This window comes from Oncorhynchus mykiss, chromosome 25 (assembly GCF_057628025.1).
Source record: "Oncorhynchus mykiss isolate SJ-2025 chromosome 25, ASM5762802v1, whole genome shotgun sequence".
NCBI lineage: Eukaryota > Metazoa > Chordata > Actinopteri > Salmoniformes > Salmonidae > Oncorhynchus > Oncorhynchus mykiss.
In genome coordinates this window covers 34,703,706-34,847,884 of record NC_143046.1, presented here as the reverse complement: position 1 = coordinate 34,847,884, position 144,179 = coordinate 34,703,706, and the positions used below count along the sequence as shown (strand labels likewise).

Genomic DNA, 144,179 nt, shown 5'->3' with positions numbered 1-144,179 from the left:
GGAGCTAAACATGTTTCACGTGTTACGCTTTCCTCTCAATGTCAGTTAGACAAATCCTTGGAAGAGGAAAGTCCTCAGGGCTACAGAAACCAGTTGAGAGGAAAACTCAAGCGGCATGATTCAACGGAGTCCTACGACCCCTCAAACAATGAGGGCAGTTGGCATTTTCAAGGTGAGCTCCACTCGGTTAAATATCATTGTCTTTCGAGGACCATGATGAATTAGCTGCCATCAGGACAGGGAATTCAAATGCAATAGGCCTACTTTTTGTTGTTCTACGTTGTGAATTCACCTCAACTGACATTATTTCGTTAGACAGGATGTCAGAAATCACACCAAGGCCAAGCCAGGCAATTAATACAACATTTAATAGCATAAACCTATTTGGTTCACATTCATCAGTCTACCTATAGTGAATTTAGTTTTCTCATGGAAAATAAGCTTTTGTTCCTTGCCGTCATTTTGTTTCTGAAAACAAATAACCATCGCTGCCCCAAAGAAATCTGGAATTGGAGAATAATGCTGTCCCACTTGGCACACACTGGTTGACTCAACATTGTTTCCACGTCGTTTCAATGAAATTGAACCGATGTGGAATAGAAGATGAATTGACGTGTGTGCCCCGTGGGGTCTATCACTTTATAAGACAGATTCACCCACTCTTGGACCAAGTTGACTCTTTGTACAAGGTTGTCCAGCAGACTGGAACTAACAACTATTCTCTGAAATATTAATATCCATGGAGTGCGAGTGTGTCGTGGCCATCAGTGGAAAACTGGCACAACATTCAGGCAAACATGTGTGATGCATTACTAGAGGGGGAAGTCTTCTGTCTCTCTCTGTGCCTCCAGGCTACATCTCCCACTATCGATGCTAAATATCCTGTGACTTCCCAGAGCTACTATTTGTCCCACAAAGGCCCTGTTTACTGTGTACAAAATATATCCACTCTTCGTCCCGCTCTTGGAGTAATCAATGATCCGACAGGTTTGATTGGTCAAAGCAAGGGGATGGAAACTACACAATCCATCCACGTACAGATCAGTGATGACTTCAAGGAAGGATACATTTAAAAAGTATTGAAAGGCACTACATTTCATGCATCCCACAGTGGACAATGAATAGAAGGTTAATTCACTGAGGTAATGCTTTTAATGGAGACTTTTAATGCATTTCTGAGTGTGGTTTTAAAATCAGTATTGCAATTTAACAGTCATCCATCATTCTTATTCTTTCCCTATGAGACACAACGTGTGGTAATTACAATGGCTATGTCATTGAAATTGGAGCAAGGGTTGTACGAGTCAACACTCATGTAAAGGTACCCTCATAACAAACAAAACCAAATAGTTTACAGGGATTCTAACACAGCTCTACTCCCAAATGGCGTACCCAAATTCTCATTGTAAATTCATAACCCCTTGAGTGCTGAATTATTAACTCTAAAATAACAGAAGAAGACATCAAACAATAACATGTCATCTTCAGAAATCTAGGACGTGGAAATTGGATCGTGAGAATTGTAAAACAATGCAGATTTTAATCATTTATGAAGACTTGGTGGAATCGAAGGCCTAGTGATAGGCCAACTGACTGGCCTAGTGAAAGGCCAACTGACTGCGGTGGATACTCATAACAGAGTATTAGTTGTCTGTTTCTATGTCTCTCTGACTCCTTTGAAAAAAATAACTGATTTGTCCCTGTGCATTTTGCTTACCTAACCGGCTCATCCAAGAGCTACAAGTTTCACACCTCTCTTTACTTCCGTACTTTCCCCTTATTAGATCTATGAGATCGAGCGCCTGTGGAGGAAAAATATATTGTGCAATGACTCTTTTTCATCAGAGTGCACTAGCATGTCCCTTGAGACAAACCCAAAGAAGGAAAAAATGAAAGAGCACCGCATTCTCTCTGGGTGCAGAGTGATGCCCTCATGCAATCTTTCTGGGTGCAGGGTGATGACATCATACAGAGAGAATAAACTCTTGGTGCTTCACTACACCGTGACACCATTGTTTGCATGGTAATTGACACCATTAGGATTCCTCACATTGCACAAAGGACTAGAACTCATTTAAGTAGTGGTTAGAATATGTAAGACATTCTAGTTGCAAAATGGATCTGAATGGAGGCCAACAGGTTGCGGGTTGAGACCTTTGTTGGCCAAAAACATACAGTAATTACTCATATATTACTAGTAATTATAAATGCATTATGAGCGTTAATGTAACATTAATCATTTGGGCCACAAGGTCTGCAGCACTGCTGGTTTGCATTCTTCCCCACTAATCAGGGGTTGATTCAGACCTATGGCACCAGCAGATTAGACTTTCTGGCCTGCTGGTGATATAAATAAATCAAACCAGGGAGAAATGAGGCATAATAAGTCATTTGATTAGAACTCTTAGAACTGCAGAAGTGATTAGGGGCGGATGGATACCATAGCTGCTTCTCCGTCCAGACAGTCCCACTTCCTTCCCCTTGCAGTGACCTCCAACTGACCTGGAGGTGACATGGCTATCTGTTGTGTTGCCACACTGCTGTCCAGTTTAACGACTGGTTCAGCTCCCAGCACGTTGTGTTTGTGCAGGCCATAAAGTCTGAGGTCGCGAGCTGCCTATTTTTATAGTTTTCCTGGGACATTTAAAAAGGAGAAGGATGCTGGGAAGGATCTTCACTATAAGAGAGAACATTCAAAAATGTGTGAGAAGACAGGCGACAAAGGTTTTAATGTCTCTTGCATTTGTCTTATTAGCATAGTCTGACTATCAAGGTTAGTGATGGCTGGAGAGAGACCACCAGGGATACCTGCACCATGGTGACCCTCTCAACAAATGGTCCAGTTACCGGAGAGGCCTTGGTTGTACCAGGCGTCATGCATTCTCTGATTAACCACACACGCGCACACGCACACGCACACACACACACACACACACACAAACACGCACGCGCACGCACACGCACACGCACACACACACACACACACACACACACACACACACACACACACACACACACACACACACACACACACACACACACACACACCAAGAGGTCAAAGGTTGCCACACTTGCAGAAGTCTTAATATGTTTAACAGAACCTGTGACTAATTTGATGGTTTAACAACCATTGCCTTGCCCTCCACTGGGAGTGAAACTTAAGCATGCCAAATGCCTCTGCAATAAAATTTACATGATAGACATAAAGCAATGAAAAATGTTTAGATTCAGTTGTTGATTTGCAATGTTATGTGTATAACACTTCAATTACACCTCAACAATGTAGACTTATCCTCACACTGTTAGGGTATGGAGTGTTTATTTATCACTACCTTAATGGATAGCATAATTCTACCCTCTACGATTCCAAGGCTCCGCACTAGTGTTGTCGGTGTTTTCAGAAACATACAATTATGCCTACATCGCTTCTCTGTCGTTAACCATGTTTCAACATACCTTCAACAGTGGTTTCAGTATTGCTGAGGAGATTACACTGTCAGGCCCTCGTAAGGTAGCCATTCACAGGGTGGCATTTGATTTCCCTTCCTCACTATGCAATTACTGCCTAAACTGGGCTCTGTCTGAAGCCTTACCAGGTGCTGTTGGAAATTGTGTGTTTGGCAAGAATTCCATCCGTTCAGGCAATACCAACATTATCGTCTCCCTTCCAGGCCTTTTATGGATCTCTGTCATTGATAAAGGTTACGAAACACAGCTGAAGCCATTGAAAAAGGGTCATATTGAATATTCTAAATGCACTGTTAGACCATGGATGAACATACTGTATATCGTCATGAATGTGGCCATGAATCCATGCCATTTTATCTCAGTAGATCCAAACTGCATTCACAGTGTAGGCTACCCATCTGGCCCAGGCACAATACTTCACTGTACAGTGGCGTCAAGAATGGCGTGTTGACAAATGGACCAGGTCTACTGGAGCTCTTCCGTCACTTATTTACCTCCCCCTCAAAAGGGGCAAAAGCATGTTGGCTACAGAAAAGCTCGCTTCATGTCCAGATGGCCATGCCATGTCGTTGAATGGTCTCCATTGAGAGTGAAAGAAGGGTGGTTTCTGTCATCTTTCTTGTGTGAGGAAAATTTCTAATTATAAAATGTTGTGTACTCAACAAAACAGTGTTCACCACGTAAAACAGAAAGAGTCATTTTAATTCAAACATGCTTTTCTTTATTATTCATTTAGTCTTATTGCAGAACCGATCACCCTCATTTATATGAACCGTCCATTCTGAGTGGGAGAGGACGACAAGGGATAGGGGGGCCTCAAAGCTGTGGAACATAACATGACTACGTGGAAGCCAGAAGAAGTGGCAGAGGAAGTGAGGTCCTAGATCCATGTTGTTCTCTGGACCATCTGGAGATACATGGAAGCCAGACGTATGGCTGTGCTCTGCTGCATAGGTGGAAGAAAGAGAACATATGGCTTGTGAACCTCACCAATGGGGGTCTATGAATGCTGCGATGTCAGGCGTTCAAGCCTACTCAAACATGTTCTCCTGCTCGTTAAAAGAGAGAAGAGGTGGAAAATAGGGTTAACGAAGGATTTGTCACCGTTGTTTTGTTCTCTGTGGTGCTGTGAAGAGTTAACAAATGCAAATCGTGTTCATGGATCACTTGATTTCCAGGCTTCATCTAGCTACAAGCCAACAAAATTCCCGGAAAATAGTTAATGTGGCCGAATCTATGTCAAATGCTTCAACTGAAGATCATTTTCATGTTTTGCCACACGATGACCGTTCAATAACGTCATTGTATCTTAAGCAAGCCTAGACGTTTTCCCGGTGTCCACACGTCATTACTAGTTGGCAACATTGTGTCACATGAATGTGGAGCAAGAGGTCGCCTCGACTGGAGGAGTGCGTTAGCGCCAGCGCTGAATATTGACACAGTACAAAAGAAGCCAAGTTTCACCAGCTATCCGTCACATCTCGGAGGCATGTGAACTATGCATGACGAAGTAGGGATCTGTAGGGAGCCGTAAGTGGACGCCGAGCTCACAAGTGTGTATTGTTTAACCACAGCCCAAGTGTGGATGATGGAGTCAGAGGATGTTTGTTTGACTGAGTAGCCAGAGGACAGTTTGGAATAGCATGACCTTTTCAGCATTGCCAATTATGTTAATGTGTTTTTGTCTATCTGCTTGTTGTATAATTCGGTGTTATATCATGCTTGTTACTAACATCAAAAAGCAGTTTTCCGACGTTGTTTGTAACAGTTGTGAAATTTGATTGAGTCTGTTATTTTTTGTTGTTGTTGAGTATAGAAATACATCCTGGAATTGAGACAGATACACAACAGATCCAACAAATGTTTGATAGTAGCCTCAGGGTTGCCTGTGAGCTGTCCTTGTCAGCGCCGGTCGAGGTTAGAAACTTAACGCTTTCACACTTATTTAGTCTGTTGTCACTTTGTTGTTTACTTTACAGCATGCATACTGATATGAGAAAAACAAATCCTTGATGCTAAGAAGCATATCTAGCACTCTACATCATAAAATGTGACAATTTGTCAAATTAAAAGGTTATCTCCTATTTTTGACAAAACCACGTTTGGAGAAAATGCGTTATTTATAGAATTGAGTTTGAATTTCTGAGGCATTCTCAGTTCAATTATGAATTGAGCCCAACCCTGACGCACGCACACAGGCCGTCCCTGTCACAACAAACATACTCGCCCACTGGTAGTGCAATAGGTCAGGCTTCACCTGAGACTGTCCCCTGTGTTACAAAGCGTGGCGAGGGTATGGAATCACCATAATGCACATATATAGATTTTTTCTAAAATGTTTTGCCAGCTACAGCCCAATAATGTTACACTAAGCAGTACCAGTCAAAGTTTGGACACACCTACTCATTCAAGGGTTTTTCTTAATGTTTTACTATTTTCTAACCTGTAGGATAATAGTGAAGACATCAAAACTATGAAACAACACATATGGATGTAGTAATGGATGTAGTAACCAAAAAAGTGTTACACAAATCCAAATATATGTTATATTTGAGATTCTTCAAAGTAGCCACCCTTTGCTTCTACACCTGCATTGCTTGCTGTTTGGGGTTTTAGGCTGGGTTTCTGTACAGCACTTTGAGATATCAGCTGATGTACGAAGGGCTATATAAATACATTTGATTTGATTTGATTTGATGTACCTTGCTCACAGAATGGAACCGCCGAGTGCTGAAGCGTGTAGCGCGTAGAAATCCCCTGTCCTCTGTTGCAACACTCACTACCAAGTTCTAAACTTCCCCTGGAAGCAACGTCAGCACAAGAACTGTTCGCCAGGAGCTTCTTGAAATGGGTTTCCATAGCCGAGCAGCCGCACACAAGCCTATGATCTCCATACGCAATGTCAAGCGTCGGCTCAAGTGGTGTAAAGCTCGCCGCCATTGGACTCTATGTTCTCTGGAGTGATGAATCACACTTCACCATCTGGCAGGCCGACGGAGGAATCTGAGTTTGCGGATGCCAGGAGAACCGTACCTGCCCCAATGCATAGTGCCAACTGTAAAGTTTGGTGGATGAGGAATAATTGTCTGGGGCTGTTTTTCATGGTTCGTGCTAGGCCCCTTAGTTCCAGTGAAGGGAAATCTTAATGCTACAGCATACAATGACATTCTAGACAATTCTGTGCTTCCAACTTTGTGGCAACAGTTTGGGGAAGTCACTTTTCTGTTTCAGCATGACAATGCCTCTGTGCACAAAGCGAGGTCCATACAGAAATGGTTTGTTGAGATTGGTATGGAAGAACTTGACTGGCCTGCACAGAGCCCTGACATCAACCCCATCGAACACCTTTCAGATGAATCGGAACGGCGACTGCGAGCCAGGCCTAATCACCCAACATCAGTGCCTGGCCACACTAATGCTCTTGTGGCTGAATGGAAGTAAGTCCCCTCAGCAATGTTTCGACATCTAGTGGAAAGCCTTCCCAGAAGAGTGGAGGCTATGATAGCAGCAAAGGGGGTACCAACTCCATATTAATTACCATGATTTTGAAATGAGATGTTCGACGAGCCCACATACTTTTGGTCATGTAGTTTATCTGCCTCCCACTTCACAATTAGTGTCCTTTTTCTCTATATTTCCTACATACAGTATTTATAAAATTCTTCAGTATGCAGGTATAAAAGTAGTCTTCAGGTGGTCTCTGGATACATGCCCATCAACCGTAGACAGCAATGAAGCATGTCATTGGCTCACTAATAGGGGGATCATGGATGGCTGTATAATGAGAGCAGAGCCCTGTCAGTGGCCGTCTGCAGGCGTCCTTCCCAACCTGGCTTGCAGCAGTACCACCCAGCGCTGTCGAAGGCTCTAAATCTCGTCTGCTGCTCTGCTGATGAGCCAAAGGCGTCCATCTCCCACAGACAAAAGCTATTAGGTTTCCACTGAATCCCCAGTATACTGGAGGACAGGAGTTTGCCTCTCTCCATCCAGCTCTGAATCAAACTCCATCCTGTCAGGCAAAGGGTGGTGTGTTTGTGTGTGTATGTGTGTGTGTGTGTGTGCGCGTGCGCGCGCTAAGTTCATAGCCATTAAGGGCATTCTCTGTGTTCTGTCATTTCACTATTACGGACAGTAGACAGAAGTAGGGCAACAGGAAGCAAAACATTTTTGGCCAAAAACACTGGTCTGGCTTACAGGCAGAAGTAACGTTTTTGGTTTGGTCCAAAATCTGAAATGATGTATCTCCGAGAGTATTTTCTAGGCCAGTACTCTAAGCCAGAGTCATAGCAAAACACACTAGGCCTGTAAGGAAGCAAATCCATCTTGGCATTTCTCTTCCTGCAACACCAGCACAAAGCCTTACTCTATATGTTCTTGTCCACTCTAATTCTTGCATGTCTAATCGGTTCCAGAAGTTCAGAAACGTCTGCTCTCAGAAGTTAGCTTGTGTCAAACTAGGCTGGCTGCAGTGAGTATCAAACAAAACGTCCGAGTCGAGATAAGCATGGTGCTGGGAAATGAAGAGCAGTAGAGGTCCACCAGCTGACACATTCTCGATCAGAAGGACTGGGCTGTAAACAGGGGTTAACTAATTCAGATCTACTGATAGTGCCCATGAGAAACGCTGCAGCTGCCTCCTCATTGAGGTTGTTCAGAGGGAGAAAAAACATGTCTCTTAACGTTAGACGCTAATATTTGTTGAACATACTATTTTTACATGGTACGGGCAATGCATCACATAGATAACATAATACAACATATGGGCAGCACACCAGAAAGTAATGGACCAGCTTGCATTTAATTAAAACCTCTACAGGATCAGTGGGACAGTTGAGCTAATGTAGGCTAATGCGATTAGCATGAGGTTGTAAGTAACAAGAACATTTCCCAGGTCATAGACAAAACTGATATTGGCAGAAAGCTTACATTCTTGTTAATCTAACTGCACTGTCCAATTTACAGTAGCTATTACGGTGAAAAAATACCATGCTATTGTTTGAGGAGAATGCACAGTTAGGAACTTGAAAAGTTATAAATAAACCAATTAGACACATTTGGGCATTCTTGATACAACATTTTGAACAGAAATGCAATGGTTCATTGGATGAGTCTAAAACTTTGCACATACACTGCTGCCCTCTTGGGGCCAAAATCTAAATTGTGCCTGGGCTGGAATAATACATTATGGCGTTTCTGTTGCATTTCAAAGATGATGGTACAAAAAAACACAAACATAAGGTCACAGTTATGAAAACTTAGGACACTAAAGAGGCCTTTCTAGTGACTCTCAAAAAAACTAAAAGAAAGATGCACAGGGTCCTTGCTCATCTGCGTGAACGTGCCTTAGGCATGCTGCAAGGAGGCATGAGGACTGCAGATGTGGCCAGGGCAATAAATTACAATGTCCGTACTGTAGACGCCTAAGGCAGCGCTACAGGGAGACAGGACGGACAGCTGATCATCCTCCCTGTTGTAAGGCAGGTCCTCACCAGATATCACCGGCAACAACGCCGCCTATGGGCACAAATCCATCGTCGCTGGACCAGACAGGACTGGCAAAAAGTGCTCTTCACTGACTATTCACGTTTTTGTCTCACCAGGGGTGATAGTCGGATTCGCGTTTATCGTCGAAGGAATGCCCATTACACCGAGGCCTGTACTCTGGAGTGGGATTGATTTGGAGGTGAAGGGTCCGTCATGGTCTGGGGCGGTGTGTCACAGCATCATCGGACTGAGCTTGTTGTCATTGCAGGCATTCTCAACGCTGTGCGTTACAGGGAAGACATCCTCCTCCCTCATGTGGTACCCTTCCTGCAGGTACTTAATGCAGCTGGTGGCCACACCAGATACTGACAGTTTTTTAAATATTTTGACCCCCCTTTATTCAGGAATACATTTCTGTTAGTCACATGTCTGTGGAACTTGTTCAGTTTATGTCTCAGTTGTTGAGTATTATTATGTTCATACAGATGTTAAGTTTGCTGAAAATAAACGCAGTTGACAGTGAGAGGACGTTTCATTTTTTGCTGAGTTTATTATCTTTTACCAGATCTAATATGTTATATTCTTCTACATTAATTTCACATTTCCACAAACTTCAAAGTGTTTTCTTTCAAATGGTATCAAGAATATGCATTTCCTTGCTTCAGGTCCTGAGCTACAGGCAGTTAGATTTGGGTATGTCATTTTGGTCGAACATTTTAAAAAAAGGGGCGGATCCTTAAGAAGTTTTTAAGCTAGCTAGCTACCTATCCCGCCTGCTGTGCACCTGAGTCCTATCTTGCTCACTAGCTAGGTAGAACTCAGTGTCCTAAAAGCCTGCCAAACTACTGCCCTCACCAACAGCGGGAGCGAAGAACACTGTTTACCGTTGTCCTAGCTAGCTAGTTATCGTTGTCGCCCCGCCTCTTCTTGTGTGGGATTTATCATGGTTGGTATCCAATGTTATGGTGCATTACCACCACCTACTGTACTTGAGCACCCCTGCCTCTAGCCTGAGTCCTAGCTTAAAAATGGACCAATAGTGTATGAAGAGGGGCTCCTGCAGATGCAGGAATGCGCAAAATTGCTGCAGGCAATTGCACACTTCTCAAATTTCTAGGCAGGACGTCAAAATTGGCATATCGCAATCCCATGTATCCTTTGCCGATTAGGCTATCCCATAACACCTGGCGGCGCAGCAAAAATGCTGAAATATTTTCCAGAAGAATAAGGAATAACTTTGTGAAATGTAAGCAGAATGCGTATTTGTTCACCAAATTATGTTCAAATTACTTTTGTATGAAATTTGAATTCAAATGTTGAGCAAATGGTGTTAATCAGTCCGTTCCCAAGCTAGCTAGCTAAGGCAATCTCATCGTGAAAATTGGCTTTTTGCAGATGAACAACTAAACTAACTAATCAGAGTTTCTGCAATGTGTCAATTGTCAAGATCCGGACAGTTTTTAAATCATGAATTAGTGAACTTGCTAGCCAGCTAAAGACATATAGCAAATAGTTTTTTCCCCATTTGTTTTCAGGGACTAAAGTCGGCACCTGATCGCCTTTCACTCTATTGCATTGGCTTGGTGGGAGAAAACAGTCCTACCCCACTCATTGTTTTAGGTAATGCATTTAAACAACATCTGATGAAAAGCTTAGGAAATGCAGGCAGCTGTGTTCTGTTCAATCTAGGCTTACTAGCCAAGTTATTATTTGTGCATTCTGTTGATGTGTCTGTTTTACTAGCTGCATGCAGTATCTGTTTACCTAGCTAACGTTAGCTAACTTTCTCTTGCCACTTTCCCTTCCCCTATTGTGTTGCAAATCAAATCAAACTTTATTTGCCACATGCACCGAATACAAGTGTAGACTTTACCGTGAAATACTTACTTACAAGCCCTTAACCAACAGTGCAGTTAAAGAAGAAGAAAATATTTACCAAGTAGGCTGAAATAAAAAGTAATAATAAAAAGTAACACAATAAAAGTAACAATAACGAGGCTATATACAGGGGGCAGCGGTACCGAGTCATTGTGCAGGGGTACAGGCTAGTTGAGGTAATCTGTACATGTAGGTGGGGGTAAAGTGACTATGCATAGGTAACAAACAAACAGCGAGTAGCAGCAGTGTACAAGAGGGGGAGGGGGTGTCAATGTAAATGGTCAGGTGGTGATTTTTATGAATTGTTCAGCAGTCTAATGGCTTGGGTGTAGAAGCTGTTGAGAAGCTTTTTGGTCCTAGCTTGGCGCTCCTGTACCGCTTGCCTTGTGGTAGCAGAGAAAACAATCTATATATTCTGTGACTGGAGTCTCTGACAATTTTATGGGCTTTCCTCTTACACCGCCTATTACATAGATCCTGGATGGCAGGAAGCTTGGCCCCAGTGATGTACTGGGCCATTCGCACTACCCTCTGTAGCGCCTTACGGTCAGATGCTGAGCAGTTGCCATACCAGGCGGTGATGCAACCGGGTAGGATGCTCTCCTTGGTGTAGCTGTAGAACCTTTTGAGTATCTGGGGACCCATGACAAATCTTTTCAGTCTCCTGAGGGGGAAAAGGTTTTGAGGTGCCCTCTTCACAACTGTCTTGGTATGTTTGAACCATGGATAGTTCGTTGGTGATGTGGACACCAAGGAACTTGAAACTCTCGACCTGCTCCACTACAGCACCGTCGATGTTAATGGTGGGCCTGTTCGGCCCGCCTTTTCCTGAAGTCCATGATCAGCTCCTTTGTCTTGCTCACATTGAGGGAGAGGTTGTCGTCCTGGCATCACACTGCCAGTTCTCTGACCTCCTCCCTATAGGCCGTCTCATCGCTGTCGGTGATCAGGCCTATCACTGTTGTGTCATCAGCAAGCTTAATGATGTTAAGAATCAGCATGGCAGATGTGTTGTTGCCTACTCTTTCTTACCAACTGGGGGCGGCCCGTCAGGAAGTCCAGGATCCAGTTTCAGAGGGAGGTGTTTAGTCCCAGAGTCTTTAGCTTATTGATGAGCTTCGTGGACACTATGGTGCTGATCGCTGAGCTGTAGTCAATGAACAGCATTCTCACATAGGTGTTCCTTTTGTCCAGGTGAGAAAGGGCAGTGTAGAGTGAGATTGAGATTGCGTCATCTGTGGATCTGTTGGGGCGGTATGCAAATTGGAGTGGGTCTAGGGTTTCCGGGAGGACGCTGTTGATGTGAGCCATGACCAGCCTTTCAAAGCACTTCATGGCTACTGACGTGAGTGCCACAGGGGGGGTAATCCTTTAGGTAGGTTACCTTTGCTTTCTTGGGCACAGGGACTACGGGTGTCTGCTTGAAACATGTATGTATTTCAGACTCGGTCAGGGAGAGGTTGAAAATGTCAGTGAAGACACTTGACAGTTGGTCTGCGCATGCTTTGAGGACACGCCCTGGTAATCCGTCTGGCCCAGCGGATTTGTGAATGTTGACCTGTTTAAAGGTTTTGTTCACATCGGCTACCGAGAGCGTTATAACACAGTCATCCAGAACAGCTGGTGCTCTCGTGCATGTTTCAGTGTTGATTGCCTTAACGCGAGCATAAAAGGCATTCAGCTCATCTGGTAGGCTCGCGTCACTGGGCAGCTTGCGTCTGGGTTTCCCTTTGTAGTCCGTAATAGTTTTCAAGCCCTGCCACATCTGATGAGCGTCAGAGCCGGTGTAGTAGGATTCAATCTTTATCCTGTATTGAGGCTTTGCTTGCTTGATGGTTCGTCTAAGGGCATAGCAGGATTTCTTATAAGCGTCCGGATTAGTCTCCCGCTCCTTGAAAGCGGCAGCTCTAGCCTTTAGCTCGATGCGGATGTTGCATGTAATCCATGGCTTCTTGTTGGGATATGTACGTACAATCACTGTGGGGACGACATCATCGATGCACTTATTGATGAAGCCAATGACTGAGGTGATGTATTCCTCAATGCCATTGGATGAATACCGGAGCATATTCCAGTCTGTGCTAGCAAAACATCATCTGACCACTTCCGTATTGAGCGAGTCACAGATACTTCCTGCTTTAATTTTTGCTTGTAAGCAGGAATCAGGAGGATAGAATTATGGTCAGATTTGCTAAATCAAGGGCAGGGGAAAGCTTTCTTTGCATCTCTTTGCGTGGAGTTAAGGTGGTCTAGGATTTTTTTCCCCCTGGTTGCACATGTGACTTGCTGGTAAAAATTTGGTAAAACTGATTTAAGTTTGTCTGCATTAAAGTCCCCAGCCACTAGGAGAGCCGCTTCTGGATGAGCATTGTCTTCTTTACTTATGGCCTTATAGAGTTGGTTGAGAGCGGTCTTAGTGCCAGCTTCGCTTTGTGGTGGTAAATAGATGGCTACGAATAATACAGATCAGAACTCTCTTGGTAGACAGTGTGGTCAACAGCTTATCATAAGGTACTCTACCGAGCAATACCTTGACACTTCTCTAATATTAGACATTGCGCACCAGCTGCTATTGACAAAATACACACCCCCACCCTTCGTCTTACCAGGGGTAGCGTCTCTGTTCTGCCGGTGCATGGAAAATCCAGCCAGGTCTTTTTGTCTATATTGCACCATTCAAGTTGGTGTTACTAGTTCAAATTAGAGGCTAAATTTTTTTACTCTTACTGTAAACAACTTGACCAAGCCTAAAAATATGCAAAACTGATAACAAAACGATTGAAACTTAGTAAAGGTAGTTGTGGCTTCAGCAACTTCAACCAGCACTGAAATTTGAGCAGTGAAGTGAATTTCTCTCCCCTTGTCTCCGCTTGTTCCAGGTAGAAGGACGTCCCACCCTGACACCCTGTAGATGTAAACAACTTGTTGTGAATCTCGCCGCCACCAGGATAATCCCAGGATATTACTCAGGAATGTGCACCAACATCACAAAGTTAGATAGAAATAGATTCACCCATGTTATTGTTTATCATGCAGATTTGTCAGGACATTGTAACTTATTAAACTCATTCTAAAATACTGACATTATTTCTGTCCCAGGGATTGCACGGTGTGCAAGTCTTCAATTTTAACCACAATTAGTTTAATTGGGTGTTAGTGAAGGGCTAGAACAAATACCTGTTAACTCCTTTCTAGTCTATTAAAAGAAAACTGCTGGTCATGATAAAATTGTGCCTCATGTACCGAGCAAGCTTATGAATGTTCGAGGTTGATCTCCTTGATATACCTCACTTGGGAATTACTTTTTTTGTGCAATGGACTGTGTTTTAAGGACTAATGCACAGATACAGGAAAATCAGTTCAATTATTTTAATTTCTAAAATAGTTGATGTCTCCACATTTTTCTGGTTTTGAGGCTTGGGTATCTGGTGACTGCAGTTCCGAAGCGTGCTGCTCAGACCGATACACTGTGGCAGTTCACAATGCTCTTGCAAGCCACGAGAATACTTGATGACACCTGATGGTATGAGGTCGGTTGGTTTGCAGAGCCTTCCCCAAACCATAGCCCCCTAAGGAGGATACTGCATTGTATAGCCCACAAACACTGCTTCCAGCTGCTCCCTGGCAGCGATTCTAAATATTAAAATGAATTCTCCTGCTGCAGGACTATTTTCCTTCTGCAATGAAATGGGTCATATTAAGATCCAACATCTGTAATGCGTGACTCATGCCTCTTTGATGTCTATTTATGCAGATCATGATCTGGTCTTGCCAGTCTGTGTGATCTATATTTCCATGCCTAGAATTGTATAATTGCAGGCTATGCTGTTTCTATTTTAGATGCCTCTTTAAGCCGTGATGTCCCAGGGAGAACAAATGTAGACCATGCTGTAAAGAACCACCCAAACTGACTGAATAGGGAATATACGGAAATTACTGTACATCAAAACACAGCTTCAACATAGAAATGTGAGAGTGCTTTATAGTGATTGAAATCTTTGTTGGCTGCCATACATTCTAAATCCTTTCAGTATTGCCATTCAACCTTGGATGTGCCTCAGCACGATGTTTGTTTGGACTACAGGGGAGAGTGTTTTGATGTTTGTCTTGACTACAGGGGAGAGCATTTTTAATGGTTTACCCACTTGGCACAGACATAATTTCCATATCTAGTTTTGATTTACATTTGGTTGAGTTGTCAACTAACATGAATTCAAATACTTATGGTAATATATATATATATATTTTTATATACATGTAAATAGAAGTTTACATGTATATAAAGTAGCTATGTCAAGAATCAACGAACATCAGTGTAGTGGTAGTAATACATTTCATCTATAATCATTTTAGCAACAGCATATGTGTGTGGGGGAGCAGTAGTTCTTAGCCAACAGTCTTATGGCCAGGGTTAAGAGTCTGTTGGTCTGAGCCTTGATGCACCGGTACCGCCTGCAGGATGGGAGCATGGAGAGCAATCCATGTCTCGGATGGCTGGAAATGTTGTGATTTTTCTGTCTTTCTCAGACACGGCCTGAGAAAGAACGTCCTGGATGGCTGGTAGATCACCCCCAGTGACGCGCTGGGCCATCTGCACCACCCTCTGTAGGACCATCGAGGGCTGTGCAGTTGCCATACTAGACGGTGATACAACCAGTTAGGATGCTTTCCATGGTGCAGTTGTAAAAGTTCCTAAGGATCTGACAGGACATGCCAAATTGTTTCAGCCTTCTAAGGGAGAAGAGGCACTGCTGTGCCTTCCTCACGAGTGTGCTGGTGTGAGAAGACCATGTTAAGTCCTCAGTGATTTAGGCACTAAGGAACTTGAAGCGCTTGATCCTCTCCACTGCAGCCCTGTCAATGTGGATGATGGTGTGCACCTGCCCCTTTTTCCAGTGGTCCACAATCAGCTCCTTGATCAGCTCCATGGTCTTGAGGGAGAGGTTGTTGTCCTGGCACCACACTGCCAGGTCTCTGACCTCCCCCCTGTCTCATCGCCGTTGTCATGTCATCAATAAACTTGATGATGGATTTGAAGTTGTGCATGGCACATCATCTTATGTGAATAGGGAGTACAGGAGGGTGCTAAGCACACACCCCTGGGGGGGCCCCGTTAGGAAGTCCAGGATCCAGTTGCAGAGGGAGGTGTTCAGTTCCAGGGTCGTAGCGGGACTTTTTGTATGCTTTTGTGTCCACAGCCGTAGCCCAGGGGTTGGCTGCGATTGCCCTGTGATTGGTATCTCTGTCCTTCAGCTAAGCGCGTACCTCTGACTTCAATTGTATATGAACACATGTCTACAGCCAATTGCTGGCTTCCAATACAGGACGTTAGTATGAGCCTCCATATCAACATTGCCTCCGGTTGTACTCTATATAGAGAATAAAACGTTGGCAGTATCCCGTTTTTTTTTTCAGACACCGTGCTATAACTCTTGTTATGATAAACAGTCTTGGTGTGTCATTGTCAGGGAAGATTTCATTCAGCTCCAAATCTCCCCTGGGACCAAAACAAATCTTCATCTTTAGATTTCTACTATTCAGCAAGTTGTTTGTGTTTTCCACCACAAACGGATCCAGTTCTTCTCAGAAAACCGCTCCAGGGCATTTGTCAGATGAACATTCAGGAATCCCATTGTTGCAATGACATAAAACAAAATTCAAATGCCGTAATGTAAATACATGGCACTTGATCTATGTATTATGTATTATTCCCCTTTGTAATGAGCCATAAAGTCAACAGCATCTAGTGAAAAGCCATTGGAATACTAAGGGAACCGGGTTTGTATTCCAGAGCCTACACCTGCTGCTCTTTGCTGAGCTCCATCATGACTGAGCCGGACTCAGACACCACAGGACCAGGCACGTACTGTAGAGATGAATGTACATCTCACACAGTGCATTATCAAGGCCAGACCTCACTCGATTGAATTTCAACTCGGCACTCGCTGATAGTGTCTGTCAGTTTTAATTGAGTTGTTTAGTATCTTCAAAATGGCAATTTAATCCTGGTCTGGATGTGAAAGGCTCGAAATGAGGAGCCTGGCCTAACTCACCGATTAGGAAATGAGGTATCTCAGCTATGTTTTAATTGGATATAATTATAATTACGGGCTGAACTCTTAGGGGGGTCAGGGGATTAACATTTTTGTTGAGCATTTAATTGAAATGGTCACTCTTCGTACGTTCACACAGAGAATAAGTCTAAATTGATTGTGGAAAACAAACAGAACCTTAATCCTTCTTAATTATACAATACTTCTAAATAAGATATTGGCCAGTCAATTTGATTCAGGGCAGTTGCTTCATGCGGTGTTATTCTCTGTGACAGAACCACAAGGCTTTTCCTTTCAAACTGGATTGCTGGTGCAGGATGTTAGCCATCTTATTAACGTGGCGTGTCCAAGCAAACAGTGAATTGATCCCACCACTGCAACCTCCCCAACACCCCACCGACACCCTCTCCCTCTCCCTCACCTCTGGGAAATGTAATTGGCTGGGTGTCAGGTTTGCTTACACTCCTCTGTGGGCTGTGGTAGGTGTATATCAGCTGAGAATTAATAGCACACGGAGGTCAGCCCATAATCACCCTGATGAATATGGAAGAGGACCCTTTGGGTTTACACAGGATGGCTGCCAAAAATGATAATGACCCCCTTTGTGCCTCTTCTGGGGTCTATATGTCCTCATCTCAAGGTTGGGACTGACACACAGCCACTGGCTTAAGAGGAATGGACACTGTTGCCTTTTTAGTAATCTGTTGGTCGCCATTTTGTTAATTTGCTAAGAAAATGAAAGATACCTACCTGTAACAGAATGTGTTCATAAAAGTATTAGCCTTGCAAATCTAATGACTATCTCATGGTCGGATGAGCGAAGTGTAACAGTCTATACATCTCTCATCACAGGTTGGGAGGAAAACTGTAGCATACCAAAGTGGTATGATCAGGGGTCATCCATTTTTCGGTTGATTTTGCCTAGCTAGCGGTAAAGTAGGCGGCTGTGCCAGATCAACTGTGAGTTATACGGGCTAATTAATGTGGGCGGCGTGCTGTGACAGGCTGAGCGATGGTGTCTCTGGGCCCAGTCATTTCCCCTTATCTCCATCAGCCACTCCTGGCCACTCATCAACTTCAGCCTGCTTATTCATGCACCCAGATGAGAGATATATTAGGCTGGGTGAAAGCGGTCACAGCTGTCCCAAATAGCTCCATCAAGATACTACTTAGCTGCTACCATGCCGTCCCTCTGTCAGCCATTTTGAGACGTTGACTTGTTGGAAACTAGAGGGCTGGTCAAACTGGCTAGACTTCTCCTGACCGGGTAAACGGTTCATTTCCTTCCAATTCTGCAACTTCATGAGGTGAATTAGAATTCAGTTTGCTTGCTAGCCATATTCACATATTAAATTGCCTTCACTCTGCTCCAGACTATCAAGAGAAACATTAAAGATGTCGAGGTCAGCACCTGCATGACCCACGTCACTTTCCATTTGAAAAGTATTCTCAAGGAGAATGTACCAAGCTTCAAAGTCCTACAGATGAGACTCTGATGGGAGAACTCATCACCTTCCACTCTGATTAGGGAATGAACTTTATGAAGTATATGGCTGCCAATGTCAATAAATGATGCACCGAGGAATATGACTGTGATCAATATTATTAGCTGATGGAAATGGAGGGTTTGAAGGGCTAAGGTAGCACAGTATGTGCACCAGTGGATTTACTCTAGGATAGCTTCGAGCCAATATTGTGCCAGGGAGGAAGGTTATAGACACAGGAGAATAATTTTGCAGTAGTTGACATAACGTCAAAGCAGTTAGGTGACATGCTGCAAAAGTCCCCATGCTCTTTTGCCTAAGAAAAACATGCATTGGGACCATCTTCTTTGTTTGTGTCTGGTCGGAACATATTCTCACTGTGCTTTCGGGGGTGTCCCATCTGACTACTATCACATGGCTTGGTATGTAATTAGCTCTGAGGAAATGAAAAGGCCTGGCCCCCATCAACAGATGAGATGCCCTGTCAGGGTCGACCACACACAGGCCTCCACCACCCCACCCAAAACAAGCCCTAGTCACACTAACCAGGGTGGTTTTTTGCTTATGTCTCCCTGTTGTGATATTTCAAAACACTTACTCTGTCAATTATTAACTGAAGTGTCCTTGTTGCTGACTATACTGAACAAAAATATAAACTCAACATGTAATGTGTTGGTCCCATGTTTCATGAGCCGAAATAAAAGATCCCCAAAATGATCCATACACACAAAAAGCTTACTCTAAAACTGTTAGTGAGCATTTCTCCTTTTCCAAGATAAACAGTCCACCTGAGAGGTGTGGCACATCAAGAAGCTGATTAAACAGCATGATCATTACACAGGTGCAACTTGTGCTGGGGACAATAAATGTGCAGTTTTGTCACACAACACGATGCCACAGATGTCTCAACATTTGTGGGAGCGCACAATTGCCATGCTGACTGCCAGAGAATTTAATGTTATTTCATAAGTCTCCTCCATTGTTTTCTTTTGAGAATGTGTACGTCGAACTGGCCTCACAACCGCAGATCAAGTGTAACCACTCCAGCCCAAGACCTCCACATCCGGCTTCTTCACCTGCGGGATCGTCTGAGAGCTGATGAAACTGTGGGTTTGCACAACCAAAGAATTTCTGCACAAACAGAAAACATCTCAGGGAAGCTCATCTGCGTGCTCGACATCCTCACCCGGGTCTTGACCTGACTGCAGTTCGGCATCATAACCAACTTCAGTGGGCAAATGCTCACCTTCGTTGGCCACTGGCACGCTGGAGAAGTGCGCTCTTCACGGTTTCAACTCTACCGGGCAGATGGCAGACGTCGTGTGGGCTGATGTCAACATTGTGAAGAGAGTGCCCCGTGGTGGCGATGAGGTTACGGTATGGGCAGGCATAAGCTAGGGACAACGAACACAATTGCATTTAATCAATGTCAATTTGAATGCACAGAGAGATCGTGACGAGATCCTGAGGTCCATTGTCGTGCCATTCATCCGCCACCATCCTCTCATGTTTCAGCATGGTAATGCACGACACCATGTCACAAGGATCTGTACACATTTCCTGGAAGCTGAAAATGTCCCAGATCTTGCCTGCATACACACCAGACATGTCACTGGATCCATGCGCTAGATTGATGTGTGTGACAGCGTGTTCCAGTTCCCGCCAATATCCAGCAACTTCGCACAGCCATTGAAAAGGAGTGGGACAACATTCCACAAGCCACAATCAACAGCCTGATCAACTCTATGCGAAGAAGATGGGTCATACTGCATGAGACAAATGGTGGTCACACCCGATACTGACTGTTTTTCTTATCCACGTCCCTACCTTTTTTTCTAAGGTACTGTATCTGTGACCAACAGATGCATATCTGTATTCCCAAATCAAATCAAATCTTATTGGTCACATACACGTGATTAGCAGATGTTACTGCGAGTGTAGCGAAATGCTTGTGCTTCTTGCTCTGACAGTGCAGTAATATCTAACAAATTAAACAACATATACCCAATACACACAAATCTAAGAAGGAATGAATTAAGACTATATGCATATGGACGAGCGATGTCAGAGCGGAACGGACATAGATGCAGTAGAATAGTATAGAAAACAGTATATACATATGAGATGAGTAATGCCAGATACTGTATGTAAACATTATTAAAGTGACTATTGTTCCGTCCCTTAAAGTGGCCAGTGATTCCTAGTCTATTCCTATAGGCAGCAGCCTCTAATATGCTAGTGATGGCTGTTTAGCAGTCTGACGGCATTGAGATAGTAGATGTTTTTCAGTCTCTCGGCCCCTGCTTTGATGCACCTGTACTGACCTCACCTTCTGGGTGATAGCGGGGTGAACAGGCAGTGGGTCTGGTGGTTGTAGTCCTTGATGATATTTTTGGCCTTCCTGTGACATCGGGTGCTGTATGTTTCCTGGAGGGCGGGTAGTTTGCCCCCGGTAATGAGTTGTGCAGACCGCACCACCCTCTGGAGAGACTTGCAGTTGCCATACCAGGAGGTTATACAACCCGACAGGATGCTTTCATTTGTGCACCTGTAAAAGTTTGTGAGGGTTTTAGTTAGCCTCCTGAGATTGAAGAAGCTCTGTTGCATCTTCTTCACCACACTGTCTGTGTGGGTGGCCCATTTCAGTTTGTCAGTGATGTGTACGCCAAGGAACTTGAAGTTTTCCACCTTCTCCACTGTTGTCCCGTCAATGTAGATAGGGGGGTGGGGTGCACCCTCTGCGGTTTCCTGAAGTCCCGGATCATCTCCTTTGTTTTGTCGACGTTGAGTGAGAGGTTGTTTTCCCAGGCACCACAATCCCAGAGCCCTCACCTCCTCCCTGTAGACTGTCTCATCATCGTTGGTAATCAAGCCTACGTGACTTCCCAGTCATGTGAAACCCGTAGATCAGGGCCCAATACATTTATTTCAATTGATGTATTTCCTATGAACCGTAACTCAGTCACATCTTTGAAATTGTTGCACGTTGCGTTCATAGTTTTGCTCAGTGTAAATTATCATCTGTTTATTTTCACAGCAATGAAACAACCCACAAAGGAAGCCAACTGATCCTGAGAGCATAGGAAATGAATCTGACATCTGTAAATGATCAAATAAAAGTTATACATATGATAACCATGTCATGTCTCCATGTTTGATTATGCAATATTTATGTTGCAGGGTGGATCATTATTCAGCTACTCCAGTAACAACCAGATCGGCACAGCTGTCCTTTTCACGCAATTATCTATTCGACCGCTGTTCAACTGTTCGAAGTCTCACCTGCTCTCCAGTGGCTATAGCACCTGGTATCTTCTTTCATCATGCTACACAACTTGGTATACCCCTCCAACTCACCGTCATTGTGTTGTACAGGAACAATTAACTTGAACGCAAAACCGCCTTTTTCCACGCAAGCCCATTTTAGGGCTCGAAAAATGCCTTAATTCTTAGTGTCATTAATGACTATTTCATCAACCTATGGATCAAATATATTTTACAAGCAGTTCTCTTTGCTCTAAGAAGTCATGTGTCCTCAACAAAATGTATTTATTCAAGTATCTAGAGTCAAAATCCTTTAGCGTGTTTAGTAGGCTGAACGTAAACATATCAGACATACAGCTCCTTTGAGATAGGAAAAAGAGCCATTCCAATAAATCACTCATCTGTATCCTCTCCTCGTCCCTACCCCCCATATGCACAGAGCCCACAGTAGCCTTCCTCTGGGAAATAAAGGAAATGCTAGGAAAATGAAGACGTCATCAGGTGTGCTCTCTGTAGATCAGGCCAGTACCATTGCTTTGGCATTATTTGTACAAATATGTATCTCCCCCCCCCCCCCCCCCCCCCAGCTCATTCTACAGTGCCCTCAGAAAGTATTCTTACCCCTGGATTTATTACACATTTTGTTGACCTGAATCAAAAATTGAAAAAATTGATTTTGTCTCTCTCACGCATCTACACACAATACCCCATTATGAACAAGTGAAAACATGTTTATAGAAATATTTACAAATGTATTGAAAATGAAATACAAAAATATCTCGTTTACATACAGTAAATGGACACACCTACTCATCTTTATTTTTAATATGTTCTACATTGTAGAATAATAGTGAAGACATCAAAACTATGAAATATGGAATCATGTAGTATCCAAAAAAGTGTTAAACAAATCAAAATATATTTGAGATTCTTCAAAGTAGACACCATTTGCCTTGGTGAAAGCTTTGCACACTCTTCGCATCCTCTCAACCAGCTTCATGATGTAGTCACCTGGAATGCATTTCAATTAACAGGTATGTCCTGTAAAAAGTTCATTTGTGGAATGTCTTTCCTTCTTAATGCATTTGAGCCAATCAATTGTGTTGTGACAAAGTAGGGGTGGTGTACAGAAGATAGCCCTATTTGGTAAAAGACCAAGTCCATATTATGCCAAGAACAGCTCAAATAAGCGAAGAGAACAGATAGTCCATCATTAATTTAAGACATGAAGATCAGAAAATAGGGAACATTTCAAGAACTTTGAAAGTTTCTTCAAGTGCAGTCGCAAAAACCATCAAGTGCCATGATGAAACTGTCTCTCATGAGGACCGCCACAGGAAGGGAAGACTCAGAGTTAACTTTGTTGCAGGGGAGAAGTTCATTAGAGTTACCAGCCTCTGAAATTGCAGAAATTGCAGCCCAAATAGATGCTTCACAGAGTTCAAGTTACAGACACATCTCAACTTCAACTGTTGAGACTGTGTGAATCAGGCCTTCATGGTCGAATTCATGCAAAGAAACCACTACTAAAGGACACCAAAAATAAGAAGAGACTTGCTTGGGCCAAGAAACATGAGCAATGGAAATCTGTCCTTCGGTCTGATGAGTCAAAATATGGAATTTTTGCTTCCAATCACAGTGTCTTTGATAGACACAGACTTGGTGAACAGATGATCTCTGCATGTGTGGTTCCTACCGTGAAGCATGGAGGAAGTGTGATGGTGTGCTTTGCTGGTGACACTGTCTGTGATTTATTTCAAATTCAAGGCACACTTAACCAACATGGCTACCACAGCATTTTTCATTGATACGCCATCCCATCTGGTTTGCTTTTTATTGATTCATTTTACCTTTATTTAACTAGGCAAGTTAGTTAAGAACAAATTCTTATTCACAATGACGGCCTACACCGGCTCAACCCGGATGATGCTGGGCCAATTGAGCCCCGCCCTATGTGACTCCCAATCACAGCTGGTTGTGATACAGCCTGGAGTGGAACCAGGGTGTCTGTAGTGACACCTCAAGCATTGAGATGCTCAAGCACTGAGACCGCTGCGCCACTCTGGAGCAGCTTAGTGTGACTGTCATTTATTTTTCAACAGGACAATGACCCAACACACCTTCAGGCTGTGTAATGGCTATTTGACCAAGAAGGAGAGTGATGGAGTGCTGCATCAGATGACCTGGCCTCCACAATCACCCGACCTCAACCCAATTGAGGTTTGGTATAAGTTGGACCGCAGAGTGAAGGAAAAGTAGCCAACAAGTGCTCAGTATATGTGGGAACTCCTTCAAGACTGTTGGAAAAGCATTCCAGGTGAAGCTGGTTGAGAGAATGCCATGAGTGTGCAACGCTTTCATCAAGGCAAATGGTGTCTAGTTTGAAGAATCTCAAATATGAAATACATTTAGATTTGTTTAACACTTTTTTGGTTACTACGTGATTCCATGTGTGTTATTTAATATATTTTGATGTCTTCACTATTATTCTACAATGTAGAAAACAGTAAAAAAACAAAAAAAACAACAACAACCTTTGAATGAGAAAGTCTCTAAGAGATTCCCACACCTGGATTGTGCAACATTTGCACATTATTTTTTTCAAAATCCTTCAAGCTCTGTCAAATTGGTTGTTGATCATTACTAGACAACCATTTTCAGGTCTTGCCATGTATTTTCAAGTAGATTTTTGTCAAAACTGTCTTTTTGTTAAGCAACTCCAGTGTACATTTGGCCTTATGTTTAAGGTTATTGTCCTACTGAAAGGTGAATTCATCTTCCATTGTCAAGTGGAAAGCAAACTGAACCAGGTTTTCCTCTAGGATTTTGTCTGTACTTAGCTCCATTCTGTTTCTTTTTTATCCTGAAAAACTCCCCAGTCCTTAACAATTGCAAGCATACCCATATAATGATGCAGCCACTACTATGCTTGAAAATATGGAGAGTGGTACTCAGAAATGTGTTGTATTGGATTTGCCCCAAACATAAAACGTTGTATTCAGGACAAAAATGTTAATTGCTTGTCCAATTTTTATTGTAGCATTACTTAAGTTCCTTGTTGCAAACAGGATGCATGTTTTGGAACATTTTTTATTCTGCATAGTCTTCCTCTTTTACACTCAATTTGGGTTAGTATGGTGGAGTAATTATGCCTAACTATGCCTAGCTAAATAAAGGTTACAAAACAAATACAAAAACAATACAACTAAAATTTTGTTGATCCATTCTCAGTTTTCTCCTCTCACAGTCTTTAAACTCTAACTCACGTAAATGTGAAAGTCACCCAGTAAAATGACCTGGGATGCCCAGGAATATTCTCTTGATAAGTGCGTGAATTCAACAATTTTCTTGTCCTGCTAAGCATTCAAAATGTAACGGGTACTTTTGGGTGTCAGGGAAAATGTATGGAGTAAAAAGTACATTATTTTCATTAGGAATGTAGAGGCGTAAAAGTAAAAGTTGTCATAAATAGTAAAGTACAGATATCCCCCCAAAAAACAACTTAAGTAGTACATTACAGTACTTTTACTTAAGTACCTTACACCCCTCCATCTACCAATAGGCGTCCTTCTTTGAGAGACATTGGAAAACCTCCCTGGTCTTTGTGATTGAATCTGTGTTTGAAATTCACTGCTCGAATGAGCAGCATGTGTGGGGTACAGAGATGAGGTAGTCATTAAAATATCAAGGTAAATGCTATTATTGCACACAGAGTGAGTCCATGCAACTTACTATGTGACTTGTTAAGAACATTTCTACTCCTGAACTTATTTAGGCTTGCCATAACAACGGGGTTGAATACTTACTGACTCAAAACATTTCAGCTTTTCATTTTCAATTATTTAGTAAAAATTCCAGTTTGACATTATGGGGTATTGTGTGTAGGCCAATGGATTCTTAAAATATTTGTTATTCATTTTAAATTCAGTCCTGTAACACAAAAATGTCAAGTGTGCATACTTCCTGCGTTCTACACTATCGACCGAGCTTCTAGAACATCTGAGTTGATATCATAGTAAATCTCACGAAAAATACTGTTGACAAATGACAACATCAAGTTTCAATTAGCTCACAGTTTCCACGTATCATATCATCATATGTTTCGGTGCATTTATGAAGTATGTGTAAACCCCAAACTATGAGACAACTGCAACCGCAACATGTCAAGGATGTTTAATGGATGATTGGTGAATTATGAGATAAAACATTTTTTTTTAAATAATAACTTAACATTTCTAGGATTGTAAAATGGTACCCAATAAAGGGAACTGTAATTTTATTTCCAGCAGTCGACGTTCTGATTTCCTCCCTCTATGAGTTAACGAGGAGGGCGGTCTATCGAGGCAGTTTCTACTACTGCACTTACGTATTGATCCTCTTCAATAAGTACTTAAAGATGTGTCTTTGAGGCAAGATGGACTCAGGTAGCTGTGGGTTTGACATGGACGGGCGGAACTATTTGCTGTGACTGATGAGACATGCTAGCGAATTAAATAACTGCTGGGAGAGATTCGATAGATTGGTGGCAGCTAGGTCAGATGAGAGTAAAACAACGTCTGTCCGTATTAATGTCTTTTAGGATGTGTGTACAGGTGTGTGTGAGAGAAGCATAGCTGGTGACGTTAGCAAACGTGATTTCACTGACAAGTGTATTAACTGGAATATTGCAGAATTGATCAAAGGAGACATTCGTTATTGGTAAAGAGGCAAGAGAAGGCCTTAACATCATAGGAGCATGTACAGCATCCTTAGTCATTTTATTCCCTGTGAATCGACTCCTTGACAAGACAGTTGGTGTTATAGCTGAGTGTCAGTTATAAAATGGGCTCTGTTCTGATCAAATCCAGCTGTTTGCTCGTCTCTAGTAACAGGCGTGCGACATCAATCTTGCGAAAGGACTGAAAAATCGGATGCCGTTAGGGGCTGATTTAAGAAGGGAAGTCTTTGAGCAGCTGTCTTGCCCGAGGTACGTGCTGCTGAGTACTGGATGGGCAATCCTTGACAAATGAATAAAGGATTTGTGCATCTCTCTGTACGCAGCAGTCGGGAAGCCTTTGCATATACAAACTGACACACAAGTGTCCACAATGAAGCACCGCAAGAGAGAAATGGTGGATGCTGTGTTGTCCTAGTCAACCACCACACACACACACACACACACACACACACACACACACACACACACACACACACACACACACACACACACACACACACACACACACACACACACCATCCACTTCATTTAGACCACTCTCCATCACTCTGAAAGAGGAATGCTTTTGGCAGCTGTTTGAGTAGGCTTGAATCTGAACATTCGACATCTAGTGAGATAAGAGACAAAGGGAATGTATGTGCTGTTGTTTTGAAATGAGCACTTTGTGTTTTCTCTGCCATTGAGTAGATTATTGCTAACACTCTACAATGTAGGCCTGTAGTGTGGGCCTGCACAATGCCAATGTGAAATTGTTCTCTTCAGATAAGGAACAAAATAATACATTCTGTGTGAAACAGAAGGGAGTTTGCTAATATGGTAGTCCAGTCCAAATGTATGTCCTTTTTAATCAAGACATATAGCCCACCTATAGCGCAGAAGGAATATCAATGTTGCTTTCCCCCTACACCTGTTAACTGTGTTTGATTCCTCCAATGTTTGAGGATGTTAAAAAGGAACATGAGCAGGATAAAAGGTGCACTGTTCGATATCTGAATAGTTACCTCTGTTCACGCTGCCTCCGGGCATATGCACCTGGCATTTCATTACACTCGTTTAATAGATGGGCTGCGTTTTCTCTCTCAACCTTAGGTGTTGCTGCCATGCTAGCAGAAGTGCAGAGGTGTCACATTGTTGCGCTGAGGGCAGAAATGATCTCTACACCGGGTTCCAGAGACCACACAGTCTTGTTAACCACATTCCACTTGCAGCGAAGCTGGTTTTGATTGACACCTGAACCTAGTGAGTCACAGGTAGCCCGGGTCTCCCTTGGTCGTCCACACAAAGACTCAGACTCAGACTGCGGTAAGGTAATCCGACAGACATCTACCCAGCCTCCCCTTCTCTCCTCCTTGCGTCACCACCAGCCGGCTCACCTGGGCTGCCAGCTGACCTCAGGCTATCTTAGTCACGGAGGGCTGACAAACACACACACACACACACACACACACACACACACACACACACACACAGAGGCAACTGCGAGTCATACACTTCAGACAACGCGTGTCTCTCATCGCTCCTCTTGACAACACGAGAGATGCAGGAGACTTGTCTTTCTGAGTCCTCAATCAAAAAGCTCTAACAAATGTTGATGCCTAAGGACCCGCACAACGGCCTTAGGGATGAAAGAACACTTTCCTGCTATTCACAGGGGCCATTGTTCCTGAATACTTTATCATGTTTTGTGTAAACAATGGGAAAATCTCTCCTTTAATTAGCAAAGGAGCCTGATTTGCCTTGATGACAGTTGGCTCAATGGACCTAATTGTGAGTAATTTCACAGAGGAAAAATGAGTTGCTTGGCTGATGGCCCGAATGCGTCTATTTTACACAATTATGAACTCTCTGTTCTCTGTAATGGAAAAATGATAATACAATAGTGTTTCTCCGGAGTACACCATCTTGATAATAACCCACATCCTTCTTTCACAGAGAGAAGAAAACAATGCCATGCCATGAGTTCAACGCTAGTCACTTAAACAGTGATTAAGTCACTTAATCGACTCCCAAAGGCAAATGTTATAGAATGGCAACACTGTATCAGAAGATATGCTTTGAAGGACATATTTTTAGCCATTTCATTTGTGTGGTCTTCTTCAGATTGCAATTGCTAAAATCCATGTGTGGGGTAACAAGAAAAATGCTGACTATAAATGTCACGGTATAAAATCAATAAAGAGAGTCACACACACACTATATATATACATACATAGAAACTCCTAGTAATTTATTGAGTAAAACACCAACGTTTCGGCATCACTGTGCCTTCTTCAGGGCTATGTCATGAATGCTTGAACCACAATAGTGAGGGGCGTGTCAAGGTATAAATGTCACGGCAACAACCTAATAAACAGGTAACAACCTAATAAACATAATACTAGGATTACATTTCACCAGTAATTACATACTACACATACTGTACAATATTGGCATTAACCTACGCTGACATATAATGCTACACAAACCCTAGTCCCTCAAAAGAAGTTTAATAAACAAGGGATAATTTACTGAGACTCCATCGGAGCAAATATGATAAACGTCCTTGTTTCAAGAACAATAGCTGAAAATCAAATGTATTTATAAAGCCCTTCTTACATCAGCTGATGTCTTAAAGTGCTGTACAGAAACCCAGCATAAAACCCCCAAACAGCAAGCAATGCAGGTGTAGAAGCACGGTGGCTAGGAAAAACTCCCTAGAAAGGCCAGAACCTAGGAAGAAACCTAGAGAAGAACCAGGCTATGTGGGGTGGCCAGTCCTCTTCTGGCTGTGCCGGGTGGAGATTATAACAGAACATGACCAAGATGTTCAAATGTTCATAGATGGCATTGATATTTCCCAACAGTTCATAATGCACACACTAATGTAGCTACATATTACTATGCAGATGTTTCTCAAAGACGCGCAACAAGAACTTACATCCGATACTTAGTACTATTGAAGCGGGACATGAAAGCTGGAACACTATGGACAGCGCTTTTCTTCAACAGCTTTATTATTACAAGATTACAGCTGTATGAAATGAACTATGAAAATAGTGCAGCGAGGTAAGATATCTTGCTGCATCACTGAGGCGCGAAGAAGCATCTGATAGAGCACAGCTGTTTTCACATTGTTGGACATGAAGAATGGGACTGGAGATACACTCAAGGCAAGAGGGTCTACACCTTTGATCAAAGAGATTCTGCACAAGCAATGCATTCAAGTGATTAGAGGGTTTTGTGTTTGTACAGTGACATTGAATCGCAGTTTAGGGATTTTTCCAAGGAATGTGAGAGAGATAAAATGAGATTTGTTACATGATACCCATCTGCGTTATGGTGGGAGTATTGCATATTATTGCCCCCAAACCAAATGCATTTCTTTCACAGACAGGGGTGGAAATGTGTCTTTAAAATTCTTATCTGTTTTCCAAACGAAACAAAACAGGCTGTCATTAGCATTGAATTATATTCACCCAAATTCACCTTCTGAACCTGTTCTGAGTCACAGTGTTCTCCATTAGCTAGTGAAGTCAGTCTGTCAACGTCATTTAGTTCAGAATAGACATGAGGTTGTTCAACTAAGCATTCAGCCTTATAGCCCGCACTCTACAGTATATAGCTTTTGGCAGTCGTAGAGACAGATTTTGTGCACATAAGTTCTCTATGTCCAGGGGTTTGTCCCTATGTCGACAAACATAAAGTGAAGCTAAAGAGGAGGAGGCCCTCACAGAGGCCATTATTGCACCTTACCCAGTGACTTCTGTGGAGCATGTATTTAATTAGAGACACGACAAGGAGGACATGAGGGAGTTCAAATGCACAAGTTTGTCATCTGAAGTGGAAATCACACCCTCACCACAGGGCAGGCTGAACACATTAGCCGGGGGTCGGAAATTACAGAACATCTCCCAACCTCAATGGAACTCTGCATGCGCTTGCCAAACTCCTGGACCCACTTCCTGGACTCACTGAAACTCCTGTTTCCTTCACATTTGGGTAAATAGAGGGCTTTGTCCAGACATTATTATTGGCTTATTGACCAGAAATGTGATATTTATTTTGCTTCGTACAGTAGCATGCCAAATTTGATTGTATTAATTGATTTCTATCCTAATGGCACTTTTAAAGTTCATGGGATGTTGGCAGAATGTCCCGTTCATTCTATATTTTAAAAAATGTGTTGGGTTGCAGTACATTTGACACCGGTGAAACTCCAAAAATGCTTACGTGGTTGAACATGGCTCAGTGGAGTGCCTCAGGGATCAGTTCTTAGCCCAGCGCTTTTTCACTCTGCCACCAGTGAGGATATGTGATCACTGAATCAGGGGAGACAGATCAAAGGATCCTTTCTTTCCTATGAGACTTGTGTGCTTGCCCCCACAGTCAGCACATTAAAATAAGGCTCTTGGGCACAGATTTTCCATGGGTGTAATATTATCAAAGATATTATATTCCTCCTCGAGAAATATGTAATGCATTTGTTGGGTGATTGTAGAACTGTGGGACATTATGAAAAGGAAAAATGGTGGAATAAAATGAAGCACAAAATAACATGAGGCAATATTTGAATTAGGTGAAGGCTTTTAACCACCATAACACCCACATAGAAAAATACGAATTGCACATTTGAATACGGAAAAGGTGGAAATATGGACACAAACAACACAGCGCTTCCATCTGGGAGAGAATGAAATATTTCAAGCTCACTGCCGTTGATGAATAAAAAGTGCTGTAAACACCAAAGGTGCTGTACTTCTACCATCAACAGTTGAATTGTAGACATAATTGCTCAGAATTATACACTATAACTATAGCAGCCCTGCCACATTTCAATCAGAAACTAAACGCAGCGTTAAGATTACAATCAAAGATTTGCATGTGTCATTAAACAGCCCTAAAAGAAATCCCCTTAATGCAATATCTTTATGGCTTGCAAAATGATGCCCTCGACTTGGCATACTACAGGTCCACTGCAGTTTTCTTCATATCAAATATATGTGGTAGTGGAGGGTAAGGGTGGTGGTTTATGACACCAAGAACTAATTTGTATTCCTGCAAAGTAAAGCATTTACGAGCTGCGACGAAGCCTGAAACCTACTTACAGATGGGGGGAAAAAAAAGACCCTTAAAAATCGATTTACATGTCTCCTGCGATCACTCAACATCTCCAACAACTGATTCAATTTGCAGATACTATCCTCAAACAAAATGAATACACATTAAAGGAAGCATTATCACGCTCTCAACTGGATTGAGAATACTGGGAAGACAATGTCTCTCCGTGTACAAGCTCTCCGTGTACAGTTTCTCGTCTGTAGCGCCTACTGTGAGGTGCCTTTGAAAATGTTACTTTCTCCTTCTTTTTCTGTCCCATTGACTTTGTAATACAATTCCCATTCGTCTCATTATCAAGCCACTATCCCCGTTCATACCTGCCCGCTAACGTGCGTCCTTCATTCTGATCTTGTCCCGATTATGTCCTGATCGTGCCCGTTTTTACATCAAAATCAGTTCACAGTGTGTCTCTCTCAAGTGTCTACACCTGTCTAAAAATGTGGGCACAATCAAAATGTGGGACAGGATCAGGACAAAGGACATATTTAGAACGTGTGCCTGGTCACTGGAGCTGCACACATTAGAACTTGAACATGACAGTCGGTAAAGCTAATCCCTACGCTGCACCTCAGGTTTTTTTTAAACTGAAGTTCTACTCGGGGTTTGAAGTTTGAAAGGACATCCGAGGAGTCCATATTATCCACCCCCCCCAACATGAGTGTGAAAGGGATACGTGCTTAAAGAACAGAACCCCACTCCAACTGAAGCAATTTGTCACTGTCCTCCTAAATCCTTTGAGGCTGGCTTTAAAGTTTCAGATGATTGATTATTCAAAGGGATAACATACTGTGATCTGTATAATCGTTGTCATTATCTTATCTGGAAATGTGATCATTCTTGTGAACGGAGCAATTCAAATTACATTTCTGTGCATGGATGGAGGCCTGATAAAGACGACAAAAACGTTCCAAGCACACCACCCTCTCCGTTATTGTTTGTGGAAGCATGAAGTTTGATTTGCATGGTGATACAATGGTGACATCTGGTGGGTAAATGCAGACATGGTGATTTAAAAAAATACATATGCATTGACCTAGGCAAGTCAGGTAGGAACAAATTCGTATTTACAATGACGGCCTATGAACAGTGGGTTAGGGGCAGAACAACATATTATTAAATTGTCAGCTCTGGGATTCAATCAAGCATCCTTTCGGTTACTGGCCCAGGGCTCTAACCACTGCCGATGTTGGTACGATATGGATTTTCTTTAAGATATGTAAGCCTACATCAAGGGAGATCTACTAATCAATAACATGTATATATGAATGGACACTAAGGCTCTTGCAACAAACACAAAATATCGACACATTTCCATATCTCCTCCAGTCCACAGAACAAATGTCTGTGCAATGTTAGACAACACAAGTGGGATATCTCTCCAAAATATGACCACGATATTGTGGCTGATGATCTCTTATACCTGTAACGCACATGTATTCCACCGAGTTGGCTGATTGACATTCACACGTACAGTATATCCCGGTGCTGAGACCCGCTAAGCACAACCGGCCAGGGAGATGGAAATTCATGGTCGTGCATACGCAACGGGAGAAACCGAGCTTGTTGGGTAACAGAAGGCCCTTACATTCTACTTAGCAACGAGGGGTCCGGGGAAAATCCCTGATAGAGCCTGGATGACAATTTAAAACCTGGAGGCATGGTAAACAAATACAGACACGCAATAGATCCACTGTCAGCGTTAGATCCTTGCCATTCACAAACGGATTTGAAAAGAGGGACTGCTGTTTCACTGGCTCGCACTTCCTGGTTGTACAACAATCTTTTTTTTTGTCATACAGTGCTTCAAAAAGTCAATTAAAAGGACTTTCACTTGAATTTATTCGGCCCTTGCCTGAATAATAAAATAGATTATTCTACTGTGCAACGACTGTGTCTACTTAAAGACTGAGTTGAAAGAAAGCCTTGAAACTATGTTCCATTCATTTGAATGGAAATACTGTGAATAGAATCTTATGAACAACACATTTGCACTGTATGTGTCGTTCTCCCATTGAGTTAACTCCTCGCTTTCATTCCCGTTCTGTCTGCAGTTTTCAATGAGGCACATGTCTGTTTTGGATTACGGCACTCTTTCATCCTCTCATTGACTGCTGCATTTGATCTTTATTACTGGGCCTTGGCTTTACAGTATGTTGACAGATTTTACGATTACATGTACTGCAGGGTTGTGCTCATGCACTTTTTTTTAAAGGGAACAGGCTACAGTATTCCAGTCCTTGAGGGGGTCCAAGGTAATCAGATTAAGGGATTTCACTTTTGATTCTGAGACGATAGCTGGAGAAACATCTGTTTTAAGATGTCTACAAATATGGTGGTAATGTGTTTAGATTCAATAGCCATAACGATCAAACAAATTATCACTGTGATAAGATGATATTGCCAGTGCTTTTACAAAAAGTACACAATAAATTGTGCACATTTGGATTGAAAAGTCACAGAAGCCAAAGTCAACGCTCAAATAATAATGTTGCTGAGGTGTTTAAAAGCATTTAGCTGCCAAGAAATGTAGCCAAATAGTAATATATATTGTCGAAGGAGTACATTTTTGTTGGTTTGTTTGGGTCTTTGAACACTGAGCCATCTGAAGCATTTCTGCTAGGCCGGATTTCCAATTCTACTATGTTCCATTGAGGTCTCAACCATTTTGGATTGAGATGTATTTTACATTAAGAAGGAGGATCACACATTTTTGCGTTTGGAGTCTTTTTTTTGATCGTGGACTAGACTCTGATTGGATTTTAGACTAACTTATTTATTTTAGATTTGAACTTTATGAACTTTATTTTGGACTCTAATTTTTAATTGCATGTTTTACTTGTCTGAAACTCTGATTGGTGACAATATGCTTATTTTGCTCTTCATAACACTTTGTCTGTTTTGTTTTTGTTGCTCTAATATTGACACAGTATTTCCTTGAACTTTAAACTTGTAACTCAGTTTGAGATCCAATCTGATTGTTACAAGAGGTAAGACTTGGGTCAATTGGTCATCTGGTTTTGAAGACCCATATGGATTGAAAACCGGCAACTCTGAAGTAAAAGATGAACACATCAATCCGAGCTAAAAATGTTTTGCAATAAACACAATAATAAGATGATTTTTTTTTAAATATAAAAAGCATCCTGCAAGCTTCAGGTTTAGCATAATCAAGTTAACTGGCTGGCTGGCAGGCAGGAAAGACAGCGTGGGAAGCTAATCTGCCTTGATACGGTTAGTCTCTGTCTGTTAGGCTACTGGAACATTGAATGGGTGCGTGCATTGGCTGTCAGTCCATGCTGTCTGTGCCAACCTTCCCCTGTCTGTAATTCAATTAAGATGGTTGAGTCATGTCCTTTCTGATTCTGCTGCACAGCGATGTCCTGATCACGACCTCATTGTGCAAATGGTCATTGGTCACATACGACTGCCACGATTGAGCAGACAGTTATGGTTCAAAATTAAATGTTTTAGATGTCATTCAGACATTTTGAAGATATATTTAGTCACTGACAAGCTCATTTTTTAAATTAATTAAAAAATCGGTTACACATCATTTACGTGTTGGAGTCATTGCAGTCATTAATCTATTGGAGACATCTATTCCGTCACTTAAGAATACAATTTGAACGTTATTAACCTGCAGTATATGCTATATTTTATCTGCATTTTGCCTTGTATCATCACCCATAGGTGGAGTATCATTGTCCAAAACATTAAGGCTGCTTGATGATTAAATTAAGACACTAGAGGGCGCAACGTACCCACATGTAAAATACACATCATAAGAAGACACATGACACTGATACATTTCCAAATTGCAATCCTGTTTCGCATTTTCATCGTTAGGAGTAACAACAAACATAAAACCGTTTGCGATGCATTACGAACATCTCTGTTTAAAACGTGTGACAATGAGAAAGGCTATTGGTAATCTTTCTATTCAGAGTTTTAAACTAGATACCTTTCTAATCAACCTGGCCTATGGGATTTAGGTGGGTAAATACATTCCAGATTGAAACCTTATAGGCTGCATTTGTTATCAAGTTACCGGAACGTGATAAAGTCAGAACAATGTAAGAAAATGTCGGCCTACATTTAGGCTACTTTGATGAATGACCACATTTTGAAGTAACTATATTAAAAGGAAATACATTTTTTTTTAAGACAATACTTCTACAACACATTTTAAGTAGACCTGTGTTGCAGTTATCCTAAACCTGTCACCTGTCTCACATGCCACAATGACTGATATTTGCTTTGATTGACGTTCTCATCCACAAGCCACGACAAGGGCTCCGGTTTACAATAGAAAGGAATGGCAAGTAGGGCGAGCAGAAGCACTGTTATCCAATGGGATTACAGGTGGGAGGGAGTTTGCCTAACTCTAGTTTTGTTCTAAATTACTAGGGACCTAAGCGTATGGCTGAAGCTCCTGCACCGTTATTCCATGGGACCATGCATTGGTAGCCTACAGCTGAGCTGAGCTTTCCGTATTCTATCAATACAATTATTGAATTACTTTAAACTGTTGGATACACTTTTGACAACTGAGAGGAGATATTCACATGTATGTTTCACTTTTGTATTTCCTATGCATCGGGAACTTTATTGCGCAAATTAACCATCACGAATTGCCGCTAACAGATGCGTTTTGCTACAGGGGAGCGCAGTGGTGAAACTTCATTGACAAGCAAGGGGACAGAGCACTGCAGATTCAATTACTACATCAAGATATTCTAACACGGGACAAAATAAGAGTCCTACTTCAGGGTACTCAAACTGTGGAAATATCCTTAATCATCGCTGGAATTATGAATAATTAGTGAATTTTTGGAATACAATGCTTTAGTGTTGGCCAAACTCGAATAAAGTTGATGCATCTTCGTCATGGACTTTTTCTAATAAAGGTGGACTGGGATTTTGACCATGGCGTTTACAGGTAGGGGCTTAGGCCGGTTCCATTTGATTTTATTAATGCTATGGACTTTGTCGCAATATTCTTCATCCAGTCAAATCCGTCAAGAGTTTCGGGTGTTGGAGGAGCAACCGATTGGTACCTACGTGGGGACGATAGAGACGAAGCCCAGCTTCGCCTATCGCTTCAGTGAAAACCACAAACTTTTTGCAATTAATGGCACCACTGGAGTCATTTACACCTCCTCTGTGATTGACAGGGAAATTTTGCAAAGTAATGTCATCAATGTGGTGGTCCTCTCCAGCCAACCTACTTATCCTACCGAAGTTAGGATTGTTGTACTGGATATAAATGATAATTCGCCAGTGTTTCCCGACTCATCAATTGTAGTTTCGTTCAAAGAGGACGCCAGCAGTGGCAGACAAGTGATTCTGGACACCGCCACAGATTCAGACATTGGGAGTAATGGAGTGGATCACACCACCTACAGAATAGTGAATGGCAACGAGCAAAGGAAATTCCGTTTGGATATTACAGTCAATCCTAGTGGAGAGGGGGCATTCTGTCACCTCGTTTCAACTGGAGGCTTGGACAGGGAAGTAACTCCCTTCTTCCAACTCTTGATTGAAGTAGAGGACAAAGGAGACCCTAAGAAGTTTGGGTACATGCAAGTAAATGTAACTATCCAAGATATCAATGACAACCCCCCTATGTTTGATCATGATCAATATCAAACAAGTGTTTTTGAAGACACAGCAGTTGGTTCTAGTGTTCTGCAAATAACAGCATCAGACCGAGATGAGGGCGCAAATGCAGACATCAGGTACTTTTTAGACGAGGGAACACCTTTTCAAATCGACCCCAAAGCAGGGACCGTCATTATAAAAGAAAGTTTGGATTATGAGCGTAAGAAAGAATACTCTTTGACTATTCATGCTATGGACAACGGGGCACCTTCTCTGTCAGGTAGGTCAGAGGCCACTATCAAACTACTGGATGTCAATGATAATGACCCAGTTGTGAAGTTTAGATATTTCCCCACCACGTCTAAGTTTGCCTCTGTTGACGAAAATGCTCAGATTGGTACAGTGGTAGCCTTATTGACAGTCTCCGATTCAGACTCGCCCACAGCTAATGGCAATATATCTGTCTCAATATTGGGGGGCAATGAGCAGAGACACTTTGAAGTGCACACTTCCCCAGTTCCCAACCTAAGCTTAATCAAAGTGGCTAGTGTTCTAGACAGGGAGCGCATTTCCTCCTACAACCTGACTGTGTCGGTATCAGACAATGGCAAACCCATGGCCAGGTCCTCTTTTGCCAGCCTGGTTATTTTTGTGAATGATATCAATGACCACCCGCCCATATTCCAGGAAGCCCTGTACAGAGTAGATATCAGTGAAGACATTCCAAAAGGCAGCTACATTAAAGGGGTCTCTGCAACAGATGGCGACTCCGGGCAGAATGCCAACCTTCGCTACTCCCTGGTGTCTGGAAACAGTTTGGGCTGGTTTGCCATCAGTGAAAACAGTGGTCTGGTTACCAGCGCCGCTTTGTTGGATCGGGAAGTAGCATCTGAAATAGTGCTCAACATCAGTGCAAAAGACCAGGGGCTGCAACCCAAAATGTCCTACACTAAATTGATAGTCAACATAACTGACGTGAATGACCAAGTGCCCACATTTACACAGAGCACGTATCATGTGTCCCTGGTGGAGCACTCTCCAGCCGGTGCTGAGCTCCTATTGTTGTCAGCGTCAGATGATGACCTTGGAGCCAATGGAACTATCAGGTTCTCTTTTGACCCGGAGACCCCATCTAATGTACAAGAGTTTTTCCGCCTGGATGTTGTATCAGGCAGGTTAAGCACAGCCACAGAACTGGACAGGGAGGACCAGGGGAGTTACTTCCTTTACATCCAGGCTACAGACTCCGGTTGTCCCCCTCTCCACTCCATTGGTAAAGTAAACGTAACTCTGAGCGATATCAATGACAATAGGCCAGTCTTCTACCCAGTCCAGTACTTTGCCAATGTGAAAGAGAACGAGCCCTCTGGCTCATTCGTAACCACTGTATTAGCCACAGACCCTGACCTGGGGAGAAATGGCACTGTAAAGTATATCATAACTGCTGGAGACACATCTAAATTCCACATTAATAGCAACTCAGGTCAAATCACCACCCAGGTGCCGCTGGACAGAGAGGAGAAGACCGCCTACCAGCTGCAGGTGACAGCAGCAGATGGCGGGGGACTCCGTTCACACACCCAGGCCATCGTCACCATTAATGTCATAGACACACAGGACAACCCCCCTACCTTTAGTCAGAACGCCTACAGTTTTGTCATGTTTGAAAATGTAGGCATTGGCACAGTTATTGGCACTGTAGCTGCCACCACTGTCGATCTGAATTCAAACATAACATATTTAATCACCTCAGGGGACCAGAGGGGGCTATTTACTGTCAGTAGTGCAACAGGTCAAATCAAAGCATCCAGTCCGATAGACCGAGAGGAGCAGTCTTTTTATCAACTCAAAGTCATTGCCAGAGGTGGGGAGGTAACAGGCGAGGCCCTCGTCAATGTCACAGTGAAGGATTTAAACGATAACGCGCCCCATTTTATCCACGCCGCCGAGCATGTCAGTGCAGTGGAGAACTGGAGCACAGGGCACCTGATATTCCAGGCCAAAGCCTCAGACCCTGACGAGGGCACCAATGGCATGGTGCTCTATAGCCTCACGCAGAACCCCAAAGGCCTGTTCCACATCCATGAGAAACATGGGCTTATCACACTGACCGGGCCACTGGAGCTCACCACCAGCTCCTACCAGGTGGAGGTCCTGGCCTCTGATCTGGGGGTCCCCCTGCTCACATCCCGTCTACTGCTAACAGTCAGCGTGTACGACGTCAACGACAACTCTCCCGTGTTTGATCAGCTCTCGTACGAGGTCATTATTTTAGAGTCTGAACCTGTCAACAGTCGCTTTTTCAAGGTGGAGGCCACTGACAAAGACTCAGGCCTGAATGGGGAAGTGATGTATGACATAGTTGGCGGGAACACAGGCGATGTATTTGGGATCTTTCCGGATGGGCAGTTGTATATTAAAGCTGAGCTAGACAGAGAGGTCCAGGACAGATATGACTTAGTGCTTGTGGCCACAGACAGGGCAGTGGAGCCACTAAGTGCCAGTGTCAATGTCAGTGTAATTCTAGACGACGTGAATGACAATCGTCCCCTCTTTAACAGCACTAATTATCTGTTCCACTTTGAGGAAGAGCAGAAGAGAGGGTCACTGGTAGGGCGAGTGTTTGCAGTGGATAAGGACTTTGGCCCCAATAGTGAGGTCAGGTACGCGTTTGAGACTCCACAGCCCAACTTTGAGCTGAACGCCATCACGGGGGAGTTGACCAGTACTCTGCAGTTGGACCGCGAGTCTCTCATGAGACAGAGAGGCGCCACAGTGTTCAGCTTTACGGTCATCTCCTCAGACCAGGGGCTCCCCAAGCCCCTGAGAGACCAGGCCAAAGTGCAGGTTTACATCCAAGACATCAATGACAACCCGCCCAAGTTTACCAAAGACATTTACCAGGCCTCCATCTCCGAGTCGGCCCAGAACCTGACGCAGCTACTGAGGGTGTCTGCCGTCGATGTGGATGAGAGCAACAACGGACTGGTCCTCTACCACATAAAGGAGGGCAACGAGGAGAGCCAGTTCACCATCGACCGCAGCTCTGGACAGGTCACACTAGTGGGAAAGCTGGACTATGAGGCGACGTCCACCTACTCGTTAAAAATGATTGCTGTGGACTCTGGAACCGTGCCCCTCTCCTCCTCCTGTATGCTCAGCATTAGCATACAGGATGAGAATGATAACTTTCCCTCTTTCCCCAAATCTGCCATAGCCGTGGATGTTCTGGAGAATATGAGGATTGGAGAGCTGGTGGCCTCTGTGACAGCCACAGACTCTGACTCGGGTCATAACGCTGACATAACATACAGCATCACAGCCACAAACAACCACGGGACATTTAGCATTAGCCCCAACACAGGGAGCATCTTCCTTGTGAAAAAGCTGGATTTTGAAACTCAGTCTTTTTACAAACTGAATATCACTGCAAGAGACAATGGGAGACCACCAAGGTCCTCAACAATTCCTGTGGTCATCCATGTCAGAGATTTCAATGACAATCCTCCTATATTTACCCCCGGTGACATTTTTAAATCCATTCCTGAAAATATGCCCCTCTCTGCATCAGTAATGACAATCACTGCTCATGACACGGATGCAGACATTAACGGACAGCTGGAATACTCCATAGTTCAACAGACACCCAGGGGAGGTCACTTTAGCATTGACCCCAGCAGTGGGCTCATATGCACAAACAAGGAGATTGACAGAGAGTTCTCAAATCTCTTTGAGTTGACAGTTAAAGCCACCGACCAGGCAGTTCCTGTGGAATTCCGGCGCTTTGCCTTGAAGAATGTCACAATATGGGTGACAGATCTGAACGACAATGTCCCCACTTTCATTTCCCAGAATGCTCTGGTCGCAGAGTCCACCATAGTCATCGGCTCCATTCTCACAACGGTGGTGGCGTTCGATCCTGACGAGGGCTCTAATGGCGAGGTGGAGTATGAGCTGGTGAAGGGAGACTCGGACACGTTCATCATGGACCGCTATAGCGGGGATATCCGGTTGGCTTCCCAGCTGGTGCCGTCTTGCCTTATCTACAGCCTGACCGTGTCGGCCACCGACCACGGCTCGGACAGGAAAACCTCCAGGACCGAGCTTACCATAATCCTCCAGGGCGCCGATGGGCCCGTCTTCTCACAACCCAAGTACATCACCATCCTGAAGGAGGGCCAGCCTCCGGGTACCAACGTCATCTCCCTGGACGCTTCCAGCCCCAGAGGCTCCGCTACCAAGGTGGAGTTTTTCATAGTGTCGGTCCGCGGCGGCGGCAAGGCCGTGGGACGCCTGTTCACCATAGGCCGTCATACTGGAGTGATCCAGACCGCAGCCGAGCTGGACCGGGAACTGGGCTCTGACCTCTACCTGGTGGATGTGTACGCCATCGAGACAGACGCCAGTCAGCCCAGGACACAGAGAGCTGAGGTTAGTAGCCTGTTTATTTCTCTTCACTTAATAGAGTTCAATGGCTCCTTCGCATTGTGGTCGATTGCTGCCAGACAGCATAAATTGAACCCGTACAGATGTTGAAGTCGTTTAGTGGGATTAAATGAAATGAGATCAAGTTTTCGACTGGAAAACCCGGGGGTGAAAGGAAAGTGTCCAAGTCACACCTAGTCTACCTAGTGCATTCGTACGCACATTAATTACATTCCTTTTTTTTTTTTTTTTTTTTACTATATTGCTAAAAGTTCTGTGTTACATTACATCTAAATTGCCTTGGACATAAGTAGGCCTTGTTTTTTTGGCAAGATAATTGTATTGTTTCAGTTCCAAAAAGGGCTGGCCATAACAATCCGTCCTGCGTTTTGTCTGTGTTTTCTGGGAAAGGGCCTGCGTATCCTGTGTTGTTGCTGTGCTCGTGCTGTTATGAACTTTGATATTCTAATCAGTGAATAAGAACGACACAAATCCAAATCGAACACTTTTTTTGTTGTTGCTGCTCATTGCTGGCGTTAATCACGCTGGGTTGCTTCTTATGATGGGCTTCCATGATAAATTGTTCTCGGTTTCTATAGATAGTAATAGAACACATCATGAGAAATATCCGGATGACCTAGTGCATGTATACTATACCAGGGTCAGTATTACGTTGGTGTTTGGAGCCTGAGGCAGTTTTGGTTTAAGGATGGTCCTGTTGTACTCTCCGCTACCACTGGGCCAGGCTCTGCAGGAAATAAGTGACCATCAAAATTGGGTGACCTCTTAAGACTGTGAAAAGATTTTTGGGAAGAGGAGAAAGGGGGAAAAATATGGAAGACTGAAACCGAAGCTCTCTATTTCGTATGCATTATGTGATGCTGCACCTCTTGGGCTTCGTTTCGTTGGGGGTGGAGTTAAATCCTCTGAAGTTGAGCGCTGAAACCCGAGACCCAGTTTTGGGTGGCTAAACTCTAGCCACCCCTCAAATGAAAAACAAATGTAATTCTATAGACTGTATATGTGTTTTGGGAAATTTCAACTGGAACCAAGAATTCATGTTATTACAGGCTTGATGACAACCAAAAAGAGTGCAACCAAAAAGGAGCCCACTGCTGCTTTTGACAGTTTTTGTGGATACCATTTCAACCATTACAAATACTGAAATTGAAATCCAATCCAATAATAGGTGATTTGGAGGCAAACTCAGATATGATTCAAATCAGAGATTATTTGCAAAGAATTGCGCTGTCATTTCACTTAATGTTAGTAGGGTCAAATGGGGATGTCATATGCTCTCTCACTTTGCCTGCAACACCACAGATACGAATCTCTTCAATGGAGGGAAATAATACACGTCACATTTCTTAAGTTTACCCTGTACAAATCCTGTTCTCAAAGTCCAGTGAAGTTTTTCACCTTTTCAGTCGCCTGAGCGATGACTTTAACATACCCTATGACTGTCACGCTCTATTGTTCATTCTTATGTGTAATAGCTAAAGCCACTTTGATGGTTTTAAACGGACTTTCCTTTGGGTGAAATGGCCTTTTCGATTTGCCCTACTTTAAAGCAGTCTCAGGTACTGCTCGGCAGTGTGACATAGGAAAGGCTAAGGTTTTGGGCTTAGACTGACACATTTCAAATCAAAACGTAATATTTAAGGGCCCTTTCAAAAGGGTCTTCGTATTGATTGTAAAAAAAATGTTGACCGTCACTTTTCTTGTGCTTTGCACTGTGTACAATGTTTAGGAAAGACTTCAACGGAACAGAATTCTGTTGAGTATGCCTTATCAATGATTGCTATCATAAACAACCTGACATGGCGCTGAGCTTGCTATGAAACAGAAGTTGCCGCTGAAACAGAAGTTGCCGCTGACTTGTTTTGGAAATGCCTCTTGTTATCTGATTTAAGTTAGTATAAATACCATTGATTGTTGATTGGTTTCCGTCTTTTGGGATTTGGAGTTGGCCTTGATAGCAGAACATGATGTAACAACCTGCTCTAGCTCTTAACCTGTCAGCCAATATTGTTCAGGGTGTCTGGCCCGCTCTCTCTTTCTGTCTTTCACTCACTCTCTGAATCTTCCTCCGTCTGCCAACCCCCCCCCCCCCCCTCTCTGTCTTTCTTTCTTTCTTTCTCTCTGTTTCTTTTCATTCTCTGGCTCTTCCTCTCCCTCCCTTACCCTCTGCCCTCCTCTCTCTCTCTCCACTCCCAAAACCACTCCCTCTCCAGCTCCAGCTCAATTGTTTTATTTTGCTCCTGGTGAAAAATAATGGAGCTTTTAGGAGAGAGCCTGAAGTGCTACATCACTTATTTCCCCTCGAAAGCATTGTTCCTTCTGGAAATAAACATTGCCGACTCACAACAGTCCTTCCTTTGTTTTGCCTTCACAGATATAGTGTTGCTCCCCTCTGGCATTGGTTCAGTGGGCTCTGTTGTCTTATGGTCTGTGCCAGCATCATTCACTGACAGATTTAGGGTTGTGTATGGGACCCCCTCCTTTCTGACAGAGGAATAGGGAAGTGGGAGTTGGAGTGGGGGGGGGGGGGGGGACTTGGGAGAAGTTTCGGATCATCTCACAAACTGAGGAGGGGAGCATCAGCCTTCTACCCGCTGGCCTGGTGTTCTTGGACTGGACATAGCAACAGGGAATACAGATGGCTAGATAGATGCCTCTTATTAGTGCTTATCTTACTCTTGACAGCGGAGTTGACCGACTTCTTTCATTTCTCTCTCTCTCTCCCAGCTTTCGCTCCCTCAAACGTTCTGTTCCACCCCCCCCCCCCCCCCCCCCTGCAAAGTACATTTTGTCCAGAAAACTAGTCACTCCAAAGCAAAATTAAATTGTTGAAAATAACCGTCTACCCTCTTGTAAGCGATGAGACAGTTGGGGAAAGACGGTTTATTTATGTCATGCTGCTGTTTTAAGCAAGCTTATTGGGCGTTGAATGGATTGCGACTCAACCTAAAATGCCTTACCACGGTTGGCGTCACAGAAAAAACTCTTTAGTTTTTTAAAATACTTTAGCTGTGTTCGGTTTGAGGCTGCCTGGCACAATGGAACCAATGGAATAGACCAAAAAGTACAAACCCCGTCCACCTGGCTCTCCCGGCAGGCTTGGTCAAACGCTCAACGTATTTGAAAGAAAACAAACGCTATTTGAACCCATAAACTCCTCTACCTTGAACCCCGAGGAAATGTGAGTAGGGCATTAGTGGCCGGTGGAGTGCTTGATGTAGTGTAGAAGCACTATGAAACACAAAACCTCTACAGGCAGGTCAACAAGGTAGAGCGAGGGCTGCGCTGCCCTGATACCATACGATATGCTTGTTGGCGTGGGGGGGATGAAGGGTTTCTGAGGCGAGCGAGACAGTAAATTCACGGGGTAAATTGGCTGGATATGTGTTTTGTAGCGGCCATCACCAGGGTTCCTCACAGTCTTCATGGAGTTGATGCATATGTTGGTCCTCCCATGGTGGTCCCGTCTGAGGTCAAAGTTCAGACAGGCCAACAGAGGATTCTCTCTAAGTGCCTGTGTCTTTTACGAGACAACCTATAAACCGTTCCTCACATGCATGCAGCGGGAAAAGCAGACACACACACACACACACACACACACACACAGCTGCCCTATTATTTTGTTGTTAATGTTCACAATTAAATAGCTGGATTACAAGGCGCGAGGTCAAGTTCACACACAGTATCTTCCATGCCAGGACAGCAACACTCCAGTTTTCATGCTACCACTTTAAAGCACTTCCCCTGGAAGAATGACTCTAACTGTTACAATATCAAATATCAATGCTGATACAGTGATAGCATCGTGGGGCACGTCCGTGGCTGTCTCTGTACAGAGACCTCACTTGTTTTCTGAAATGTTGAACTTTTTGTTTCTCTATCTCGCCCGGTTTCAAAGCTAACGGCCATCACGGCTCACAATGAGTGTTTGTTTAGCCACGACGACACCCTCGGGGCTCAGGTTGAAAAACAAGGCTGTGGGGTCGTTATCCAGACCATGTGTCACTATGTAGGCAAGTTGTGTCAACTAACGTCATGACACCCCCCCCCCCCCCCCCCCACTCCCCTCCACAATATTCCCCCTCTTTTCCTATTCTTTCTTCCTCCCTCTCTCCCTCCCGTCTCTCTTTCGCTCTCTCCCTCTTCCTCTACAGTATATACAGCATAACATTTGCAAACAAATCAGCGCATCAAACAAATATATATATATATATTTTTTTTACATAAATTCAATAGTCAATAAAGAAATGTCATTGGTAATGAACGCTCTGAGCACCACATTAGGTCAACTAATGTCGACCAAGAGTCAACCTCAGACGACAGACTGACGACAGACTGACTAATCATTCTCCTTCTCTGTCTGCTGCCTATCTCTGCTGTTTGACTCGGTCGTCTTCCGGAGAGAGAGCACACGTTTTCAGTTGGAATAAGAAATGAATGTGGCGGGAGCTCCAAAGAGCTATCACATGGCCTTTTTTATTTTTAACTTCAGAGATACATTTCTCTGGTTCTGTGGATTTGATTGTCAGGCCTCATCACTCCTCGCATATGTGGTCTGAACACAGAGGCTGAGCTAGTATCAGGCCCACTGGGGGACGCCCTGCTGCTTTGGACTCTGGGACAATTGATCAAACAACAACAGGACCGGAGGCTTAATGAGTTTGTTCTCTTGACCGGAACCTTGATGAGAAATGCTCCTATCGAGTGCACAGGTGGTTGGTGGCACCTTAATATCGGGAGGACGGCTTCTTGGTAACGGCTGGAGTGGAATAGGTGGAATGGTATCAAGTATCCCCCCCCCAGAAGCCTCCACTGATTTGATTGGCCAGCAGTCCAGGAACTCCGGTTTACTGGGTGACTTTGAGTAGAATGTCTTGACTGGCTTTCCGGCGTAGGTGTTACAGGTTGTTAGCATCCAGCCGACATAGAAACGGGTTCAAGCTGATAGGCTGTCGTCGGGTGTTGTTTACTTTATTGACGTTGCATTCACGTTAGTATTGTGTAGTACTAGGATCTACAATATCTAGTCATCTGCAATATAGGTATTGTAATAGCTGTGCTGCTCAAGTCCAGCTAACTTGCCTGGTCTATGAAGGAACGGTTCAAATTTGTTTCCAGCAAAAAGATTCCACTACTTAGGCTAGTAAAAAGTTAGAGGAGTCAGACCCAGAGTGTGCTTGGGAGATTGGGAGGAGGGGAAAGTCGAGAGGGGAGTTGATTTTGGCACATTTTCACTGCAGTAATAATGGATCCCAGCTACGGAATGATTTGTTCTACACGTGACTCACACACACACACACACACATACATAAACACACACACACAACACACACCAAATGTATACAGCTCCCCTGAAGCCTCTATTGTTTTCTCTGGACAAAAGTACACTGCAGCAGTACCTTTAGGCACATCTTCATTTCATCTGGAAAGAAAAACGCTTTCAGGGATTTCGATTGACAGACCCTATATCACCACCCTGTATCATCAGCACCAAGTGCCATTAAAGGAATTGCAGGAAATGGGATGTGCGTTTTTTTTTTTGGCGCCCTCTGCAAAGTCTAAACCCCCTCCTCTTTTCTTTGAGCCTGCGGTTAGCAGAGATGACCCCAAGGCAAGAAGGCTATCTCCCACAGGCAGGCAGATAATTGAGGAGCAGAGAGAGAGAGAGGAGGGAAGGGAGGTGGAGAGGAGGAGGAGGAGGAGGAGGAGGAGGGGGGATTGAGGTTTGAGCTGTGGGAGAGGGTCAGAGCGAGCTTCAGCACCGTCAGGCCTAGAAACAAGGAGGGATAGATTGGCACCAGAGAAGAAAGTTCACGTTATTGTTGTCTTCCCTCTTATTTTATGAGTTTTCCATCAAGAGAGGGGGAAAAAGGGCAGAGCATACTGTATCCTGGCTGGTCAAACGGTTTTGACAGGAAGTGTGACTTATGTTTTACCTGTTTATTTTCAATTATGTATGGCGTAGTGTGTGTGTGTGTGTCTCTCTAGAGTGCCTTGAAGCATCTCTCTAAACTCCGGAGAACACTTTTTTATTAGGTTTCATTATACATGCACACCAGCGTGTAACTGAATAGTTGTGCCTTGTTTGGCACTTGAAAAAAAGAGGAACTTCTCTTGAAAATATGTTGGCCTTTTCATATCATATCTTACATAATGCAGTATTCAAAGTCAACTGAATTGAGCAGGCAACTTTGGCTCATGAGATATTTTCAAATTCCGACAGCTTTTCTCCCAAAACAAGTTTGTGGTGTCCAAGAGTTACTGAAAAGGATTTGCTTGCGTTTTAAGGATGGCAGCACGAGTTCCATTCAAATAGTCTCATCTACATTTTTCTAAATCTAAACAAATGTATTGCATTTGCACGGCAACAAACAAAACTTGCTTTAATAATAAAACAACACTTTTTGTTTACACAATTCCAACAACTGAAGTCTCCAGTTTGAGAGAGAAAAAGAGCTCTCCTCTTTAGCTGGCCATTTCGGTGAGTGCGGCCCCCTCTGGTAGGGCTGCCTAATTGAAAACATCTGGGTGTACATTTTTTTGGGGCAGCGATGTTCTGGCCAGCCAACGTGACTCAAGCTCTCATTTTTGATTGGGTACCTGAGCAGCTCTCTCTGAGCTTTGTTGTCAGGCAAAAGTTCTGCTTTTATTAAACCGGACGATATCTCAAAGAGCAATGGAAAACGTTTAGCTGTTTGTGCTCCGTACATCGGGACACAGAAACAGTTTCTCTGGTTGCCATTACACGCGTTGACATTGTGCAAATGTTACTACTTTTTTTCCCCCTCTCATCTGTTTCTCCTATGCAAATCGCTGGAGTGGCCTAATTAGACCAGCTGTGCTGTATCTGATTCCTTTGGCGTAATTTAGTCTCACGTTGAATGTTGTCATATTTGCCATTTAGCTGTGTGCGTGTGTGCAGTTGTGTGGTTAAGTCAAGATTCCCCTGTATTTTGGCCAAAGGTGCATACAATGTCCAACAAGCAAAATGGAAAATATGCTGGCTACTTCATACTGAAACACTGTGTTCTGATACCCCCCTGGTGATAGGGAGGTCCTCATGAGGTTTGCTCTTTAATGGGAGTAGCTTCCCTGAACATCATGCACTGTAGTCATGCATTAAAAGTATGTACTTATGTACCCATACTGTATGTACTTCGATCTACTCTACAGGTCTGTGCTGAACTTGCTCTGTGGTAGAACACACAGCAAAAACCTACAAGTCCTGGTGCATTGAATTTGTGTCATTTCTCTGCAATGGAGCCGCCTCTCCATTGGAGCCAAGTGATTTATTAAGATCAGGCCAAGAATGGGATTTCCTTCCATATTTGTTCCTCTACCATATAAACAGACACATACTCCCATTGCGGTTGAGTCTTCATTCCGTGTGTTGGCGTGAAATGGATTCCGTAAAACTTTTCACTGACATGATTCTGGTCACGCATAAATGAGAGAGAGATGTATGTGTTGGCTCCGGCTTGGTCTGATAACGAGTTAATTCCCTGAGGGAAGGTGATGAACGTTCACACCGCAAAGGGTCAGGTTGCCAGTGAACGCAGCGACGTTTGACTTGCCCTTGGCAGAGCCTGCAGAATTTGCAGAATTAGCGGAAGCAATGTCCCTTGGCAGCTGAACCACCACACTGTGTGTGTGTGGTCAGTCTTGCATCTGTGTGTATGTGCATCCATTTCATTGCGTGTGTGTGTGTGTGTGACATGGCCCTACAGTGCTGGAGACCCTGACCTCCCCATGGCGTCTTTATGCATCGGAGACGTGTGACAAGGCTGAGACGCTGTTAATAATGATGTGGTTCATCTGTAGGCCGGCCTATGAAACCGCTCCGTGTGCTCCTTTTGTCTCTGATTGGTTGCCCATGGAGCAAGTAACCTTGTCGTACGCACATCACATTATGCTAATACTCAGGCCCAGGTGCTGGGCGGAAACGTTATGAACTTTATAAAGACCTACTCCTTATACATTGACGATGTCACCGTGACATGTGTTTCAACTATGTTGTTTTCTTTAGGGTTTGCCTGTGGAGGCATTTGCAGAAGTTCCCTTTTCGATTGAGTCAAATCACAGGTTTTTACACCTTTCTAAGTCTTCCAACCTTTCAACATTGCATTCTGAGCGTGTGACAACTTAAAGGTATTACAATTGTTTGTGCGTTCTGTAGATTTAATCATTGGAATGTGTGTTACTGCTAGGTTAAATAGTGCACACGCAGTGCGGTGAAAGGCAAGTTATCTCAAAGTTATCCCCAGGTCTCTACTCCATATATCATTCATATTCATTGGCTGTCTATTTCCGAATATGAGGTCTGGCCACAATAGTAAATGCACATCAGGTTCAGATGCATCTTTAAAACCTAATATACCGTCCTACTGTCAAGTTTCTCGTAAGCAGGCCAACAAGTGGTTGCCCTAGCTTGATGTCTTGGCGTTATCGGTCATCTGGAGTCAATCAGAGAAGGCTCGTGTTTTTCCCCCTCTGTCTGTCAAATGCCCTGTCTGACCCCTGCAGTAGGTTTCATAGCAGCTTTAAAGACACTGTGCTGTTTGGCATTAGAGCCATTGGGGACTGTGGTGCTTCTTAAGGTCGGGGATTGTAAACGTGCCTGCCTCTTAAGATTTGCAAAAACTAACACGGGAAATGTTTATCAGTGCTAATCTTGGACATGTGTTTTTGACTATGCTGTTGTCGTGATGTTTTCACCCCGTTCAGTTACGCAACTGAATAGGACTTTAAAAGGAATTGTGACAAAAGCATTCGGTACGAAACTCTGTTGCAATGTAGGCTACTACAATGTTTGGCGAAGTATAAATTATGCAAAGATTATGCAAAGATTATGCAAAGAACAAGCAGTGGATACAGTAGCAACCTTCCACCTCATTTTAGATCCACTTATTTTCAAAAATACTTATTTTTCCTGCTCATTAAGCATGCTAGTCTTCGGATATCCCATTCATATCATTATTACATAAATTAGCCTCTTGGATCATTATCCTGTTGTTGTTGTTGTTGTTGTTGTTGTTGTTGTTGTTGTTTTTCCACTCCGCATACATCATTTCGAGTACCACTTTAATTAATTTCTTACCCGAATCAGCTCTAATAAAATAATCCCAGGATGATTCATTGAGGGTGGTATGATTAGGACAAGCAGCAAAGATCAGAAGCTCTTTTTAATCCTTAGCACCAATGTTAATTCATCCTCCCCCCTCAACCCCCGCCTTTTCTCTCCATAGCTTCATAATAGTCAATTCCGCGGTCTGGTTTTTATTCTTAGCGATCACTAGACCTCCATCGGAGTTGGATGGAAATGAGGCTGGCTCTCTCCGTCGTTGGGGCTTTGCTGGTCGGATGGATGGATGGATAGAGACTCATCTGGAGGTCTCCTCTCCAGGCCTGTGGCTCGTAGGCCATTGAGAGGAGATTACATAGCCCAGCCGGTGGTTGTAAAACGCCGGCCGCCCTGGCAGACACCAAACGGGACTCACAGGAGTCCTTTCAAACATCACTATTGTTAGCCAGGGATTATTCTTTGAGTTGTTATCCCATTAAACACTGTAATGGTAGCTATTTTCTGCTTAGGATCCAGAGATTGTTGGGGAGCAAAAAATTCTGGAATGTTCTTGAATCATTTATATGTCATCGACAATCTGTAAATAAATAGCAGGATTAGATATTCATAAGTAATTATTTTGTTTCCAGTTATAGACCTCAGTATTCCTGCTTGTTTTCCGCCAAATCCAATGAAACATGTTTTATTTGTAATATATGATAATATCGACTGGCAGTTAAACATTGTAGAATTAGCTGTAAGTCTCTTACTTGACATAAGAAGACCTTGTTTATTATTCTTAAAGCAGTGGGAATGGATAATTTGCTTCACTCCAGACTGAAAATGGAATTCCTTGGAAAGTCAAATTCTTGCCATTTTCAGGGTAATCATTTTTTCTCTCTCAAAGTGAGCTATACGACTCTCTTTCTTTCTTTTTTTTTTTATTAAACTCTGCCGTCAACAAGGCTTTTCAAAGTAATGCTCTTAGCAGGTCATTAAGCTTGCCCAAAGTTTGCCCAAACACTAAAACCCTGTGTCTTTCACTTCTGATTAGTGACACTTTAATAAAGTCGTTTAAAGTTCAGTGGACTGAATTTCCCACCTTTTTGGAATGTTTCTATGGTCACAGGGGAACGACCTGCATTCAGGCATCTATGCCATCTTTTAAATGCAAATCCTTAAAAGTAACTGTGTAATTCTGTGTATTGGGAACTCTCCCGACTTGGCTGCGAGAGAAAGTGTTTTTTTTTATATATTTTTTTTTATATAAGGCAACCGCGGCTCTTTTTCTTTCTGTCTTCTTGATCTGACAGCAATTGACTAAACCAGCCCTTAAAGCGTGACAAAAGCTTGGCAAAATCTTTACATTTATTTTCCTTTTTTCACTCTCAACTGCTGCACTTGCCTTGGTCGGCCAAAGGTAGACAAAAGCTGTCTCTCTTCCACTTGATTGGGTCGTAAGGCTGAAGTGAATGTTTGGTTGAAAATCTTCTTAACATTCCCTGCATTTAGTTTTTCCTCTTCTGGGGAAGCCAGGAAGACTATGTCGAATCAGCCACAATCAAATCATTTACGGTGAGCTCACAGAGAAGGAATTAATGCATTTTATATTGGTTCCCTCCGTTGGAAATGATGGCTGTCATCCACTTCACAAGGGGAGCAGGGAAGCAGGTCATTGACTTGATTTTCATGGGAAGGCTGGTTCGGCCATTCAGGGCCTGATAGGTCCAGTATTGACAGCCTCGGAGAGGGGAGGGGAGCACGCCGCCTTCATTGTACCATGGTTTGCTGATGAAAAACAAGAGAGGCCCAGAGACAAAGCGCTCAATGGGAACAGTAGCCCCTGTGTCCCCGCTTCTGACTGCTGCCGGGGCTTGTGTCTCCCATTCGGCTGAAGTGCTACTCTTCCCCCTCTCCCCCCCCCCCTTCCTTTTTCACTCACTCTGTCAAGTGGCTGCAGAGGTGTTGCAGTCGCTCTCCGTGACACTGAGTGTAGAGGTTGTGTTTGCCTTCCTCGTTTATAGGGAACTTGGCATTCTTTAACGAGGTTGTACTGTTCTCTGGCTAGACTAGCCGTATGTGTATCAGTTCTTCTTCTCAGACACTGGCACTAGTTTCCAGCGAGTTACTGTTAGCCACCGCTCACCGTGGCTATATTATAGTTTGGGTTATCAGTTCAGGTTTATCAGGCCAGACTTTGAAGTTAAGTGGTGGCTCTGTTTGCCCTGGATAAATACATTGGTTGGCTCGGGGCTGTGGGGCAGGACTTGCGATACATGAAATACTATCTAGTAAATGTTTTGATGTTTTAGGAAGTATCTTTATCTGATACCAAGATAAGGGTTACATATATTCTCTAATATCTCTAATATATATTGTAGGCAATCAGAATTACTTTATTATTGAAAAATACCTTTTTTTATAATGGCGTACAAACTCGATACAATTGTAAGAAGTTGGTCTACTCTTCTCACAAATGATCGGCTGCATGCCGTTTTCTATTACCAAAGCTGCATCTTTGTTCTTGTCAAACAAAGATTAGGATAATGGTGTTACAGTAAACAAACGGGGAGAGTTCTGAGATTATAAGAGATGATAGGGGATGACAAGAGATCACATTATTTATTTTTTTTGGCGGTGGGGTTTAAACCGAAGGGCTTAAACCTTGTGTTTTTTAACTGAGGAGGATAAATAACCATGACTGTGTGGGATGAACTCTGACCCTCCCTGACAGGGCTTCCGACCTCTCGGGACACTCTTTGACCTTTTTAGTTCTCTGGCCAACCCGGGAAACTGCCCTTCCCACTGACAACCAATCAACACAGACCCTATTCCCTTGCTTCCCTTTCACTCATTTGGTTAAAGTTATTACAACCCAACTGATAGCAATTAGAGGCCATTCAAAAAGTCACATTTTCAAAGAGAAAGAGTTTGGGAGAGAACATACCACATACTATTTCAACATCCTAGGTCCCTGTAAGATTTTTTAGATCTGAGGACCACAGTGGCATTGTGGACTTGAAGGACACTGCCACCCCCCCCCCCCCCACACACACACACACACATCCCCCCTACCTCCACCTCCCACTCCCACTCTGTCTAAGAAGTGGGTTCTTTTGAAGTGTGGATTTTATGGAGAAGTGTTTCTCACCCCCCAATCTGTCGATTGATGTATTGAGCCTGGCTTTCAAATGGGGATATAGTTCTCTCTATTTGGTCGTGAGCTCTTTATCATAATATACTGTATAAGGGAGTGCTTCCCTCTGGTATGTAAGGATTTGAGAGGGCTGGTCATGTGCTGGACTGATTAAGAAGTTGGTGGTGACCCAAGGTTAAACCCTCCGGGGGGGGGGGGGGGGACACGAAAGCAGAATGAATCAAGCAGTCCGAGGGAGAAGCTAAAAATGGGTCAAACCCAAACTGATCAGGAAGATGTGAAACTTCCCAGGACACGAGGGATTCCTTTTACCTTCCACCTTCACTTTCCTCGCTCTGTCCATTTACTTAGAAAAAAGGGACTCTGTTTTAGATAATACCATTCCAACTAAACCTCAAGCCCCTTTTGAGTTATCAACGAGGCCCATTTTTTCTAAACACTATTACTCTCTTCTTATCAAATTCCATTAATCGAAGATCACCTCTCTTTTTTTGTTATCCCTCCTCCGGCTATGGGTGTAATTCAAGTCACAGCCGGGTTGTGTTCGTAGCTGTTTTATCTCCGCAGACGATTTGGACGTCCTGAATGGTGACAGGTTTGCCAGCCAGGCTGTTGCGGTGCAGTGCGTCTGTATTGAGTCTAGCCTGTTTTTTTTTTTTCTCCCCTTTTCCAGTGTCTGATGGGAGTCAGACGAGCCAGGGCTTGAGTAAGTACAGAGGCCAGCTCTGTGCTCAGGCGCTGCCCGCGCTAGTGGCACAGCCTGGGACGGCCCAGATTATGTGTTACCAGGCCGAGATGTCACAAGGTGATGGGGGCTTTTGTTGCCTTCCAAGGGAAACTTGGTCATTCTTTTGCACTATTCATTATCATCAGCATGAGGCGAACGAACAACAAGGCCAAAGAGAGAGCATCATGGACGTGCAACCTCTGTGCAACTGCAGTTGACATGCTCATTCATTTTTTCCATTCATTTTGTTGTTACTGGCCGTAGACAGGGGCTCAGCTAGGAGCTCTTTTTTTCTTGCAGGATTTCCGCTTTCTTTCTGACAGTTAAATGAGTGCTGCTGTCCTTCCTGGCAATGCATTGGCATGAAAAGTCATTGACCCGTTTTGATGGTTAACGCGACCCAGCTGAGCGACGCTTGTTTCCGCAAGCAGATGTCACGGTATGTTGCGTTTCATTTGGGAAAAAAAAACGTGTTAAAGGCTAGTTTATTTGAACTTAAATCGTTATCGTCAGAACTGGATCGGAAAAACTTATCCAAGACAAAAATGGAACTATAGAGTCACCTTTTTACTGCGTCTACAACATAAGGTTTACAAAACCCGGCATCACACGTGTTGTGTAGCAAAGAAGAATACGTCTTAACGCTGTCTTCATGAGCCGTTTCTGCCATCCAATAAGCACTGAAAACCATGCAAAATGGAGGCACTGTAAGTGGAATTCATTAGTGACTTTTCCCTAGGAGGCCCTTCCCCCTAGCCTCTCTCTTTGTCTGTTAAAGTGAATGTCTTGCACCACGGCCCTTGTGCCCTGGCACGGGCTCGCCAAGCTCTCTCAGGTCCAACAGGTAATTCCCAGGCATTCCCCCCCCCCCCCCCCTGTTTGGCTAAGGGAAAAAAATGCTCAGCTTCATCCCTGTGTGTTTAAATCATCAACGGAACGGGGGGGGGGGGGGGGGGGACGAAGGAGGTTGTGGTTGCTCTGCTCAATCCTTAATGCTCATTACTTCATTCAGAAAGGACGTATCCATCCTGGGAAATGTTTCAAACTGAGACATGGCGAAGAAGAGACGGATCTAAATGGCGTAGTCTTTTTGATGTCTGTCACGATGCACTTAGCTCTTGGTAATGGGAATACGGTTTACACAGACTGGGAAATGTATGCGTTAATCGCCCAGCGTTTCCATTTGGATTCTGTGTATATTTAGAAATAAACAGTACTTTTGATACAATCAGGCCTATATCTCTAAAGCACTGAGATGGATGACCACTCTTAAACAAAATAGCATTATTAATCCGACCAAAGGCTGAACGTTTTGTTTACAGGATCCCTTGATGGTCCATCCGTTTTACGAGAACCGCTCATGCCGATTTATCTCCTGGACTGAACGTCCCCCACCCCATCGCAGACACACTTTCACCGCAAAGAGAGCGAGAGTGCTCTTCCTTCAGTCTCCCGGTCATACAGACAATATAGATGCACCACCACAGTCTTGGACACTCTCTGTGTGGCGGCAATTGTTTTACCTTACAACCACTGTGTGTGTGCGCGTGTGGGATGCATATGTTTGTATGATGTGTGGCGTGTATGTACGTGTGTAAGGCGGAACAGCAGGGGTCCTATGGGCTATGGCTGGGATCCACCCGGGGGCCCGGTGGTGAGAGGAGGCTGATAAAAGCTCCTTGGTGACACTGAGCCACCGCTTTCGAGGATTTCCAAGGCCTTGAATGGCAACTGTGATAATGCAGGGACAATCCTGCCCCGGTGGTCCCCCCATTGGCACCTCTTAATAACTATATTAGTAATTAAAGGACAGACCCCCACGGACCCTCCTCTCGCCTCCGGGAGACACACATTTGGTTAATGAGCTGTGGGAAGACTTTATCCCGTGTACCACTCCCTCCTTTTCTCTCCGTAACAGATAACCCATGCACAATAGATAATGTCCATTCACTGTGATAATGGATATGTGCACTGTTTTCTTTCAGTCAACTTCAGTCATAGATTGGGGAGTGTTATGTACGAAGGGGGGTGGTGGAATGAAATATTGAAATTGGGTGTGAGAGTTGATATCTTCAACCCCCTGTTTCAACACTTGGAGTCACCATGAGCGATGAACTCTTTGGCCCTAGGGGATATTTTGTGGAATTGTGGGTAACATTCTTTCAATATAGTAACTTGAACAATTTTAACATTGGCTAAATTTGCAAGAGGATCACTCGCAGGCTTAATGCATGCTCAGGCTTTTGTGTAAGTCTACCCTGTTGCACTCAAACCCCTGGTAAACGTCACGTACATTAGCTGTGTGAGCCAAAGTGCGTGTCTAACATTACACTCATGGTGACCCCTTGGCTTAGTCTCCGGTGAATAACTCTCTTGACCAGTCTTTCCCCTCGTGTCTATGTCTACGTGAGCTAAACAGTCTCATTTAAAAACAGTCTCACTTTTATGGGGGTAGGGCCTTCATGTCTCTACTTGTCTGGTTGTCGCGATTCGGTTCAAGGATACATGATGTGTGATTTTTGGGACATTTTCTTTGAAAAAAAAACGACAACTTTAAAAGCTGTTCTGCCTTGAGCGTGAGGGGGATATTGTCATTTCTCCTCTCTGTTGCTCTGACACTTTTCGTCCGCGACCCAGACCCTCTCACGCACTCCCCCCATCCCTCCCCACCACCGCTCTGGTCAGCGAGAGTTAGAAGTTATGGATGAGCATACTGATTATGCTGACAAGCCCCCTAATAGGAACAGAGGATTCTATCCTCCTCCCCTGGGCCCGTGATTGGGTAGGGGAACAGGGATGACAAATAAAAGCTGAACTCTTGAATGGCAAGGTTCTGCTTCCCGGGGTTCTGTTTGCAGCATGGACCCCAGAGGCCATAGCTCTGCCGCCCAGGGGGTTGTCAGTTACTGATGGCACTGTTGTTGGTTCCAGTGTGAAGGGGGCCGAAGAAGCCCCCACAATCCTGCTTGTTAAATAGCATGAATTAATGAAGTGGAGGAGCTGGGAACTTCCTACCCCCGAGCAACAAAAAAAGAGCCACTTCCTTAGCATTTCTATGGGCCCCCCAACTTCTTTTCATCCTGTCGGTGTTTTTTTCCAACCCCAAACTTTTTTTTTTTTTTTTTTAAGTCCTTTAATCCTCGGGATTTATGCTGGGTGGAGAACGGTAACTGATAAGCAAGTTCTCAGTAAGCAAAAATAAAACCGGGTCTTTTTGCAGAGGGAGTCGTATGTAAAATGCTAATGTGAACAGTGGTCATGGCTAACGGCATGAAAAGCTGAGATGAAAGAAGTCGCGGATGTGAGATTTCTATTTTTCAACCGTACGTACACAGCCCACTTCATACTCCTAACTTATTTTGCAGTTCACTAAATGTTCATGCTCAAACTTTAGTTTTAGGTTTTTGTTTTTTTGTGTGTGCATGGTTCTGCTGGACCACAATCCAAGCATCTTCTGGTCATAGTCAAAACAACTGCAAACCTCATGCCCATGACTCTCAATAATACATTTTAAGTTGCTGTTGTAATGCTAGGAGAATTAAAACGAGCCAGGCTCTGTAAGAGATATTCCCATGGCACATTGCTCTCTTTTTTTTTATGGCCATCTTGCTTTCTTCATTTACTTTATTTATGAAAGTCCTTACATTTTACTTGGCAGTTTGCAAGTTTTATGTAACTTATGAGCTGGGGTCCTAGACACCTGATTTACAGACAGGCAAAGACCGTGGAACACTTTTATAGAACTGTAAACTGGTCCAATGATGCTGATGGATTAGACTAGCAGCAGACCATCTTCAGTGTAGCGCTTGACACAGACCTGGTTGATTTAGTGTGGATTGAATGCAGTCAGTATCTAGCACACATACTATCAGGGTGGCAGGTAGTCTAGCGTTTAAGACCGTTGGGCTGGTAACCGGAAGGTTGCTGGTTCAAGTCCCAGAGCTAACAAATTTCTCCTGTAAGTCTCTCAAACTACAATGTATTACGCACCAATGTGGTACTTGAAGGAAGAACACACGACTGAACCAATTCTACCACCCCATTTTTTAAAATGTTATTTTGGTGTCATTTTTATGAAACTGGATTGGCCTGAGAGGCTGTGACTATGGCTGACGATGGCCTGCCACAATGGCCCCAAGTCAAGGGATAACAGAACAGAAGTCCTGCAGTGAATCAGTCCAGTGCAGATCCAGGCGCTGGACTGATAACACAGATCCCTTTGAGGTAATGCTGGTTGGCCGCCAGAGCCTAATGGGATCATGTTTATACTTCGGGTTTATCTCCCGTTTTCGACTGCAACGACCCTCCAACGTACAAAGGCTGGAATTCGCCTCGTAAAGCGGATACCGTGCAAGCAAAATAAATAAATAAATAAATAAATAAATAATCACAAGGTCGAGGGAGGGGGAAACAATGCCGCACGGGACGAAACGCTCGATTGGTATCTCGCTCTGGACACATACACATGCACGCACCGTGCATTTTGCCATGGCGAGGGCTGTAAACATCATCTGAGGCTCACAGCGGTTCGGCTCTAGCAGGGGAAAACACTTCTCCAAGTTTCAGACGCCGATTGCGAGCCGCGATAAGGTTTCTATTATGCTTCCTTTACGAGAGCGCTCTCTAACTGATGTAGACGAGCGGCTGTCTGGCTGCACCAATTTCTAAGGCGCGCATTAAGTGCAGCCATCAAGCAATTATATGTTGTAGAAGGATTGCCTTCGTGCTACACTGTACAGCCATGGTTTGTTAATCATGTGTTATTTCAAGCATATTAACTCTTCTTCCAGTACCCACATGGACGAAATAGCTTGATCTGATACCAAGCAAATATTCAGACTGTAATATAACTGGAAATGATACTACGCAAAGATACAGACTTGTGTGCACATAGGCTATGCAAATTTTCCATTGCAGTGTTCATATCCATCCATCCAACCCACTCCCTGGAACCCATGGTGTCACCTCAGGCTGAAATGACAAGTAAGGCAATGGGGTCTTGCCCCTGGACAAAGCACTGGAAGTGACCAGCTCAGACTCCACACAGACTTCCCCGTCTGGCCTGTGAAACTAGACTCTGGCCATTATATCCTCTCTGTTTCTCTCCAGGCTCCCCCGTGGTCTCTGTCTGACTGCCCCCCCCCCCCTCCAACAAAGACCCAAGGAACTGCAGGTAGCGATGCTTTGCTTCCCCTCAAAGCCCTCGCTATAAGCAGGGCCTTTTTAAAAGGAAGCCTCATTGAGGCCTCTTTTTAAAAAGGTTATGAAATTAGTCAATTAGAATCTGCACAGGGAAGATAGAGAGACAGAGCGAGGGAGGGAGAGAGAGAGGGATGGAGGAGAAAAGCCTCTCTTACTCTCCCAAAGCCCCAGCATGGATTAATCACCCTGTCTGGAGAATGAATGGCCGCTCACATCCCCGGGCCTGTTATTTACAATTAAGTAGTTAGACAATAAAACTCACGCCGCAGAGTCTGCTCAAGCCCTGCCTGCCAGCTCTCTCTTTTAATTTTTTTCCTCCCTCACCCTCTCTTTCTTTCTTTCTTTCTTTCTCTCTCTCTTTCTCTCCCTCTGACTGGCATTCTGACTGCTGAGAAGTAACAGAACCCGTGGAACCAGATAATGGGGCGAGGAATGTCCCGGGCCTGTATGTTTTGACTTGTATACCTTTTTTGTTGTCGTTGCATTTACTTCGAGCCCTGTAAAAGTCACACACCCCCGTGCACACATTTCTACTAATACACTCCTCCTGGTAAAGCTCGAGGGAAGGCGGTGTCAGAAGGTGACTGGTGTCAGACATGCAGGGTCAGTCTAATCCCCCTGGAGGGAATCAGCATTTACTACAAAACAAATAACAGGAAAGCAGGCCGCTCTGCAACATTTCCAACAATCCCAACCGTGGTAGTTCTCCCGCCCCTTCTCTCCTTTCTGTCTCTGTGGTGACGCTTATTTTTAGGACTTCCATAGACTCATATCCTTGTTGTCAAATAATGCACGTCTCAAGGTGTGGTCTAGATGTTTTGACAGGAGGCTGCATTGTACATTGTTTATTGTTTTATCCAGTGCGATACAGTTTCATAGGCCCAGATTTGGGTCTAAAATGGCATAGAAATCAAGTAGTTATATGATGTAGTGTCATCATACTCATCATGGGCAAGCCTGAAATAACAAAGACACTAGGGGGAATGTATAGTGAACCCCACAATCTCAGACTGGTAGCATTGGTTACAACATGAACTAAGCCAAACTCACTCCTGTTTATTCTCCTGATTTGGATGCAGCTTTGCTTTAATTAGCATCAATAGTGGTTTCATTATTCCATTTGTTTTCATGTCAGAGGTTAAGTGTGGCATAGTGCGTAATGCAAATAACAAGTGTTACACTTGTGGAAAATGACCAGAATGTACTACCCTGTAATTTGGAATCCCCACACTCAAGACAAATGAGTATACCCTCCTTGATTAACTGGCAGAAGCAAGTTAATTCTTCTCTCTGTGTTTATCTTACTCTAAATGTTGTTACCAGCGGGCTCACTCGTCTCGGTATTCTAATCATAATACGAAACCCAAAAGTTTTTTTGGGGAGGCCTAATGTTTCATACTTAAACATAAAGCAACATTGGACAATGTCATCAAGCTGGAAATAGACGGTCGCTGCTGGCAAAGCGGAGGCGGAGAGGGTTTGGAAAACTGATTACAGACCTTAGATTTGAGCCCACTCTTGACCAAAGAATCAACATATTCAATGTATAACGTTTCAGGAATAGAAGGAGAGGAAAAAAAGAAAAAAAGGGAAAAAAAGCGAGAAGAAAACGTTCAACAGGAAATAGCATCACTCTTTTCGATTGCCAGTCCAACGGTGTTCGCCAAGAATAACAACGAGGGAGTCTGTAGTTAAGAGGGAGAACTCCTCGCTGGGGGAAAAAAAAAAAGAATAATATTATAGCCTTTGTTGAACTCCACCAAGAAATGTCTCCTCCTTCTGTCGCGTTCTCAATCACGATGGCTCCACTGTGTGAAATGGTTGTGGCAAAGCTCCGTTTATCTCATCTTTTTCACTTACAGAGTCTAGAGTTACCTCTTAAAAACCATATCTGCCATCTTGTGTGTTTCAGAGTTAATGTTTTACAATGTGTGTATATTTGACCTCGGTTTGACTTATAGAAGAGTAATTGCACCTGTAAACAATGGGGAGTGGACCTGGGGGAGAGAGTCAGAGATAATGCAGACTTCTTCTAGACTGAGAACTCAGATTAGGTGGAGGAACCATGTTGAGAGATCCAAATTCTGTGTTGTCTTACGGAATGGGGAATTGGATAGCTGAAAAACATTTCTACATTTCTACAAGACTACAAATGATTCTCAGCATTCCCATTGCGGCCTCGAGTGTTAACAGATTTTGTTATTTGGATAAATAACGTGTACAGCATTGTAATGGACAGAAGTTGTACCCAAAACAAGCCAAGCATAACTTTGAGGTATGACGGTCATTGGCAAACATTCACCGCTGTGCTTTATTCCACTTTGGGTAGAGACTACAATGGATAGTGATGAAATTTGGTCGAGGCTTCAGAAAATGATCTATTGGCCAAAGACAAATGTCACGACTGCTTCTTTTACAGTATTTACAATGGCCAAACTATAATGAACACCTGCAAAAGACAACATCTTCATATCCTTTTCCAGCACGTTCCACCCCATACAGTAGGTGAAATCACCATAACCATTCTCCTTCCCTCCCTTGCGCCATTGTGCCTCAATGACATGTCTCCGTTGGCAGTGACTAGACACAATTCATTAGTTCGCCAGAGTTTCTAGCGGTGTGGAGTCTATTCTAAACACAGAAGATGGAGGGGAAACCTAGAGCCGTTTTCATGGGCTTCCCGGCTGCCAATGCTCGAAATTTGTAGCCGGAGGCCTCCGTTTGGACAGAGTAGCTGTCTCGGACCGGGTAAGTGATGGAGCTCTGCAAGCAGAGCTGACGAGACAACGTGAGCTAGCTGGACCCAGGTTAGAGCGGAGAAACGCCATATATCACTCCCAGTTTAAAAAAAAAACGTTTTCTTTTCCAAACACAGCTGGCTCACTGAATTTGGCTTATTTTTTTCCTTCCCTCACATCCCTTCTACGAAAGCAAAGAAGCAGTTGGATAAATGTTAGCATCCCGCCTGAAAACATTCAGTGGAGCGCAGAGGGAGAGACGATCCAGTATGGGAAGTATTATCGTCCGTGTCCACCTGCCTAACACTTTTTGACCTCCTGATCTGTCAATTACTACACAGTAGTCTAGAGTTTATGTGAAAAGCTCCGAAATGACATTTTCGACAGATAATGGTATTGTTATGGTCTTAAGACCATCTTCCTCTAACTGTCCTCCATTGGTCTCTCTCTGCATGTTGCAGTCGGTTCAGAGGACCTATTTGATGCGCTTAACACATTTTTATTTTCTCACACATGTCCAAAGAACATGGCGTAAGTCTCTCCAGATGTCCCATGTTTGCACTGCATCCATGAACATAAATGACATAAGCCTGTAATTTTCACTGAGACAGATTTTCGCCAGACCAAGGGTGCACTATTACGGCGCTATGTCAGTCAGCAAAGTGTGTTTCTCGCAGTGAGGTTTGTGTGTGTGTGTGTGTGTGCATGTTTATGTGCGTTTCACAGAGGGACACAGCTGTCTTGGCCCATGTCTTGGAATGAAATTGATACCGCTGTGTCTAAATGTGCTTGTATCACTGCCTCTGGCGCTATTAATTGACAGAGTTTGGCAATGTTAGTGACAACAGCTCAATCCAACAATTTGTGTGTAGTAATCACTAATAGACTTTTATTCATGAATGAATACAGTCACACATTGTCCACCCAGAACCTTTCGCACACTGCGCCTTTGTGCACCAGCAAACAAACAATTGCTGAACCTCAGTGCTCACATGCGTCTCAATTTTCTGGTGTTTATTTCCTACAAACTTGTTTGGCCCTACATTTTATGTCCGAAGTAGGTATTTGTCTGAAGCCGAAAAAGAAAGGCAATTCACATGAGCACCACAGTGCCTACTCCACCCATGTTCTACCAAGGTTTTCCAGCACACAGCTTTGACCTACTACAGTAGCTATGTTGATCTATTGTACTTCAAACAACGTTGCTTAGCATTCAAGCCTTCTCAAACAGCCTAGGATTCAAACCTTCTCAAACAGGAGGCGCTCCCACAGCAATGTGACTTGTTCCGCTTGAAAGTTAAAGTATTGGACTCTTCACACACCACACTAATCCCATTCCACTACTTTTTCATTTTTTATTTTATTTTATGAAAGCAAGCTTTGCTTTTATACTTACAAGACCATCATCCTTGATTGAGCGAACGGTTTTGCGGTGGTGTAAAGTACTTAAGTAAAAACACTTTAAAGTACGACATAATAAGTAGTTATTTGGAATAGCTGTACTTTACTATTTATATTTTTGTCTACTTTTACTTAACTACATTCTTAAAGAAAATAATGTACTTTTTCCTTCATACTTTTCTCTAACATCCAAAAGTACTTGTTACATTTTGAATGCTTAACAGGACAAGAAATGGTCCAATTCAGAAACTTGTCAAGATAACATCCCTGATCATCCTACTGCCTCTGATCTGGGGACTCACTAAACACAAATGCTTAGTTTGTAAATTATGTATTGGAGTGTTGGTGTGTGCCCCTGGCTATCCGTGGTATATAAGTATATTTTAGCAATTACAATTACTTTTGATACTTAAGTATATTTAAAACCAAATACTTTCAGACTTTTACTCAAGTAGTATTTTACTATGTAACTCACTTTTACTTTAGTCATTTTCTATTAAGGTACCTTTGTCAAGTATGGCAATTGGGTACTTTTTCCACCAATTTTGTTTTGTCTTGTAGTAATGTAATACCTACCTGTATTTCCTTAAACCTTTATTTTAGCAATACATGTCTTTGAGAAAATTATACAGTACCAGTCAAAGTTTTGGACACACCTACTTATTCCAGGGTTTATTTTTATGTATATTTTCTACATTGTAGAATAATATCGAAGACATCAAAACTATGAAATAACACATATGGAATCATGCAGTACCATCAAAAAAGTGTTAAACAAATCAATATAGATATTATATTTGAGATTTTTCAAAGTAGCCACCCTTTCCCTTGATAACAGCTTTCCACACTCTTGGCATTCTCTCAACCAACTTCATGAGGAAGTCACCTGGAATGCATTTCAATTAACAGGTGTGCCTTGTTAAAAGTTAAGGTGTGGAATTTCTTTCCTTAATGCGTTTGAGCCAATCAGTTGTGATTGTCAATATTATGGCAAGAACAGCTCAAATATGCAAAGAGAAACGACAGACCATCATTACTTTAAGACATGAAGGGCAGTCAATCTGGAAAATTTCAAGAACTTTGAACATTTCTTCAATTGCACTCGCAAAAACCATCAAGTTCCATGATGAAACTGACTCTCATGAGAACCACCACAGGAAAGGAAGAACCAGAGTTACATCTGCTGCAGAGGATAAGTTCATTAGAGATAACTGCACCTCAGAATGCTTCACAGAGCTCAAGTAACAGACACAGCTCAACATCAACTGTTCAGAGGAGACTGCGTGAATCAGGCCTTCATTGTCCAATTGCTGCAGAGAAACCACGACTAAAGGACACCAATAAGAAGAATAGACTCGCTTGGGCCACCAAGAAACACAATCAATGGACATTTGACCGTTGGAAATCTGTCCTTTTGTCTGATGAGTACAAATTTGATATTTTTGGTTCCAACTGTCGTGTCTTTGTGAGACGCAGAGTAGGTGAACGGATGATCTCCACGTGTGGTTTCCACTGTGAAGCATGGAGGAGGAGGTGTGAGGGTGCGGAGGTGCTTTGCTGGTGACACTGTCGGTGATTTATTTAGAATTCAAGGCACACTTAATCAGCATGGCTACCACAGTATCATGCGCCACCCATCTGGTTTGCACTTAGTGGGACTATAATTTGTTTTTCAACAGGACAATGACTCAACAAAATTCCAGGCTGTGTAAGGGCTTGTTTGACCAAGAAGGAGAGTGATGGAGTGCTGCATCAGATGACCTGGCCTCCACAATCACTGAATCTCAACCCAATTGTGATGGTTTGGGATAACTTGGACCGCAGAGTGAAGGAAAAGCTGCCAACCAGTGCTCAACATGTGGAGAAACTCCTTCAAAACTGTTGGGAAAGCATTCAAGGTGAAGCTGGTTGAGAGAATGCCTAGAGTGTGCAAAGCTGTCATCAAGGTAAAGGGTGGCTAAATGAACACTTTTTTAGATTTAGATTCGTTTCACTTTTTTGGTTACATGTGTTATTTCGTAGTTGTGATGTCTTAACTATTATTCTACAATGTACAAAATAGTTAAAATAAAGAAAAACCCTTGAATGAGTAGGTGTGTCCAAACCTTTTGGTACTGTAAGTATTCAAATCAAATGTATTTATATAGCCCTTCTTACATCAGCCGATATCTCAAAGTGCTGTACAGAAACCCTGCCTAAAACTCCAAACAGCAAGCAATGTAGGTGTAGAACCACGGTGGCTAGGAAAAACTCCCTAGAAAGGCCAGAACCTAGGAAGAAACCTAGAGGAACCAGGCTATGAGGGGTGGCCAGTCCTCTTCTGGCTGTGCCGGGTAGAGATTATAACAGAACATGGCCAAGTGTTCAAATGTTCAACGCCAACCCAGACAGGAAGATCACGTCAGTGACTCAAGTGACGCACCCCTCCTAGGGACGGCATGGAAGAGCACAAGGAAACCAGTGACTCAGCCCCTGTAATAGGGTTAGAGGCAGAGAATCCCAGTGAAGAGAGGGGAAGGCAGAGACGGCAAGGGCAGTTCGTTGCTCCACAGCCTTTCCGTTCACCTTCACACTCCTGGGCCAGACAACACTCAATCATATGACCCACTGAAGAGATGAGTCTTTAGTAAAGACTTGAAGGTTGAGACTAGAGGTCGACCGATTAATCGGAATGGCCGATTTAATTAGGGCCGATTTCAAGTTTTCATAACAATCGGAAATCGGTATTTTTGGGCGGCGATTTGCCGATTTTTATTTATTTATAAATATTTTTTTCCACCTTTATTTAATCTTTATTTAACTAGGCAAGTCAGTTAAGAACACATTCTTATTTTCAATGACGGCCTAGGAATGTTGGGTTAACTGCCTCGTTCAGGGGCAGAAAGACAGATTTTCTGGTGACTGGTGTGACCGAAGTGAAATGGCTGGCTAGTTAGCGTTTCAAACTTCACTAGCTCTGAGCCTTCGGGTGGTTGTTTCCCTTGCTCTGCATGGGTAATGCTGCTTCGATGTGGTGGCTGTTGTCGTTGTGTTGCTGGTTCGAGCCCAGGGAGGAGCGAGGAGAGGGACGGAAGCTATACTGTTACACTGGCAATATTAAAGTGCCTATAAGAACATCCAATAGTCAAAGGTTAATGAAATACAAATGGTATAGAGGGAAATAGTCCTATAACAACTACAACCTAAAACTTTGTACCTGGGAATATTGAAAACTCTTGTTAAAAGGAACCACCAGCTTTCATATGTTCTCATGTTCTGAGCAAGGAACTGAAACGTTAGCTTACTTACATGGCACATGTTGCACTTTTACATTCTTCTCCGACACTGTTTTTGCATTATTTAAACCCAATTGAACATGTTTCATTATCTACTTGAGGCTAAATTGATTTTACTGATGTATTATATTAAGTTAAAATAAGTGTTAATTCAGTATTGTTGTAATTGTCATTATTACAAATGCATTTTTTTTTTATTCGGCCAATTAATCGGTATCGGCTTTTTTGGTCCTCCAATAATCGCTATCGGCGTTGAAAAATCATAATCGGTCGACCTCTAGTTGAGACCGAGTCTGCGTCTCTCACGTGGGTAGGAAGAACATTCCATAAGAGTTTTTCCCATTCTTCTCTGCAGATTCTCTCAAGCTTTGTCAGGTTGGATGAGGAGCGTCGCTGCACAGCTATTTTCAGGTCTCTCCAGAGATGTTCGATCAGGTTCAAGTCCGGGCTCTGGCTGGGCCAATGCATCCCTGCATTGTCTTGTCTGTGTGCCTAGGGTCATTTTCCTGTTGGATACCTCTGGAGCAGGTTTTCATCAAACATCACTCTGTACTAAGGCTTCCGTCTGAAAGCTAAGGCTTCCGTTTGTCACCACCATGGTGCCAGGTTCTTCCTCCGAATGCTAAGGCTTGGCCACTCTACCATAAAGGCTTGGTGGAGTACTGATTGGTGGAGTACTGCAGTGATGCTTGTTCTTCTGGAAAGTTCTCCCATCTCCACAGAGGAGCTCTGGAGCTGGAATTATGAAGGCCACTGTGTTCTTGCGGACCTTCAATGCTGCATACATTTTTGGTACCCCTCCCCAGATCTGTGCCTCAACACAATCCTGTCTCGGAGCTCTATGGACAATTCCTTCCACCTCATGGCTTGGTTTTTCCTCTGACATGCACTGTCAACTGTGGGACCTTTATATAGACAAGTTTTTGCATTTCCAAATCATGTCCAATCAATTGAATTTACCACAGTTGGACTCCAATCAAATTGTAGAAACATCTCAAGGATGGTCAATGGAAACAGGATGCACCTGAGCTCAATTTTGAGTCTGATAGCAAAGGGTTGTAATACTTATGTAAATAAGGTATTTCTGTTTTGTACTTTGAATACATTTGTTAAAATTTCTAAAAACTAGTATTTGCTTTGTCATTATGGGGTATTGTGTGTAGATTGATGAGGAAAAACATTTATTTAATACATTTTAGAATAAGGCTGGAACGTAACAATATGTTGAAAAAGTCAAGGGCCTGAATATTTTCTGAATGCGGTGTGTGTGTGTGTACACTACCATTCAAAAGTTTGGGGTAACTTATTTTTGAAATATAAGCAATTTTTTTTGTCCATTTAAAATAACATCAAATTGATCAGAAATACGTTGCAAACATTGTTAATGTTGTAAATGACTATTGCAGCTGGACATGGCTGATTTTTTAAATGTAATATCTACACAGGCGTACAGAGGCCCATTATCAGCAACCATCACTCCTGTGTTCCAATGGCAGGTTGTGTTAGCTAATCCAAGTTTATAGTTATAAAAGGCTAATTGATCATTAGAAAACCCTTTTGCAATTATGTTAGTACAGCTGAAAACTCTTGTGCTGATTAAAGAAGCAATAAAACTGGCCTTCTTTAGACTAGTTGAGTAAATAGTACCTGCAAAACGCCAGTCTCAACTTCAACAGTGAAGAGGCGACTCAGCTACAATAGTCATTTATAACATTAACAACGTCTACACAGTATTTCTGATCAATTTGATGTTATTTTAATGGACAAAAAAAAAAAAAATCTTTCAAAAACAAGGACATTTCTAAGTGACCCCAAACGAGTGTGTGTGTGTGTGTGTGTGTGTGTGTATTTGAGTTAGGTGGGTGCAGAAAATACTCTGAAAACGAAATTGCTAACGACCCTGTTAGAAATCCGGGTATGTGGTTCACGGTAACAGCCGTACGGCTCATGACGAGAGTTGGAGATTGTTTTGTGTGCCTCCAATCAAGTTGTTTTTCAAATTTCCATCAACACTGCTGTCATATTGGCAGAGATATGGTAGGTATATTTCAACTTAACGTTGAGCTTCAAACAATAATATCAGTAATGAGTGCATCTCAAAGGTTTCCTATTTATGCTGCTTTCAAGGTGGGTGCTTTTGACAATTCCATTCCCCGTCTGGTTGACCTTAATCTGGATTAGTCGTTTCCTTCCTTGGATTACTGTAGTAGCTTTCCATTTAATTGAACAGCATGTTGTTTATTGAGTTTGTATCAAGGTATTGCAAAGAGCCAACAGCTGCATAAGCTTTCAGAGAAAGACGAGGTAAGCCACTTTATGCAGTTTAGCCATCATATTAAATCCACTTTATGCATTTTAGGCATTATATTAGGGTTTGGCGGTATCCAGATATTCACAATGTCATACTGTACTTCTCTCATTCCAGGATTTATGGTATTACTGGTTTAGTACACAAAGGGGAGCCAAAAAACACAAAAAAAACACCATTGGTCGTCTATTACCAGAATGCTAACAAAATTAGTACAAGTAATAGTGAATTTCCATGGAGGCTGCTAGCGCAAAATTAAAATAAACAAATTGCAAAGAAAGGCAATCCAGCTCATAAAGTTATACATAGGTAGGCGCTACCGAATGTCATGTTTGGTGAGTTTGGACAATGTGAACAAGAGACATTGTCAAATGAACCACGTTTGGACACGTGCTTGTCAGAAGGAAGAACAGTACTGGCTCTGGAGCAGTATGTGGACACGCTGTGTCTGTGTGTAGTCTTGAGTTGCTAGGGCAACGGGCCTTCCTGCTCTGCCCAAAGAGGACAGAGGAGGGAAGAGGAGCAGACAGACCGAGAACGGAGAGGAGATAAAACGCAAGGAAACCAAGATAGCAGTGGCAGCTTTACATATAACAAATCCAAATGGCTTTGAATTCTCAAACACGGCAGAAAGATAACACAATATGATGCCCCGTCACCTTATTAAATTCAGCCACTTGGCCTCCCGAGTGGCATACTGGTCTAAGGAATCGCAGTGCTTTAGGCGTCACTACAGACCCGGGTTCGATCCCAGGCTGTGTTACAACCGGCCGTGACCGGGAGTCCTATAGGGCGGCATACCATTGGCCCAGCGTCGTCCGGGTTAAGGGAGGGTTTGGCCGGGAGGGGCTTTACTTGGATCATCATGCTCTAGCGACTCCTTGTGGCGATATGGGCGCCTGCAGGCTGATTTCAGTCGTCAGTTGAATGGTGTTTCCTCTGACACATTGGTGCAGTTGGCTTCCGGGTTAAGCGAGCGGGTGTTAAGAAGCGCGGTTTGGCGGATCATGTTTCGGAGGACGCAGGACTCGACCTTTGCCTCTCCCGAACCCGTTGGGAAGTTGTGGGGATGAGACAAGATAGAAATTGTGGAGAAAAAGTGAAGAAAAGACCTAAAACAATATATAATTTATGCCACTTACTTAAACAACTAGCAAGTTCAACTTCAGGGTTGCGTAAAACGCATGAGAAATATCTTGCTGCATTTGCAAACGCAGATCTAAAATGCTTCTTATTGTAATTTCTGCTCGGCAACTGACACATTTTGTGCTTCAGTTGCACTTGTACACTCGGATGAGAATTCACGAACAAGCATATTATCAGTAGACATTGCTTGGACTATGCTTCAGTACGTTTCAGTGTAGCCTACTTTTCTCCCGAAAATGTGAAAGATTAACTTTAGGCATAACATTAGGATATGTAGCTGGTTACCAGTGGTCTGAAGTCCTTAAGTAAAAATACTACTTAAGTAGTTTCTTGGGGTATCTGTACTTTACTATTTCTATTTTTACTTACTTGTATTTCACTACATTGCTAAAGAAAATAATGTACTTTTAACTCCATACACCTAAAAGTACTCATTACATTTTGAATGCTTAGCAGGACAGAAAAATGGTCCAATTCACTTGCTTATCAAGAGAGCATCCCTGGTCATCCCTACGGCCTCTGATCTGGTGGACTCACTTAACACACATGCTTCGTTTGTAAATGCTGTGGGAGTGTTGGAGTGTGCCCCTGGCTTTCCTACATAGGATCATCAGCTAGATTCAGCCACAGGTCAATTTATTTTTGAGCGAATGGCTGGCACATAATACTAAATAGATTTTTAGACTGCATATTGACCGCATGAAGCCTAAAGAGATATACTATTTGAATAATGTAATGAGTGCGCTGCGAGTTGGGAAGCAAATCAAATTTTATTTGTCACATACACATGGTTAGCAGATGTTAATGCGAGTGTAGCGAAATGCTTGTGCTTCTAGTTCCGACCATGCAGCAATATCTAACAGCAAGTACAGGGAGTGAGTGTTTTAATAAATAAACACGAAACACAAACAACGCACCGACATGAAACAGAGTCAATAACACCCGAGGAAAGAACCAAGGGGAGTGAGAGATGTAGGGAAGATAATCAAGGAGGTGATGGAGTCCAGGTGAGTGTCATGAGGCGCTGGTGCGCTTGATGACGGCGACAGCAGCCTGATGACCTAGAGGCCGGAGAGGGAGTATACGTGACAACTAAAGCATCATTTCAAACCTTGATTACATTTGGGGACATTGACCTGCATCAGGTTCCATCTTTCAGATGGGACGTTAAAACGGGCGTGCTGACTCTTTGTGGTCATTCAAAATCCACAATGTTAAGGCTAAATTCCCAACCTGGCCATATTTCCATCATCGCCACCTAATCATCCCTTTCATGCCTAATTGGCATATGTCACTCCTCACCTCGCCATATGATAGCTGATGTTTTGCGTTCTGGGACAAACATGGTTGCCGTGCATCACTGAGGTGGATGAGGTGAGTTTCTCCTGCTTTGTAAAGTGCTTTGAGTACCTAATTTGGTAGAAAACCATGATTTAAATCCAATAAATATATTATGAATTATTACTATTTGTATACGATCACATACGGTATGTCCCTCTATTAAGCATGGGAATAATTGGGAACCGAGTTTCAAAAATTAAAATAACTTGGAGCTGATTTCCTGGTGTTTTTACAGTCTCTTTAATGTCCAACAGTGAAAATGTTAAATAAATGTTATTTTTCAAGAGTAGGTTTAGTATGCAAACCTTCGTAATAATACGTTGTCGTTCAGTTATGCAAACCTCCTTGTCAACATGTAATGAAAAACCTTTCCACATTATTTTGATGCATTACCAGCTATTTTGTTAAACCAAGGATGAAAAAACCAGGCCCTCCATTGCTGTTGTGAAAGTGAAGGTTTTGCTAGGGATATCCCAAGTGAAAGCGGAGATCTACTAAAGTGGAAAATAGTACAGGGTTATTAAAGAAGGGAAGGGGATGAAGAGTAAAAAGGAAGAGAGGACACTATTAAGGAGAGGAGGGGACAGCTGAGAGGAGAGGGAATAGACAGGAGAAAAGAGGGTTTGAGGACACAAAAGGCGAAAGGACAAGAAATAATGAGAAGGTTTAAGAGGGGAGGGGTAGGGGGGAGGAAAGAGAAAGAAGGCTAGGGAACGAAAGAGGAGGAGGGCCCATGTAAATGTGTCTCTGGGCCTCTCTCCCTCTCTCTCCCTTACTCTCTCTCTCTCTGGCCAGTGCCAAGTAGTGGTTTCGGGCTTTGCGTGCCGCGGTGTGGGGGAGGTGGAAGTGGTGATTGCTCCTGTCTTTGACTAGATCATATGTGACACTGTTAGCTCTTTTACCCCAGCGCATCTCTTATTAAACCCTCTGCCCTCGACTGATTGACAGCGACCAGACGATCGGATTAAACCAAACCTTTTTTTTTTTGTTTCCTTGAATGAATGAAGTGCAACTTTCTGCTTGTGTCTGCATCTTAGTGTCCATAACTTTGGGTTAAATATATATTAATATGGTGTTAATTGTTGCAAAAGTCATTTTTGTGTCAGTACAGTCATGGTTGTAACGCGACATGAACATGGTAGCCATCTTTGATTTGGAGTTCTCACAGTATCTCAAAAACCTGATTTTTTTTAAATATTTTTTTTACAGTATATAATGTAGGGGAATACCCCAGCCTTTGTCCAGCCTCTAAAGACACATACTTTATTTTGTCTTATCTTAAGACCGGAGACTAAGCATAACTCACAAAGGTTGGGGGCAGACAATAATTGGTCATCCTTTGTGTGTACTGCCGTGCAGGTTGAGTAAATGTTGAATTAATAAGTAAATGACCGTGGTCCATTTGTTTGTGTGGGGCGTGTACATAACAGTGCATGTTGGGATATGCTTTCTCTATATCTTGGATTGCATATCCCAAGGAACATTCTCTGTCATTGTCATTGATAATGACTTTCCGTGTTTGTTGCCAGACTAAACAATTCCTTCATTACTAAACACAACTTTATTTATTTGTGACGGATTAGCCTCCCAGCTACGGAGTCACCAGAGGGACAATTGGAATGAGTCTTTTGTTGTCTGAATATTTCTGCTCAAATTCTCTGTAAACCACAAACCATTCCTTTTGTGTAGTTTGTCTACATGCTGAAAGAAAGGGGGATGGTTTTGGTGAATAGCAATACAAATGAACATAACCAGTCCCCCACCCCCCTTTTCCTCCATCCTCTGGAAAACTGGAGAATGGAGGAGTGGACACACAATAGAGACACAATATAGATGTCAGGGTCGGCATTGAAGGTCAACTAACAAATGACAGCGTTTCGCTAAACGGGGGTCCTGACCCCCAACTACCCAGGAGCTCCCACAATGCCACTGCTCCAAGGGATTAATCATCACCTTCTGACCCCCTGAAGTGACCCCAAAACCCCCCAGGAAGCCCATAGGTGTTATGGGATGATAGCAAAGACATAGCGAGGAGAGCGGTAGCTAGCTAAAGCTCAGTAGGAACGTATGGGTGGCTTCCTCCCCTAAGGATTGTTCTGTGGGTTTATGAGTTCACAATTAATCGTCTATATACGTTTCTTGAATGGGAATTGAGATGGATTGTCTTGGGGCCATTTGGCTGCAGTCAAGCACGCCACGAGACAAAACAGGGTGTCTGTGAAGCTGAATCTTTTTGAAACGTTTCCTTTTTGTTCCTCAGACAGGCCCAAAGGGAAGCCCCTACAGCGGTAGTGACCATGTTGGCTAAATGTATACCAAACTCAACATGCTAACCAATGCTAATTCAAATAATCCAACATTTGGCTTCATAAACCGTGTTTTCTGGTTTGAAACCGGTCCAATTGAGTCTGACATGTTTATTCTAAACAGACAGTAATTATATTTACCTATTTGAGGGGTTCCTGATTTATTTATGCTATAGAGACAGTGAGTCCTTCATGCTACAGACAGTAAATCAAAAGGAGAGTCCTTCAAATTAGGGTTACTCAGAATAATTTAGAATGGATGGTATAGTGTAGTGTTTCAGTATGTGGAAGATGTGCATCGTGTCTTTATAGGAACAAGGATTTACATTTTACAAGGCTTATGTATAATTAAAGTTATTGATAGTACTAAACAAAACAAGATAATGAAATGCACAGGCAACATGATGGGGCCGTATACATTTTAATCCGGTAACGATTTCTCCGTGCTTTGAGAGCTCCTCTTTAGCCAGTCAATTGCTTTCCATGCTAGCATTCACTGCGGCTGATGTGCATACAAATGGAAAGTTAATCAAGACGGATGGTATTCCGAGCGAGTCTGTCTTCATGATATTTAAAAAACAAGTGAACATTAAACATGTGAAGCTTACAAATCTTCCTTGTGAGGGAGGTTTGTGAGGGAGGTTTGTGAGGGAGGTTTGTGAGGGAGGTTTGTGAGGGAGGTTGAAAAGCAGTCTTCAGTGGATAGGAGAGGCTAGCTCCAACCCTTAGTCTGTTGCTATGAATGGTCTAGGTGGGGGGGGAAACCATCTCTTGTTGTCAAGTTATTTGGCAGAAGTCTTTTTTTAATATATTTTTTATATATATATATTTTACGCAGCCTCATGTTAAATGCATCAACATTTCTCTTTCCTTTTTTTTGCACCTCTCAAAATGTCTTTGGATCAGGCCATCTTGCCAAATGTTTCCTGTCAGGTTTCTAAATGACCGACACAGATGTATGGGACGCGAAATGAATGATAGCTGCATGGCCACGGAAGAGGAGAAAGAAAAAAAAATGGTTATTCTTTTGGATCAGAAATGACAATGTGGGATTTTATGATCGAAGCAGTGTTCAACTCGCGCTAGCTCTTCAGCCGTAGCTGCAGTAGGAGACTAATGTTCCCTCAAACAAAAATTGCAACCCTCAGTGCACATTTCTATCTGCAGTTTTGTCAAAATGCAGTTATCGACATAGCCTTGTTCCGTTCAATGTTCTGTACCTGTGTAGTACTCTAAGTACCCCAATTGATGATGTTAAAGGGGAAATGAATAAATACTTTAAAGATATGTACCCATTTGATTCTTACAAATGGATCATGAGCTTCGTTCAACTGTCGTACCCCATCAAAACACAAAATATAACAAGCTTGTTCTACTTCCATGTTTGTAAACGAAGCAAATGTAAGACTGTATTGCCTAAAAACATGGTTAAAACTGCAATGTTGATATCATGGACGGTCAAACCTTGCATCCATAGTTCTGTCTTTGAATTTGAGAGTGGTTACCTTTCTTTTTACTGAAACAGTGGTGGGGAGAACACTTTGTGTATTGTTTTAACTGCTGATTGCCACTTTAAGTTCATAAGAATACTCAATAAAAATTGCTGACACCATTGAAACAGTGAGGGTTCGGGAACTTTCAAGCCAATTATCTCAGAATCATCTTTTTGCAGATATTACATTAGTGTCCCAAGCTCTCGATGTTATTACTGCTGTCTGCAACATTAGTATAGTGTGAGAATACTATCACACATGAATGCTATGTACTTCAGTGGTATTTCTTTACCAAAACGTTAGCAGCCTGTCTCTCAGAACTGTATTTCATCAACAGTTACTACAACCCATTAGTAGTGGAGGAAAAAGTACCCAATTGTCACAAAGTATAGCTACCTTAATAGAAAATGACACATGTGAAAGTCACCCAGTAAAATTCTACTTGAATAAAAGTCTAAAAGTATTTGGTTTTAAATATAGTTAAACATGAAAAGTAAATGTAATTGTTAAAATATACTTAAGTATCAAAAGTAGAAGTATAAATCATTTCACATTCCTTATATTAAGCAAACCAGAAGGCACCATTTTCTCCACTCCAACACTCAGAGATAATTTGCAAATGAAGCATTTGTGTTTAGTGAGTCCGCCAGATCAGGGGCAGTAGGGATGACCAGGGATGTTCTCTTGAGAAGTACGTGAATTGGACAATTTTCCTGTCCTGCTAAGCGTTCGAAATATAACGAGTATTGGTTGTCAGGGAAAATGTATGGAGAAAAAAGTAGTCAAATGTAAAAAGTAAAGTACAGATACCCCAAAAAACTACTTAAGTAGTACTTTAAAGTATTTTTACTTAAGAACTTTAAACCACTGCCTGTTCGTGTCTAGTAAACACATAAAGGTGCATGTTTATGTTCTTGGAGAAACTGTTGGCCAGAGAGTGTGTGTGTGTGTGTGTGTGTGTGTGTGTGTGTGTCTGCTCAGTCCGACCTCCCTCTAAGGCTGTTAAACAGTCGGGGAGCTTGGAGTGTCGCCGGCATGCACAACCATTCCTGATTAGGTACCGACCATTGTTACTGTTTTCTCGGTTTTCACATAAACAGAGGCTGCAGGGGGTTCCCAGATCTGTTCTCACACAGAGTTGGTCCTGTTTTAGATTTAATCACACAACACACACACATACACATTAATGCACACACACACACACTGCCCTCCATTCACCCGTGTAGAATAAAATGCACACAAGACTTCAGTAGGCTGTCCTTCCTTCCACCCACCCCAAGCCCTTGTCCCTTTTCACCTTCTCAATCACGTTCTGTTAGTGGACCATGGAAAGGTCATGAGGTCAACTCTTGCCTCCCCTGGTGCCCTCGAAGCCTCATCAGGGCCCTTACTTTTTAATGACCTTTTCTTCCTTAATAGTTTAACAGAGTGGTGTACGTCACCGAAAAGAAATAAGCAACCTCTGCAGATTTGTCTGTCTTTCATGCGTAGTTTGGCCAACTCCAGATGAGCATATCACCAGTGCCTTTTCTGCTCCCTGTGCCTTAAAGTTGTACACATTAATCACTGGTGGACAGCTACTATTAAATGGATGCCGGAATAGTCTTTAAAGCCAGGCCTTCTCCTTCCAGAAGACTTGGAGACCGACTTTGGCTTGAAAGAGACAAGCCTTGTATCTGTATCCCTTAGATTTAGTAGTTCTCTTGTTGAAATCCCCTGGGTTGAACTTCAAACTGCAAGCAGGGGCACTCAGTATTATCTTCCACTCTTAAATATTTATGATGACTCTGAATCATACAAATCACATCAGTTGGCAATGGAAAAGACAATTGCATTGTTCTCTCGTTCTTTCTTACCAGTCAGAAATAGTTTTTTTTGTGAGTCTTTTTAAATGATCATTTAGCATAGTGTTTTATTAGCCCTATTTTGACTTGATTACCCCTATTTCCTGCATGCTCGACGTGGTTTAAATGCAGTAATGGACGGTAATGGTGGATACGCTGTAGTGATAAGGCCATAGACTCACGCAGGGCTTGTAGCTCCAAGATGGAGATGGACTCCCGTAAAGGTCTCTTTCCGTTTTGTCAAAGCATACTTTAAAACAAGCAAATCTTGTTTTACTTCTTTTTTTTTTACCTTACCGTTCTCTCTTGGGGAGAAATGAGGTGTGCTTGTTTGATGTTCTTAAATTCTCTCAAACCTTTTTTTTTTTTTACATGTATAGTAGTTAGTGGGCTATGGTGGTTATGAGGATTGCTTTGTATTGGGCTGGAGTCTGGAAGAGGTGAACGTTGTCTCTCATCTGTTCCATTAGCTCTGCTATGGCTCAACTAATAATTCAACTTTCCACCCAACTCTTCCTGGTGTCAACAAGAGGGAAGAAATATTACCACATTAAATACAACGACAATTCATCATGATTTGTTTCAAGGCTTTATGTGGGGAGATGTCAACAAGGAGTCCAGCAACTCCGTGAAGAACACTCTGGTCCAAACAGACTGTGGGTTATTAGTTTTGCAGGGTTATAAATTCCTCCTGAACACATTGAGGGTGACCTTGCTTGACAGAGGCTGCAGGGGGCTTGGAGGACCAACTGTAGACTATCTTTTAGCAGTTCTCCTTTGAGAGGACTGTGATCCCATTTATTAAAACCACTTGTCCGGCATTGTCTCTCCTCCACCCGTTGGTTTCATAAGAACTAGGTGATTTGTGATCGTTTGCAGGCACTCCTATTTTGTTTAGTTTTGTCTCTGCATGTTTTTTTTTTTCTGGCTGGAGAAGATTTGGAAGCTCGGAGGACAGGACCCTATCCTGACTTCTCTCCGGCACTGTTCGTTGGGGTCTGGCAGTGTTCCAGCTTTGTCTAGGTTTTCCCGAGCACATTCCCCATCCCAGCACGGTCAAATTCTCCTCTCCAGAGCGCACACTGCCGACTGCGGTCAGGAAGATTGATTGTTGCGGGGGCTTTTGTTTGACAAATCAAGCGGTTCAATGATTGCGTATGTGTAAAAAAAAAAAAGCAGGTGGATCAGATAATTTATACCTGATCCCATTGCCTTTTATTTTTTTTTGCTTACATTTCCTTTTGCTCTTAAAAACAGAGACTGGAATGGTACTTGGAGTTCTTAAGCCAGCATCACCATAAATCTGAGGCCCAAAAATCCCTGACGTTATATCTAAACAGTTAAATGAGTAAAGGAGAGATGGAGGGAGAGAGAGAGAGAGAGATAAAGATGGTCTTTGTAAGCGAGTCTCAGGAGTCCCAGGAAATGAATAATGTTGAATGTGCCGTTATATCACCCCAGTCCGCCTTTACATTTCTCTGAGCTATAGCAGGACATTCATCAGACTTGCACGGATCATGCCATACGCTTTTCAGATTAAGCAATGCAAACATAGACATCGGGCCTGGGGTTTTCTAGAGGGTTCATCAATTCCTCGAATCAGGAAGATGACAGATCCCTTTAAACAATGCAGTGCCTCTTAAACACTACTGGATCTTATAGAAGGGTATGATTTTACCCACGCATAGGGTTGCTTAGAGCTTCGGAACGTTTATCCATTGTATGAAATGACCAACTTTGTTTGTATAAGTGTCCTGGTAGACCTTAGTGATGGGTGTGGTATAGTTAGAAAGTCTTAGAGTTACTGAAGTGAATGTGAGAAGCTCCAGTGATGGCTCCTTCCTCTCCCTCTGGGAAACATGGCAATAAATTGGATCCCTTCTCTGTAATGTGTTTTCCTGGGGACTACTTGTCACATAGAGTAGTGGTTCCCCAACTTTTTCACTCAGGGCCCCTCCACCAGCATTGGGGAACATCCCGCACCACACATTTTTGCAGCTTTGGAGCTTATTTCTCGCAATACTACACATTTTGCCATGTCTAATGTGTGTTTATGTGATATTTGAGTGACTCAAAAGAAGAAGGAAAAGGAGAAAATCGATAGCTGACATGGGCTAATTGATCTAGACATTTCTGACAAGTTATAAATGTCTTTCTAAGGTATGCAATAACTAACATGAAAAGAGGAACTGATGATGCACTATCCAATTGCACCTTGTGCAATCTACTATTGCAACTTTTAAGAGTAAGTTTAAAGCTGGACTGAGTTTCTTTATTTTTACTATTTTCTACATTGTAGAATAATTGTGAAGACATCAAAACTATGAAATAACATATATGGAGAAACCAAAAAAAGTATTAAACAAATTAAAATACATTTTATATTTGAGATTCTTCAAAGTAGCCACAGCTTTGCACACTCTTGGCATTCTCTCAACCAGCTTCATGAGGTAGTCACCTGGAATGCATTTCAATTAACAGGTGTGCCTTGTTCAATGTTAAGTTGTGGAATTTATTTCCTTCTTAATGTGTTTGAGCCAATCAATTGTGTTGTGACAAGGTAGGGGTGGTACTGTGTACAGAATATGTCTGTATTTGGTAAAAGACCAAGTCCATATTATGACAAGAACAGCTCAAATAAGTCCATCATTAATTTAAGACATGAAGGTCAGTCAATCCAGAAAATTTCAAGAAGTTTGAAAGTTTCGTCAAGTGCAGTTGCAAAAGCCATCAAGCGCTATTATGAAACTGGCTCTCATGAGGACCACCACAGGAAAGGAAGACCCAGAGTTACCTCTGCTGCAGAGGTAACAGACACATCTCACAATCAACTGTTCAGAGGAGACTGCGTGAATCAGGTCTTCATGGTCGATTTGCTGCAAAGAAACCACTACTAAAGGACACCAATAATAATAAAGAGCCTTACTTGGGCCAAGAAACACGAGGAAAGGACCGTTGAAATCTGAGATTTTTGTTTGTCTCTGTGAGACGCAGAGTAGATGAACGGATGATCTCTGCATGTGTGGTTCCCACCATGAAGCGTGGAGGAGGAGGTGTGATGATGTGGGGTGCTTTGCTGTTGACACTGTCGTGATTTATTTAGAATTCAAGGCACACTTAACCAACATGGCTATTACCCCATTCTGCAGTGATCAGCCATCCCATCTGGTTTGCACTTAGTCCCACTATCATTTGTTTTTCATAAAGACAATGACCCATCACACCTCCAGGCTGTGTAAGGGCAATTTGACCAAGGAGGAGAGTGATGGAGTGCTGCATCAGATGACTTGGCCTTCACAATCATCTGTCTTCAACCCAATTGTGATAACTTGGGATGAGTTGGACTGCAGAGTGAAGGAAAAGCAGCCAACAAGGGCTCATGTGGGAACTCCTTCAAGACCGTTGGAAAAGCATTCCAGGTAAAGCTGGTTGAGAGAATGCCAAGAGTGGACAAAGCTTACTTTGTAGAATGTAAAATATAAAATATTTTTTTATTTGTTTTACACTTTTTTGGTTACTGCATCATGTGTTATTTCATAGTTTTGATGTCTTCACAATTATTCTACAATGTAGAAAATAGTACAAATTAAGAAAAACCCTTGAATGAGTAGCTGTGTCCAAACTTTTGACTTTTGACTATATATACAGTGCCTTGCGAAAGTATTCGGCCCCCTTGAACTTTGCGACCTTTTGCCACATTTCAGGCTTCAAACATAAAGATATAAAACTGTATTTTTTTGTGAAGAATCAACAACAAGTGGGACACAATCATGAAGTGGAACGACATTTATTGGATATTTCAAACTTTTTTAACAAATCAAAAACTGAAAAATTGGGCGTGCAAAATTATTCAGCCCCTTTACTTTCAGTGCAGCAAACTCTCTCCAGAAGTTCAGTGAGGATCTCTGAATGATCCAATGTTGACCTAAATGACTAATGATGATAAATACAATCCACCTGTGTGTAATCAAGTCTCCGTATAAATGCACCTGCACTGTGATAGTCTCAGAGGTCTGTTAAAAGCGCAGAGAGCATCATGAAGAACAAGGAACACACCAGGCAGGTCCGAGATACTGTTGTGAAGAAGTTTAAAGCTGGATTTGGATACAAAAAGATTTCCCAAGCTTTAAACATCCCAAGGAGCACTGTGCAAGCGATAATATTGAAATGGAAGGAGTATCAGACCACTGCAAATCTACCAAGACCTGGCCGTCCCTCTAAACTTTCAGCTCATACAAGGAGAAGACTGATCAGAGATGCAGCCAAGAGGCCCATGATCACTCTGGGTGAACTGCAGAGATCTACAGCTGAGGTGGGAGACTCTGTCCATAGGACAACAATCAGTCGTATATTGCACAAATCTGGCCTTTATGGAAGAGTGGCAAGAAGAAAGCCATTTCTTAAAGATATCCATAAAAAGTGTTGTTTAAAGTTTGCCACAAGCCACCTGGGAGACACACCAAACATGTGGAAGAAGGTGCTCTGGTCAGATGAAACCAAAATGTAACTTTTTGGCAACAATGCAAAACGTTATGTTTGGCGTAAAAGCAACACAGCTCATCACCCTGAACACACTGTCAAACATGGTGGTGGCAGCATCATGGTTTGGGCCTGCTTTTCTTCAGCAGGGACAGGGAAGATGGTTAAAATTGATGGGAAGATGGATGGAGCCAAATACAGGACCATTCTGGAAGAAAACCTGATGGAGTCTGCAAAAGACCTGAGACTGGGACGGAGATTTGTCTTCCAACAAGACAATGATCCAAAACATAAAGCAAAATCTACAATGGAATGGTTCAAAAATAAACATATCCAGGTGTTAGAATGGCCAAGTCAAAGTCCAGACCTGAATCCAATCGAGAATCTGTGGAAAGAACTGAAAACTGCTGTTCACAAATGCTCTCCATCCAACCTCACAGAGCTCGAGCTGTTTTGCAAGGAGGAATGGGAAAAAATGTCAGTCTCTCGATGTGCAAAACTGATAGAGACATACCCCAAGCGACTTACAGCTGTAATCGCAGCAAAAGGTGGCGCTACAAAGTATTAACTTAAGGGGGCTGAATAATTTTGCACGCCCAATTTTTCAGTTTTTGATTTGTTAAAAAAGTTTGAAATATCCAATAAATGTCGTTCCACTTCATGATTGTGTCCCACTTGTTGTTGATTCTTCACAAAAAAATACAGTTTTATATCTTTATGTTTGAAGCCTGAAATGTGGCAAAAGGTCGCAAAGTTCAAGGGGGCCGAATACTTTCGCAAGGCACTGTCTTCCACCAACCCCTCGCGCCCCCCTCCCAGTGGAGATGCCCCACAGCTTGGGAACCACTGAGATTGAGGACCCAGTATTAATCTTTCCCAACATGCTCTCTGTCCGTACGCCAGCTAACTCAAGGCCCTATCCAATGATTGGCCAAATGTGATCGCGGATAAATGTCGTTTCCCTGCAAATAAATAGTGCATTCTGCCTATCATTTTTGTCTAATCATTTTTTTTATATAGAATCAGCCTGTTTTAATGGTTTTAGTGTTGAGCTCATTTTCTGGCGTTACAAACATTCTTTGTATTCTTTTATTTAATTCCGAGCCAACGTCTGAGTAATTTCTTGTAATGGCTCGTGATTTTGGCCCTATGCTATGATGAAGTGTTACAGTAAAATAGCTCTGGTGATCCAGGTTTTGACACATGAGATCCAAGTACTCTGCTGCTACGAAATCCTTTTTTTGGTGATGCAGAATGGAATTGTTCAATTTTCAAAAGGCCAATAGATAATTAGTGTTGGAAGTTGATACTTCCCCGAACTTTCACCTCAAGTCGTCAACCAGGTCTAATGACACATGTAATCATTTGGAAATGATTATTCTCTGCATGAGACGCACCCTTTTCCATTTTTTATGATCACATGAACCAGATTTAGCTTTCCGACATGTTGCATCAGCGGTGATAATGTGTTTTGGTTTTGGAACTCTCTCTTAGAAAAGAGACGATACTTTGTTGATGTTTCATTTACTCTGTTCAAGTGGAGTCTTCGTGATCACAGCAATGAGTAGGAGATATTGTGTCGTGTATTACTTCATCTTTAATGCAGACCAGCATTGAGTTAATTAATTGGCGCTACCCACTGGTAGGAAATGCTGACTGACTCAGTAACTCACTAAATATGTGCTTACTATAGGGGGTCATGTTCAAAGACTGCATATCGTTCCTCCATGACCCCCCCCCCCCCCCCATCTCCTCATCTTCGTGCAGTCATCTTGGCATGACTGCGAGTATGATTGGGGGAAAGTGTACGCGAATCACTGCCAGTGCTTCCACTTTTTTAAAATAGGAGGACGATAATAAGGGAAAGGGTATGTGCACCGGGAGGGAGTGGCCGTTTCAGTACATTCTGTCACTGTTAGGGGAAGAGAAGTGAAACAGTTGGGAGTGTTCAGTGTCTGCAGCCTGAGCCTTTTTTTTGCTTGAAGATATGGCTTGTTGAGACGGCAAACTGAGTTTGTGAAGGGTCTCAATCCCACAAATGCCGGTTCCTACTATCAATGGATGACGTGTGTGCAATTCCTCACTTTTAATTGGAAGAGGGCTGGAAGGTTTTGCCAGGAAGTTGAATGCAGTGGTAGACAAGGACGATTTTATGAATGAAATCATCTAGGAGTATATTTAGTCGAAGTCAGAAGTTTACATACACCTTAGCCAAATACATTTAAACTCAGTTTTTCACAATTCCTGACATTTAATCCTTGTAAAAATTCCCTGTCTTAGGTCAGTTAGGATCACCACTTTATTTCAAGAATGTGAAATGCCAGAATAATGGTATAGAGAATGATATATTTCAGCTTTTATTTATTTGATCACATTCCCAGTAGGTCAGAAATGTACATACACTCAATTAGTATTTGGCAGCATTGCCTTTAAATTGTTTAACTTGGGTCAAACGTTTTGGGTAGCCTTCCACAAGCTTCCCACAATAAATTGGGTGAATTTTGGCCCATTCCTCCTGACAGAGCTGGTGTAACTGAGTCATGTTTGTAGGCCTCCTTGCTCGCACACACTTTTTCAGTTCTGCCCACACATTTTCTATAGGATTGAGGTCATGGCTTTGTGATGGCCACTCCAATACCTTAACTTTGTTGTCCTTAAGCCATTTTGCCACAGCTTTGGATGTATGCTTGGGGTCATTGTCCATTTGGAAGACCCATTTATAACCAAGCTTTAACTTTCTGACTAATGTCTTGAGATGTTGCTTCAATATATCCACATACATTTCCTTCTCATGATGCTATCTATTTTGTGAAGTGCACCAGTCCCTCCTGCAGCAATGCACCCCCACAACATGATGCTGCCACCCCCATGCTTCACAGTTGGGATGGTGTTCTTCGGCTTGCAAGCCTCCCCCTTTTTCCTCCAAACATAACGATGGTAATTATGGCCAAACAGTTCTATTTTTGTTTCATCAGACCAGAGGACATTTCTCCAAAAAGTACGATCTTTGTCCCCATGTGCTGTTGCAAACCGTAGTGTGGCTTTTTTATGGAGGTTTTGGAGCAGTGGCTTCTTCCTTGCTGAGCGGCCTTTCAGGTTATGACAATATAGAACTCATTTTACTGTGGATATAGATACTTTTGTACCTGTTTCCTCCAGCATCTTCACACGTTCCTATGATGTTGTTCTGGGATTGATTTGCACTTTCGTGCTAGGAGACAGAGTGCGTCTCCTTCCTGAGCGGTATGACGGCTGCGGGGTCCCATGGTGTTTATACTTACGTACTATTGTTTGTACAAATGAACGTGGTTCCTTCAGGCATTTGGAAACTGCTCCCAAGGATGAACCAGACTTGTGGAGGTCTACAATTTTTTTTCGGAGGTCTTGGCTGATTTCTTTTGATTTTCCCGTGATGTCAAGCAAAGAGGCACTGAGTTTGAAGGTAGGCCTTGAAATACATCCACAGGTACACCTCCAATTGACTCAAATGATGTCAATTAGCCTATCAGAAGCTTCTAAAGCCGTGACATCATTTTCTGGAATTTTCCAAGCTGTTTAAAGGCACAGTCAACTTAGTGTATGTAAACTTCTGACCCACTAGAATTGTGATGTAGTGAATAATAAGTGAAATAATCTGTCTGTAAACAATTGCTGGAAAAATGACTTGTGTCATGCACAAAGCAGATGTCCTAACTGACTTGCCAAAACTGTAGTTTGTTAACAAGAAATTTGTGGAGTGGTTGAAAAACGAGTTTGAATCCAACCTAAGTGTATGTAAACTTCCAACTTCAACTGTAGGCATCCCACTCACAGTATCTTAGTCGATTTGACAGACTAGACTTTGTGAACAATTCCTGTCGGATAAGAAATCCTCTGACCATGTTGTAGGCGTAGACAGGCTTAGACCCTGGCAAATAGTCCTTGATCACTTAAGGTATCATAATCGACAGCACTCAGGAGCCGGTCGGCCTTTGAATCATTCATGTCAGGCATAAATAATGGAGCCTATCAGCCAGTTATAGCAGCTGCAACTCGAAACAGTAGTGGCCTGAAACACAATCTTTTCCCCTGTAAACTAATGTGTTTCACCTGCACCACACTGGGGCGTCTGGGCCTGAGTGACAGGTTGAGCAAGGGAACTAAAAAAACTAATTCCTCCCTCCCTCCCTCCTGACCTTGCTTCCTCTTCCTCCGATGAAATGTTTCACCAAGCCTCTTTGATATCTCTCCCCCAGGGGAGCTTGGGTAATGTAAACTATAAGCGCAAGGCGTAATTATTTCTCATAACCGCACTTCTTCTCTAATTAGTTCACTCCTCAGAAATGGGCCGTGCATTTTTTACACATCAAGAGGACACGGGTTGGAAGATAAATATTCATTGTTTGTTGACTTTGCTGAGTCCCTAGGCTCTGGAAGTGCTGTCGTTTTCCGTCTTGTTTTTACATGGTACATAGCGCCCCGACCGGGATGGCCGGCAAGGCCCCGCGTTAAATCTGATCTGTCTTTTTTTTTTTCCTCCTAATCATCTGGATCCAGGGTCAGATCCACCACATCCTCATCCCAGACAGAGACCACTGAACAGCCCTAACCACTGATTCAGGATCAGATTAGTAAGCGGTCACCGTGGAGACACGTTGTAATCATAGGCTTATGAAAGCTGCTCTTGGTTTTGGACAGTGTTAGTACGTATTCAGACTTTAAAAAATGATTTTCATCTGGCTGGGAATGAAAACAGTTATAGAAAAGCAATTATAGCGCTTAAGTCATCAATAAGAAGGTTCTGAATGCAATTGCCATACATGAATCCCCTCTCTCTCTCTCTAGGCGTCTCAATGGCTTTCCCTACTGGGTCACCTTTAATGGACTGCCGCGCTTGAAAAGGGTCTGGATGTTGGCATTTGTTGGTAGTTCCAGCATGCTGCTTGTTTCAGAGTGGATTTGCAGGAGCACGTGAGGTCTGTTTTTCCTGTCAATGGCAGGCCTGAATAGACTCCTGTATCTCACCCCTCTTGGTGGTCCTGTGGCCTTGAAGCTCATTGTCTGCACGGTAAATGCCTGTGAGGGGAAACTTGGGTTGGTTAAAAAAAACTTGGCCAGTCCCATTGTGGACGTGACACAGCTGTTCCTTTTCCCATTTCCTATTGCGCCTCAGCAACCCACATCAACCCGCATAGCGGCAGAACCAACTGGAGGACTGAATAAGACTGAATAGGCATGCTCAGGAGAAAGCAACTCGCGGTTGAGTTTTTATGTCTAGCGAATAATTACCATAATCACTGTCAACATTAATGGAGATTGCAACGCTGGAGAATTCAAACCTGGCTTTTTATAGAAGCCCTAAACAAAAATGCAAAGGCAAATGTCTGTTGTGATTTAAAGCAAACACTGTTTACTGGCGTTGAAATGCATATTTGGGTTAGGGGATGAGATGTGATTGCGGAGTATGAGTGGAAAGGCAGTATTCCTGGGCTAGACACAATATGACACCGTAATGTGTAGGTCTCTTATCTTTATTTATCTTTCTCTGTCTCTCTTTCTCTGTCTCAGTCTGTCTCTCTGTCTCTCTCTCTCTGCCCCTGCCTCTCTCTCTCTGTCTCTTCCTCTCTCTCTCTCTGTCTGTCTCTCTCTCTCTGTCTGTCTCTCTTTGTCTCTGTCTCTCTGTCTGTCCATCTCTTTGTCTCTGTCTGTTTCTCTGTTTCTGGCTGGCTGGCTGTCTCTGTCCGTCTGTGTGTCTCTCTCTGTCTGTCTCTGCCTCTCTCTCTCTCTCTCTCTCTCTCTCTCTCTCTCTCTCTCTCTCTCTCTCTCTCTCTCTATCTGTCTCTGTCTCTGTCTCTGTGTGTCTCTCTGTCCGTGTCTCTCTCTCTGTCTGTCTCTCTTTGTCTCTGTCTGTTTCTGTCCGTCTGTCTGTCTCTGTCTGTGTCTCTGTCTGTGTCTCTGTCTGTCTCTCTGTCTGGGTCTTTCTGTCTGTCTCTCTCTCTCTGTCTTCTGTCTGTCTCTGTCTGTCTCTGTCTGTCTGTCTCTCTGTCTGTCTCTCTGTGTCTGTCTCTCTCTCTCTCTCTCTCTCTCTCTCTGTCTCTCTTTCTGTCTGTCTCTGTCTGTCTCTCTTTCTCTGATCAAATGAGGTAGATGCAAATAAGAAGTGTGTCTCCAGGCAGTAGTTAGACACTGTCTGTACACTGTGTAGACTAAAGTAGGGTTTGGCAAGGGTCCACAGATCCTCAAAAAGTACTGACTGGTGGGCATCACCGGCTGGTATGGCAACTGCTCGGCATCTGACCGTATGGCGCTACAGAGGGTAGTGCGTACGGCCCAGTACATCACTGGGCAAAGCTTCCTGCATCCAGGACCTATATACTAGGCGGTGTCAGAGGAAGGCCCAAAAAATTGTTAGACTCCAGTCACCCAAGTCATAGACTGTTCTCTCTGCTACCGCACGGGAAGCGGTACCGGAGCGCCAAGTCTAGGTCCAAAAGGCTCCTTAACAGCTTCTCCCCCCAAGCCATAAGACTGCTAAACAATTCATCAAATGGCCACCCAGACCATCCCCTTTGCTTTTACACTGCTGATACTCTCTGTTTATCATCTATGCATTGTCACTTTACCTCTAACTACATGTACAAATTACCTCGACTAACCTGTACCCCACACATTTACTCGATACCGGGCCCCCTGTATATAGCCTTGTCATTGTCATTTTAACTTTACTTTGTATTATTTTGTACTTTAGTTTATTTGGTAAATATGTTTCTTAACTCTTTCTTGAACTGCATTGTTGGTCAAGGGCTTGTATAAGTAAGCATTTCACGGTTAAGGTCCACACCTGTTGTATTCGGCGCATGTGACAAATAAAGTGTGATTTTGATTTCAACTGAAGATGACCTGTCCGATTTTAGAATTCGAACCGCGACGTCTATGGTGTGTTCGAACACACAACTGCGTGCTCCGGATGGAACTGTCCCAGTCGAACGCATTGATAAGTCCATTCATACTCTTCTTCGTTTCCCTCCAGGTGGAAATTACGCTCCAGGACGTCAACGACAACCCACCTGTTTTCCCAAACGATCTTCTTGACGTGACCGTCGAAGAGAACGTCAGCGACGGCTTCAAGATAATGCAGCTAACAGCCACAGACGCCGATGAGGTAAAGCCTTTTCAAAAAACATATACATATATATTCTGTCTGTTCCTTGTTTGAGTACAACTCTGGGAGATACGTTCCCTCTGTCCCCTTTACACAGCGATACCATCGGTATCTCTGTGTCACCATCGGCATGTGTTTTCTGATGTACATTGTGACTAGTGTGTGAAGACAACCAGGGCTTAAGGGTGCATGGGTGGCGTACCGACACCTACAGCGCCCAACCTCCCGAATACATTCCAGTGCTCTGATCTGCGTGTATTGACCTCAAAGAGGTCAAAGAGACAAAAGAAAGTGGCTGCAGGAAGATTATTTTTCTTCTTCTGATACCCATCATTTTTTTTTTCCAGTCCAAGTCATGCGCTCTGCAATTCTCCTACCAAGTATTTGACCACGGCTTGAAGTTCTCTTGAAGCAGTCGGAGAACTTTTGCTTTCACTCTCTCACACACACACACACACACACACATACACACGGCCCCCAGTGATCGTGAGTTTTGACGTTGCCACGAGTGTCACAAAGCCCTGAGGAGAGCGGCTAAAGATTGTCTCCTCACAAGGGGCAGATTGTCCCTCCGCGGCCTCTGTAGTTCACATTACATCATTGGCTTCGCCCTCGATTAGAAAAAGGCTCCATCTTTCGCAGCTTAGGCAGGATGTGGACATAAAATCCAGCACTGAGCGAAAATCAGGCCCTCCCAGCATCTCCAAGGCCTGCGGTTACTCAGCCCTGCCAATGAGACAAGGGAACTGAATGGAAAGAACTGGGGCCATTGTGAGGAGGGATTAGTGTGTGAGAGAATATGGACTCATACTTAACGTTAACTTATGAGGCCACACGTTTTTATTGCACAGCTGTTACCTCACCAACCTCGCCAGTTAGAATGTGAGACAAATCATGCACAATCCATTTCTGGAATGGTCATTGTATTCGGAATATAACATTGACTGTAAATCCTAGATTTAGGTCAATATTTTGACTAATAGGGCATTTTAAGGGCATCATTTGAGTACATTGTTTTGGACTCAAGTGAACTTGACCTCAGAGCTCTGATCTTGAAGGATGTGATATATGGTATCGAATTGGACGGCCGGTTTCTGTGCGTTTCCTTCTCACTTTTTCCTCATAGTCAAAATCAAAGGGGAAGAAGGACTTGAGCTGCTTTTCAGTAGTATCGAATAGCTTCCTTGCCTTGTTTCCTCTCCTTCCCGACCACTGATCCAAAAGTATCTTCAGGGAAAAGCAATATGATGAAACCTATCCAGTCCTTTTTACCTATTATGAGTCATGAAGACAATTATAGAAAGGAAAAGGCACTAGTTTAGAGTATTGGGACGCAGCCTCGAACGAGGTAGTTGCACTCCGATATGATCATTAAACAAACTTCGATACAATATGGACTTACTATGGCGAAAGAGACGTTTATCCTGAACTTAAAGACAGAAATGAATAGGTCACTAAATAGTAGGAACATAACATTTCGGTTCCAGCTATTTCGGTCCAGATAGGGCCGGCCAATTTCTGCCCACATCCTAACGCAGGAAACTTAAGTTGCCCTGACACTAAGCGTACGGAATGCATTCGGGCCCGATTCAGAAAGCCACATGTGTGATCCACGGAGGCGTAGCCAAGCGCAGCAAGCTGTTGGCCAGCTGACTGGCTGATTTCAGACATCATAATGATCCCATCCAATTTAACAGTGCTACATGTGGGATTCATGTGTGAGCGTATTAAAATGCTGTTTCTACGCATCCGTTTTTTTGCTACACCCATTTCCACCCTGGGTTGCATTCAGTTTGGAAAATTAAAAAAATGTGAGCGCTTTGCTCGCTCCCATAGTGGAGGCCTCTCTAGGAGAAGAAGAGAGAGAGAGAGAACATTCTCGTTTTATTAGCATTCTGACATAGTGGAAAATATGCAGGTACCAGGAGCGAGCTTAACTAAGAAAAGTATCTAGAACAATGGGTGCTAAAGAAGCAAAACAACAGCGGAACAGCCAAAAAGACTGTTGAAAATACAAATGAGTGTGACTGAAGTGGGTTGCTACAAGACACCGTTACTGTGGCCTTGAATGATGCACCCCAAAATGTAAATATACGAAGACTCATTTCCTAAAACAACAGTTTCAGAGTACATCGTTGGGCTATATGTACATCATTAGATTGATGCGTTGTAAATAGGGGCATTAGTACACATCACCTCTCAACACGTTACTGTGAGTCAGACTTAACACCTGTGTTGTGGCTGGCTCAAACTGCCTAGTCGTGTTTCAGGAAGCTCAGTCTCCCGACAGCTCTATGAGCCTCTCACCTTCCCCTGAGCTGCTGCTGCTGAAACTCATCTGCTAAATGAGTTTCCTTGTGCCCAAGTCTGGCCCGGAACCCTGCTCTTTAATTGGTTGGTCCTCCCCCTCCCCCCTTCTTCCCACTGTGCCTTGGGATGGCTGTAAACTAGTCAAAGTCTTTACTAGGGAAGGTCAGGGGGAGACGATGGACCCCCTACTCCTTTCCCCTCTCCTCCTCTTTTCCCCTGTCCTCCTCTCTCTCCCTTTGAATCCTATACGATAATGAATTGGCAGACGAAGGGTGTCGGATTCAAAATTCAAAACACACTCTCTGGGTCTGAGGATGGGCTCTCTGGAAATGAATCTAACTCACAATTATGGGGTTTTGTCCTTGGTAAACTAGTGTATTGTATAAACTAGTATATTGGCAAGATCAAAAGTATACATGAAATTAAAAATGCTTTTAGCTTTTGACCAGTCAAAACTAAAGACCTCTGTTGAAAAGTAGTAGCTTTTGAAGTGGACTCCCCCCCCCCCCCCCCCTCACTTAGCATCAGACATCAGGAGATGGTGGTCTGCTCTGGTATTGTCCTCAGCGCCAACCTAAATGTCAAGATCTGTCGCCGCTGTTATTGGGTTTTCATATCGCGTTCAGTCCTCTACTCCAATTGCAAAGGACCGCTATGGCTTTCACATGTGTACTGGGCTGTACTTGTCTAAAGTATCAAGGGATCTATTAGTTGCATTTATAGAAGAACCCTATAGCCCCAGAGTTCAAAGAGTAAGGCCCCAAGAGAATTCTGCCATTCAGCTCCTGTGAGTTTTTCTTTCCTCACCAGTATGACCATTGTATTCTGAGGGGAGCATGCTAAGTGGAAGCTACAACTACAATGTTGTAGTGTTTAAAAAATAATAATATTTCACTCATTGCGATGTATAGTATTAGAATGTCTACTCTGCATTTATCCCTAGAATAAAGTATTTGATTCAAGTGTGAAAGCAAGTAGTGGGTGGTTGTGAACATGAATTTCACTCTCACTAAGATTCATCATATGATGTCCCTCTCCCTTTAGGACTGAACATTGACTCATAATCATAAAAATCTCACGTTAAAACGTCATAATATAGGGGCGGCAGGTAGCCTCGTGGTTAAAGCCAAAAGGTTGCTAGATCAAAATCCCCGAGCTGACAAGGTAAAAATCTGTCATTCTGCCTCTGAACAAGCCAGTTAACCCACTGTCCCTAGGCTGCCTAGTTAAATAAAGGTCAAATATAAAGTCTTTATGGCGTCTTTATACTCTTAGAAAGAATAATTGACGTTTGTATTTCTCCAGGGTCCTAATGCACTGGTGACCTACACCATCATCAGCGGTGCTGATGACAGTTTCCGGATCGACCCGGAATCGGGGGACCTGATCGCCACCAAGAGGCTGGACCGGGAACGTCGCTCCAAGTATTCCCTGCTGGTTCGAGCTGACGACGGGAAGCAATCCTCGGATATGAAGCTGAACATCACCGTCAGTGACGTCAACGATCACACGCCAAAATTCTCCCGTGGAACTTACTCTTTCGACATTCCCGAGGATATGGCGCCAGGTAAAAGGCTTACTGTCACATGGCGTTGCTTGTTGACTACCAGGTTATTTCATGCTTACTCAGCTTGTGAAAGGTCCCAAATGAATTCCTGCGAAACTTTATGCCATTCCTCTTGAATGCCGTGTGTTTATCCAAAAGGCTTTTAATGCAGGACGTTTTCTAGTTAGCTAGGTCAACAGGGAATCAAAATGTGGCACTTTTGAAATATGTATATATTTTTTTCCCAATATGGCAGTTGAAGGGGTTGTTTGGCAAACGTGAGGGAATCCCAATCCAGTCATTCAAAAAGCCCTCTCAAATCCTCACTGTCTGACTGACTGCATATTGACTTGTCAGGCTCCATCGTGGCGGCGATCCTGGCCAGTGACTCGGACTCGGGGGTGAACGGTGAGATTACATACTCCCTGGAGGACGACGACGAGTACAGGACCTTCCTGCTCAACCCCGTCACGGGGGTCTTCAACGTCACGCGGCCCCTGGACTACGAATCCCAGCAGTACTACATCCTGACCGTGAGGGCCCAGGATGGCGGTGGTCAGGCCAGCACAGTCAGGGTCTACTTCAACGTCCTGGACGTCAATGACAACCCGCCCATCTTCAACACCACCGCCTACAGCACCTCGGTCACCGAGAGCCTCCCCCCTGGCTCCAGTATCATCACTGTAGGGGCCAGTGATGAAGATGATGGTATGTTTGTACTTTGTGTCAGTTGCTAATGTCCACAAGTGGGTAATTTGTCACAGCAATGACGTCAATGGATGGTTCACTGAAAACACTATAAAAGCCTGGCCTTTGAGGAACCCCCATTCGAGATAATTATGCCTCTTTTGGAAGTCAACATTCTATCAGTCTAATAAATAAATGGCATATATGCTATCAGAAAAATTATCCTTTGGTTGTGTTTATGAAGGTCTTACAATACAGTATTTTCATTAGATTATGTTACTGTAGGTTATATGGAAAACTAAAAAACACTAAAAACACCACAATTCAAAGGTTAAATCCATCACAAAGAAAACATAATTTAATTTTGGCAGGTCTTAAAGGGGCAGTGCAGTTAAAAACGTGATTCCCCTCCCCTTTTTTGGGATGATATTTCCTCTCTGAGGTCGAAATAACACTCAGAAATTGTGAAAACTATGATAATGACCTTTAAGTGTAGAAAAAAGTGTAGAAAAAAAAATGCCTTGGAATTTCATCCTGTTCACGTGGAATGGAGTTTTTGTCCCACAGCAAAAAAACACAATCTGATCTGATTATTCTGCATAGAGGTCCTATAAAATGACTGATTATTATCATTCCTAATTCTATGTTTTTCTTACCAATGACCAGTCATCTTTTATTTTCATGTGTATCCTGCTTTGAATGGGTAAGGGGGGGGGGGGGGGGGGGGGGGGGTAGGCCCTAGAGTCTAGACAATTCTATCTGGGCTGTGTATGTCAATATATTTACAATTGTATCAACTCAACACACCCACACGATCAAACTGAGTATTTCAATGGCCAAGGAAGCTCGGGGAAATAAATGATAAAAAATATATTTGTTATTTTCGTGAGCGGTTATGATTTAAACATACAAAGACTGCATGGGGGCTTTGAGAAATATGGGAATAGGACATTTCAGAAGAACAGAGTAGCATATTTTAAAGTGGCATTCGGCAGTTAAAACAATAACAAAGCATTCTAGCAAAAACAAAACAGAGGGATGGGGCTGGAGAAATGTAATCACTCTCAAATTCAAAGACTATGGATGCAAGGACTTGACCATCCACGGTATCCAAATTCTGTTGTTAGGCTATACAGTGTTTGTTTACATTATTATTATTTATTTTTTGGATGAACATTGGAGTAAAACAAGTTTATATTTTGTGTTCTGATGGGGTACGACAGTTGATGTCAGCTCATGAGGCATGTATATGTTATCTTCTTCAAGAATGAATGGGGCACAAAAAAATGAATTTATAAGTCCAAAAATAGATGTAGCAACTGCTGACTGCCCCTTTAAGTTTAATTACATCACTAGTATTTTCTGACGCATGCTCATGGAACAGCGGTAATTCTTGGAAATGATATTCTGAAATAGAGCTCACCTCTTGAATGTTGGCATTTGACACAGGTAAGTGTTTTAGGGATTGCAGAATCTGCTCTTTCCTATGCTATTTAGACCTCAGAGTCTTACCTGCATTTGACTCTGTAGGAGGATTTGAAAAAATGTATTTGTGGTGCTCTGTTTTCTGCCACTGTGTCAATTCCAAGCAGCGCCCATCTCTTCATATACAATTTGACAATTGATAATATATATATTCTTTCTTTATTTAACTTTGTTTATTCAGGGCAGCCCAATTGAGACTAGGGTCTCTTTGTCAGTAGTGCCCTGAGAACAAACCATTGACAAATTGTCACCCATCAGACAATTGTGAATTTATTATTGGGCTCTATTCAATCCACATAGCGGATGGTCAGCGTTACAGCGTGATGATTGACATTTAAAGGCAATGGTCCCGCTTTTAGCGGAGACTGCATTCACGATGAACACTGAATGTGGGCAGCAGGTAGCCTAGTGGTTAGAGCGTTGGACTGGTAACCGAAAGGTTGCAAGATCGAATCCCCGAGCTGACAAGGTAAAAAATCTGTCATTCTGCCCCTGAACAAGGCAGTCGGTAACGCTTTGGCTATACAGATTGAATAGAGCCTCTTTCCTTTCTGCTTACTAATATTATATATGTGAAACAGGTGTCGATATAGTTTAGGTTTAGTTTCGATGGGCCATCAGCTGTGCAGGCGTACTGCCCGGTGAATGACTGGTGTTGAATGAGGGGCAGAAAACAATGACCTGTCCTCTAAAAACTGCAAGATGTTAAGATTCTATATAGACGTATTTATGAAAAGTCAAGGGCGGAGGGGAGCACGATTTTAAAAATGGCAGAGTAATTAAAAATGTAAATGAGTTTTGTGTCCACATTATGGTCTATGCTTTTGTAACGTTCACATGGTTTTCCAGCATGTTGGTCATTGTAGCTGTGTTACAACATTTTGCGGATGTAATTTCATCCACTCTAGGGGGAAAAATATAAACCACAATTGCATATACTATGCAAGGCCCGCAACTCTTTTTGCATGACATCAACACCTATAATGATAATGCTGTGATGATAAGGCAGTTCACTAAACAAAATCTTCGCCATACATTTATGTGACATCTTTACTTCCTGTCACATTAGAATCACATTGTGAAATATGCTTCATTAGGCCTATAAGTGGCTTGAGGTATTCGCCCATTTCAGGTGGTTACGGTTAGGCTGCTTCATGCTATTATAACAGCCCTTACCGTCCCTCTCCGACTGCAATTACCGCTCCAACCAGACCAGGCCTAATGTGGTTACTGTAACCCACATTCCTGGGGCAGAAGTCTGTCTTGTTTTTTCCCAACGTCAGGCTTCCTCTATTCCACTGTCCACTCGCTCTCATTGACCCTCACTTTTGATAGTCGGTGTTTTCTCAATGTTCTCTCTGTGTTATCAGCACCTCTAAACGTCATTGTTAGCACTTCCTGAAGTTCCTCCATCCTTGACCCCCTGTAGACGTGGTTGTAAACTGGGGACTTGGCCTTTTGATAAGGGATTGCTTGTGTACAGTAAACTCAGCTGGAGTGTGGGAAGGTGCCAGGCCGCTCTCCACATGAATACCCCAATGACTTGAATTACAGCCGCTCAATTTAAGTTCAGTTTTCCCCGGCTCCAGGGGAGGACTGAGGATTAGACTAGATTTCAAGGTCTGATAGTTTGCATTTGTGCAGTTACTGTAGTTAATGATGTAATTGAAATGAATGTTTAGATTGTGAGGAAAATCTGAAATTATAGAATGCGGGCTTTCAGTAAAGGAGATGATTTTTAGTTGCTGTGCTGTGTCTCACGCTGCATTGTCTGTTTGGAGGAAGAAAGTGGAAGGCTGCTGAGCTGCAGTTGTTTGTGTGAAGACAATTTGTGGAAATGCATGTCGATAGCAATTATAAACTGGGTGGTTCGAGCCCTGAATGCTGGTTGGCTGACAGCAGTGGTAGATCAAGCCTTATACCATGGTTATGACAAAATATTTTTACTGCTCAAATTACGTTGGTTACCAGTTTATAATAGCAATAAGGCACCTCGGGTGTTTGTGGTATATGGGCAATATACCACGGCTATGGGCTGTATGCAGGCACTCCGTGATGCGTCGTGCTTAAGGAACAGTCCCTTAGCTGTGGAATATTGGCCATATACCACACCCCCTTATCGATTATTGCTTAAATATACAATTCTAATCCAGACATACAGTATGTAACAGTCCTATCTAAGCAACCCAATATCAGTAGATGCCATTCAAAATGTTCTAGGAACAGCGCAGTATATCACGTGACATGTTCTTGGGTCTATTTTAAAATAGTCTAATCCCACATTTTCCAGATGAATACTTTGTCTTGAAACACAAGGGTCCATTATACTGTAACGACCCCGCTACCATCAAAAACAGCTGAAGCAAGCACACAAAGCCTCTTCAGAACTTCACATTTTCTAGTACAAGTAACTTCAAGATCACTGACTCAAAATCAATTGCTATTGCTTGCCTTCCAGGTCTGAATGCCCAGCTACTCTACACCATTGCATCAGGAGATCCTCAGGGCCAGTTTGACGTCACCAAGGCGGGGGTACTCCAGACCAGAAAGGCCTTGGACCGGGAGGCCCAGTCCTTCTACAACCTGGTGGTTACTGTCCATGACCTGGCCCTCGCCCCCATGACCCGCTTCACCAGCACGGCCCAGGTGTCCATCATCCTGCTGGACGTCAACGACTGCCCGCCAACCTTCACCTCACAGAAGAGGACCTATATCCAGGAGAATACGCCAGTCGACACGGTGGTCTTCACAGCCCATGCCATCGATGCAGACAGCGGGCCCAATAGCTACGTGGAGTACTCCCTGAAAGGCCCCTTTGGGAATACGTTCAGCATAGGAACTATCGATGGAGACGTGAGGCTGGTGGGCGAACTGGACCGGGAGGAGATGTCGAATTATACGCTGACGGTGGTAGCCACAGATAAGGGCGAGCCGCCGCTGTCTTCAGCCATGGATGTGACAATGCTGGTGCTGGACGTTAACGATAATACGCCCAGTTTCTCGCAGAACATCTACGACATCGAGATCGAGGAGAACATGCTGACTGGCACCGACGTCATCCAGGTGTTTGCCAGCGACGCTGATGATGGAACCAACGGGCAGATCCGCTTCTCCATTGCTGGTGGCAACACCAACTCAAATTTCCGTATTGATTCTGTCACCGGGGTGATCTCGGTGGCCAAGCAGCTGGACCGCGAGGTGCAGTCGTCTTATTCATTGGTGGTCCAGGCGGCCGACCGCGGAAGCAGCCCAAGGGTGGACCGCTCCACGGTCAACATCGTACTGTTGGATATGAACGACTGCCCGCCGGTGTTCGAGCTCTCTCCTTACTCTGTGAGCGTTCAGGAGAATGTGGGGACTCTCCCCAGGAACATACTACAGGTCAGTGTGGTCTTTCACTTTCAGTCAACCATTCTAAACTGTTATGGTCAAACATTATTCACATTTCTGGACTGGACTTTTGAGCCATAAACAAAGCACTAATTGATATGCCAGGCCTAAGACCTTCAATGAGCTAATGGCTTAACTACATTTGTAGGAATAGTAACCCAATAAGTATGTGTATGGTATCCATTTACAAAAACATCAAGCATGGTGGTCCTGTTTTTGCGAATTAAATAAATGATATATGATACCAATCAGTTTTCTTGTTTCACTCTTTTGAGATAAAAAAATAATTGCTTAAGAAAATATCATTGGTATATGAAATTGTACAGAGTTAACCTGTTGGACCCATTACGATCTAAAAACCAAATTGAACTAAATGAGTTCTCGAAACAACCTGTCTCCACTTCAGTGAGCAGCCACAAAAAAATGAAGTGTAGTTTGCCTGTATACTGTACAGTACCTACGAGGAAATGAGTCTGCAGCTATGTGGGAACAGCTCCAGTGGGGTGGGTCGCCACCCAAGAACACATCCCTGTGCCAACCTGGCTGTGGCCCTCTATCTGTGCCCCGGCAGCCAGCGCCCATACTGCGCTGGCACTCACTAATGAGTCCTTTCAGTCTCAAGATTTATGCACAAACTCGCAGCAATAGGAGCGGGGGTTGGGAAAGACCAATATCAGATTGGAATGGTCCCATTTGTCAGGCAATATTAGGTATTGTCATATTTTTGGGAATCTCTGAAATAGTGTCTATTTTTACTCTAGGTTATGGCGAGGGATGATGACCTGGGTTCCAATGGCCAGCTGAATTACATGCTGAGCGGTGGGAACGAGGAAGGAGCCTTTAGTCTGTCGTCCAATGGTCAGCTGATCCTCACCCAGACCCTGGACCGCGAGGCGCAGGGAAAATACACCCTCGTCATCACGGCAACCGACTCGGGTAAGAACACAGCAGAGAAACCTGTGAGGGGAGGTCAAAGCAAAATCCTCGTGAAATGTGTCTAGTAACAAGACAACATGAAGATGGATAGCGGCCGCAATGTTTTATTACGTCTCATTGGTGTTCTGAAGTATGGCGCTCCTGTGCAAATGCATCCCATATTCAACATGTTAGTGTCTATCATCTCTTTGAAAAGGGAGCATATATCTGGCGAAGGATGAGCGCTCCTCTTTAGGATGCATCTGTGTTGCATCACATGGTCATAGAGCAAAATATCCTGACATAGAACACATATCTGAACAGTCTGGATTTCACACTAGAAGCTACGCCTTGTTTTTTTCCCCCCAGAGTAAATTAATCTAAACATGCATTCTTTCAGGCTTTTTATGTACGCTGAGTGCACAAAACATTAGGAACACCTACTCTTTCCATGACATAAACTCACCAGGAGAATCCGGGTGAAAGTTATGATCCCTTATTGATGACGCTTGTTTAATTTACGTCAATCGGTGTAGATGAAGGGGAGGCGACAGGTTAAAGAAGGATTTTTAATTGAGACATGGATTGTGTATGTGCCATTCAGAGGGTGAATGGGCAAGGCAAAAAAAAAAAGATATATATATATATATTTGTTGTTGTTGAATTTTACCCCCTTTTCTCCCCAATTTCGTGGTATCCAATTGTTAGTAGTTACGATCTTGTCTCATTGCTACTACTCCTGTACGGGCTCGGGAGAGACGAAGGTCGAAAGCCATGCGTCCTCCGAAACACAACCCAACCAAGCCGCACTGCTTCTTAACACAGCGCGCATCCAACCCGGAAGCCAGCCGCACCAATGTGTCGGAGGAAACACCGTGCACCTGGCGACCTGGTTAGCGTGCACTGCGCCCGGTCCGCCACATAAGTCGCAAGGCAAAATATCTAAGTGCCTTTGAACGGGGTATGGTAGTAGGTGCCAGGCGCACCGGTTTGTGTCAAGAACTGCAACGCTACTGGGTTTTTCACGTTTGGCAGTTTCCTGTGTGTATCAAGAATGGTCCATCACCCAAAGGACATCCAGCCAACTTGACACAACTGTGCGAAGCATTGGAGTCAACATGGGCCAGAATCCTTGTGGAATGCTTTCGACACCTTGTAGAGTCCATGCTTCGACGAAATGAGTCTGTTCTGAGGGCAAAAGGACTGGGGTACGATCCTAATGTTTGGTATACTCAGTGTATATCCTGCATTTGATAGAATAGCGCCCTTCTCTGTTTGTTTGGATACGGTGGTGGAGCTTGTTTTATCCAGATAATAGGTCAGGTTGTCATTCCATAGAGGTCAGTAAATGTGCAGTTAAGTTGGTACATGTGTATCCTTGTTGGAGCCAAATCACATGGTATGGTTAGTTAAGCATATGTTTCTTTGGGCTACTCTGGCATGGTCATCATGGTCAAAGGGTTGTTCTGTTTCATCCCTGGACTGACCATGTGACCAGCAGAAATGCTGGATATTTTTGACTTGGTGTAGACTTTGGTAAGTAATTAAGGTTGAGATTCACTCTCTGTACTCCGCGATAATATGCGTGTATTGGGATATTGGATTATAATAAGGGGCTTTCCTTTCCTATATATGGTGTCAGACCTGGGTGGCATCTTGCCCTCATGGTTGTTTTGGAAGTGCCAAGGGCTTAAAAGCACAATCTGTACCTTTCATCTCCAGTCAAAATGGTCAAAGTCACGAAATGTAACACAAACTTGCTGATTTTGTTTGATTTGTGACTTACTCTCAAATTCAGAGACATTGAATACTATGATTCAATTATAGACAATTCTAAATGAATTATGGCAATTATTGTGGTCCTTTTTGAATGCTCCACAAGATTCTATTACTCAACAAATCCAAAATATTTGATGGAACACTTTGGAAGTTTCCCCATGAAAAAAAAAATGATGCATGAAGAGGGATTTGACTAGAATATCAAAATATCGAAAAACCCATAATCATAGTGCAGTCTAAATTACCCTCACATTTTTGAGGCCGAGACACGGAGGGAAATTGTTATCCCATTTACTATCTGGCCGGACATCTTTAAGGTACAGTAGATGTTGAAGACTTTATCCCATGTTATCACTGTCAAGTACAGCTCATTTTAACACTTTCTTTACTGCAAGAAAAGGAAAAAGGAAAAAGAAAAGTAAATACTTAGTAGTTTTTTAAAGTTTTTTTTATTGCACATTTCAGAGCTAGCCTTCTTGTCAAATCAATGATGTTTTTGGGTGACACACAGTAGGCCTAATAATAGTTGTGTCGTTGAAATATGGTTGATGTGGATCATGGATCATGGAATGAATTCCACTTATTTGGAAGGGCTTGTGTTGCTGCTCTATCCTGTGGCTGCCACTGTTCCAGGGCCTGTCTGAGGGTTTCAACGAAGGTAAACTCGTTAAACCAGTGGCTGAGTGGAGTTTCAGGCCTGACTCTGTTGAGTGAAATCTGTCATGAAATGGATGGAAACAAAAGAGCTCTCTGGTCCTGGTTCTCATAATGGTTCCTGGGCCGGGGAGCAGGGAGTTTGGCACGCTCCTGTCATTATTTGGAAATCTGCGCTCCGGCATGAAATGTGGCACAAATACAAGCTGCATAAAGGTGTTTTACAAGGAGGCTTGTTGAAGGGAAACTTGAAGATCAGATCCGCTTGCAGTGGAAAGTTGTTGGCATAATTTCTGAGGGAAAAGTGTGACCAAAAAAAAAAGAGAGATAATAGAACTGTTGAGTCTCAGGCAACTGTAATAGCTATATGGGGCAAACATCTGGGATCAACTGACGGAAAATCCGATTTGTAACCCACTGCCTACCAGCATACCTGTACAAGTAATTCCCCCACATAGAAGGCTGTAGGACAATAGAAAATCGTAAAAAAAAGGAGGTACACACGTGACACGTGTACACACACACCAAATAAAATGAACATTTAATGTATGACATGTTGGCCTTGTGCATGCATCGTGAACTGTCGTAGCATTGCTTCTCACCCAAAAAAATATTTTAGAAGGGCATATGTTTACAGTGCAGTACGTATATTAACTCTGCAGATGTTAAACATCTCCTAAAGTAATTTACATCAAACTATAGCTGTGTCGTTGGATGCTAGCAGTTTCTAACCATTGATATAACGTGAATGTGTTTTCAGAAAGTGTTCACACCCCTTGACCTTTTCCACATTTTGTTGTTCAAAGTGGGATTCAATGGATTTAATTGTCACTTTTTGTCAACGATCTACACAAAATATTCTGGAATGTGAACGTGGAAGAAAAATTCGAACATTTAAAAAAAATCTATTTAAAAAAAAAGTTGTATGAAAAAAATCATGTTTGAATCACCTCTGGCAGCGATTACAGCTGTGAGTCTTTCTGGGTAAGTCTCTAAGAGCTTTCCACACCTGAATTGTGCAACATTTGCCCATTATTCTTTTCAAAATTCTTCTAGCTCAGTGAAATTGGTTGTTGATCATTGCCAGACAACCATTTTCAGGTCTTGCCACAGATTTATGTCAAAACTGTAACTCGGCCACACTGGAACATTTAGTGTCTTCTTGATTCAGTGTAGATTTGCCTTTTAGGTTATTGCCCTGCTGAAAGGTGAATTCATCTCCCAGTGTCTGGTGGAAAGCAAATTGAACCAGATTTTCCTCTAGGATTTTGCCAGTGCTCAGCTCCATTCAAATCAAATCAAATCAAATGTATTTATATAGCCCTTCGTACATCAGCTGATATCTCAAAGTGCTGTACAGAAACCCAGCCTAAAACCCCAAACAGCAAGCAATGCAGCTGTAGAAGCACGGTGGCTAGGAAAAACTCCCTAGAAAGGCCAAAACCTAGGAAGAAACCTAGAGAGGAACCAGGCTATGTGGGGTGGTCCTCTTCTGGCTGTGCCGGGTGGAGATTATAACAGAACATGGCCAAGATGTTCAAATGTTCATAAATGACCAGCATGGTCGAATAATAATAGGGCAGAACAGTTGAAACTGGAGCAGCAGCACGGTCAGGTGTACTGGGGACAGCAAGGAGTCATCATGTCAGGTAGTCCTGGGGCATGGTCCTAGGGCTCAGGTCAGTTGAAACTGGAGCAGCAGCACGGCCAGGTGGACTGGGGACAGCAAGGGTTCATCATGTCAGGTAGTCCTGGGGCATGGTCCAGGGCTCAGGTCCTCCGAGAGAGAGAAAGAAAGAGAGAAGGAGAGAATTAGAGAACGCACACTTAGATTCACACAGGACACCGAATAGGACAGGAGAAGTACTCCAGATATAACAAACTGACCCCAGCCCCCCGACACATAAACTACTGCAGCATAAATACTGGAGGCTGAGACAGAAGGGGTCAGGAGACACTGTGGCCCCATCCGAGGACACCCCCGGACAGGGCCAAACAGGAAGGATATAACCCCACCCACTTTGCCAAAGCACGGCCCCCACACCACTAGAGGGATATCTTCAACCACCAACTTACCATCCTGAGACAAGGCTGAGTATAGCCCACAAAGATCTCCGCCATGGCACAACCCAAAGGGGGGCGCCAACCCAGACAGGATGACCACATCAGTGAATCAACCTACTCAGGTGACGCACCCCTTCCAGGGACGGCATGAGAGAGCCCCAGTAAGCCAGTGACTCAGCCCCTGTAATAGGGTTAGAGGCAGAGAATCCCAGTGGAAAGAGGGGAACCGGCCAGGCAGAGACAGCAAGGGCGGTTCGTTGCTCCAGAGCCTTTCCGTTCACCTTCCCACTCCTGGGCCAGACTACACTCAATCATATGACCCACTGAAGAGATGAGTCTTCAGTAAAGACTTGAAGGTTGAGACCGAGTTTGCGTCTCTGACATGGGTAGGCAGACCGTTCCATAAAAATGGAGCTCTATAGGAGAAAGCCCTGCCTCCAGCTGTTTGTTTAGAAATTCTAAGGACAATTAGGAGGCCTGCGTCTTGTGACCGTAGCGTACGTGTAGGTATGTACGACAGGACCAAATCAGAGAGATAGGTAGGAGCAAGCCCATGTAATGCTTTGTAGGTTAACAGTAAAACCTTGAAATCAGCCCTTGCTTTGACAGGAAGCCAGTGTAGAGAGGCTAGCACTGGAGTAATATGATCACATTTTTTGGTTCTAGTCAGGATTCTAGCAGCTGTATTTAGCACTAACTGAAGTTTATTTAGTGCCATTCTGTTTCTTTTTATCCTGTAAAACTTCCCAGTCATTAACAATTACCACCATACCCATAACATGATGCAGTCACCACTATGCAATGGAAAGTGGTACTCAGTAATGTGTTGTATTGGATTTGCCCCAAACGTAACACTTTATATTCAGGACAAAAAGTGAATTGCTTTGACACATTTTTTGAAGTATTAATTAAGTGCCTTGTTGCAAACAGGATCCATGTTTTGGAATATTTGTATTCTGTACAGGTTTCCTTCTTTTCACTCCGTCAATTGTATTGTGGTGTAACTACAATGTTGTATTGATACACCATCCAAAGTATAATTAATAACTTCACCATGCTCAAAGGGAAACTCAGTGTCTGTTTATTAAAAAAAAATTAAAAAAATCTCCCATCTACCAACAAGTGCCCTTCTTTGGAAGGCATTAGCAAACCTCCCTGGTCTTTGTGGTTGAATCTGGGTTTGAAATTCACTGCTCGACTGAGGGATCTTGAAAATAATTGTATGTGAGGTATAGGTGATGATGTACCCATTCTAAAATATTGTGAAACTATTATTGCACAGTGTCAGTGCAACTTATTATGTGACTTGTTAAGCACATTTTTACTTAGTCTTGCCCGTTTGTACTTAGCCTTGTCATAACAAAGGGGTTGAATACTTGTTGACTGAGTCTTAATTCATTTATAAACATTTCCAAAAACATAATTCCACTTTGACATTATGTGGTGTTGTGTGTAGGCCAGTGACAAAACATCTCAATTTAATACATTTTACATTCAGGCTGTAACACAACAAAATCTGGAAAAAGTCAAGGGGTGTGAATACTTTCTGAAGGCACTGTACATGCATTCATTTAGGCTGTCCATCGAGCCATGCTCCTTTATGAATGCTTATCGCAATAATTATAATGCCCATTAGACTACTCCCTTTGTGTAATGCTGTATGATGTTGGAAGTTAGCTAGTTGTGCTCACCCTCATACTCAAGAATATCTCCATTGCCTTGAGGATCAAGCTGTCAGTGGGGGCAACAGTGCTGGGAGTTGGACTAGTCTAGTGCATGTGCGTGTGGTAAAACGTCCCCGGAGGAACATTGACATGCACGACGTTTGGTCCCGTTTATTAAAGAGGCACAGTAAATCCCCCGGCCCATGCCTGTGGTGGCGGTTACCGTCGCATAGAGATCCCCTCTTTCACATCTCGCCATTAGGGCCGAAGTGTTTTTACTTTCTCCTTTTCAGGGCTAAATGACGCCTTAGTAGATAAAGGATTGTAATGGCCATCCCATTTGAAGACAGGATCTTTTATGTTGTTCAATGGCTTCTCATGAATCTGGTCTGTACATTTTCTTAGGTTCCAGCATAGGATTCATCCATTAGGAATGAGCGGTCTGGTCGTCTTAAAAATGATCTCCATCTTGGATTTATTTCGAGATCTTTTAAAAAAATGTCATTAAAAATGTGTTTTTTTTAAAATATCCTCACCTTTGTCCTTACCTTGCTTGACCGCATTAGTGTTTAGCTCCTTAGACTGATTTCAACAGAAAGTGAAGCTGACAAAGTCTTGAGAATGACTGATAAGTAATAGGTGTTGTAAAAGCTTAGCAGGGACCTTGCCAAATCACTGTCCAAATCTTGCCACAATAAATCTTTAATGGGACCATTTCTGAAGTCCTCAGCCATGCAGACTAGTGGCAACACAAGACGAGGCCAAATAAAACATCAGCCCCCCCAAATGAACTTTAACAGACCTGTAACATTCTATATCAACTCTTAAAAACCAGCGCAGTAATAATGTGGAGGAGCTTTTTCCCTATGCCTCTTTTTCCAATCATGGTTTATGGTCCGCTTAACAATTTCTGGAACTTAATGTTTGTGCAAAATAGCTTTCGTGTCTGATAAGAGTCTTAAAGAGATGGTGTGGGTTGAATAATTTGTGCTCTGCGGCAGCCAGGAGATCCATGTTTTAAAAACTCTGGCTCTCTGTGACCCTGAGCAGGTCTTTTCAACCGTGATCACAGTTTGTGTTATGTGGTCTAAGAAAATATCCCAATGCCCCAGGGCAGTGATTGGGGATATTGCCCTGTGTAGAGTGCCGTCATTCGGATGGGACGTTAAACGGTTGTCCTGACACTCTGGTCACTTAACATCCCATGGCACTTGTCGTAAGACTCCAGTGTCCTTGCTAAATTTCCAATCTGGTCCTCATACCATCATGGCCACCTAATCATCCTCAGCTTCCAATTGGCTTCATTCATTTCATCTCCCCTCCTCTCCCCTGTAACTATTCCCCAGGTCTTTGCTGTAAATGAGAATGTGTTCTCAGTCAACTTACTGGTAAGTTTAAGGGTAAAAATAAAGAATCAGTTCATCTCAAATGAGCAATTAGCTGCCAAAATAATGCATTGGCATACAATTTATGCCAATAGGCATTAGAAATTAGTGGCATAGACAGATCTTTTTCAGTTGTGGTCACTCTTTTTTACTTTTGGAAACAACAGTCATTGTCATTTGCACTAAGATGCCTTGGTAAGGTTGTGTTACAATAGAATGGGGGGGACCTTTGTACGGGCTTACTGGTCGACAGCAATGTCAGAACCATTGAACAGTTCAGCAAAAACTAAACATGCTATGGTAATAACATCACAAAAGGAAAATCACTTCATAAACTCTTAGTATGTGCCCTGCAGTAGAAGAAAATGGCAATTTGTCTGTGAATGGTCTGTCTGTCTGTCTGTCTGTCTGTCTGTCTGTCTGTCACCAAACCCTATCGATAACATATGAGGAAAAGTATGTCAAACCGTTCAGACTCGGCACTCCATAAATAATTGGAAAGTTCTATAACATTTTAGGTATAATCTGATGAATACGTCTGAGATTGAAATTGGGTTTTTGAAACAGGGAGTGGCGTGTTCTGTTTTATAGCTGGGAATAGCCTTTTAATATTCTCTCACTCATTAGCTGTGAGAAAAATCCCTGTTTACTTTGTTACTTCTGGCAAGCGCAGCGGTGGGATAGCTCGCAACCTACACACACAGCCTCACCATCCCCATTCAGGAGTGTTGGAGCGGGCGCATTAAAAGGAGCTTTGTCGCAAAGCAACAGGTTCTCAGAAGGAGAAAAATGTCAATTTTGGGGCGAGATGGCGGCCAATTCACTGTGAGTAATGATGTGTTTTATTTACACTGTCCCAAAAGAACACAATCTAGCTGCAGTCCATAAAGCGTAATTAACCGTTTAGCCTTAAGCTCCCAGCTACAGATGGCTGTCTCATAAATTTACACATTCATCCATCTTCCTAAGTCAACCTGTCCGGGAACTTCCAACTTTAATGAACCCAAGAGTTTGGACAACGATGCTATTCTTCTGATGAAGTGTTCAACAATAGATCACTGGATGATATTGAAGGAAGAGATTATCCCCAGTGCCAGTAAGACATCCAAAACCTCTCTCTTACCACAGCTCAGACTGGCCAATCCCTGGAGGTTACAACACTTCTCAGGGTGTTGCAGCCATTTCCTCCAAGTCAACCCCCTGCACAGATCTCCATGTGTGGCATATGCTCTCCCACCATCTTCAGATAGTTTAATTGTAATTACCTATGTATTTTGTACCCCCTCCAGCCCCGAAAGTATGGCCCATGCCACCTTTTCCAGGGCTAATGTGATTTGTCCACTGGTAATGTACACTAATAAGGTGCTTAGACTCGGCCATATGTTTATGCTAGACATTGCTTACAGGGGAGGGCTTATGGCCGGCTTACAAGGAAAACTGTCTGTGTGTGTTTAAGGCCGAGCAAGCTGAGCAGATGGAACACAGCACTCCCAGTGAGTCTTCAGAGCTTGTTATTTTGAACGCTGACACTTAGGGTTATTTAGGGTTCTCCCATTCGCTCATTTGACCCCACCAATAACAGACCTTTAAGGAGCCCAGGCTCAAATGGAATAATTGCATATTAGGGAGGAACTGAACATCGTTCTTCTCATAACCATTAGGTATAATTTAGAAATATCAAATAGACAGTTATGTTTTGGTCTCAGCTGCCCACATTTTGTCAGTGAACAAGCCTAGGGGAGTATGCTTCACGCTTAAATGGTATTGCTTTTTTTGATTGAATTAAAGGGGTGAGGAATCCTCGTACTGCGCTTGTGCTTAAGGAATTTAGCTGAGGTGTCGTGTTTCTGCGTGTGAAATGGGCCATAATGACGCAACGTCTCTATCTTTTGTTTCTGTTTTCTCTCCCGTACTGTAATGGCATCTACAAGGTTATCTGAATTTCATCAGTCTGAATTCTTCCGTTGGAAACTAAAAAGTTAACTGTGGAGACAAGTCTCTCGTCAGGACTTAGCTTGGGTTCATCGTGTCTCAACACTATTGCAGAGCTTGCTGACTCCACTACGAGTCTCAGGGGCCAATCTTTGTCTTGGAAACACGGTACCACGAGATGAAATATTTTCTTTGCTGATTGAAAGAGCACATTTCTTGGGTCCAAATACCATTTCCTCATGCTGTAATCTTCAAGACATATTTTGATTAAATATATACACTTTGAGCCAGTCAGCGCTTGCTGGCAAAACATTTTGTAATCACAGCAAAGTCCCCCATGTAGCATATACAATGTGTCGCTGTGTTGTTGATATGTCCCAGTGTGACGTAAATACTGATGTATGAAAGTGTAATCATCAGGACAGGGGCACGTCGGGTCAGAGCAGTTTGTTTTCCTACACAACCTAAGATGAACCCCTATAGAAGATTATGCTAACGAGTCAAACTCGATTCAAATAGAGCAGAAGTGGTGTCAGATGGCTTTATCTGGTACCTTATCAGGCACCTTTCCCACTGCTCAAGCGTACCCATGGTTCCTTTCAGCCATGTTTAATTTTTTTAAATTAATTTCTTTAGTCAAGACATTTTTGGGATCATGTCTACCGAAACAGTGTGTTCCTCTAACTATGCACCATGCCTTTTTTCCCAGTGGATGTAATGAAGTTAGGGCCTACCCTGGGGTATCACCGGAGATGGCAGGAAAAAACATGTTGCGGTTTCATACTAACTCGTAAATAGTGTCAAATACACAGAACTGCTGGTGCAGCAGGAAGAAAGAGCTTTCTGGGAACACGTTTTGCCTATGGAAACAATACTTTTTAACCACAATGCATGGCAGCACAACCGGTTCTGCAGACGTCCCGGTGATACTTTCCACCGGCTTTCTTTCCATGGAACAATGATTGCATTTGTCATGTGTCGGTGGGCGAGACAAGGTTTGCTTACAGCCAAACCTGCTGTATGCCTAGCTCTGCCATATCTCTCCTGCCATTGGTCACAAGTGGTGGTAACGTTCGCCATACAAGTCAGCTGAAAATAAATCATTGACCTTTACACGCTAATGGAGTGAGATTGCCAGATCCCAGTGCAGGCTGTTTGGATGAGATGCTGATATTTTCAACGACAACAATGTTAGGGTGAAAGAGCTTTCCTTTAAAACTGCATAACCTTCTCGCTGTTTCATTCGGCAGTCACAGTCAAACTAATGGAGTCCAATTATTAACTTGCCTTGTTACCAAATATGGGTGAGAATTAGGAATTTAGCGTTGTAAGTATGGGTGTGGGTGATATCTATGGTCTCTTCCTCCCCTGATTCAATGTCACATAAGCAGTCATGGAACGCTTCCTCCTAACCAAAACTATGCATAATCACCATTATTTGCGTACATGTGCATACCGGCTAAGATATTGTATTCCATGATGACTGAATCTGTGAGCCCACAGAATGTAACGAGAGAGATTTAGAACTATGTACACATTTTGACAGCAGATCCAAGAAACAGCTGCTCTTGTTATGTGATCGCAATGATCCCCGGGAGGTTAAGAAGCAGACTCTGGAGAGAGTAAGATGGTGTGAGACTGATCCACACAGAAAGATGTGGAAAATGCCTTCGTTTGAACCCTGGCTGTCAACAAGGGTGAGTTCAGTGCAGTGTCAGGGTCAGAGAGAGGAGTGTTTCATGGGGTTTAAGGCTGGGGGGAGGGGGGGGTGGGCTTCCTTCAGGCTTACCCACAGATTAGCTGGGGTAACAGAGTCTGTCCCTAGCGCCCAGCCCCTGATGCGCTGGGCGCTTGGCATGGGGTCAAGGGTCACACAAGTGCAACGGCTGCTTCGGTTCTCCGGTGGCGGGGCGGCAGGCCGAGTCTTTCTTCTCTCCCGAGCGAGTAAACAGGTTGTGAATTCACATCCTACCAAAAAAAGTGAAAGGTTTGGACGGAGGCCAAAAGTATCCCACCTAAAAAACAAAAACACGCTGCTCCAACCCCATTGTCTTCCGTTTTTTTCCCAAAAGGGAAACAATGCTATTGCACTGCAGTGGCTCCACTCTGACCCTCAGGGGCCAATTCTATGTGCTGGGAAAACATGCACTCACCTTGGCTTTGGAGAACACGGTGTATTTCAACTTAACATGTCTGCATTGAACTACGTCTCCATAGGTTAAACAGATATCCACGCTTCACTCAGTTAGTGACTCGGAGACAAACGCCAATTGGATTTATAAGCCGTTAAATCGGTCGAGGAGCTGCAGACCAGAACATCCTTAGCCGGCGACGTTGCAGGGCTTCTCGCAAGTTGTCTGTCAAACAAAGCTTGCCTGATAACATTGGCTCAGCGTTCGCTACCTTAAACTAATACAGATACTGTCTGACATGGAATGCTGCTTAATAACCTCCTTGATTAAGAGGATCAGTTGTAGAGTGACGGCCATTTAATCTGCTTCAATCAATCAATCAAATTGTATTTGTCACATGCTATGTAAACAACAGGTGTTGACTAACAGGGAAATGCTTACTTATGGGTATTTTTCCAACAGTTCAGAGTTGGAAATAAAGATTTAAAAAAATACCAAATACAAATTTAAATAGTGACACCAGGAATAATACACAGTGATTTAATGAATAACAATAACGAGTAAAAAATAATATGGTTATATACAGGGAGTACCATTACCGAGTTGATGTGCAGGGAAACAAGGTAATTGAGGCAACTATGTACATATAGGTAAGGGTAAAGTGACTAGGCAACAGGATAGATAATAGACTGAGCTGTAGCAGCAACGTACGTTGTGTGTGTGTGTGTGTGTGTGTGTGTGAGTGTGTGTGTGTGTGTGTGTGTGTGTGTGTGTGTGTGTGTGTTTAGCGTCAGTGTGCATGTGTGCACATGTTATCTGTGTGGGCTTATGTAGTGTGTGTTGAGGTGTCAGTTTAAGTATGTGTGAGTGGAGTCCAATGTATGAGAGTCAGTTTAAAAAAGGGTCAATGCAGGTAGTCCGGTTAGCCATTTGATTAGCTATTTAGCAGCCTTGTTTAGCAGTCTTAAGGCTTGGAGTTGGAAGCTGTTCAGGGACATGATGATTCAGGGCCTGGTGCATTGGCACCACTTGCCGTGCGGTAGCAGAGAGAACAGTCTATGGCTTGGGTGGCTGGAGTCTTTGAAAACCATTTTGGGCCTGGTATAGAGGTCCTGAATGGCAGGGAGCTCGACTCCAGTGATTTACCGGGCCGTACTCACCACCCTCTGCTTCCATAACAACCCGCGAAAACAAAATGATGACTCATTCCTGTTAATCTCATCACGTTGTATGGCATTGGGTCCCGCGTCCTCATCACGTTGTATGGCAATCACATCGCACCACTACTAGGCAGTTTGCTGACTCATATGTTTTGATACTGGTGCCACTGGTTATGTAATTGAATGAGGACAATCTAACTTAATGATATTTATAGTATTCAGTGTTCCATGCATTTCATTTGGGCCTTGGGGGGGGGGGGGGGTCTTAAAAAATCTATTGCCTTTGAATGAGCGAATATGTAAGCAAAGGCTGCCTTATTTTGTACTTTGAAACACCTTCCTTGAAATGATGCACTGTATGATCATAAATTACCTTGTCATATGTTCCTTTCAAAGTCTAAGGCCTATAGTTGGTAATAAATACAACATTGTGAACATGGTCTACTTTACTGAAGGGACAACAACGGATGACTCATCTTTGTAATGACTCAACAGTATAAAGATTAGAGCTTGTGGTTTCTGAGCCCGGTATTTTGGGATAAAAACCTGTTTACTTTTTCCCTGTGTATGTATAATTTATTTTGTGCTGGAATGCAATTTTTGTTTGGGGCGTTTAACTATTTTAAGTGTGTTTGTGCTAACTGCTGTGCTAATCATTGCAGCTGGATGCATTAAGAATTGAGTTGAATCTGCAGGAATTAAATGCATGTTCTTTCTTTGGAATTATTGGGAAAGGATTGTTTCTCACAGGAAGGTTCTATGACAGCAGATATCACCCCACCGCTCATTAGCTAAATATAAGGCTCTTCATTGGACCATAATCCCCTTGTCATCCAAACGAGCAGATAAGTGTTAGTTATGCGGCAAAGAGCTTATGAGCACATGTTTTGAACGATCCTGATCTTTACAAATCAGGAGAGCCCCTCCTGGCTCTAAGGGATGAACTCCATCTTGTCCCTCTGCGTGAGATTCTGGAGTCTCTTGATGTTTTGATTATGCACAGGTTCCAGACCAAGAGAGATTATTCATGGTCACTTTTTCCAAATGTTTTTGATTATATTCTTATTCATCTGTGCCTCCGCACATTAGGCAAGGTTCAAGTATTTGATGCTATTAACAGCTGAATATACATCTGCATGTGAGCCGCGAATTCATTGGTAACACTTTAAATTAACGTGCTATCTAAAGAAGGGTTTGTGAAGTGGCACTTGAAGCCAGCAGATGTTTGAATCTTTTAGAATCTCTGCATTGGAGTTCGTTTTCATCTGCTATTGATTTAAATCCATCCCTCAGGGCCCAGAGAGCCTTATTTCGTCACTCGCTTGGGGAAAGAACGGTTAGATTTCTGCTGAAAATAGCATTTTCTGTTCTCGAATTCCACAGAGTAACTCACCGAGTGCTGCTTGCCTCAAAATAGATACCAGTACCTCAGCAACCAGATTGAATCTATGATATGCAAGACCCCAGGAAGGACACGTTCTGAAGATTCTGTTTCAGAGTTATTGAACTCTTCTGACGTGTTTTGTGTTGATGTGGCAGTATGGCTCAGGAAGTCGGACTTGTGGTGACCAAAGACGTTTGCTGGATTAAATGCAGGGATCTCTTGCTTGAGTCCCTGTAAGGACATAAATTGCTTCAGCATGTAAATGATAAGCCCGCACAATAAGTCATCTCATATGGTACTTTGTTGGTCTGCACTTATCCCTTAGGTCTTTCAAATAAAGCTCTTGGTCTTTTGATATGCTCTCATTCCCTCGTTCTTTTTTTTTCTCTCTCTCTCTCCTTTTATGACCAGGCTCTCCTGCCCTGAGTGGAACGGGTACGGTCACTGTCCTGGTAGATGACGTCAACGACAACGTCCCCGTGTTCACCTCGGCCACCTTCCACACCACCATCCCCGAGGACGCCCCCACCGGCACCGACGTGCTCCTGGTCAACAGCTCCGACGCAGACGTGGGCCTCAACGGTGTCGTAAGGTACAGTCCCCCACCCTATTCCATCCCTAGAGTCATAAGCGGGGCTCCTGTACCCCAAGCCGAACATTTGGTTCGGATCCCCCCTCGCCCTGGTACCCCCAATGGGGAGGCGCAGGGGGGTACGTCAGTTTGCCCCACTTTCCCAAAACATCATAATGAGGATGTTAATTGGCTATGACAGAACTAGTATCAGGGGTGCCATGGGTTCTAGGCCTTAATGGAGAGCATAACCAGTTGCCATCAGTTATTAGTTTCCATTCTCACAGCCCATTAACTTGGGCTTTTTTTGAACTTCTGCTTCTGGACTGTCTGAACCACTTCTGGTTGTAGACAGCTTGGTTGTCTGTGGTCCCAATAAGTCTGTGTTCCATCTGTGTTTACACTTTATTCCATAATTTGTCCCCATTTTATAGGATGCGTTTTCAAAATATGTGCTCTTGTGAGCTGTTTGAATTAAAGCCTCTGTGAGAAGCAACAAAACACAGGAGAAAATGGAATGAGATACAATATTAAGATGAATACCTTAGGAATTGGGTAACGCTTGGCCAATACATTGTACATGGTGCTTTCATCAAACAAAAACCACAGAAAATGTATTAAGTTATTTTATGTCTGTGTTTTTCAATGAAATATACTCTCTGCCTCTTTAAAGCTTAAAACAGTGCCCTCCGTAGGATTATTTTGGCAATGCTGAACAAGATATTTGAATCTGGGCATGTATAGGCAGTAGAAAGCTTACCAGTATGTGTTGCATATTATCACAATATCTAATGTAATGTATGTAGGAAACTGCTCCTCCTGGCGACAGTATAGTAACAGTATTAAGATTGTATTGACTAAAACTAATATTCAAATATTGTCTCGAAGTAGTGTATAACTCATATACATATATATTCCATTGAAAATAAATGAAACATCTCAACTAAAACCAAGCTGTACAAATCTTATCATTTCCCCACTGTGTGTTACTAAAACGTGTCCTCTTCTATGTATCCCTACAGTTACAGTTTGACTGGAGGCAACGGTCAGTTCTCCATCAACCCAGCCACAGGCCAGATCATCACCAGCTCCCTACTGGACCGGGAGGCCAGAGCCAACTATCAGCTCCTAGTTGTGGCCACAGACGGAGGGCAGCCCCTGGGCATGTCCAGCTCTGCCACTGTGTCGGTGGTGGTGGCAGACATCAACGACAACCCTCCCCATTTCCACCACCACCCCTACGTCACACACATCCCCGCCTTCATCTCAGCAGGTGGGTTCAGATGTTATTCATGAATATTCATTTCAAATATTCATGTACTTACAGTATATGTTTAATGATATTATGCTTGTATAATATGTGATTAAATAACTAAAGTATCAACAGTATTTATTTTACCTCCTATGAAATTATTACTTTTGTGGAAAATATTGATGATTAAGCATACATCTGCTGTACAAGTTATTCTGAAGCATTTGGTCTCATTTTGTATTTTTCAGGCAACTTGGTATTCGCTGTGACAGTGACAGATGAGGACGCGGGACCCAATGCTCAGCTCCACTACTCTCTAACTGGCCGCAACTCAGACAAGTTCAAGATTGACCCCTTAAGAGGAGCCATCACAGCCAATGAGAGGTTGACAGGCAGCTCGGAGGTTACCCTCACTGTCCGAGTGAAAGACGGCGGAACCAATCCCAAAACAGACTTGACCACCGTGACCGTCCGGTTTGTGACCGGGGGAGACTTCCCTGTCATCAAGCTGAAGGATACTACTTTCACATTCCCAGAGAGCCAACCCACAAACACGATCATTACCACAGTGACCGGGTCCTCGACACGTGGCGGGGCCCTGTCATACTACATCGCCAGTGGAAACCTGGATAATGCCTTTCACATCGACCAGTTGACTGGAGAGCTGTCAATCAAACATTCACTGGACTTTGAACACATTCAGAAATATGTGCTCTGGATTGAGGCCAGGGACCAAGGATTCCCCCCCTATTCCTCATATGAGAAAGTGGAGATCACAGTGCTGGATGTAAACGACAACCACCCCGTATTTGACAGGGAACCATTACATGCAGAGATACTGGAGAACCTGTCCCCTCAGCGGGTGCTCATTGTGTCTGCTGTGGATCAGGACAGTGGCCTTAACGGCCAGCTGGAATACGCCATAATCGACGGCAACAAGGAGAACAGCTTCAGCGTCAACCGGGCCACTGGTGAAATCCGAACGACCAGGCCTCTTGACAGGGAAAAAGTAGCTCAATATGCCCTTAAAGTGAAGGCCACCGACCGTGGTAACCCTCCCAAAAGCACGGCTGTTAAAGTCCTGATAAACGTGCTAGATGTGAATGATAACGCTCCCAGGTTCTCTAAGATCTTTAGCGCCACAGTGCCCGAAAACGCCCCAGTGGGGTACACTGTCACCAGGGTTACAACCACAGACGAGGACGCAGGTGCTAATGCCATAAGCAAGTATTCAATCACAGACACAAGTCTACCGTTCACTATCAATCCAAGTACAGGAGACATAACAATCAGTAGACCTCTCAATAGAGAAGACACTGACCATTACATTGCCAAAGTCTCTGCCCATGATTCTGGCTGGACAGTTAGCACGGATGTCACAATATTTGTAACAGATGTCAATGATAATGCCCCCCGATTCAGTCGGCCATCTTACTATCTGGACTACCCTGAACTTACAGATGTGGGGTCACTTGTTACTCAGGTGTCTGCGACAGACCCTGACGAGGGCTTCAATGGCAAAATATTCTATTTCATCAGGTCCCAGTCAGAATACTTCAGAATCAATTCAAGCTCTGGAGAAATCTTTATCAAACAGCATTTAAAGTATAAAAACTCAACTGGCAGCAACATAAACATAAATCGTCATAGTTTCATCGTTACTGCTTCAGACCGTGCGCCAAAGCCATTGATGAGTGAAACTACAGTCATTGTAAACATAGTAGATAGTAATGACAATCCACCCAAGTTTGAATTGTCTAGCTACTTTACACCTGTCACTAAAAGCGTCAAAGTTGGCACCAAACTTATCATGGTCATAGCTCTAGACAAGAAAGATTTTGGCCTCAACTCTGAGGTGGAGTACATAATATCAGGAGGGAACAGCTCTAGCAAGTTCAAACTGGATAAACAGAGTGGATGGGTCACTGTCGCCGCCTCACTCACCTCAGATATGAACAAGGTGTTCCTCATGGATGTTACAGCCAGAGACAAAGGCAACCCCCCTCTGACTGCTAGAACCACTGTGAAAGTGGCAGTCACTGAGGAGAACCACCACACACCAGAGTTCTCCCAAAGCCAAGTCACAGCTACCATACCGGAGAGCCTTGCTGTGGGGACAGCCATCAGGACTCTCTCTGCCAGGGACAAGGACAAAGAGATGAATGGGCTCATCGCATACAACATCACTTCGGGCAATGACAAGGGCCTATTTGCCGTGAACAGTAAAACAGGAATCCTGTCTCTGGCCAATCATCTGGACTTTGAGGAAAAGCAAAGATATGAGCTCAGAGTGACAGCCACTGACGGGGGATGGATCGCAAAGACCAGCTACGTCATGGTTACAATCCATGTGACCGACGTGAACGATAACCCACCTATATTTGATCCTGATGAGTATTTCCCTGTGGTACAGGAGAACGTTCCCAGTGGCACCACAGTGGTGAAAATGAATGCCACAGACAGAGATTCTGGGCCCAATGCCGTTATGGCTTACGTGATCCAGTCTTCAGACAGTGACCTCTTTGTAATTGATCCAAACACCGGTGTAATCACCACCCAGGGTTTCCTGGATTATGAGGCCAAGCAGGTCTACCACTTAACAGTGAAGGCCTTCAATGTCCCAGACGAGGAGCGCTGCAGCTTCGCCAACGTCAACATTCAGCTCAAGGGGGCCAATGAATACGTTCCCCGCTTTGTCTCCAAGCAGTACTACTTTGAAGTCTCTGAAGCAGCTCCAAGAGGCACAGTGGTGGGAGAGGTGTTCGCCAGTGACCGCGACCAAGGACATGACGGAGTGGTTTACTACCTAATTTTTGGGAAGAGCAGAAGAAAGGGCTTCAGCATCAACAGGAAAACAGGACAGATCTATGTCACAGGTCCGCTTGATCGTGAGAAAGAGGAAAAGATCTCCCTCAAAGTCCTGGCGAAGAACGCGGGAAGCATCCATGGGGCGGATATCGACGAGGTCTTTGTGAATATCACCATCCTGGATGCCAATGATCCTCCTGTTTTCAGTCAGGAACTGTATGATGTTCAGATCAGTGAGGGTCTCTCCCCTGGCGGCTTGGTCACCTTCGTTAGTGCCCAGGACTCTGACTCTGTCCCAAGCTGGAGCAGATTCTCTTACTCCATAGTCTCAGACTTCAAGAAAAATGTCTTCAACATCAACCCCCAGACTGGCCAAGTGTCTGTTGCAGCTGAGCTGGACAGAGAAACCACTCCTCTGTTCAGCCTGACTCTGCTAGCTGTGGACTCTGGCTCACCCTCGGCAACTGGAAGTGCAACCCTGATCGTGAATCTGGAGGACATTAATGATAACGGTCCTACTCTGATGACGGTGAATGCAGAGGTCATGGAGAACCAGCGAGCCGGGACAGACGTTGCAACTCTTACCTCAACCGACCCAGACCTTTCACCTAATCAAGGTCCGTTCTCATACAGTCTGCTCAGCGCCGGCTCAGCCAACAACTACTTCAGCCTCAGCCCCGCTGGAGTGCTGACCACCAGTCGAGAGATCGACAGGGAGCAGATCAGTGACTTTTACCTCTTGGTGGTGATCAAGGACTCCGGCGTCCCTCAGATGTCCTCCACCGGAACGGTCCACGTAAAAGTCAGTGATCAGAATGATAACCCGTCAGAGCCGCGCTCAGTGGTGATCTATGTCCACTATTTCGGAAACATGTTCCCCGGAGGGTCCCTCGGGGTTGTGAAGCCCCAAGACCCAGACATCCAGGACAGCTTCCATTGCTCCTTGACCCCTCCTTCATCCAGTCTGTTCACCATCCCAACGGGCACCTGTGATCTCAACTCCAAGGCCCGCTCAACAGACGGAACATTCGAATTAGCTGTCCGGAGTAGTGATGGTGTCCATGGCTCTGTCAGCAGTAACGTCCGCGTCTTCTTCATGGGGTTCACCAACGCCACTGTGGACAACAGTATCCTGATTCGCCTCCGTACCCAGGGGGTCACCACCTTCCTCACCAATCACTACCTCAGCTTTGTTCGCATCGCAAACTCACAGCTGGCGGGGCTAGGCACTGGAGTACAGCTGTATGGTGCGTTTGAACTCAACAACCAGACTTTCCTGATGGCTGCCATAAAGCGCAGCCATGGACAGTATGTCAACCCCAGTGGAGTGGCCACCTTCTTTCAGAGCATCAAAGAAGTTCTGCACAGGCAGTGCGGGGTGCAGGTAGACTCAGTGGATCATGACCCCTGCACACGTAACCCATGTCAGAACGGGGGCAGCTGCAAGAAGCGCCTTAGCGTGGGGCCAGATATGAAGACAGAGGAGAGTGTCCCGGTGATCCTTGTCACAAACCACCCCCTCCAGCCATACGCTTGCAGTTGCAGACCAGGGTACGCGGGGGCGCTGTGCGAGACGGATATAGACGAGTGCCTGCCGTCCCCATGCCACAACAGTGGGACCTGCCACAACCTGGTGGGGGGATTCTCCTGCACCTGCCCTGAGGGATTCACGGGCATGGCCTGCGAGAGGGACGTAAACGAATGCCTCTCCAACCCCTGCAAGAACGGGGCGCTCTGCCAGAACTATCCCGGTGGCTTCAACTGCCTCTGCAAATCCGGCTTTGCAGGTACTGTACAACGCCTTAGGAGTCATTTGGATTTTATGAGCAACACAACCACAGATGTTCAGCTAGGCTCAAGTATACACACACTGCACATGAATCCTGCTTGTCCAAGTAAAGTATTTGCCTCCAAACGATTGCAAGAGGTGTTGTAACCCTAGCATACAGGCCTGACTGCCAAACATTTTTGGGTTTTACAATTACTAGTTGGGGGGTATCAGCTTTGATGCATATCATCTTGTCATGTTTACTTTAATAAAAAGGATGATGCGAAATTGAACCCAGTAAGGGCCTTAGTCTCATATAGACTCATATTCCTCTCCATGTCTTTCTTTCTACAGTACTGCATATTTGAGATGTTTAAGGTTCTTTCTATCTTTCTGTAGGTCAAGCATTTAGAGGTTTAATATGCATTGAAGATTGCTCTCCTTAATTTCAAAAAGTGAACTAAATAGTACTAGCCACTGTGTAAATCACCCCCTCCCTGCTTGAATGTAATGCTAAGTTGATGATATGATGAATAAAGTAATATTACTCTTAGTGAAGGGAGAGCACATGGAGAAGCAAAACGAGAGCAGTAGTTTGAATCATGTCTGTTTGGTCAGCTGCTGGCTGTAGTTGCTGAAAGACATTTCCAATGATCAACAGCAGATGTTTTGCCTTTTTTTCACAATGACCTTAACAAATGACCACAAACCTTTTGCGTTTCATCAAGACAAATGGCCCTCCTGAAGAATTGCACCTATTGACATACAGTAGTTTGCATGCCCTCACGTTGAACTCCACACTTCCTGTTTTCCCTGCCTGGTTGTGGTGAAAGAATGTATCTCCTTTAAACTATTTGTCTCATGTTGCAGGAGTCAGTACCTAAAAATACATGACGCTGCAGGTCATTGTCAGTCTCGCCCCTTGCATACCTTGTTCTGTCTGTGTCTATTAATATTGTTTTTCCTTAAGTCATCATATTTTCATCGTGTCTCTTGGCCCCAGAGATCCAATGAAGAGGCTATAGTTGTCAAATCTATATATATAATCTCCCAATGTATTACTTTTTCACTCATCTAAGTTTCAAATAGATTATCCTTACGTTTACAATAGCATAGACCCCCTGTGATTTTAAGTTCCCCCCCCCCCACATTTTCCTTTGTCAACCCCACCTCGTTCATTTGAATTTGTGTTGTTTTGTGAACCCAGGCAAAACGTGTGATTCCATCATCAATCACTGTGAGTGTAACCCATGTTTTAATGGCGGCTCCTGCCAGAACAGAGTGGATGGATATTACTGTCATTGTCCATTTGGTGAGTATTAACGTAGGGGCAACTGCTAGATGATTGAAAACTATCTGGATTGGCAAAAATGACTGTTGCTATCCCCATTGTCATTTATTGTGTCTCCATGTCACATTTATTCACATGTTGTTGAACTGTTTCTCTCTTCTTAGCATGATTAGCGTTAGCCTATGATGGCAGATGGCAACAGATTCCTAGCTATGTGCTGATTTAGTAGATGCAGCATGGTGAATTATTCATGACTTCCCTGTTTGATTTGTATTCATTCCTTTCGTCCTCAGGGGTCTTTGGAAAACACTGTGAACTCAACAGCTACGGCTTTGAGGAGCTGTCCTACATGGAGTTTCCTAGCCTGGATCCCAACAATAACTACATCTACATCAAGTTTGCCACACTGAAGAGCAACGCTCTCCTCATGTACAACCATGACAACCAGACCGGAGACAAGGCGGAATTCTTGGCTCTGGAGATCTTTGAGGGACAGATGCGCTTCTCGTTTAACTTGGGTAGCGGGACCTATAAATTAATGACCATGATAAAGGTTGCAGATGGACAGTTCCACACGGTTATTGCAAGGAGAGCTGGAATGGTGAGAGTCATTTCTATGTTATGTATATGGCTGTACCAAGCTGTCTTTATTTGTTTTTGCACCATAAACGGTTGGGAAAATATATTTTATTGTAAGTTTTAATGGTTTGATGGGACCTTAATTGCAAAAATGTAGAGGGGAAAATCCTAAAGCCACCAGATGTACATAGCAGATTAGTTTATGATTCAATAGCAGTTATGACCTCCTGGGTTTTTATAGCCGAGAGCAGCGTCCACATTTGGCCTCGTCGTCTTTCTTTGCACCAAAAGATGATAATTAAACTGCCCACACAGTGGTAGTTCTGTATAGGGTTTTCACAGTTTGTAATTATATTTGATTGCTTGTTGTGATTTACAATATAACCTCCAGAATAGCGTCAGACACTGAAACTCCTTGTATTTGAATCTAGTCATTTCTCTGCCAGTTTCTCAATGGCGGGGAGAGAAAAAAATCAGCAGCCTGTCCAAAGTTTTATAATGTAAGTCTCCTGCTGGACATCAGATCTGTCATTTCTCACCCTGCACTGGGATTTCATAGGAAACTGGTAAAATCGTTAAATTGTCCGCGTTGAGATGTGCAGAGTGACAGAATGGAAAGGTGTGACAGAATGGCAAGGTACACAACATGCATTGAGAAATGCGATGCTGCCCTTACTGCACTGCAAATATTACGCGTAGGTTGAGGAATGACCATGTTGAGGCTCTTAGCCGAGCTAGAAGAATGGAAGCAGAGCGGGCACGTTTCGTGCCTGAAGTGCCAAGTCCCTGAGGCGGTGTAAAACGAACCTGATCAGTGTGATTGGAGAAGGTGATGTGGGTCATTGAGGTTGTCCCGTGAAGGCCTTTTTTTTTTTCAGATCCTCCACTTTTGGATTCTGAGCAGATGAAAACCAGACACCGTTCGTAGTAATGTATGACGCACCGAGAGTCAAGGACACTGTTGTTTATATGAGAAGCATATTTTAGATCACCCTACTGAAATCGGCACCCCAACAAGCATTGTTTAATTGTTTTTACTCTGTTATTATAGCTTTATTATTACAGCAATGGCAATGAGAATAGTATGACCACTAAGTTAAGAACACTAATGTAGTTTACATTTGTTATACAGTCCTGTCTCAATTTAACTGCAACAATTGTGGTCTCATTCTTCTCAAGGCTATTTTTGCCTTATTTCTGTTTGTCTTGTCATGAATGAGAGTGGTTTTAGGCCTCACATAAAAAAAATCTACAACTGGTTTACACCCTTTAGCATCTACATTCTGTTGTTTTCCTCCTCAACAAGTGTTAAACTTGACCTTTTCACACAAATAATCCAACAATAGTGTGTTTCTGTAGACAATGGCATGTTTCTGTAGTGTTCAACAGCAGCCATCTTTCTGGATTTGTCATCTAGAAGGTTGGTCATGAGAAAATGATGCTGTTCAGTGACATCACTGATTTTGTTAACCCTGTTTCATTTACCTTCTTCCAAGTTAACCAAACAAAAATAATGCTCCTGGTAGTTATTTTTTTTTTTTCCAATCGTGTGAGACACTTGACAGTGTGTGTATGCTGCGGTTTGGCTGCAGGGACTTTGATCTGAGAGAAAGGCATTAATAAAATGCCCATCTGGCTCTGACGTGTAGGTCTAGCCCTTCAACAATAGCGACAAAGCCCAGAGACAAATTACTCTTGTTTCCCTTGTTGCTTTTTCGCTTCGTAAAACGTTTCTGTGTTAGCAATTACCTCAGGAGACCGAGAAGGGGAGGGGTCACGCTCTCCGCCATCTCTTGGATGATTTGTGCTCACGCTCCAAGCAGGCCGCTCCGTGTTTACCTAAGATCCTGGTGTAGGTGGAGCATGCGGTCATGGTTTTTCAACTCGTTCACACACTTTCCATTTCTCTTGCCACCTCTTTTTTTTCCACATCAGTCAAGCTTCAGAGACACATAGGGAAAGTAGAACAATTATTAGCATTGGTTAAGGGTGAAAGTCATATCTTAGGGATTCTCAGATTAATATTTAAGTCTACTGTACCTCCCATCTTCATAATGATGGTTTCAAATACAGTATGCTATCAAACGACATTGATTGTGACGTACAAAATCAGTCATGTAGTTATCTGTAAACTGGAGTGCTCGTCTGAGTAAGATATGACCGTCTGAGCTGGTACAACTATCAGGAAGGAACAACGTGTGTGGTGATTTGTTGTGTGCTACTACAGTATATGTACTGTACAGTCCAAGGAGAATAACGTGTGTGTGTGTGTGTGTGTCTGCTCCCCTCGTCATGCAGGCTGCGTCCCTGACAGTCGACCTGTGTGGAGACGATCAGGAGCCAGGCTACTGTGCTGTGAGCAACGTGGCTGTGCATACTGACTGGTAAGAACACATAAAGTAGAGCTTAGCACACACCCTGGCAGAGTACACACAGAAGAGAATTTGGGTATAGAGGAAGTATTTATTTCCAAATGCAAATGTTCATAGTATACTGTATCTATAGTAATGAGAGAGAAAAACAGAATTCCATTTGAAGCTGTTTACTTTCAGAGTGGCTTACCACCTTCAATGTATGCAAATATCATCATTAGTCACTATCTAAACAATGCAGCAATATCTCAAATCTCTGCAAAGAATGGAACAATCTGTGGGCACATCCATCACCTTGACTGTTCTCAATGAACCCTTGCATATCCAGCTAGCCTAGTGTAAATCATAGTGTATGTAAACACGTACATGGACATCACTTGTACCGTTTAGCATTGTGAGAGGCCCAGAGTGAAAGGCCGTCTGGACCCGGGGGGGGGGGGGGGGGGGGGGGTGTATGCGAGACTCTGTGCGAGCGATCTGGCAGATGAGGAATGGTCCGGGAAGGTCATTGTCATTGTGAGAGGTGCTGACCTCCAGCGGCTTCTCCTTCTCCTTCTCGCAGGATCCTAGACGTTGGGCCCAACAGGCTCTCGGTGGGAGGCGTCAGGTCAGTAGAGCCCGTCCTTCACCGCCGCGGCCAGGTTGCCACCCACGACTTTGTGGGCTGCATCATGGAGTTTGCTGTCAACGGCCGCCCGCTGGAGCCCAGTCAGGCCCTGGTATCTCATGACATCCTTGACAGGTCTGGTTCCCTCCCTCCCTCCTTCTCTTCTTCTTTTCTGTCTTTCCCTACACCCCCTCCATCCCTCTCAATCCCCCTAAAACCCCAAACTCTCCCAGCAGGATATCTGGTCATTCTCTGAAGCTCTCAACCCTCAAGAACAGCTGAAGAGCCATCTTTGATATAAATAGCAGATGTACAGTTTTTGGAAATAGTAATCGTAGAATGGAAATTCTTTCTCTTAGTTGGTTGTGAATAATGGCGAGGATAGATCTTTTAATATGCTAATTCCCTGGATCTTTTATGTTTTTTTTGTATTGTGGGAATCTCATCTGCCGTGTCCTATTGAGGGCCGGCTGTCCACCAGGGGGGCAGACTTGTGTGTGCCTGTCTGACTGTCTGTTTGTTTGTAGATGTCCCAGACTGGAGGGAGCCTGCACAGCCAACCTCTGCAGACACGGGGGCACCTGCATTGACTACTGGTCCTGGCAGCAGTGCAAATGCATGGAGGGCTTCACCGGAAAATACTGCGAGAAATGTACGAATAATTTGGAGGGGAATTTTGTCATACACTTCTGAATTTGACCATCACTCAGAAGGCAGATGGTATCATTTCCTTTGACTTGTGCTTTTCATTCTTTCATAGACATCACGGCCGACACGGCTCTCTCACTGGATGGGACTGGACGCCTTGACTACGCCATGCGCCAGAGCCCCAAACGGGACATCCTGCTGCGCCAGAGCCTCATGGGCTTGACCTCTGACCTCTCTGGGCCCAGCAGCCTCAAGGTTAAGTTCCGCACCCGCAGCAAGAGTGGCACCCTGCTCCACATCCAGGAGAGCAGCAACTACACCACCATCAAGGTAAAGGAAGTCTCCACAGAGCGAAACCCTATCGGGTAACAAGCCACACACAGTACAAATACTGTATGCATGCAGAGATGCGCTTCTAGTGCTAATGTGTTTGTCTGTTTTGCTTTTCCCAAACCATTCTTCTATACTTAGATTTGTCACTCACACGCGTTCATTTGTGTCTGTTTCTCCATCTGCCACTCGGTCCACACTTAAACATGTCACACGTATGCACAATCCTCCCTTTTAACCCCCACCCCCTGAGTCAAAGCTATAAGGGGATCTGTGTCTTTATCACCTCCTCTCATTACCCTTACATATACGCTCCTTCATTCTGCTGATATAGAGTTCAAGGCTTTGACTGATCCGGGGCAGCTGTCCGAGGGCCCAAGCTCTTATTCATCCTTTTCCTTTTTCCCCCAGTCCGCTTCCCTTCCCTCTAGGACACACCGGGTCTCTCTGGTTGTGTTTTCCGGTGCAGTGCGTGTCCCCCCAGAATCCCCCCTACCATTACTACTATACGGCCCAAAAAACAATATTGAATGTACTGCTTGACCCCCCCCCCAAAAAAAAATATATGCATAGGGTATAAATAACGTGATGTAAAAGAGATAAGTTAAATTGGTTCTCCAGATCTCGTTTCCTGTGTTTTTGGCTCGTGTGATTTTATTTTTTTCCATTTCCAGATTTTCGTCGTGGGCCTTTAAAATCAATTCTTCCTGAAGCTACATACCATTGCTGATGTTTTGTTTCTTTGAAGGGGAGGCAAAAGAGGTTACTTTTCCACTTTAGGCTGAAATATATGAGATTACCATATACAATGCCTGGCACACTGTCATTTTGATTAATTACTTCTATATGATTCACTCTGTTTCGTATGGATATAGTTTATGCATATTGAAGGTAATAGTATGAAAGTTCCTGCATGCCTAATATGATCATCATAATAATAGCTGGTTTACTGGTATTTGGCATATGCAACCTTTACCTCTGCACTGCAAGAGTCGTTGTTGTAAAGGAAAATGTGTTTTCAATCAACGTAACAGGTATAATAACGATACTGTAAATTAAATAGATTATTAGTATTACAAAACAAGAACAGCTCTCCAACTGAAACAAAACATCAACAACATCTCTGAGTTGGGAATTATCAGAGCATACAATCACATCATCATGCTTATCACATTTCTCCACTCTTTCCTTCTCAACAAACATGTATAATACAGTATCAGTCTGTCTGCCGGGCCTGCATTCCTGTCTGTCTGTGTCCATCCGTCTGTCCAATCCATCCGTCTGTCCACGTCTGCATATCTGTCCATCCATCTAACTCAGTCTCTGTCTTTTTCCCTCCCAGCTGAAGAACGGCAATGTCCACTACATATCTGATGCTGGTGTGGGGGGTAAGGTGGAGAGGACCCTGGGAGAGATGGTCCTATCAGATGGCCAGTGGCACGTCCTGCAGGTCTTCAAGAACGGCTCTTCAACCTCCCTCCACGTGGACGGGGCACTCCTCAAGCTCATCCAGCACCCCACGCAGGACTTCGGGGGTCTCAACGTCCTGACCATGTCCCTCGGTGGAGTCCCCTCTGGGCCCACCCAGCAGAAAATTGCATCAGGTGAGGTGGTGATGTGTGAAGTTTCTGTTATTGTCATACAGTATGTGAATGGTAGATACCTTTTTCAATTAATATAAGGTCTTCTGTTGAATCAGACCATATTAGGTGATGTTGCAGTCCTGCTCTCTGGAGCAAGTGTAAATTGTGTTTTATTTGACATTGGACAAATTGTAGAAGAGAGTTAATGTTGCTCTCTTTTACAGATCATTTCTAGACAATAGCTAATGTGAAAGTAGTTTGATTAGGTGGGGAGCCCTGCCTTTGATGCTTTCATGTTTTCATGTTATTGCCATGGAATCTTGTCTTGGATTAGATCTAAATCAGATCAGATGTCACATATCAAATGTTTTCGGACTTGAAAATAGTTTGGATAGGGTGAACGAGAGGGCTTCCAGGGGGAAGGGATACACCACTGTACATTTCAGACTTTTAATGGAAAGAAAATGAAAGAAAATGAAAAAAAAAAGCAATTTTATTGATTTGTTGGCCTCTTTCACACAATAAGGTAAAGATATACTTCAAAATAAACGTGCATGCCTATGGCAGGCTGACTTGCCTAGCACAAAGATTATCTGGTCCCGGTTTCTTGGGGCCACACTACACCAAATAGGAACTGACCCTCGCTTAATATGCATGTAGAAGCATTTGTGGTCTGGTGTGCATTCAACTAGTAAGGATCTAATGAATAGAACAAAATGGGATAAATTCAATAAACATGTGTTTACATCTGTGAGGGAACTTTGTGAAGCAAAATGAAAGCGAAGGTTTGAATTAGTCACCAAAACATTTCTTCCAGATGGATGTCTTGAAGCGATACAAGGTCTGAAGATTGTCTGGCATCCACCTCCTATGTTTTTGAAAATAATTATTTGGCTTCTCTCAGAGTTGCCAACGATTTATTTACGTGTTTGAGAATGTGATTTGTCGAGGTGTTTTCCATGAGGACATTTCATTGAGATTTTGGCCGATGCTTAACCAATTTGCCGACTAAACAAAATTCCTCCAGTTCTGATTATAGCTTTCAGTTCCTGTTTACAAGTTGGCGATCCCAGCCACTTGGCACAATCTGAAAAGCGCTCAAACTTCATTCAGAAATTATAACTGTGTTGTCTTAATAGTCGTCCAGGAGTGCTTCCTGTTTTTTGAACACCTCTTCCTCTCCCCATTCTTCCCACAGGCTTTGACGGCTGCCTGGCCTATGTGAAGTACAATGGGGAAAATCTTCCCTTCAGCGGAGATCACAGCACTGTCACCATCTCCAAGACCAGCCCAGCCGTCAAGATTGGCTGCAGAGGGCCCAACCTGTGTGAGAGCAGCCCATGCTGGGACGGCCTGATGTGCGTCAACCAGTGGTACACCTACCAGTGCCTCCCGCCCGGCGAATGCGCCTCGAACCCCTGCCAGAACCGAGGGAGCTGCGTCCCTGGCCCCCACTCTAGTTACACCTGCGTCTGCTCTGAATTCTACACTGGCAAGACCTGCGAGACCCTGGTGGCGTGCCTGGGGGTTCAGTGCCCTCAGGGTACACTCTGCAAGACAGCCAACAACGGCGGCTTCATCTGCAGCCCAAGCCCCACGGCCACGGAGCTGACCTTGCCCATCTGGGCGGTACCGGCCATTGTGGGCAGCTGTGCCACAGCCCTGGCCCTGGTGGTGCTCAGTCTGATCCTCTGCAACCACTGCAAGGGCCGCAACAAGACCAACGTGCCAAAGGAGGAGAAGCAGCCCAAGGAGAAGAAGAAGAAGAAGAAGAAGAAGAAAGGGAGCGAGAACGTGGCGTTTGACGACCCAGATAACATCCCGCCGTACGGCGACGACATGACTGTGAGGAAGCAGCCTGAGGGCAACCCCAAGCCAGACATCATCGAGAGGGAGAACCCCTACCTGATCTATGACGAGACAGACATCCCCCACAACAACGAGACCATCCCCAGCGCCCCGTGTGCCCCTTGCCAGATGCCTGAGGCAGATATCGAACACTATGACATAGACAATGCCAGCAGCATCGCCCCGTCCGACGCCGACATCATTCAGCATTACAAGCAGTTCCGCAGCCACACGCCCAAGTTCTCCATCCAGAGACACAGCCCTCTGGGCTTCGCCAGACAGTCTCCCCTGCCCTTGGGGGCCACGAGCTACAACTACCAGCCCCAGTACAGCCAGGCCCTGAGGTCCACCCCTCTCAGCCACTCAGCCTGCCCCACACCCAACCCCCTCTCCAGGCACAGCCCGGCTCCCTTCACCAAGCCCTCGTCCTTCTACCGCAACACCCCCACTAGGGAGCTGAACCTGGCCCGCCGGGATGGAAGCCCCCTGGACCTGCACCACAACGAGATAGGCCAGCCGGGTGCCATGTTCAACTACGCCACCCGGCTGGGCCGCCGCAGCAAGAGCCCCCAGACCATGGCGGGCCACGGCTCCCGGCCGAGCAGCCGGCTCAAGCAGCCCATTGAGCAGATCCCTCTGGAGACTGGACCCCCTGTGGGGCTGTCCATCGAGGAGGTGGAGCGGCTCAACACGCCGCGGCCCCGCAACCCCAGCATCTGCAGCGCCGACCACGGCCGCTCCTCATCCGAGGAGGACTGCCGGAGGCCCATGTCGCGGGTCCGCAACCCGGCCGACGGCATCCCCGCCCCCCCAGAGTCATCATCTGAGAGTGACTCGCACGACTCCTTCACCTGCTCCGAGATGGAGTACGACCGGGAGAAGCCCGTGGCCTACAGCTCCAGGGTTCCCAAGCTGTCGCAGGTCAACGAGTCGGACGCCGACGATGAGGACTACGGTGGGCGACTCAAGCAAAGGCGTTACTCTAGCCGGTGGGCCGAGGGCGGGCCCGCTGCACAGGCGCCGATGACGGACCATTACACTTTGCCCCACAAACTGGGCCAGCAAGCTGGGGGCTTCAACTGGGACAACCTGTTGAACTGGGGCCCCGGCTTCGGCCATTACGTGGATGTGTTCAAGGACCTGGCCCTGTTGCCGGAGAACGCAGCTGCAAAAGAGATGGACATTGAGATGAACAGTGGGGACGGGTCAGTGACCATTCTGAATGAAGGGGAGGCCGAGCAATATGTATAAGACTATTTATTACAATCCCGTACAATATGGTATGTTCTCTGAAAGACAAACTAAGACAATGTATATAAGAAGAAGAGAACATTGGACTAGCAGTCTCCATGAATGTCTTTGTGCAGTAAGGCAGAAAGGGACACCTGTAATATTACTTCGAACGGAGTGTAAACCTCCTGGAAGAGTTTACCAGTCCTTTCCAGACCTCATACTGTAACTGTACAATCATTCATCTCTTTAAGGCGTCATTATGCGAAATACATTAACACCAAATGGTTGGAACAAAGAGCCTGTGTCTGAATTCAATTTAGGTACTGCAAAGCTCCATTTTATCTTAATCAAAATGTTTCTGGTCTGTATTACCAATAATGCCACTCCTTTGCAAGACTTCTGTTACATTCATTGTGAGAGATAAGCGATAACGTTGAAACACTTTGCAGGAGAAATTCCAAAGGCCATAGCAATAGAAACCCAGCCGGGGTCTTTTTTTTTTTGTCCCGATTCTCATTTTTAAAAGGAAGCATGTGTGTTTTGATCCCACTGCACCTGTAAGCATCAAGATACAGCCCTAGGTGCGAAAATGAGCGCACCACTTTGTTCGCACGGTAATCGAGGCCTGCCGATGTTATGACACGAGCACAAGTAACCACTTTCTCTGGCTGTATGTGCTCACAGATGACCGGCTAAGCACTCCAAGACCTAAGATTAATCAAGTCCCTGCCTTACCGACATTTGAGGATGGAGAATGGGGAGGTTACTGTTGGTTCTGTTGGCTGGGGGTGGGAAGGTTCTGGGGTGAATAGTCTGGGTCACAATCCTCCGAGCTGGAGTGTTATTCGACCAGCCAAAAGGTTTGGACAAGGCTAGCTGATCCATCCGGTCTTGACATGACCCCGCCCTACTAAGACTATGAACTTGTGTACATTTTTTTTATTCATGGGAAATCATGGAAGTTATAGTTGTCAGTGTTTTTGTCCATTCTTTTTAAATGTATGGTTTCTACTTTTTGTACTGTTTTATTAACTTAAGTGACTTAAGCAGTGTTTTATGGATATGTTCACCTGCTCGAGTGTATGTTCTTACTTTCAGGGAAAGTAAGATCGAAGACTTATTTTTTACATTTGTTACGTATGTAACATCAATATTTTCCACTTTTGATAAAACTATAACATGCTTTGTAAATGTAAAAAGCCAATAACAGAATAAAAAGTATTTATTTAAAGGGTCTCTTTCAATACAAGGTGAGCACACCATGCGGTAAGCAATCTCACTGCAATCCTATGGGGGCTGTCTAAAAATAACGCAAACTTAAAATAGGAACCTTTGAGCTTATATAGCAGCTCAATAATGTGGGTAGTAAGGTATTTTATACTCTAAGGACTCTAAGCCTGTTGTGGGCTGAATTGAACAAAACATTTCAAAAGGCCATTGAGTACCTAAATGAAACTGAGCCACGGTGCTGGCAGCCAAGCACAACATCCAGCGGACTTTGCGACGCAGGGCCCTTGTATTGCTTTCAACAATTATTTACATCTGGCTTATTCAGCAGAACCATTTTTTTCGTAGCCTGGTGATCCGGTATGCAACATGCTTATCTTCTCTGTCATCGAGAAAGAGAGAGAGAGAGAGAGGCCATGGAAACAAGCGAGGAGTGACAACTCAAATCTGGTGGATTACTGTGGGCTCCTGGAGAGGTTCAGTCCTGCCGAGGCCAATGTTGACGAAGCCTGCTTGGGAATGCTGTACCATGCTGATGCTGAAATAATAATAACACGCATAATGACAATGACAACACGTGAAAAAGAACCTGGAGTAAATACAAGAGAAGATTAATTCAAAATGAACCTCACAGCATCTCTCTCTCTTTACTGTTTGTGAGACTGGCATGTCAGGGTATCAAATTGAATAGAGGGGTCAAAGATTGCGTAGCAATGCACTCCAACTATATGTGAATTAGAAAGGGAGACAAACGCCTATAGGTGAGAGGGAAACAGGGCTGCATTAAGGGAGTATTGTCCTACTAAATAAAACTAGAGAAATGGGTAGACACTGTATACTTGTCGTAGAAGGATTTGTTGTAGTTGAAAAGTTGACAAAATTGTGTTGTTGAATTGTCTTATCGTAATAATTGCCACTAGCTGGTTATGAAATGGAATTGCTACAGTGTATACCGTATATTTCTGAGGAACATAAGATAGAACACTGGATAAACACCGTTAATGTTATTTCAATGGAGTCAAATGGACAAACACTCGTAGGGCTTTATTCAATCCGTATCGCAGAAGTTCGGCGTTACAGCGTGATTGAAAATTAGGGGGTCTCTCCAACGCTTAACACGCGTTACAGATTTCGTGACAGAAATGTGAAAGATAATTTCCGATTGAGGTGACGAATGCAGCGTTTACTGTGAATGCCGTGTCCGCGGGAACATTGACTTTCAATGTCAATTGGGCTTTACGGCTGAATTTCCGCGTTAGCGGAGGCCGCGTTCACAGTAAGCGATATATATATGTCGGCTCAATCTGAAATGACCTTTACATTTCTAAGGCGCAATCCGTAACGCTTCAGAGATACAGATTTAGTAGAGGCCCCTAGTCAAGCACAACTTCACATGATTACATTTGTTAGTTTAGCAGTGCAGGGTGACTTAAGTTATCAACGTTCGCCACATGAAGTTATCAACGTTCGCCACATGAAGTTATCAACGTGTCAAGTTAAAATTGGAACAAATTGTTTTCCAAGCGAGTGATAATGACGGAGATGCCAACAAGGCGTTCCTGATGTTCTGTATCTCCCCGTGCCAAAACTTGTTTTGTCTTGACTGAAGGCGCGAAAGGAGCTAGAGGCAATTTCCCATGCAGCTTAGTGGTGAGCGAAACCATTTTAAAGTCAACAAGTGTCATCGAAATAAAACTGCCGTTAAAATGCTTCACTATTTTAAAATCCACAAGTGTCATCGAATGAAATTGCCATTACAATGGTTTTGATCTACTCTGTTTACTTTGACTTGTCCTCAATGTTTATAAGAGGATGTGGTGTGGCAATATTATTGACTTTCTTAAATCATCCAGTTCGTTCAAAATCCTCCCAGAGCTTGTTTATAAAGATTGATTATTCCTAAGACTCCGGCGTCATGAGGCACGATGAAACTATAACAGCTTTCCTTAGGCTTAAATGATGTGGCTTTTAATTAAAAGCATTGTCAGAGGAACATCAGCCTTATTCACTAACAAGACTCAGAGTTGTTGGCTGATCGTAAAATCTATTCTGGGAAGTGGCCTGCCTATCTTGCATGTAGTTAAAGCGCAAGAGGATAATCTACTGACTGGAACATCATACGAAGAGTTTAGTTCCAAAATGCTATATCCATTCTTTTCACATTTGTTTGTTTTATTATCAGAAATGATTGCTTTTGGGTACCTGTTTTGTCTGTGAAATATATTACTGTTCTCAGATTTTTAATTCCTAGATTTTGAATGTGTATTAAAATGGATTTTGTTGCAGAACGCTATATGCTGTATACATTGCTTAGCTGGAATGGAATGTTTGTTTCCTGTATACTTTTACATACATAACTCATATTACTGCATTGATTCATTTAAATAAATTATTTTGTTAAAATATTGACGTCACAAATGTATCATTTGTACCGGTCTTTGTTAAAAATGTGACTATTTGTCTGACTATGTCAAAACTATAAGTGCAAAACATGTCTCAGAGTGAGGGCATATATGTAGCGTTTTGCAACAAAACATAGATTATTTATCTCTCTGAAATGAAATGATCTAGTGATACGTTTCAAACTAATACATGTCTGTCATTGAACAACACCATTGCCACGATTAGAAAGTGAGGTTATTTAAACAATAAAAGCTCATTTACCAACATTTCCTGAAAATGGATATATAGCTTTTTGCAATTAAACTCTTCATTAATGACTAGCTTTTTGAGGCAGGTGTTCATTGATGCTTACAGAATCTTAAGGCCTTGATGGATAAAATGGAGGACAATCGCTGGCTCACTGGTGAAATACTTGCACGTGAAATAACAGCAAAAGAGATCTACATAATGAGGAGTGTTCAAGTTCACATCTGCATCAAAGCTGTGTCGTTGCCTTCAGTAGTGTTCCTCAATGCTGTGCATTAACGCAGCCAAGTCGATGCCTTTCAACTGACATGAAAGCATCAATGAAATAAACTGTGGGTAAAGAGAGAAATGGTTTACATACTTTTGTATGTCTGCATCTTTGGAATATAATATATTGTTTCTATGACTTACTGGCACATTCTCTCGTCCAAAGGGAAGGATTATGTAGGCTTATACAGTACGCAGGGGTGTGTCCAGAGGGCGGCTACGTCCACCCCTGAATTCTGATTGGCCACCCAAGTGCCCCCTGCCAGCATTCTGAGATCTGATAGATTGTCTATGAATATATTGATCATTTTGACCAAGGCGTTAAAAAAAAGAGTACAACATGCCATATTGTTTTTGGCCAGACAGCACCAGATACATGGGCTACAGATACCAAGAAAGAAATCATTTTTTACGTTTACGTTTCTTTTTTGTTGTAAACATTTCACTGGAAGCCTAGCTTCCCTTGGCATCCATGGATACATGCCACTTTGTCGTGACACTGACGGCGTTCGTAATTGATGTCCCTTTCCATTCTTATGGCGGTGGCAAGGAGCGCTGTTGGGATGCTGGACTTATTTTGAGGTAGATGAAGGTGCTACGGTAGCCTACTTTTTGAAGTGATTAGTTTGACAATCAGATGAAAACATCATGACTGGTTGTGTTCATGACACATGAAAAGGTCATGCATTTTTACAGTTAAATAACATCTTTACTATAAAGCCCATGAAAAAAAGATGGTGCACGTGCACGTATGGGAGGTAAATAAAATAAAAAGTCACGGTAGAATTTACACTTTGGATGGCACTTTCACAAAGTGAATTTACTCCTGTATGATAATGCCCTCATACAAAAATCCTGACCTTGAACGCAAACACTTCAACAAGACTTTTCAAGTTGATTTATGATTTACCTCAACAGGGAAATGTACCAAAACTAAGCATTTAAAGCGTCAAACTATAACAATTATATTGAAAAAAATCCATCTTGCATCGATTAATGTTCAAAATGTTATGGCCCCCCTAAACTGGTTCTGTGCCCCACCTTGGTCACCCCATTCAAAATGTTCTGGACAAGCCACTGCTTATATGCCACCCTCTTGAAAACGCTACCAGAAGCGTCTGATAAGTGCTAAGCAGCAAACATCAACTGGTATCAAACGTCCCGTTGCAGTGCCACTACACGCCCTGTTTCATCTGCAGACGCTAAAAGGACAACACTTCCCATCTGGTATGAGTTACGACGTTAAACTGCTGGCTCAGCATTTTGTTTTATTTTGTTTTGTTTTCTAATTCAGGGGGATGCTGACTTAATTGCCGCCTAGCTCTCTGTGCTTGGCTAACGGTTGAACTAGTGTCCTGTCCCCTGGGGAAAAAATAACACACTTGTCTTAGATTTGGAAAGATAGTCTGGTTGACATTGATTTGGGGTGAGATAAAGGCACATTTGACTCCAGTAACAACAGTGGACATTTACAGTGCCTCCAACCTAAATGTTTGAGTTCAGAGGTTTTACTCAGAGTCGGCTATCCATCAGACAGAGAGGTCTCCTTCAAGACATCCATGGTCTCAGCTTCAAGACACAAACATGGAAAAAGTGATTGTCTACAAGCAATGGTCAACAAGTAATCCCCAGTCAGGCCAAAGCCACAGCACATAGCACTACACACACAAACATCTGCATGGGCCAAGTCCTTACACTGCCAAGTATGCATCTGTGGGTGGGTCGCCTATCTAAATGTTTACTCACTCTGCTGGCCACCACCTCATCATATAACATTGAATGCATACTGATAGTCATTCCTCCATTTATGGAGTGTATGCTAAATCCCTTTTCATGGAATCTCTATAGAGCAAAGAAAGACAACTGAGACCAAATCAATGCTGCTACTGGTGCCAAGACCTGCCAAAGTTGGCAAAGAACACAGAACTGTAGAAACTGCTCCATAAAAATTGCTTCACAGTTCCCTAAGTAAGTCAAGAAATTACTCGGAATGCACTGTGGGAATTGGTTTGTTTCATTAATCGTTGTGCGAATTGAAAAAGACACGTGTCAGTTATCGCACTCACAGGTAGTAATTTCCCCATAACTATTTCCACACTAACACTGGGGAAAGAAGACACCCGTTTTAAGTTGAGGTGCACACAGTCTCAGTGTATTGCCAATCTTTACAATATTCCCCTTTTTCAGTGATTGTGAAGCCCAGACCCGACAGCTCTGAATTATGTGTTGCTGATTCCTTCTCTCAACTACAGTAAGAAACGTAGAAACAGCTGCCTTCTATGTAGTTACCACATATTTCAGCATGGCTGTTATGTTTATGAAGTCATTCTGTAGGGGGATTTTACACACAATGACCTGCTGGCCAGCAACTATTCCAGAGGACCTTTTCAGTACTTCCTGTGCACTTGTATTTTATAGACTTGTAGTATTGTACTCTGGATGAGGATCATAATGTAAAATACCACCACGGATCATTTGTTTCCTGCGTTTGAATTTGACTGCACTGGGTTGCATCCCAAGTTGACCTAATTCTGTACCTGAGGGAATTTTGTACTTCTGTAGTTGTCTACTACTTCATCAGTCCTTCTTTGACAGGCTTGCATGTATATATAGAGGGGGGTAAACAAAAGCCATGTCCAAATAAATGCCTCTCTTTAGTATGGAGGAGTGCACAGACACTTAACAGCTGTTTCAGGCACATACATTTTCACAATAACATTCATTGCCTAATTGTCGGCCTTCACTCATTGGGCATACTTCAGTCGCTCCGTATCCCCTATGGACTTTCCCATGCCCTCTATATCTTTCCCCATGTCTTAATCTTTTCATTCTGTCAAGCGAGCTCTCGGCAGCCTCAATGCCATTTCCAAGGTCTGGGCTTCATGCTAATTGTGTGTGAATGGTTTGGTTACCTCCCACCTACATAATGCACCTTGTTTCCTCAGCTCAAATCTGGACTGGACCATTTGCGGTCTCATTAGAACGTAGGGGGAGACGAAAGAGACTGTATAAGCCATGCCCCGAGCGTTTGATGTAAACTACGATACAATAAAAACGTGATTAGGGAGGTCTTGTTTTTCAGGGAAACGGGTAGCTTAGTTTCGGATGGGAGTCAGTCACTGCATTGAATTGAATGACTTTATTTCTCCAGAAGGAACTTCAGTTGGGGCAAGTCAGATATGATACAGATAAAGATATATAGTAAACATATAAACAGCAACATTCACACATGATGGGGGGGGTTACTAAGCTAACAAATGGAAATGTTTTAAGATGGTCATAATATGGATCATTTAGCTATTTTAATTTTAATATAAGGACCCCTATAGGTATATATAAAAAAAACTAAAACATTATTTGATAAAATATTACATTTGGCCATTACTACTATAGCCCATAGAAACGCATGGAATAATACATTCATAAATGGCAAATCAGACAGTCCAAAAATAAATCATAAGAAACAAGGTTTTGAAGTGTCTATGCTATATAAAAGAAAGCTTTTTGGTTTTTTTTGACACATATTTAACCATTTTTTTGTTGGCACAAAACTACTTCCATTCATTTTTTTAACCTGTAACGGTTACCTTCAGACAAGACACTCGTAGAGCAAAACGGAGAACCCCATCGTGTTAGTGAGAGTCTCCTATTCCCATAGTAGGGTCATATTCATTTGCAGCCAAATCGGTTCAGATGCTACAGACTCCTGGTCTGACAAACAGCGCTGTAGCTCTGCCTCTTTCGACAACAGATGCAGAAGGCCTACATAGGCAAATGGATTGAGACGAGGCCCATGCAAAAGAAAAACATCTCTCTAGCTTAAACGGATGGATTTCGACGGGGATTATGCATATTATGCGGATTCAATTTACGCACGGTTGAATTAGCATAATTGACAAAACCCGTCAGTTCAAATGGCAGTGCTGTCATGCAGTTTCTTTTGGCATTATCCTCAATGACATCTTACAAAGTAGCACAACGACTCTATTGCTAGCAGTGTAATGAAAAGACACAAGAGGTTTTAAGGTTATGAAAATCATAGCTCAGAAGTGGATGCTTAGCCCCTTCCGTGGGTTTAGTGAAAGTACCTCGGTGAAAGGCGCACATAAATTGTGCTAATTGTGTCCACGTAGACCCCAAATTGGCTGTTTTTCAACCATTCGGCACTGAGACTACAGCCACGCACCATTACCATCTATTCAATTGGAGTTCCTTTGATCTTCGCAGAGGGAACAATGGGGAGCACACAGCGATAGAACCAATAGAAGAGAAAAAACATCATCAACAATTCAAATGTGCCCAATTATTGGACCACAAATAAAAGCCTAATTAGCATAAATTGCTCCCACATTATTGCTATTTTTAAATTATATATTAGTTCTTGTTTTTTTTTTCTCAGAATTTTCGGGTTAACGTTCACTTTAAACAATTCAACGTTGGTGTAATGTTTGCTGTGTGATCATGGAGATGCTTAATTTCATAGCGAAATAGCGGCCTAATTAAAACTGGTGGGTAAATATTTACTTTACTGCAATATCCACGTCTGCTTTTGTTTTTTTTGGGACACATAACTCATGCTGTCTCAGTTGCAAAAACCAGATGATTTTGTTTCTTTGATTCATGGTCAGAGTGCTGTCGGCGAGGGCAATTATTACAATATGAAGTTAGGTATTGATTTAGACTCCTATCAGGGAGCCCTCAATGAGACATCAGTGACTATGATGTATTTCTCCTCTGATGTAATGAGCATCGAGGCAATTATAGAATGTTATGAGAGAGTCTGTGTTGACTCAATAAATGTTCCTGATTGTAGCTCTTGCCAATTAATTAATGGAGCACAGGAGACCTGACCAAATATAGATATGGAGCAATGGAAAAATACCTCTCTTACCAAGTAGACTAGAAGTAGGTGTGAAGTTAATTGTAGGCAGCTATTGAGATGAATGTGTTCTGAGCATGATGTCAGGACCATTCTAGGAGAGGACAGTAAGAGTAAATGAAGGGTTACTTGTTTGGGATGTGAAGATACCCATTCTATTGATTACCAAAATACCATTGTAATAGATGGGTTGTTTTTTTTTTTTTTCAAATACAAAAACCTGTCCAAACGTAAATGTCCTCAGTCAACCTCTTGTTTTCACAGACTAAACTACGTATCCAAAAATGGATAAAACAGCTTTGAAAACAGCTCTATTTCCTGATGATTAATTGACCTGGATATCATTAATGATAGGGCTATATTGTTGGCTCTCCTCAAAAAGCGCGGAGAATAGCATTACGTTCTATAAAGACTTCCTTTGACGCCTTTCGGTTGAAACCTCAACCTAAAAAGACGGTCAAATGTCTACTCCCACACAATTAGATGGAGTGAGCTGAAGTTTGAGCCTTTGACTTCCAGTCTCTTTTGTTCTCTTTTGTGGGTTTGGTTTAGTTTTCATTACACACTCCGATTCATGTAACTCCAATTTATAATAACCAGTTCCAGCATGGAAGGTTACAATAATAAACCGTAATTCTTTTCTCAAGTTTGAATGTTTTCCTTGGTCACTGTTGAAGTCACCGTGCCATTAAAACGCCAGAAATGACTTCATTGTGATTTCTATCCAACTTTGGCGGGAAAAAAAACATATTGTTGTCTATTGCTCTACTGACATGATAATTCAGGTCGTTCTGTGGTGTTAAAAAAAAAAAGAGAAAAAAAAGCCTTTCTAAATTGTGGGATGTGTTTAAATGTTGCATGAGGATGTTGAGAATGCATATCATACAGTGCCTTCAGAAAGTATTCACACCCCTTGAGTATTTGCACATTTTGTTGTGTTACAGCCTGAATTTAAAAGAGATAAAATGTTGTGCCACTGGCCTACACACAATACCAAATGATGTGTGGAATTATGTTTTTCCAAAATATTCCTAATGAATAAAAAATGAAAAGCTGAAATGACAGTATTCAACCCATGTGTTATGACAAGCCGTTCAGGATTAAATGACAACTTACTTCACCTCAGTTGAGCAGTGAATTTCAAACACAGATCCAACCACAAAGGCAAAGGAGGTTTTCCAACGCTTTGCAAAGAAAGGCAACTTTTGGTAGATTGGTTAAAATACAAGAAAAGCAGACATTGAATGTTCCTGGTGAAGTTATTAATTACACTTTGGATGGTGTATCAATACACCCAGTCACGACAGAGATACAGGCGTTCTTCCTAACTCAGTAGGACGCACCAATTGGTATCACCTTGTTAGTCAGTATGTGTTACACATGTGCTGGTTGCCATCTCGTTAGTTGGAAGGCGTTTCACCTGTGCTGACCCAGTTGCTATTTAAGAGTGGCTGGCCCAGTGCTCCTGTGGTCTTGAGAGATATGGAGGGTCAGCCCCTTTAGGTAGCTCACCTGTTTTGATTTCTAGAAAAACATTTCTTTGTCTGATTTCTCTGCTCCAACTTTTTTGGTTCGCTTCCTGCCTTTAAGTTTGGTGTGGGTTTTTATTTTGTTTGCCTTTTCTTGGGCAAATTAAGTGGGAGCCCATGGTTGGTGTCTTTTAGGTTCCAGTTGTTGTTGCTAGTCAACTTTCAGTGGACACCCCAATGAGTGTATTTCAGAAACCCTTCTAAAAATCCAATATGTTTTTGTTTTGGTTGTTGGTCCGTGAATCTTTGTTAGTTCCCCCTTCTTTTTGAGCAACATTTTTGGTGGGGAACGTAACAAGCACCTTCAAATGTTTATCAATGAAGGCAAACAATAATGTGAATAAATGAGTCTTAATGCTTTAGTATAGATGTTTAAAGCTCAATGCGTCTCTTGTAGCCGTGGCTGACCTGAAGCTGATCTTCTCAAATCTGTCCCATCGCGATTGCCAACATAAACAGATGACTCTCAAGACATAGTATAACTCTGCTATTTCAGAAGAGGGTGATAAACGCATATCCAATGTGGTACTAAAACAGAAGAAATTACTTAATAATAGCTAATGAGACTCGTGCTATAAAGAGCATTGCTTTCTGTGGATTTTGGTAGCCATACAGGGTTCACAACACTAATGTTAAGGCTTGACTACACAGTTTGGAGTGATGCTTGGTCTTCAATCTGCTAGTCCTGGTTCAGGTCTTCATGTCTCCAGCTGTGAACACTCAGTCGTCCAAACTGCTTATGCGGGCAGCTTTGAGAAGATCCGTAAAACAGCACACGAATAAAATCCTCTCGGAATGGTTCAATAACACAGGTTTTATGGCATGAAAAAAAAGCATCAGTCTTTTGTTAGTGCTGCAAGGAGATACTCTTATCAAAAGAGTACGCTAAGCTATAAATCAAAGACATGGTTATAAAAAGTCCCAATTAGAAACGCATTGTAATCGTTGCACAGAGTTCTAAAGTATGATACAGGGCTATGAAGATGTACAGTGTGTATGCCTGAATGGTCGCTAACAATGTGAAATCCTTGTTTGACGTGTTTAACCTCACAATGCTCCCCTCACCAACTGAACTGTCGAAACATATTCTGATTTTGCCTTCTCTTGGCAAGGTGAAACAGCCTTCTCTATTTCAATTCATATTTCCTCAGCAACATTAGAAAGCCCTGATTCGCTAACATTTTTATTGAGCAATTATGGCTTAACAATTCCAAATTCATAGCAAGTGTCATTAATTACAGTGCATTTATATAGTTGTTACACCGAGGCAGGTACAATGTAACCACATTGCATGTGGACATTGTTGCTTGTAACTGAGAAACCTTTTGGGGGTTTGAATAACATTGGCATGTGTACCTGCATTGTGCTGTGGTTACATTCTACATACTTATGTAATTATTTAGCGACACTTAATGTAAAGTGGGACCAAATGGGGTACTAAAACAAAGATACCACAGGTACAGCCGAGAAAATGATTTTGGATTCAGTGTTGTCTTTGGCTGTGGTATGGTTCTGAAAGGTAGCCGTTCCTACAGCAATTATCAAATGACTGCGTAGTGGCAATGAGCAAGTAAGAGGTTTACCAGGGAGTGTCTCGAAGTTCAACAGGTTAGTTAAGGAGGCCTACCCCGAATATTTCCATGCTATTAAATTCAGTGGTGAGATTCTTGTGAAGAGCCTCCAAACTCTGCACCTGGTTCATATTCCATCTGCACAATCTGCTTTCTTTGGACACCACATCTTCCTCTTATTTGATTTCAGCTCTTTGAGATATAAAATACACGCTGATACTTAAGTGTCTTAGGGGACGTCTCGAGGTAGAAAGCAGCATTTTGAACCGTTTGGAAAAGTGATTTATTATATGCCTTTGGCTTCAGCGTACAGAATCTCAGCATTAGAACTGTTCCGGACGAGACAGAAACGCACAATGTCTGCCTTACTATACAATTACTGGGACCCATTAATGCTTTTTTGAACAAGTAAACCTTGGAGTCTGTTCAGGTATTTTTTTTTATAGACTAGATCAAAAGATTTATGGCACCATATTTACATAAAGATGCAGAAATGGAGATTTACATATTACTGTATCAGTCTGTCAACGTTTACATCCTCTGTAATTTCCCTCGGATTTAGTGGAAGTGGCTCCGAGGTTAACTGATTGCACTAAATGATGGTGCTCACTGTTGTTATCTTGAGTTAGACACTACAATACGTTTGGTTATGCTCCCTATAGTTTATGTGTCCATGGGGTGGTATATACTGTAACCACTATGAAACCAACTCAGTGACCTTGTGGGTTAAAGTGTCTGCCAGAAGGTTGGGAGTTCGATCCTTGGCCGAGTCATGCCAAAGACTGTGAAAATGGGAACCAGTGCGTCCTGGCTTGGCACTCAGCATTAAGGAAACAGATTGTGGGTAAGGTCCTGCAATACACTAGCGTCCTGTTCAGGGGGTTGTAATTTTACATCAAGCTGCCTCACGCTACAGAAAAAGGAGATAGGCTCCTGCTCCTAGGAGCCATTCCGGCTCGCTTGTTCAAAGCTACATACTTATGTCCACCATGATAATCACTGCAGAGTGAATAACTAAATAAATGCATGTAAAGTGTACAAGTCAATACTGTCTGTTGGCCTTGGAACTGCAGTAACCTGCTCGGCTAGATGATCAGTGGATTGTAACTACATTCAGTATCTTCTACAGACATCTGAGAATTGTTTACAAAAAAATAGTCCGTTCAACCTTTTGTGGTTTACTTCTTAGAAAATTGAGTTGTACACTGACCACAGTGACGCAATCATAGTTATGTGGTCCAATAATTGGGGATACTATGCCTCCTGAAGATTTAGCGGTTTTCCCAAACTCTGGTCCTTTGGCTTCTTAGACAAATCTGTACTATATGCTGAGATATAATCCAGCTGAATACCCAGACCAGGCCAGGCCCAAGTCCTGAATCTGTAGCCTCCTTCGATGAGGCACAGCAATTAGATGTTTCCTCATGAAGACACTGTAAGGAAAAGGGACTGCTGTTGTCATGAGTTGTTTTCTTCTTAGCCGTTCAACTTTCCCCACATCATAGCCTTTCCGTGATAGAATACACTTGGTTAAGACTGTTCAAGTGATTGTTTATCTGGTAATGTAGT

The 144,179-nt window shown here is 43.3% G+C and overlaps 1 protein-coding gene across 1 annotated transcript; it reads left to right on the top strand.

Moving 5' to 3' along the window:
- Positions 1-35,784: 35,784 nt before the first annotated feature.
- Positions 35,785-134,120, top strand: LOC110505081 (protocadherin Fat 4). Its single transcript, XM_021584041.3, has 17 exons — positions 35,785-41,477; positions 88,980-89,111; positions 92,727-92,988; positions 93,325-93,675; positions 97,598-98,520; positions 99,291-99,465; positions 114,010-114,190; positions 115,192-115,442; positions 115,670-120,016; positions 121,205-121,309; positions 121,582-121,889; positions 124,166-124,251; positions 124,802-124,981; positions 125,374-125,498; positions 125,607-125,824; positions 127,167-127,428; positions 128,606-134,120. The coding sequence occupies exons 1-17, from the start codon at positions 36,372-36,374 to the stop codon at positions 130,504-130,506; spliced, it is 14,913 nt and encodes a 4,970-aa protein (XP_021439716.3). The 5' UTR covers positions 35,785-36,371; the 3' UTR covers positions 130,507-134,120.
- Positions 134,121-144,179: the final 10,059 nt, after the last annotated feature.

Bases quoted from the DNA above. Each gene is read 5' to 3' on its own strand.
- LOC110505081 (XM_021584041.3), top strand. From the start codon at position 36,372: ATGGCGTTTACAGGTAGGGGCTTAGGCCGGTTCCATTTGATTTTATTA. The intron at 121,890-124,165 runs GTGAGAGTCATT...CTCGTCATGCAG, and splicing joins TTGCAAGGAGAGCTGGAATG to GCTGCGTCCCTGACAGTCGA. The intron at 124,982-125,373 runs GTCTGGTTCCCT...GTTTGTTTGTAG, and splicing joins TCTCATGACATCCTTGACAG to ATGTCCCAGACTGGAGGGAG.